Source organism: Sinohyriopsis cumingii, chromosome 17 (assembly GCF_028554795.1).
Source record: "Sinohyriopsis cumingii isolate HCF-2022 chromosome 17, ASM2855479v2, whole genome shotgun sequence".
NCBI classification, from domain to species: Eukaryota; Metazoa; Mollusca; class Bivalvia; order Unionida; family Unionidae; genus Sinohyriopsis; species Sinohyriopsis cumingii.
The window spans coordinates 65,036,048-65,160,642 of NC_142977.1; the positions used below are offsets into that span (position 1 = coordinate 65,036,048).

At 35.2% G+C, this 124,595-nt stretch overlaps 1 protein-coding gene across 3 annotated transcripts; it reads right to left on the reverse strand.

The window, feature by feature from the left end:
- Positions 1 to 9,788: 9,788 nt before the first annotated feature.
- On the reverse strand, positions 9,789 to 89,003 carry LOC149779124 (deoxycytidylate deaminase-like). Of its 3 annotated transcripts, none has more exons than XM_089939674.1 (6): positions 88,820 to 89,001; positions 43,960 to 44,064; positions 23,834 to 23,931; positions 23,568 to 23,715; positions 15,119 to 15,332; positions 9,789 to 12,758 (listed from the first exon to the last, which is right to left on the reverse strand). In XM_089939674.1, exons 1-6 carry the CDS (start codon positions 88,845 to 88,847, stop codon positions 12,701 to 12,703), a joined length of 651 nt encoding a protein of 216 aa, XP_089795800.1. In that variant the 5' UTR covers positions 88,848 to 89,001; the 3' UTR covers positions 9,789 to 12,700. The 3 variants fall into 3 exon arrangements, with proteins under 3 accessions (XP_089795800.1, XP_089795799.1, XP_089795801.1); XM_089939673.1 differs by lacking the exon at positions 9,789 to 12,758 and adding an exon at positions 13,550 to 13,846 and having other exon boundaries at positions 88,820 to 89,003; XM_089939675.1 differs by lacking the exons at positions 9,789 to 12,758; positions 43,960 to 44,064 and adding an exon at positions 13,580 to 13,846.
- Between the last annotated feature and the right edge of the window lie 35,592 nt (positions 89,004 to 124,595).

Consider the following 124,595-nt stretch of genomic DNA (forward strand, 5'->3'; position numbering starts at 1 on the left):
CGTTATCCAACTAGGACATTGGTACTTTATAAAGGTCAGACTGATCTAGATCGTTAGGAATACAATAGCCATTGTAAGTTATTATCAATTCTTTCACTTTGTATATTAGGGAAATAAATTTTTATTTTAAAGTAATGAAAATTGTTAGTTGTCGCTCTTTCTTGTCACGTAGTTTAAACCTTTTAGGCCGTAACAGCAATCGTTATATTGATATCATATATTACGTGATTTCAACGGGAGATTGTGTTTTTCGTTGGATGGCAAGATTTCAGATGATTTAAGGAGAGTTTATTATAGTCCGCTGTCAATATATCATAAACTTTAACAACAAGTCATGACCTTTCTCATATGAAAGCAATTATCAAATTATGTTTTTTAGCTTGCATCTAAAACCAAAGGGAAACTGGTTCGAATCCTATCCAAACAAGCCTGCTATTTGAAAAGTCCGTAACCATCGCTGCCTCATCAGCAATCATTTATAATAGTCTGTACATTGCCTGCTACTAAAATGTGCTTTGTTAGCAAAGGAATATATTTTTAGAAGTAATAATCACTCCAAAGTCGTATTAAAACTTCTTGTTGGTATTGATGACAGATTAATCATTCGAAAAGTGTGCGATTAAATTGTTCAACAATAGCCCGGTCAACAGTAACTCGCACTATATGTTTCGCTAATATACAGACAGATCCGAGAAATTCTTTACCTAGATAAAACTTTGAAAATTGTGTCAATATTAAAAAATTAATACGTTTAAAGGTAGAAGCCACACATGCATAATCTTTTGACGTCAGTGGCTCTGCTTTCTATCTGCATTCAATGGTTAACGCGTATTTGCATGTGCGTGTTTGCGCCCCACGTCTACGACCTTATCGATCACGTACACGATCATGTGGAACAGATAAGAGATCAGTATGATGAACCTCGTTGGATGTCTAATATTAAGCCAAGCACTTGATTTTTTTCTTGGCAACTGTAGGTGTATTTGCCACAACGCTTGTTTGGCCAAACATGTTCGAGAACAGCCGAGGGTGACCTTTGCCTCACTTGCCAATTTGTTAACAGCTGCTTCACCTCTCCAGTCACCACCAGCACTGTATCATATTTTAGATAAAATCAGCTCAGTAACCATCAAAATGTAATCCTGACCTTCATGCTGCCTTTGATAACACATCTAGCGATTCGTTCTCCACCATCTTAAATCGCAGTCGCATTCAGGTTATGGATAAAATCGACGTCAGCGTGTTGAATTACACATATATCGTTTGTTGCCTTGTACGCAAGGCCATGTCCATAACATGCAGTATCAACATGATTTACTGGTGCCTTGGTTGGTTGTTAGAATCAAATCGTATATCAAGCCCCCGGTTATTTTAAACAAGTCCAAGAAGGACCCAAGTGTGTTTTTCACCAGGACATATACTCCATGGTGTGTTATGTAGATCTGTTTTATGTGTAGTAATTTTTTATTATAGGTTGTAAGAATCATTAGTAGATAAAATCTTAACTATTTTATTGTGTACATTGTGGGTTTGAAAAAGAGGAGAAAGTCATTTAGTCTTAGCAAGCAATGTTATTGCGACCTTGGAACATGTAAGAAATATAGATGACAAACTGAGTTCAGGACGTGGGTCCCCCTCCACCGGAAAACCAGGTGACTTAATTTCTGACTTGTTGGCTGTTAAAGTATTTACCATGTTAACGATAGTGATTTTGAAATGGTTATTCGACCCTCGTTCTGGTTCTATGATTGTTTTAGTTTTTATTTAAGGGATGTTGACTTCAGAATTGGTTATTACTACCATAACATTCGAAGAAGAATCTGTTATTAAAGTTGTATTTAATCATTATTTGACAGTATTTATTTATTTGAACTACTCAACAGAATTACAAGATGCTTAAGGTTAAGTAACAAGTTTGGAGTTACTGTGAATTTATTTAAAGATAGATAGGTTTATATCATGGTGATACATCAAGACTAATGGTACATCAGCACAAGAGATTGGACGTAATCTGGAACACCAGTGGAACTCATTAGGGGAATACTTTTGAACTTGTTATCGACATTTCAGGACTATTTAGGATTCCGTTCATCATATGCCAAGTAATTTTTGATTCACTTTGTATTCTAGAAAAACATAAACTATTACATGTATTTGAATTTTACACAAGTTTCACTCTTTTTTGTTACTTCCATTAAGACCATATAGTATAGGCGTAACAAGAAATTTACATTGCTCAACCGGGATACGATTTTCTTTAAAATAACAGAGAAATTTCGATTGCTTTTAAAATTTAAATTAACTTTGGATTGGAATTTTTCGTAGTCCCTATTATTTTAGTTTTCCAATTTTGAGGAATATTTATTAAAACCAACAAGCCTTAACCATGTCATCTAAAGTGGAGAACACTATTTTAGATCCTACACAGGAGGACTTAGAGTCCTTGCAAAAAGGAAGTATTCCTTGAGCTTCCCAAATATTATAATGGTTCTAAAATAAGAGTTTCTTTAAGGAAGCAGAAGATAAATAATCTTTTCGTTTATTATTGGGTGAAAAAGCGTGTTCTTCATAAAAGTGATTTGATGGTGTTTAACAAACATTATATAGTTCTGAGAGGAAATAAAAAGCGTTCCATTTTTAAAAAAAAAAAAACAGACGGAATTTTGGTAAAGAATGCTTTAGCTTCAGAAGGAAGAGATTGAAATGCAACTGCAAAATGCAGACAAAGAAATGCAGATATAAATGCGAAATGAGAAAGACGAAAGAAGGATGAAAATGCAAAGAGAAAAATAAGAAAGGAAATGCAAATTCAGGAAGAAGGAATGCAAACGAAAAATAAGAAAGATGAATGTGAAATGCAAATGAAATCAACATAATTGAAACTGACAAGCAACTGACAAGCAGTGCCACTCCAGTGGTTCCCCCTTAGACACAAGTTCTCATTCTAATGCTGCCAGAAATATTAGACTAGTACCAACCTTTAACGAAAATTAAGTTGATCAATATTTTCTTCATTTTGATAAACTTGCTGAGAAGAAGAATATTGGACTTTGTTATTACAAACTGTATCTATTGGCAAAACTCGTGAATTCTATACTTGACTGTCGGTACAACAAAGTGCTAATCATGATGTGTTAAAGGAATATATATCCAAGGTTCGAGCTGGTACCTGAGGAATATCGACATAGGCTTATGAATTGCATAAAAGAGGCAGGTCAGACCCATGTCGAATTAGCATGTGAGAAAGAGCCACTATTTGATAGTTGTTCCTCAACCAAGAAGGTTGATAAAGGTTATGATAAATTCACACAACAACTCATATTGATTGAAGAGTTCAAGAATTGTATCCACAGTGAAGTCAAGACCTACCTTGATGAGAAAAAGGTCTAAACCTTACAAAATGATGCTAGTACAGTCTATGACTGTTCTTTGACTCGGACACTTTGGTTTGTCAATTAATCTTCCTCTGAGCTGGATTTTGTTTAAAACCATTTCAGTCTCAAACTCATACTTTAAAATCTGAAAGAGAATATTTAGGAACAATCTCTGACAAGACTAATCAGAAATCCTTATCTCTTCATACGCACACTTGTTGTTAGAACAAAGAGCACGTTATTTACGATTGATTAAGTTTCAAAACTATGCAGTAGAACAAAGACAGAGCTATTATATATACTCTTATTTCTAAGTGGTCATTGTTATGGATGTGTATTGAAAGATATACATTTGTTTGGTCCTGCAAACCCCAGTCTGATTTTATTATGGAGAATTATCAATCGCTCATGTCGAAGGTTCTGTATAACTTGTTGGACAATATATCAAATATATCCCTATGAGGATATTAAGAAACAGAAACTTCGCAAACTCTTTGATTATCAAGTAATTTCCCTTTTTCTGAGAAATCGTCTTCTAGTGAAAGTGTTCTTATTCAGTGAGAAGAGCGTTGATTTATTAATGTTCCTCTCCATTATGTTGAGTTGTCAACAGTCTCAGTCTCAGGATCCCTGATCATCTTTGGCAATTAAGGGTGTTCAGTTTTTCCTAGGTAATGACCTAGCTGGAGATCAGGTTGGGATTAATCAACTTGTAACTGACAAGCCTTGTTTGGATAAAAGAGCTGATCCTGTTAAAATTGAAATCCCTCGTTTATATTCAGCTTTCGCAGTTACTAAAGCTATGGAAAAGAGAGATCTTGAGAACAGAGTTGATCGGGTGATTATTTCTTTAGCTGATACATTTATTGGTCAGTAATTTGATTAGTTTACGTTTGCTCCTTGTAGTGATCAATCAAGAATTATTGATTACAGTAATACTTTCTTTACTACTAATTCACTCAGTTCTAACCAGGATGACAAACAGGTAAAAGATCTTGATATATCCTGCTTATTTCAGAGGGTTGTTAGCGGAACTGAACCCACAAAGTACCTGCTTTTTTGTAAAAAAAAATGTAGTCCTAATGAGGAAACTGAAACCACCTGATGTGCCTTCCGGGAACGAGCGGTAAATAAGCTAACAAATTGTTGTTCCTATATTATTTCGACAGGAACGTCTTAGTATAATATACTCCATGCAACTTCCTTGACTGTTCATTAAGAAGTCAGTAAGAAGTATCACAATAACTTGAATCATTATTTTGGCCTAAAATTAAACGTGGTGTTTCTTAACAATATGGATCTAGTCATAATTGTCAAATAAAATGTACTATCGTGTATGAAAATGTTCTGGCTTTTCTATCTGCGTGGTGAGTGGTTTTGTTTTTATTGTACAAACCACAGGGACAGGCTTGTGGTATAGAGGTTGACAGTTTGCTTTAAGTGGTCGAAAAGTAAAAGACATTCAGAATGCAGCAACTGAACACTGACAAAATGCTAGAGATATCCTCCAAAAGGACAGTCAGCGCCACATTTTTCTATCTAAGGGCATTCGCATAGCGTCTCTCTCTCTCTCTCTCTCTCTCTCTCTCTCTCTCAAATCCCGTCGAAACAGCTACAACAGGTATGACCTAAAATTGGCGCTGAACAGTCTCATGCGTCAATTACCCGTACCCATTAAGATTTGCATACCCACATATTTTTGGCAGCTAAGCGGAACCCTTATACAAATTTCAAAATCAAAACAAATCTTTTTCAATTCAATTCACCTGCTACTGTCAGATACATGATTACTAAATTCGAAACCGTTTTACCTTGACACCATCGAACTGCGTGCAGGACATGCTGACAATTTATTATACGCAAAAAGCAATATGGCCTGGTGAGGTTCCTTAGGGTTACACACACACACACACACAAATAGATATATATATATATATATATATATATATATATATATATATATATATATATATATATATATATATATATATATATATATATATATATATATATATATATATATATATATATATATTATTTGTATTAAAATATTAATTCTGCCTTCTTTAATCAAGCATTCTTCTATAGGAATCCGGGGATAGCACTCTCCGTTCTGTGTGATGTATATTTATAATTCTCCATAATTAATTATGTATACCTTGATTTCTTTCATAGGAATACGGAATGACTGTAGATAGATGAGAATCAATTACTAGGTCGCATGCGAGTGTATCTGCTACACACAAGTGCACATAACACCGACTGAGTAACATCATTTTTTTGGTGCCGTTTTCCCGCGGATCTGGGTTCGAATCTCTGTAGAATACGAAATAAAAATTCTCAAACCTGTATGATACTACTATTTGAATTAAAATATTAATTCTGCCTACTATTATCAAGCATTCTTCTATAGGAATCCAGGGAAAGCACTTTCCCTTCTTCTGTCTGGTGTATATTTATAATTCTCTCTCTCTCTCTCTCTCTCTCTCTCTTTATAGTATTGAAGTCCTGTTGTCCTGCTAATTTCAAGCGGTTCTCTATGCATGTCATTTATGCAATCAGCTCTTTCCTAGAGCTGTTCGTACTGACCTTGCATGTATCATTCCAAGACAGTGAGGCTCATTTTGGTCACCGTGTCTAGGCGCCAACTGCATATATTTTGCACAAGTTTATCACCACTCCAGAGTTAATCTCGCTTTCCCAGGGTGCTTCATTTAGCGTTCACGTACAAATTGCTTTCTCAAACAATTCAGTGGAGTTTATATATATACTTTTAATGTGGAAAGCTTTATATACTTTTATGGTACTCAGTCATGTATGCAAAATATTTTAGATGGATGCTGAGTCTCAACCAATCAAACCTCTCATTTACAAATCCAAGGATTATGTCACTGAGCTTCATTTAATAGTCCTATTATTTCTAGTCTATGTGAAGATTAGCTTTCGCTGTTTCCTGTCAGTGCCACAAAATTCCTATGGAGAGGAACTGATTTAATCAGCTTTCAATATTTATTATCTTTCGAACACTGAATGAATGAATAGTAATTCAATAATAATGTTTGTGAGAGTTTGATGCCATTTGATGACACCTCACCGACAGTTGCAATAAATGTGGTCGTCCTGCTATGATGCCGTTTCTTGTGTCGTTTAATGCGGCATGAATGGAAATTATCCAGCATTAATCAAATGGAAGATGGGACAGATGGCATTTTAATAATCAGTCACTGATATTTGTTTTATTTTTTGTTCTAAGGTACAGACCACTCCAATTTGACTAGTATCCTCTTTTTGCCAACTGCCATCTAATAATCGTTTCTGCGCCATGGCTGTAATGACGCAAAATTTATTTTCTTAAACTGCTAAGGCGCAAATTGCACTCCTCATTACAATCAAAGGGTATTTTTACCCTGCCCAAAGAGGCCGCAGCTCTGGTCTGGTAAAGAAGATCGACGTGGACCTTCTTCCTGTGAGCTGTATAGATGGGATATGTAGACTACCTCTCAGCATTTTTAACACTTCAGAAACCTTCGTAAGCGCATAACTTTTGTTTGGTAAGGTTCTAAAACAATGAAATTCTTTCTAAAACCCACCATGGTCATATACTAATTCTTGAAAAACTATATTGTTACAACTAATGTGATAAGCGAAATAACTACTTTAACAAAATCTAAAAATGTATCATATTTTGTAAGCCACCTGGTAGCATTGTTTTTATTAAATCCCACCACAGCAATTTTGGTCATAAAAGAATCACTCAGTTAAAACCTCTTATGAAAAAAGACACATGCACACTCTTAAACAATCATAATTTGATTAGATTATTTCTAAGCACTTTTGAGGCCCTGACCATATAATCTTGTTAAGGCGAATAAAATATTTAGAGATAAAGAAAAGTGCACGCCGGATGTAGGGAAAATGTACTGAGATATATATCTATACAAAGAGCAAACTTCAATGAATTACACGTAGTTGTAGTCACGTATACATCATCACGAGATTAACTGGAGTGTTCGACGACATAATAGGGCTCTGTGTCGTATGTTATGGTAACTGTATTGCAGTTTGTTACGCAACTGAGTGATTTGGAATCTCTGGTTCACATTTTCGGTTATGGTAATTAATTATTCCTTTGGTATTCCAAAACTGCCATATTAGGTTCATATCATACTCTCGTTTTCTTGTTCCATTATTGATCACAGTTCAGGTTGCCTAGTGGTTAGATTGTCTGCCTCAAATGCGAGATGACACATATTCGAACCCCGGTCGAGTCATACGAAATACTTATAAAAATAGTGCTAACATCTGCCTCGTTTTGCGCTCAGCATTAAGTTATTGTTAGGACTGGTCGGCCTGGTATCGGGATAAGGTAACTGGGTGGGAAATCATGCATCATGTCTGCGGCATGATGCCCTAATGTACACATCACTGTAAACTGCCACACTGCATACATAGTAGTGATATGACTGTAAAAATGTTAAAGCTGCGTTAAAAATCCAAATCACACATAAACGCATACATTGATTATATATATTGATAGATCCATAGATAAGTCAGACTTATTTATAACTTTATATATCAATCTTATATGTTGATAAATTTCATACTTTATCAATCTACCTGTTGATAGATCCATATATCAATCATATATATGGATAAGTTCCTGACGTTGATTATATCCGTTAACATATATTATATTTTGTGTTTATTTATTGATATGCTCCTTTAATCGGTTCCAGTTGTAAATGAAATTGGATTTTTATATCTCCTGCTGCCCTTTGTGCAACTGAAACTACTAACATTATTTTTAATGAGTAATTAGTCAAGTTTTATATTTACTGTCAATGTCTATAGCCATTATGAGTAAACATAGCAATGATGTCACACTTTGTATTTGGGGATTACCCACGGGAAAAGGGAATTATCACATGTTCATGGCGGTCATTTGTAGTTACTGAAATAAACAAATGATCTAGCAAATATTTATTAATATATAAGAAGGTGAGAAGTTTTAATTTTAGCATATCGCTTTTCAACGGTTTGCTTGCAGAACAAAGAAAGGTCAATAGGGTTAAAAGCAGGAGTGATGAGGTCTATATTACTAGAAAATCTTGGGGATAGATCAAGTTTTGTTTTCAAGCATCCATGAAACCAGACTTATAACTGTCATTTCTACAATAGACATTGAAATATACAACTTTGCATTGAAAATAATAAAATGTGAATTATGAAAAAAGTTCCAACATTTACCTTCAACATTTTACGTGCACTTCATCTATATCTTAGATTTATTTGTATCATTAGTTGTTTGATAGGTTTCGATTTATAGGTATATAACGGTATTTTGCATAATTATTTGACATTTACATCATATATATGAAATTATTAAATCCTTTTCGTCGATACTTTTCTTATGAGAAGAGAACTGAAAAGATGGCGGACAGAAATTTTGAAATATTTGATGGGACATGATAACTATATTCCAGCCTCCCACTTCCTTAGTCCAAGGAAATGAATGCGTATTGGGTGTAATGCCACCATGTTATGTATATACATTTGCTCCTCCAAACAAAAATTTAAGAGGATAGTTCCAAGGAAAAGTCAGTTGCAGAGTTAGTAAATTGCATGGCATCATGGGGGTTCATATAACGTCGACGCGTCACCATAGTGCCTCAAGTACAAATGTATCTCCCGTAGTCAAGTACAGCATATCGTATAACTAAGAGAATGCATACTGTCATAAAATATATTGCTGTAGTCAACCAATCAAAACTCACTTCTGTCTGAGCCAAAATAAAATCCACCCATGTTCCAAAAGGAAACTTACAAAGAATTACTTTAGCTAGTGCTAAACAGTTCTCTACATGAACTATTTACCAAGATTCATGACTGTACAGTTAACAGTCACAGGAACTGAGTTGAATACCGTCAACCTATCGTAGACGTCAATGCAACCACTACATACACTACATTGGAAATGGTAACTGGGTCTTGTCAAATAATCACTTAAAACAATTCGTATTCCATTCATGTTTATTTGAGAAAAGCATTGCATCAAGCCAATTTCTTCAACTGTGTATTCTCTAATTTTGCATTTACTACATGGTGACTACTATTGGAACCAAAAGATAAAGTCTTAAACGATACAACAGCTGTGCAGGCACAGGCACTTGTTTCTGTCAGGAAATGAACAGACACCTATTAATAACACCCGATCCCTTTCTTACAACCGTGGGACGCACTCTCGCTCTCTGAGATCAGATCCCATGCTGCTTTCCTGCTAATTTTAAAATATTAAGCATGACAGATGAAAATAAGGCAAACACGTCAGCATCATATATATATATATATATATATATATATATATATATATATATATATATATATATATATATATATATATATATATATTATATATATATGCATGTCCTGACGATAAAGATATGTTGTTTGATTTAAGAACTTTTATTTAAACTCCCAGGTACAAGGACACATGTTATCTTTTTTAACATGGTTCTTACTTCAATACAAAAATACAACTCGGATGGAAAAGGGTTCACAAAGTGGATGAAAACAAAATACTAATTTCAAACATGACCCGAGTCTTCTTAAAATTAAACTACCGTATATACTCGCGTATAAGCAGAATAATTTAGGAAAAAATAAAGGCCTGTAAGATGATGGGAGGCTTATCGAGGGCCAATGTCTATACTTGACAGCTTTTAGGTCTTTTTGTTGATTACTGTAATGGCTGTAAATATTGGGACACGAAACAAAAAAAAATTCCGTGTCCTAAGACAACGGCATGTAATCACACGTAACATTCAGTGACACGAGAATTATTAAACTGTTATAAAGTACTATAATTGATTTTGTTATTATTTTGCATGTTTATATTTTCTGATTTCTTCAACGCGAAGTTAAATAAAGGTAAGTGCAGGCTTCATTATACGCGGGCCGGTTGAGTTTACCAGGGAAACCATGCTGAACTATCACATCCAGTACATAACCATCATAACTTACATGTTCGCGAAGAGTGGTAATAATAAAGGCTATAATTCTCATATCGATCAACTAAGATCAACATCAATCAGTTTTAGTTTTTAGTTTTAGCTGAACAAATATCATAACTTTCCACACAATGTAAAGCTTGATGTTTTGGCGTCTCCTATATTGATAATCGGCGAATTTGTCTTTCGTTTTGCGACGGCAGTACAGGCCAGATAATCATTAAAAATCTGAAACTGGCTTGTGATACGAGGGAATTTTGACCGGTAATTATACCAGTACATTGATGTGTAATTGCTTTTTATTCCATAATATTAGCACGATTACCGTAGTTTTATAAAACGGGTGATAGGCATACCTATGATTCTTACAAAAGCCAAGCAGGGAGACTGAATAAAAATAGATTGGAGCCTAAAATCGGACGGTTATTCTTGGCATTTTTAAAACGCTGTTTTCACTAAACATTGATCGATCCTCCTTGTCCAATATGCGTGGAATTCGCAAAAAGATTCGCCGTTTCTCCCTCTGACGTGCCCTTTTCCCTCAGGACGTGTCCTATTTTCATATTCTGGTCAGTTCTGGTCAAACTGCACAATAGCTAAAGAACAGTCTTAAATAAACAACCTAGAAACTCAGCGAGACTAATTGAAAATTCATCATTATCCAATCAGCTATTTTCTGAAAACGATTGGCACTCCGCCGTAATTACTATTGTGTGTTACGCAAGCACCAGCAAATGATTGGCAAGTACCGGATTTTCAATTTTGTTGAACTAAAAATACCAAAATAGCCAGCGTCATGGTACCGTACATGTGGCAAGTATTTTCACCTCTTTGTATATCAGACCTTATTCTATTTTGTTAACTCGTAAAGCATTTAGTATTGTTTATTACAAAGCATGTATTATGAATTAGTTTTTTGAGGACACATTTGCTGCGTGCTATGTATTTTCATTACTTCTTTTAATTTAACGATGGTAGTTAACATTGGTATATACAGTTAAAAATGCAACGTGTTCATTCATGTAAGATTCTTTCGTGCAAATGGCGCTATAGTATATGTAGTTACAGCATTCGTAATGATCATTCATGGGATTGAAATTAATTGTGGACGATTTTATTGTTGTGGTTTACATTTTGTTCTGGTTTATTTTTTATTTTTGTGTTATTGTAGAGGTTAAAAATCATTAACTTACGTGAAAAGTGTTTGACTTCACATTCTATTTTGTTAAGAAGCGAATTTTTTATAGAAACGTAATTATTTAGACATAATAATTCAGAGGTGATACAATAAAAACATGTTGGTATTTTTTTTGTTTAGAAGAAATGAAAATCGAAGATATAATTTAATAATCGGGAGTACTCTGCAAAAATGAAAAGATACTATGAAATCGGGAGGTAGGCGTGGAGCGATCTCAAAAATCGGGAGTTTGTTTTCCTCCCGGCGTGAAAGCATCGAACCGTATTGTTTGTTCGTTATGTTGTCATACTGGGATTACATTTTAATGAGTTAGGTATTTTCAATTTCAAAGCAAAGTAAAAACGTAATTACCTTTGCACCGATATAAAATGTCCAATAAAATAAAGCATAAACAAACAATAATCGAGTCAAATGGGAGAGGAGATGTTATAGCAACTCGCAATTGCTAAATTCTTGTGATCCTTCTATAAAATTATATACAAATCTAAATTAGGAAGAAACAATAAGAAAACAGAAAATTAAATAAGTTACTTTTCAAACAAATTTATACCATTTCTTTTTAATAATATGCACGCCAACCTCGAGATAAGTATACATGTAATTTTTTTAATATTAGCTTGCCTAAATAAACGCATTTAGAACTTACCACGTGCATCTTGAGTTGTGGATCGGCTTATACGCGAGTCATGCATATTTTAGTCTTTATATCTGTTCAGTTTGGAGGTCGGCTTATACGCCAACGTGTTTATACGCGAGTATATACGGTACGTCCTAAATTTCATTTAAATATATGATCACCGTCAAATATTACATAACGGTAATAAAGCTCGTCATATGGATGAGTCTCACGAAGCATGCTTCCATAATGGACAGTACTTAATCATTTTGATATAAAAGAATTAAATTAGTCTGTGGCAACATTTACAGCAATGTTTTCAGCAGAATACTTTAGTCATTAAAGTATCATTACTACAGCGTATAAGTAACACGTTGAATTTTCTATCCTTCCAAAATTTCTAATAGCTTTGCGTTAAACTTTAATGATTGCTTGACACATTTATTAGTGTTGATACAGAATCCTTTGGCATTTGTATTCTAAGTATTGACCAAATTAAGGAAATCTACAGCTTTCCAAGTGCTGCCAAAAGGCTCTCCAGTTTACCCTTTGGTTCGTACTTCCTGAAAAATAAAATACGTTATTGGTAATCCTTTGTGACAAGCATATAATGACAAATTAGGTACTTACTAAGCAATAACAAAGTTAAGAAAGTAATAGGAAGTGTAATATATAAAGAAACCTTCCAGCTTGAAAAAGAGGCAAATCGTGTCAGCCTTTGTGAAACGTCTGAGTTTATAAATGCGCGCAAGGGGAGGGAATGGTCATGAGACTATTCGTGAAACATCCTATGGTCACAGAAGAAATCAAGACGACAATCAACTTAGGTATTTAATAAACGCTTAACCCAAAATAAGTAAATCTGACATTCTTACAAACGTTTATTTTGACTACACCCAGCATGTATATCTTTTAAAGCATTTCAAGTATCTGCTGTCATATTCCTCGTTATATTTTATTTTCCTTTCATTTTTTGTCTGAGTAAAGACCTCGATACATAATCCTCTTAAACGTAAACATTGCTTAATTTTCTTTTAAAAGTATCTTACAAAAATGATGATCAAACTTTTTAATTTGTTTCCTTCTTGGTGAAAGCAATAATCCAAACAGTATGTAAAAAAAATCAGTTTGCAGCACATCTTGATCGGAGGCGATCGACACGACATTGATAGCATTTCAGTTTATATTTTAAATCTAAAGAAAGACCATAATTCTACATACCATTGATCAAGCTATATATATATATATATATATATATATATATATATATATATATATATATATATATATATATATATATATAACCACCACAATACCATGACCGCTACCATACATGATGAATTAGCCTAACGAATATAGGACATTAACGTTTTAATTGTACTGATTCTGGATGAATTTTTTGTCACATAACCTTCAGAAAATATTACTAAGTCACTGCAACCAAACGTTACAGTAGGATGAAATTTTGCATTTTATATATCAGAAATATTCAAGGGTAAGAATTCAGAGAGTGAGAACGCAAGTGTATGAAAAGAGCAAAAGTGGTAATTTACCAGTTCACAAACCTCCCCCAAAAACCAAGTCGACCAAGGTTGTCGATTCCTTGATATGCACTTTGCCCCTAACGTACTGCGCATGGCAAGAAATCATACTGTTGATTGTAAGAAGGATCGATAGCAAGGTGTCATCTCGTTTAATATGAATTATGATTAGTTTTATAATATAAGATAAAATCAATTTTAGTAACTGTCGTAGGCATGAAATACTTAAATTGTTTGAAACTTCGATCACTTATGATGAGAGAAGTTATTGACGTACTCTTATAACACATGTGCTGAGGAAAGATTATGACGCTGCATTTTCTTTTACCGAATAAACATTATCATAGAATGTGTATGACGTTTAAAGCGTTTTGTGATCCACTACATTTAAACTACATATAATAATATTAAAAGAGGTACATGCATTTCCTTAAACTTAAGTGGTAGTTTAATAATAATAATAATAATAATAATAATAATAATAATAAAGGAAAATCATTAAGAAAATTACCCAGCTTCATGCCAGTCAGTGCACATAATAGGTGTTATGTTTAATACAAAATGACATAGACATAGATTTAGCTGAGTTATGTCCTGTACCAAAATGAAATATCTTGCTGCTTGTAAGTTCTACTTAATCTTTTTAGTTACAAGTAAATGTATAAGGATGTCCTAAAGTTTATTTCCTCTGTTTGTTGCAAAATTTAAATGGGTGATGGAAGGGATGGAAAATAGACATGGAAAAGACAGGTCAGTATTATTATGCTATCAACTGTCCACAAAAATTCAATGGTTTGGTTGTATTCTTTTCGTAAGGTAAATAACTGCTATTTTAAAAATGGTCATAGGTCTGATTATACAGATTCAGTATCAACGAAGTATAAAATATGAAATCTGATAATATAAACTCTCACAAAGAATTCAGTCAGAACGTCGAATGGACAACAAACCGTATATTATGCAGCAGACAGTATGAATTGATGCGGGCAAGAAGTGTATACAGCAGTGAATGTATCGGCACGCTAGCACTTTTGGATTGGCATCGACCATGTTAAAGAGAAACTAAAATGCATTGCCAATAATGGATTATACACAATTCTTGCCGTTGGTGTTCACTGATCAAACCTTTTAATGGCTTTTAATCAATCCTCTACAGTCAAAAAATAAGAAATGAATTTTGAGGATGCTCTTACACAAATCTAGTACTAGTCACGCTAACAGTTTAGCATACTTTGGTGTTTGTTTAAATGGTGAATTGGTATAAAATTCATGACTGCGTTTCGATATCATGGCTTCGATAGGCAATGCTTGCTCGCACCATTTAGACTTCTGTTTTATAAAATGTACGGTAAAAATATCGACAAACAAAAATTGTATCATACGTAATCTTGATTGCGGCCGTTTCCAACAAATATTTCGACGAAGCATATTCTTTTCTTTCAAACCCTTTGTCGTCAAGGTAGACAACGCCTGTGATTCCAGACTGGATTATCAATTTTGAGCAGTCGTTGCATGGGTACAACGTGGTGTATAACGTGCATCCTTGTATATCAACACTCATCCTGTTGACTATGGCGTTCATTTCTGCATGGCAAACTAAAGAAAGAGTAGCACGAGACATCTTAAACGAATATGTTGTGTTTTCTAGTGTGAATTTTCCCTAATTTAAAGCATATCATATAGAGATAACGATATGGTTAGAAAAAGAGAATGAGGACCTCGGACTCAAAGCAGGGATCGAAAGAAGAGATGGTGTGAATAGTGCGAGAGTTGACTTCGGGTCATTGTTTATAAAATTGGCTGTCACTATCACTAGAGGGTTGGATTTTCTGTTGCTATGGTTAATGTGATTTACAACGTTTTGTATACATGGTCAGCGTGAATAGTCCTCCATTTGCTGTTGACGAACGCAGCGCCATTAGATGGACCGAATTCTCTGTCTTGGAAATCATATTTTATTATTTGTTTATTACAGTAAGTTTCCAAGAAAATGTAGGATAAGAAACCAGGGTATGTCTCAGTTTTATTAATTTCAGGTTCACTATGAATTGGAATTCATTAAATAAAATTAATTATGAAACATTTTCAGTGCTCAAATTCTGGTATATTCAGCTTTAGAAAATTCTAACCAGTAGTACATAGTATCCTGATCCTGCACCAAAGTTGAACGCATTATGTGTATTATCACTCTCAGGCACTATAGTAAGAGAAAGTAGGCTGGATTTGTTTCTTTAAACAAAGAATTACACAAGACAATAGTTATAGGTTATTGTATTTGTATGGGAAAATATGAACGAGTTTTTTGGATAGAATACTGCACGAACTTGTGAGTGCAGTAAATCCTTCCGGCAAAACGAGTTCATATTTTCCCATACAAAAGCAGTAACCTTTTTCTTATATGCTCATTTTTTTATTCTGCCTAAGGTTTAATTATATAAACAAAATACACTACAAGAAACAATGTAAATGATTGAATGCCGTGTTCCAAACTAAATAAACAAGCGCAGATTTGTCATTACACAATGACATCACTATTAATGCGCACATAACTACGCCCAGAAAAATTTGAACTTATAGCTCGCTCGACATAACTTTCGAAAGAAAATGGCGTGTCAAGTTAAAAATGAAATTTGCAGTCATATTGTGAATGAATGCGCATTGCAACAACTGTTCCATTTGATCTGGAATGAATATGTTTTGGTATTTTGTTTCGATTCGACGAAAGTTTGTGATATTGGAATGGATTCATCTGTGCAAATTATACAAGAAATACATCTGGTTGAAGTGGCGCGGGAGAAGCGTGTTTACGTCTGCAAATGTGTCTGTTTCTGTCATTGAATGTTTGAAATCATAATGTGGGAAAAATATGAAGTCTTTCAATTGCAATTATCAAATAGACGCTATGGAATTTCATGCTTATTTCATTTTGAGTGCAATAAGGAGGATGCATTTGCACTAATCATCGAAATGACAGCACAATTTCGAAATGTGTAATCCAGATTGAAAACCGATGACATGGCTCATGTAATTCAGATTTGCAGAATTAAGAAAATACATTTTGAGGAAATTCAGTATATAAAACTCTAAGTATATTTTACTTGCCCATTCTTATCACCAGCTAAGGAAAACAGTATATGCCTTGTCACTTGTATGTTATTTGTAAGGACCTAATCTTCCGTCATTTATATAATGTAGCTAGGCTAAAGCCGAAAATATTGTATCAACGCGGAATGTGCCAAAACATCTGGGGGGTTTTCTTGCAGTCCACGAAACATGTTTTAGTTCATTCAGAAACAAATTTAAACAACCACAATATAAAGAGCATCTTACGCGAGTGTACATGATTTGTTTACAAATCAAAAGTGCTGGCGTCTGAGTCCATTGTTTGTTTACAAAAGAAAGCAGTTCCTTTATTCACGTGAATGATACATGTGTATTGTCGCGCGCGTTCAGTATCGGGGAATATTGAACGATTCTGACAATGTAAAGTTCACGGGGTGAAAAAAATAAGCGTATAATAATGTTGCTTTATTAACTAAGACAAATACTCAGCAATATTATTCATACCTTTTTCAAATGCACCCTGCCCTACTGTTTGTTCATTTACGAAATTTTCTACCCTTAAATCAAGAGTCATTGCTGTAAAATGAAGAGCTTCAGAAACGATGTCAAATGTTGCGTCTTTTGTTGGGGAAACACTCGGTTTAACTTTCTCGCAATGATAACTTTTCTCTATTTTTTTTTTTACTAAGCGCTATTAATATTTTCTCTAAAGTTGTTTTGTTTATATGTTAAACGCTCCACTATTTGTGCTTTTACATTTGATAAAGTTGTAATATCTCTTTTGATTTAGATTTTGTAGCTGGATCCTTTTGTGTAACAATATCATCTTATGTTTTCTTTATATTGTTTTCCTTAACATCAAAGTCTATTTTATTGTTAATATTATTTAATTTACAACAGCAGTCCACACATCCCCTTGATTATCATCCCTCTTTATCATTAAATGATATATGAATTTTTAACGTCTCATCGATCGTTATTACTAATTATTTAGCTGTTCCATTTGAATCATTAGATCAATAATTCTCTTACTGAAATTCAAATGTGTTTCAGCAACAATATTGGTAATATGTTGCATGTTGGTATTATCTTTAACCGATGCCATTTATATTGGATTAATTTGATATTCTCTTATAATCGTCCATATTTTGCATTTTCTTTTCCGTCCTAATGATTCAAGAACATTATTTCCTCCTGTTTTACTAGATATAGTATTACATGATAAATTTTATGTTTTTCTTACCTATCAGATAAAGATAACTATCAATGTTTCGAAACACAATGTTGTATTTGCAATATTTAAATATGAGCTTTATTTAACTTTATTTTCATTTAACTTAAAATTACTTTTAATATCTTTTTTTAAATCCTCATTAATTAATTGTTGAACTTATTGAATAGGAAGGCTACACAGGCCATCTGAGGCTAACTATTTAAGGAGTAAGTATTGAAAGAGCACCAGGAGGAACACAATCCAGTAAAAATAACAACCTTCTGTCATTGTGCACTACTTAAATGAACCAAAATCAGCCCGAAAGAAAAAGTTAGGGTTTATAAGTATGCAGTCAAGATATTTATATCAAATAAATATTTGATGACGGCATAACAGGAAATAACAGTTAGTATTGTACAAGGAACACTCAAGGAGCAATGTTTACTTGACTGTTAAATAATAACATAAAATGGATCGAAAACAAATCATGACATTTTATCAATTTTGTTCTCAATGCTAACTCAGCCCAAATATCAATCATGGTCAGATGCAGTGATCGTCTAGTTGATAACTTGAAATAATTGCTGGGAACGGAATTATATATTTTAGTTGAATTGAGTCTATTAGTTTTACATTGCCATTTTCAGCGTGAAGCTCTGGCATGTTAACGTTTAATTACTTTGATCTTGAAAAGAAATTTGGACATGTTCTATTAAACAGAATGTACTTATGTTAGAAATTCGTTTGTTACATATATTATTTAAATATTTACAAGGAAACATTATCTTGAAAGGTAACTAGAAAGTACTTCGAAACATAACGGGAACCTGTAAAATGTGATCTAGTAAAATATTTGAAATTAACTTGAAAATTACTTGAATATCTATTCCGGTGAAATTTAATTTCGTTTCAAAATAAATGGAAGATGGTGAAAATAAAATGGAGAAACTAACATCGAAGAAAATAAGAGATTCTATTAAAGCTAATCTTGGGAAGCAGCTTGGAAACGTTCACAAGAATTTAAGAAAGGCAGAGCAGAATATTTAAGAAATAGTATGGCTGCTTAGAGAGCTAAATGCAAGGAGTTAAAACAAGGACTTGAATGGAGTTAAAATAGGCTGCGACAGCTATAACTTGATTGATGGAGTAGTTGTCATAGGTGCATGTATTATATGTTAAAGACATAAATAACACCTTATAAAGAATAGGTCACGAAGGAGCCTACTAACATATGATCCAACGAGCAATAGCAGAAAGAAAAAGAATGAAAATAGGTAAAACAATTTCTAGAATTGTTGACAATTAACGCATTAAAAAACTAGTTATTAGATTAGTTAGTAATGGAGTCATAACCAACTTTAATAACAAACATATTAATAAATATCAGTCGAAATGCACAAACAATGAGCACATTTGACCACGAGGTATCAAACTCAATTCTTACTGTTTACGTTTAGAAACAGCCATTCAATTTTTTAATAGATTTCCATACTTACATCGATATCGAAGAAAAACTAAACTAGGTTATTCCAATTTATTTGAGCTAATTTAATGACGTTTGTATAATAGCACAAGGGATACTACCAGACAGGATAATCAAATAATTAAATTGAACATAACTTACCTAACGATCATGAACTCAAATTAAAGTTGATGAAATTAATGAAACTAAGAAATATTTAATTAAAGTAATGGAACATTATAGAAATGCAAGAAAAAAGTCTAAAATATTTTATAGAGGTTGGTATGGTAGTGTTTCCGGTGGATTGGTTGTAACGGCTCCTAGCTTAGGAGTGTTGGCCAGTAGCCTTGCAATTGTTATGTCTCTAGCTTTCGCATGGCTTAGCACAACTTTGCTAGGTTTGTTGCAACTGTGTGGGGTAGGGTTTGATTGGACTGCCGCTGATAGGTTAGAAATTGCAGTGTGCAGTAGTCGTTGGTCTATTACATCTCTCGCTTTAGCATGGTCGTGAGCAAATTTATTAGGTTTTGTTATCAATATGTGTGATGGGGGTGTACGTGCAGCCGCAGTTTGATGAGTTGAGACGGCCTGTAGCCATGGGCTTGTTATACATCTCCTTTTATAGGGTACGTTACGTATTGTTACAGATAATAGATTCTGAAGTTTGTTGTTAAAATACTTAAAATAATCAAAAAACATATTTCCTTGCATATAACCAATAAGTACGAAACCAAAGACGATATCAATGTCTGGTATTTACTTTAATCATGAAAGTTTACATGAAAACATCGACGAATGATCTTAAAGAAAGTTTAGAAATAAAATTCCGAAACAAAAGTCTAACATTTGATACAGTGTATATAACAAAGTACATGTTTAACTTGATAAGATTTGATAGTGTGAGATCCATATATACATCTACTGAATCTGAGATATTTTGTAGATTTTTAAACCTACTTTGTTTTGCATATTCCTGGTCCTAGTAAATATTACATAGAATCATGCTACACTGTTCTACTCTAATATAATTCATAGCTATTACATATGTATTTCACGGTTATTGCATCTCCTATAATGTTAATTGTCCCTATAAAATTTAAAAGAGTTACTTTAAACAGACCAAGCTTTGCGGTATGCCAATTACATGTATATTTTGCGCATCTCAAAGCAGATTATTTTGCAATTCGCGTTAAATAAATTACGCAAATATTTCCAAGATGTCAAAACAAATTTAGTTTCAAATGCCAAGAGTATGGCGAGAAAAAAAGAGATAAAGCACTTATTCGAGTACAAAGAAATTAAACTTAAACATGAATCGTAATACAAAGTCATCAGGTCCGACAGAAAAATCCAATGCAGCTAATTAGATATTGTGCGGAAAGATGTTGATGTCCAACTTATTTCTCGCACCGGAAAACCATTATACACTTATTTGGCTAATTTGTTTATATTGTTCTTGAACTTAACTAATACTAACAACTTCATATTTCATTGCTCTTCCTGTGAATGAAATATCCTTTTGAAGTTAAAATGCTTCTTTTAATTAGTACATATTTTTCCATTAATTTTCTTTCTCAGGTTGTCCATTTTTTCTCTCTAAAGGACAGCACTATTCAGTGACTAAAAAGAATTTCATTTAAATTCATTGGATAAATTGTATCTCAAAGATATGTAATGTTTTCATATGATGTTGAGCACGGCATTTGATAGAATGTAACTTCTCTTTAAATCGTTTTTAGTTTTAATCCCATCATAACAACAGCTTCCAAATTCGATAACTAATAACATATATTTCTTCGTTTTTACACGCATAGTAAATTAAGAATTGAATGGTGTGTGACCCCTTTATCTTCTGACAAGATCTTTTATAGTAAAGATGAGTCATCGTACTGGGATGTAAGATAATCCTTCACATAGTCGTACAAGTGTGTTGGCACTTGTAGAGCTATTTCTATATATCTTTGCGATATTCTAATCATCACTCTAAGACATTCAATTTTCTTTAATTTGTTTGTTGTCTGCAAATTTAATGTTTGCAACGAGAACTGATTTGCATACGGCCCAGTCGTATAAATTGGCATACGACCCGGCCCAGTCGTACACATTGGCATACGGTCCAGTCGTACAAATTGGCATAAGGCCCAGTCGTACAAATATGTTTTATATTGATACACAATTTGCAATTTAGTATTTACCAATTTGATTTTACGTTGGTGATCAAGTGTTATGTATCGCTATTAAGTCTGTACATGTGTCTTCATCGACGTACGCGCGTCGACATTTTTTATTCACAATTACTCGAAATTTCATAAATCTCAATTCGTTTTAAATTTCATACAATGTTTAAAGCTAGAAACATTTCGAAATATTAAAAGAGAGGATCTGAAAGAAATGCAAAACCGTATTTTTGTCATAGTTTCAATCAAAGGAAACGAAATCGTTTGAGATGGCTTATAAACGCGTCTCGACTAGACGTTCTCGACTCATCTCTACACCATATTAAACTTGTTCTTTCCTCGACCTGTGAAAAAGATACCTTAACCTGTATTGTATCCAGGGTTTGTTATCGTTATAATACACGTTATATATAATGTTAGATTCTCTATCTTTTGTCATTGTGGGTATTTGATATTTCTACGTTACAATTCTGGAGTAGTAATAATTTGAAAAATCACACATGTAATTATTTATATTTATAATATACGATTTATTACAGATGGATATTACGATAATCCTTTAAGTTTTATAACTCTTCAGGGCCTACTGCTGTGAGTCAAGTCTGTATTAAATGCACAAAACCAATTAAAGATTCATCATAACTGTTCCACTCTGCCAGCACATATTTTTGCAGTTTATTATTTTTACTTGAAAATTATTATCAGTCTTGAAGACATCGTCGTGCTTGTCGTCTGCATATAAATCCTCTTCAAAACTTATTCTCTCACTTTAAGACTTCTAATTTTCACAATACATGGTCTACTAAAATTAATTATCTGAATATAAAAGTCAGAACGATAGCCTTAATCAAAAGCATATACTTTTATTTTCAGATTATATGTGATCTATGTTATATCAGAGCGCTCCACGCGCGTCGTAAGTACGATAATACATTAAATTAATCCATGCATAGACCTATTCCCTTCATTGCTTGCTTCAATTGGCAACATGTCCATCGATCAGTGAGATGATCTAAATCAGTATATTCTAACTTTGATAATAAGGTCCACGAAAATTGTACGTCAGTGTCGTGAAAATGCGTGTGTTTGATACAAAACTCACATGATCTTAATAGGTACAGCACGTATAACGTAAGAATAATAATTCTAGAAAACTTTACAAATTGGGGGAAAATGAAATTAATATTCAAATTTGGGATTCCCTTGATAAGAACTGAAAGCAATAGAATAGTGATTTGTAAATACGATATAATCTTTTTGTGTCAATAATTTAATAGAGAGTTTAAAATTATAATCAACCCTGATACATTAGAACTGTGTGTATATGTGTGTGTGAGACAGAGAGTGTTCAATTGTTGTAGAAGTAGTTGTTATATCCATGAATCAAAGGTTCCTACAGCGTCGTAACTGACGACCAGCGGACCAGGTTACGTGCTGATATAGTATCTATTTTGACAATCGCTACCGTAGGTTTTGTTCTTATAGTAACTAATTTGACCACAAGTAACCGATGTTTACATCATAAGGACTGACAACCAGAGGCTAAGGTGGCCTGGTATTTTTATTCTTATAACAGCTATTTTGAATGTAAATAACACGGGCATTCTAGTAAAGATTTGAAGGTCAATGACACATAGGTATGTTTGCATAACAACTAGTCTGAACGTAAGTGGTTCAAATTTATATTGTTATAGCTGCTAGTTTGAGGACCGGTGGCATAAGCAAAAGGTTAAAGATCAAGTGGCTCAGAACCCACCAAGGATTAAATGTCTCCATTCCTTGTAACATTGTGCAAAAACTGGGAAAAGGAGTATGATGGTGAAGCGTAAATTTGTGTGTGTGTGTGTGTTTGTGTGTGTGTGTGTGTGTGAGAGAGAGAGAGAGAGAGAGAGAGAGAGAGAGAGAGAGAGACTTACCATACAAGTGTTTGTTTTTATCAAACTCAGGTGCCTTCCCCCATGGAAACTTTGTATCATTCTCACCTAAGCCCCCGGCTCCATCGGGCATTCCGTTATACCCAGTTCCGACTATTCGTCTATTGACATTTACGATGCATGCTCCAACCTAACGAGAAGATATTCTTGTATTATATCGTATCATATCAGATCATATCCAGAACTCGTGGCGTCATATCATCCTATCGATTATTTTAAAGCTACCTAAAACTATTCGAACTACACACCTGTGTGTCAGGATCCTTGCTCCTCTGTCCTGAGATGAGAGCCACTCCCATGAAGTATTGATCCCAGTCAATATAATTTTCACGCGCCTTCCCTTCGGCTATACCAGATCAAAAGATTTAAGAAAACAACGATGAGTATCATATAACATCTTCCAGCTATTTATCTCTTATTCATTATTATACAGAGCTCTCTAATGCACTTTTCTCAAATAAAAACCTTTCTTCCTCATTAAAGACATTTGTAAAAAAAAATCTCTCATTTTAAGATTATTTTTCTAGTTTATGTTGTGTTTTTTTCCATAATGACGAGAAGTTTCAATATGTTGCAGTAATTGTTTTGTTCACACCTTAACCAGTTCTCGGATTCATTATGAAAATAGAAGTGTATCAACCACAGCCAAAAACGTCTCTCTAGGCCAGCGACGTTTTTCAAATAGAATTCTGTAGCAATGGTTTTCTCTGACGTATGATTAAATAAATGCTAACTGATATAAATCAATTAATCCGGGTCCAAGACATAAAAACAAGTGTTTTATTTAAAATGCTTACTATATAAAATACGACCCTATGGTCTTAAACTAATAGAACAGAGCAAAAACCAACAGGTTTTGTAAAATTCAAAAGGTGATTCATTTTCATGATAATTCAAGGTGAATGTTAAAATAAATATCGAAATAAATGCGATTTAAATCCCCAAAAGTGCAAACGGTTCAAACGAATAAAATTTTAATCAAATTCTAGTGGTATTCCATAATAACATAAAACGCTAAAGGTGTTAATCTGCCTGTAATTTCGAATATACTAATTTACCAGAAGTGTGATGATATGCAACAGTTTTTTGCAGTAAAAAATGTCTTTGCTGGAATTCACTATAATTCCAGTTAAATGTCTCTGTCCAAGAATATTAGTGTGCACTTTGTAATTTCAGACAATTATACTTTTAATAAATAATTGCAGCCGAAATCAAAATCTGAACACAACAATACAATTATTTTGCGTTCGATGTTATGACAAGAATGATTAATTTATCAAGCAGTAAGATTATAAAAAAACAAGGATACAAAAGAAGAGCTAGGATGTAGATCCAATAATATGTTGCTAAACTTATAATAAATAATGTGTAAACAACAGCTTATTATGTGGGGAATTCCAAGATCCTATACACTGATTAGAAAAACTATGTTTAAACTGATATTGATCCATATATATATATATATATATATATATATATATATATATATATATATATATATATATATATATATATATATATATATATATATATATATACACTATTGGTATGTCAAATTGTGATCCTCAAATGGCGCAATAATATGCATATATTAAACATTCTTGCAGGAATCTGGAGTAGGAGAGAATAAGAATTTGGCCTGGATAAAAACCTTGAAATTTAATTTTCACCACGTAACCTACTTTAGTATGGTTCGCCGCAACGGCATGGGTGCACTTTTCTTGGGATTTGTCTAGAGTATTTATGCAATAAACAATACAAAGTTGCTATAACCTGTCGACAATATACGGTAAATATCTCGGTTACGTGGAACACATACTATAATGTATTTAATGCTTTATTGTTGTACTTGTTGTCCCTTAAACCTAGTACAATGTTCTATAAATCGATTATTATTAATTAAATATGAAAATGTTAGAAGGGCTCAACTCTCTCTCTCTCTCTCTCTCTCTCTCTCTCTCTCTCTCTCTCTCTCCCATCGTAGCAAGATACGACCGAAAATCCATGACAGGACGAAAGTAGAGAATATTTGGTTGTGTCATACGTCGATGTCTCTAGACTTATGAATGACGGTAAAAGTTAAGTCAAACTGACCCAAAGGAAGAGAGAGAGAGAGAGAGATTGTATGGTTGTAGAAATTTTATTTTATGCAGAATAGTGACTTAGATCAACTGTAAATATATTTTCAAAATTTATTTACCTCTTGTTCGCTTGTCATTTAACTTATTTTCTTCTATTCTACATTATTTTTCATTCACCGGTACGTGAATAGCAGAGCTTTTAGTGTTCTTCAAGGACAACCATATGGTGGTAGTATTCTATTTTCTTCACTAAAATCTTTTTTCATGTTTAAAACGTAAGTGTGTCTTATATTGATTTATTCAATGTGAATAAAATAGAAACGTAAACAATAAAAACAATTAATCAATATACAAATATAATTGTGAATGGCCACTAAGCCACAGGGCTACAGTTTGCATTGGACTCACTCGGTAGGGATGAATAAAGTTCATTCACCCGGTCAATAAACCCTTGCCTGTTTTCGTTTTAACTCGGTTCAAGGGGCAAATATACGCATAGTATGTACGCTGTATCATTGATATACCACTCGTTGTATAAATGTTGCATACATGTTTCAATAAAACCTTCGTTTTATATATCACTAAGAAAACAGTACTTCTCTATTAATGTCCATGCGCAAAGACCGAGATCGTGTAGTCCTGTTTATAGAGTTCAAGGGGCAAATATACGTATTTGTATGTAATATAAATAAAATGCATATATATATATATATATATATATATATATATATATATATATATATATATATATATATATAGTATGTGCACTGCATCTATGCTATACCACTCGCTTTTTTTAAAGCTTCATTAAAACCCTGAAAGTCTCGTTTCACATATCACTAAGAAAACAGTACTTCTCTATTAATGTTCATGCGCAAAGACCGATATGGTGTAGTCGTGTTCATAGAGTAAAAACCTAGGAAAATCTTTAATTCGTTTCTCTCTGAAGTTCTCGATCACAATAACATCCGAATTGAGGGATTTTCTAAAACGGGAAACATCTTTAAATGATTTCCACAAGGACGAATGTAGTTTTCTTAACGCGTTAACAATGTGGATTACACTGACGTACCCACGCCAGTCATTTTGTTGTTGTTGAGTTTAATTATAGTGGCGTGTGCACAACTGTGCATGTGCCACTTGTTTCTGACTGCACCGCAGCCTGCTAGTTGTTCCTGGGGAAGGGGATGGTGCCACCTCCACCAGGCTTTTATGGATTCAAGGAACCCTGATAGTTTGGCCTCAATCTGTGGGTCCATAAAGGTCCCTTACAGTTGAATGGATGGTTGTCATTAGTGGGAAGGAGAGCTCGGGAACGGTCCTGCTTGCTTTACATCGCTTGTTTCTTGTTGCATTTGCCCGGTGTTTCTTGCGATTATTTTTAATTTTATTTTTTCGATTTTTAAAAAAAAAATTCTACTTCTTCAAAATGTTTTGAAAGGAGGGAGGGATGTTCTATGCTGTTTATAGAGGTTCTTGTTAGGTTACTCTTATGCCATAGTTATTAATGCTTTGGCATAATACTCTAAAACACTATATTGTTCCCTCTGCTAAACACGCGCTATTTGTTCTTTTTTCCATATAATACTGGAAGAGATGGAATCGTTATTCTTTTGACAATGTTCAAGAATCTAAAAGGTCTTGCATAGGATGATTCCTTTGCGGAACATTTGAAGTACAGGAGGTCTTTCAACTTAAGATTTATGTATTGAATACCCGAGGTACATTAGGTATTATATAAGAGGATTCATATCAGAGGTTTTTGATGTATTGTTTGGGAGGATTCATTTATTGAATACCAGCGGTACGTGTAAATGGATATTGTTCACTTTTGTAGCAAGATTAAAGAATATCTGAATTTCTTTCGAATATAAATCAGTGTGCAAAAGTTTGTCAAAATCTCTTATACCGTAATTTTTATAGCTAATGCTGATCATGCAAAGATCGATAACAACGTAACAACGTAACTGTCAATGATTTGTAATATTACGTCCGATAGATTTAAGCCTTCTGACAACAAAAATAATTATTATTTTATGTGTGAGAGATGAAAAGTGTCAAACATCGAATTAAATTTTCTTCATCTCGATAATTATTATACATTAATTGATACTATGCATAACCTTGCAGATGTCAATCCTCGCAACCCATGACGACAAACACTGAGTTACGTTATGTGTGATCGATTGGAAGGTGTCTATTGGTATGATAATAAAACCCTACATACATCAAGATTATTGCAAGTTCTTTATGACACCTTACATTTCTAGGATGAAACTTCTTTTCACTGTTACTAATCGCCTTCAGTCTGTATCACCATGCTGCAATGCAACGTTTAAAAAAGTTCATGCTTTTGTTGCACAATAAAAGCTATTTGTTTACGAGTTTCATGAAAAAAAGGTAAACTACGAAGGGACAGAGAAAACCTCGAATTTGATAGATCACCTGCCCTCGTTGCACTGGCGTTAGATATGATGCACATCTGTCCGTTGTTTTTTCATCATGACATGCACTTATTAATTATTTTCCGTTATACTCGAACGGGAACAATCATACAGACGTATGGCCAGTATCATCCGTTTAAACGTCATAATGAATTTGCTATCGACATATATTGAGTGATATTAAATGCATATTAGATTCGTCATTTCGGAATAGACACAACATGCTGAGACCAATCATTTTAGAAACCTTTTTCTGTTTATGCAATGTAGATTATTCAAAAAGCTATTCCAGACGTTCCAGATGCTAATGAATTATGCCATTTCTTGTTAACCAGGTCTGAGATCTTCTTTACATTTCCTCAGTCCCTCTTCGGTATAACTATGGCAATTGTTATTATTATTATTATTATTATTATTATTATTATATATATATATATATATATATATATATATATATATATATATATATATATATATATATATATATATATATATATATATATATATATATATATATATATATATATATATATATATATATATGTATGTATGTATGTATGTGTGTGTGTGTGTGTGTACATATTGTTATGTATACCTGATTTATTTTAATTATTTGTTAGTTAGTTTTAATTTTTTATTTATTTCATTACATGTTATTTGTAATGTAATATTGTTTATTCAATTTATGGGTTTTTTAAAAATAAAATTTAGTTCTGTTTGACGTGAACGTTTTGAATTTTTATTGGCAAACACCTAATAATAGAAATACTTTATCTAGTTTCTAGCCTTGATTCAGAAGCAGTGACAGTTTTAGCACAAACAATATTTCTTTTAAGTATTCTCAGAGTAAGAATATTAAGTTAAGTCAAAGCCACACCTGGATTACGTGACAAATAGCATTCATCAATTGTTACAAGCTTCTAGAAGATTGACCCCCCATCCGGGAATCGTTATGCGTTTTAGTGATACTTTTTACTGGTGTATTGAAAAAGAATTGTCAGTCGTGTCCTAACACTTAAGACTTTAAGTTCTTTATGTTGTGTCCAGTTTAGCTAATTATTTTATGTTCTTCAAATTCTTTTGAATTCAAGTGATTATTTTCTTTAGAAATACTAGGGCACTAATTTAATTATTGGACAGGACATTTATCGAAACTTATAGATTTAAAAATCTGAAATAATATTTTCTGTGATTCAACAATAGACTGTTGACACTGCAGCATTTCGCAGGATACAACAGATGTTGTCGTCTTCCAATTTGGATTTCATCGGGGTCCGAACTCAGTTTCATTCAGGACATTTGTTACTTGGATTTCTATTTTTTAATTCTTTGATTATTTTTTGATTATTTTTAGATTTATATTCTAGCTAAATGAATAAATTGTTCAATTTAACAAAACTTGCTGTATTCACTCTTTTCTGATACTTTTCTGTAAGAACTCGTAACGAGGAGATGGGGGCTAGTCTGGGATATATATGAATTTCGGCTAAAGTATTTCTGAAAACTTTTTAAAATTTAAATTCCCCATGTTATTTAATTCTTTTTTTTTAAATCCCAAGCATTATTTTACAGTTTAGAAATCTTAAGTGAAATAAACAGGCTTTTTTACATTGTCATCAAAAGTGGATCTCTTTCTTTTAAATCCTACCCAGGAAACAGTTAGACTGTTTGAAAAAATGAATTGATTCAGCCTGCCAGAAAATATGATCTTCCTGAGGAAACAATTCTTTAACAAAACAAGAAATAAGGAATATTTGGGTCCAGTATTTGGTGGAAAAGAGTGTTTTGCATAAAGTGTTTTGGTTTTGACCAGTAAATCTGTATCAGACTCTGACATAAAAGTAAAACAGTAAAAATTAAAATACAGTATGGAATTAGATTTAAGAATGCTTGAACTACAGAAAGAAGAAAAAAAATTGAATAAGGAAGAAAGAGAGAGAGAGACAACGGCAGTTACAGAAAGCACAAATGCAGTTACAAAAAGAAGTGAAACAAGTGAAGCTACGATTCGAGAAAGGGGAGAGAGAGACAGACGCAAATTCAAATGCAAAGAGAGAGAGGGGAGAGAGGGAATGTCAATTTGGAATAAACGAAATAGATCTGGCAAGTGACATGTATGTTCCCACTTCACATACAAATTCAAGTTTTGATATTGCTAAGAATTTTAGGTTTATGCCGCCATTATAAAAAAGAAGTAGACAAATATTTTCCTCAGTTCGAAAACGTTGCTTCAAATTTGAAATGGCCAAGGGAGCATTGGACTATATTATTACAATGTGTATGTACTAGTAAAACTAGTGATATTTACAATTCACTGCCACTACAGCAAAGTCCTGATTATGCATCTTGAAGGATTATGATTTAGTCCCCGTGGCTTATCGGCAGAAATGCAGGACCTATAAAAAGGAAGCTGGAAAAACCCATGTCAACTTTGCAAGAGAAAAGGAGCGTTATTTGATAGGTGGTGCTTAGACAAGAAAATTGATCAAGATTATGAAAATCTCAGACAAATTGTATTAGTTGAAGTGTTCAAGAACTGTGTCTATAGTGACATTAAGACTCATATGGATGAGCATAAGACCGAAACCTTGGAAAATGCTGCTCGTACTGCTGATGAGTATTCCTTAGCTAATAAAAATTCTTTTGTAAATAAGACTTCCACTCGGCAGTCTTCTGGTATAAAAGTATATCAGCCGAATACAAGCCCTTCAAAATTTTAATCTGGCACAACGTTTAGAAATCAAGTTTCTGATAAAAACGATCGGATATCATTACATATTTCTATGTGTACCTATAGCAAGAAGAAATCATTGAAACAAATTGAAAAAAGCATCAGAATCAAGACAAACCTATCCAAATGCTCTTATTTCTATCAGGTCAAGGTCAAGGTCATGTATTGAAAGCAAAACATTTGTTGGGTCTAATAACCCTAGTCTGATTTTATTATGGATATGTATTAACCATTCATGTCGAAGGGTTTCATATCTCTCTTGGGATTTTCGGCCAATCACAGCCCAATTAAATTGTTAAGGGACACAGGAGCTCCTCAGTCTTTTATGATCAGTTGCTTTGCCTTTTTCTGAAAAGTATTCTTCTAATGAGAGTGTTTTTATTCAAGGAGTAGAGTACGGCTTTGTTAATGTTCTTATCCACTGTGTACATTTTTAATCAGACGTAGTCTCGGGACGCATGACAGTCGGAACAGTGTATTCTTGACCCGTTGAAGGCATTTATTTATTACTAGGCAACGACCTAGCTGGAGACAAGGTTGTGGTTAATCCACTTGTAACTGACACACCTTGTTTGGGTCAGAAAACTGATCCTATTGAAAAAGATTTCCCTGATTTATCGCCAGCTTGTGCAGTCACTAGGGCTATGGCATCAGACGCTCTTGAGAATGATGTTGATCAAAAAGGTTTTCCTTCAGCTGACACGTGTCATGGTAGGGCTTTTGATGCGGTCACTTTCATTCCTTGCTTGTATCAATCACAATGTATTGATCACACGAATCCTCTTTTGACTACTCATTCTCTTTATTCTAATCAGAGTGACAAACGCAATCACTTGACGTCAACGACGAAAAAGAGCCTGCGATCTCATGTTTCTTTCGAAGAGGCATTAGTGAAACTGAAGCCACGGAAGGACATGTTTGTTATTTCGTTAAAAATGGGATTCTTATGAGAAATATGGAGACCTCCCGATGTACCTGCTCGTTACGAGTGGTCAGTGAACTAACAAATTGTAGTTCCAAAATCATACAGACAGGAATTCCTTAGTCTGGCCAATGAAACTCGTTTCGCAGGACATTTATGGATTAATAAAAGTTATCACAATATCCTAAATCACTTTTCTTGGCCAAAAATTAACAGTGATGTATGTAAATGCTGCAGATTTTGTGACACTTGTCAAATGGTAGGAACAATGGTTGATTGTGTTGGTCCCTTACCTCAGACCAAGTCAAGTAACCAATTTGTATTAACCATAATATGTGCGTCAACAAGGTTCCCAGATGCAATTCCGCTGAGTAATGTTAAATCTAAAACAGCAGTAAAACTTTTGATAAAGAGTTTTACTCAATTTGATCTACCCAAATCCGACCAATCTGATAATGGGTCAAATTCTACGTCTGGAATTTTCTAGCAAATTTCGCTTTAATTTTTCATCCGTCAATTCAAGTCAAAAGTAAAATTATGGTTTGACAGAACTGCAATGGAGAGAAGGTTTCAGTCTTGTAATAGGATTCTGTCTCTCTTGCTCATTCTTCGAAATTTTCTTCTGATTAGGTATTATGGCCCTTACAAAGTTAAGAAGAAAATGAGTTAAATTATAATAATAGTACTCCTGGTATGTAAATAAATTAAAAGAGTACCAGTATGATCATGCAATTGACGTAGTTGTACCTCTCCCTCACAGTGAGGATTTAAGTGAAGGAATGTAATCGGACTCAACTGATTTTGGAGTGACAAATCTACGGAATTCAACAATTTTGAATAATCTGGACAAAAATCTTTCACATCTTCAACAGCAAGAAAGGAATGAACTTAAACAGTTGTTACTTGAATTAGAGCATTTATTTTCAGATGTTCCTACAAGAACAAACAATATATACCATGACGTTGAAAGTGTAAATAACAAGGTAATTTAATACCTTTTGAAATAATAAAACAAAAAACTAGAAGCGATGATTTCTTGAAATACTTCTCCTTAATATCCAAAATTCCAAAAGCGTGGAAAAATGCCATAAAAAACCATCTAGTACATAATAATTTTGATAAGCAAGAGGATAAAATAATGAACTTGCGAAAACAAGATTCACTCAAGTTTGTTTACAAAGATCTTTTACAGGAAGCTAAAAGGCAACACACTGCGAAGCAAGAAACTTGGATGCAAGTATTTAATAAAAATATAAGTAGTGAGGAATGGTCTGATATTTATAGCCGGGCAAAATGCTGTACCAAGGATACCAAGTTGATCTCTTTTAACTTTAAATTAATCCATAGAATAATCGCTAATAATGATTTTCTTAAAAGAATTAGCATATTAGATGACAACAAATGTACTTTCTGTAAGAGTTAAACTGAAAGTATTGAACATCTCTTTTATGACTGCAGTATTACTTCACAGTTTTGGTACCGTTTTATTGACGTTTTTGCACCTTTTGCTCAAATATTGTACATCTGTCCAAAAAAGAAACATTCTTAGGAAGTGAACAACTGAACAGTTTGTGTAATTTCCTGCTTATTTTGGCAAAATATTATATTTATACTTGCAGAGTCAATATGAAAAATCCTTCAATTTTTGCTTTTAAGCAAATAGTTGCAATGCATAAGAACATTAAAAAATACACTGCTAAGGTAAATAAAAAATAGGACCAATTTCTTCAAAATGGACCTCATTAATGAACATTTAACTTGTCTCTGACTTGACGGTAAACAGGAACAAAATACTGTAATATCACAAAGGCCATGTCACCTAGATTGTGTGCCATATGCATGTGTGTATGCGTGTGTGTTTTTTTTTTCTTTCTCTGTAGAATATATGTATTATCCCTAGATTATCTGATAACCAGAAACATTTGATTGTAAGGTGACGTTGGGATGGTTCTCCGACCCATTGGTCAACCTGTTACGGGGTTAATAAAAAAAAGTGTTTATAACAAGCATGGGAAACAACAGGATGAACCTCTCAAACAGTACTACTTCAAAAAAGAAATTCAGTATTTGCTGGAGAATGATTTTATAGAACCCAGTAAAAGTAACCTCCATGTATACATGCTCCGAAACCAGAAAAACTTTCCTCGTGTGCACTGATTATCGAAAGGTGAAACAGTGTGACTAAAACAAATTAATTTCCATTACCGAGAATCGATGACGGCATTCATAAAATCGGAAATGCAAAGTCACCAAATTTGACCTTCTGAAAGGATTTTGGCAAATTCCACTGACGGAAAGAGCAAAGGAAATTGCGGCATTCGTGACTCTAAATAGACCTTATCAGTATAAAGTGGTGCCTTTTGGGATGAAAGGTTCACCAAGTACTTTGCAACGTCTAATGAATATGATTACCTTTGGTCTAGATAATTGTGTGCGAGGCCTCGGTCTGACGTCCCGCTTGCCAAAGGAAAGTGAAGCGTCTCTCATAGACTCTCCTTTCCAGGTGTAGTGATCGCCACAGGACCACTGTCTCGCTCTGCTGGGCAAGAGGTTACTTGCATATGGCCTCTCCTACACTATTGTGTCCACAGCAGCACCTTCACGCGGGGCCCCCTGTTTTCACAGAGCCTGCTGTTTGACGCGACCGAGTGCCTGGCGGTATAACTGGGTAGGCAGACTGGACTCGTTAGCCTTGGCAGGCAACCAGTCTAAGAGAAGGGAAAACTGACTCCAAACACGGGAAGATGAAGTTCGTTAGCCTTGTCAGGCAGTTCGTCTAGGGGAAGGAAACTCTGATTCAAAACCCACCATGTCCCATCCATTGGATGATGGCTCCACTGCTTATGGATATCTTCGGGAGAAGAAATTGCTACCGTAAGCCCAGACAGAAAATCCGGAGTGTAGCCCCCAAGGCGGCTGGGTGTCGACTACGACTTCCTTCTGGCAGCTTCTCCATCCAAACTGGTGCCAAATTTCATGCTCAGCATTCCTTTGGACCCCACCAGCAAGGACGAGTGGGGGATCCTGACCTCTGGGCAGCCCAGGATCTCCATAATCCACGTCCAGGCTTGCGCCCTGGAAAGGACACTCCAGTCTCGCTACTGAGTGAGGAACAAACACGGAAGCTGATATTTTACAGGTTATGAGTTCCAGCCGGTTAGCGTAGGGAAGGGGCACCACAGGTCAGCTTTGACGGTGGGAGGGATCATCGTGTCCCACTGTCCGACTACCGCCCGCCTCAAGCCGGGCAGACCCCGGTCAATAAGGTGTTGACCTGCCATCGTCTGACTGCTCCAGTATGTGTCTCAGCATGACAAGCAGACGGTAATTCCACACCAGACAAAATAAACAAGAAACCAATAAAGAAGACTCCAGCTCTTCGATTCGCAAGCTGGAATGTGCACACGATGTGTACAGGCACCTCCGACGACCTCAGAGAAGTGCACGATGCCAGAATATAGGCCATCATCGATAGAGAACTCACCAGACTAAATATCAGCATAGCTACCATCCAGGAAGCCAGGCTCGACTATAGTGGCTCCCTCAGAGAGGAAAACTACACCTTCTTCTGGAAGGGTCGAGAACCTGAGGAGCCCCGCCAGTACGGTTTGGGATTAGCCATCAAAAACAATCTCCTGATCACAGTTGAACCTCCCACAGGGGGCTCTGAGTGTCTCTTGTCCATCCATCTCACCACTGCTGCAGATCCAGTCAACATCATCAGTGTCTACGCCCTCACCCTTAGGTCGTCAGAAAAAACAAATTATCAGTTATATGGGCAGCTGGACGAACAGATCAAAGGATGACCCAAAAACGAACCGCTATTCCTCATCGGTGACTTTAATGCCAGAGTAGGTGTGGACCATGAGTCATCGCCTACCTGCCTCGGATATCATGGCACTAGAAAGACCAACGAAAACGGTCAGAGACAGGTGAAGCTATGCACCTACTATGGCCTGTGCGTATAAAACACCTTCTTCAAGTGTAAGCCACAACACAAAGTGTCATGGAAACACCCCAGGTCTCATCGCTGGCACTAACTCGACTTGGTCATCACCAGGCGCTCTGCCTTTAACAGCGTCCTCTCCACCAGAACCTACCACAGTGCAGACTGCGACTCCGACCATGGCCTCGTGATCAGCAGGGTGCGACTACAACCACACACACCACACCGCTCAAAACCCAAAGGACGCCCTCGCATAAACACTGCGCAGATGTCGGTCCAGGCCAAGGTGTCCGCCCTGGACATAGCTCTCCAGGACCTGCCTGAGAACGATGCTACAGCCAGACAGAATGCCATGAAGGGTGTCATCTACAGTACAGCTATGTCCACGTTTGGCAAGAGGGAACGACCCAGCCAGGACTGGTTGAATGCACATCTATCAAGGATGAAACCACAATCGAGGAGAAATGAAAAGCCTTCATAGCTTACCAAAAAAATGCCCTAATGAACTGACGCTTGCTGCACTCAGAAGTGCCTGAAGCAACACCCACGTATCGCTAAACAGTGTGCGAACGAGTACTGGCAACAACTGTGTGAAGGGAGCCAGCGCAGTGCCGAGTCAGGAAACATCCAAGGTATGTACAGTGGTATCAAGAAGTCTCTAGGCCCTACAGTGAAAGGGGTCACTCCCCTGAAATCTCTGATGGGAGAGAAGGTCACAAACCGTGGGCAACAGATGGCCAGATGGGTTGAGCACTACTCAGAGCTATACTCCCGATAAACATCAGTCACCGATGTAGCCCTCAGCAGCATAAAGAATCTGATCACCATGGAGGAGCTCGACAAATTGCCAACCTTAGAGGAGCTCCCTCCCAAACGACAAAGCACCAGGTAGTGACAGCATCCCGCCCGAAGCTATCAAACGTGGGAAACCAACATTGCTTAAACCACTCCATGAGCTACTTTGCCTCTGCTGGGAGTCCCCCAAGACACGCGCGATGCCACAATTGTGACCCTTTACAAAAACAAGAGCGACCGCAGTGACTGTAATAATTACAGAGGGATCTCGCTCCTGAGCATCGTTGGTAAAGTGTACGCCCACATCATACACAACAAGCTGCAGTTGCTGGCGGACCGTGTGTACCCGGAATCCCAGTGTGGCTTCAGAGCAGGCAGGTCGACAACAGACATGATCTTCTTCCTACAACAACTCCAAGAGAAGAGCAGACAGCAAGGTCAACCAATCTACATGATGTTCATCGACTTCACCATGGCCTTTGACTCGTTTAAAATTAACCAATGGTAAAAAGAAAGCTTTATTATATAAATTTTTCTCTTTATTTCATGGGAAAGTTATACATATATATATTTGATTTAATTTAATTATCTGTTTGTTAGTTTTAATTTTTTATTGTATTCCATCACATGCTATTGTAACGTAATAATGTTCATTAGACTTGATTTTTTAGAATTAAGTTCAATCCTGTTTGACCTGACCTTTTTTTAATTTGTATTGGTAAACACCTAATAACAGAAATAATGTGTCTAGTTTCTGACCTTAATTCAGAAGCAGTCACAGTTTTATTAAAACAAAATTAATATTTTATTCTATCTGAGAGTAAGAATTATAAAGTCAAATCCATACCTGGATTACGTGACAAATAGCATGTATCAATTGTTACAAACTTCCAGAAGGTTGACCCCCATCCGGGAATCTGTTTTGCGTCTTAGTTAGACTTATTACTGATGTATTGTGAAAATAATTGTCGGATTACAAAAACTGAAATAATATTTTCTATGTTTCAACAAAAGACTGTTGACACTGTAGCACTTCTGTGATTCAAAATGAGACTGTTGACACTGCAGCACTTTGCAGGTTACAACAAGCAACATCGTCTTTTCCATTTTGGATTTTAACTCAGATTCGAACTCAATTTCATTCCAGAATTGTTATTGCTAGGAATTCTATTTTTTAACTCTTGGATTATTTGTGGATTTGGTTCGTAAAACCGTAACTGCTGGGTTTTTCTCTTCATTTTTCACACTATATTCTAGGGAAATATATTATTTGTTCAATTTTACAAAGCTGGTTTTCTTCACTTTTTTCTGTTACTTTTTCTAAGGGCACAGACTCGTAACAAGAAAATTGGGATCTCGTCACGGCTATATGAATTTTGGCTGAAACATTTCAGAACACTTTGTTTCTGAAATTTAAATTCCACTAGGTTCTTTTAATGTTTCTAAAATCCCAAGCATTATTTCACATTTTAGAAATTTTTTATGATATCCGCAGACCTTGTTTACAATGTCATCAAAAGTTGAGATCCTTTTTTCAAATCCTACCTAAGAATAGTTAGAATAAAGGTTCTCACTGGAAAGGATGCTTAGATCTTGCCTAGACACAAATTCAGAGCCCGAGAATTGCTTGTAGCTATTTCCAACCAGTTTCCAAACAAGTGCACAATGTTCCAACCAAAATCCGTAGACAAAATTAGGGAACCCTTTGCCGATCGCACGATACAGATTGGTGCCAATCCTTTTTCTGGCCATCCAAACGATTCCTTGGAAACAAGCGGGTCAACATCACCAACGAAACGAAATCCAGGTGGTCAACGTGTGCACAACAGCTGTTGCGGTTCTTCGACACTCGCCGCACACAGTTTATTGTAGCAACCCATCCACTTAGGCGTTTTCTAGTGGAAACCAGTATGTCTTTTTGGGAAATCAAGGTGGTTGGTGGTACTCAAAAGCAAGGTTGAGATCGTGCTTATCCACACTATTGTTTTTATTCTGGTCGGGCAGCGTGAATGGAGCCATTGCATATATCCATCCTGGCAAACAAAATCTATTGATCTATTAGCTGTGCATGGATCCGCAAAAACTCTATAGCAAACTAGGTCGGGTCGATACAGCAGACAAAAAACCCACAGTCAATATTCACTTTGTTCGCTTAAACCGATTTGTGGCACAGTTCGCAGACCAGTGAATACAGCTTCCGATAGCAAACTGGCGACAAATTGTGGCCCATGTTCCTGCTTCCACCACGAATAACCACCAGCATTCGTTGCAGCAACGAAATTGTCTGTGGCACCCAAGTTGGCATAGTTCCATGTCATAGTAGATTGGGCTGTTTTGCAAGGATAGTTATTCCCCACTGCGAATTTTCTGCCACGGATCGATCGATCTTTCTTCTCTTCCTTTTTTACTGGGGCATCCACCTCCATGGGAAGCTGTACAGCAGTTTATATATTGCCCACACAATATTCCAACGGATCTGCCTAAATTCGATTTGTTCGTTTGCCACATACTGTTCCGGCATGGCCACAAGGTCCTCTTTGGGGCCCCCTTGTTTACCACCGTACTTTTTACTGCCACATACTCTTCCAGCTTGGCCAAAAGAATGTCTACTTGTTTAAGTTCCACAACATACTTTTCCAGTGCAACAACAAGACCTTCGAATGGGTCTGGTCTGCCTTCCACTTGATTTTATGCCGCCACACACTTTTCCAGTGCAACAGCACGATCTTCCAATGAGTCTGTCTTCTCTTCCTCGTCTGGAGCTGTATCGGGTCCCATTTTTTTGCACCACAAAATCCTTGTCGAAATTTCGTTTGAGATAGTTGTTGTTCTTGTTGTAGTTTTGTCCATTCGTTGTTTTCCTTTTTCGATAGAGCCGGTTGGTGTCAATCCCAAACCGTTTCTTGGTTTTTACTATGGCTATCTTTGAACGAAGGTTTTGTATCTCTTGCGCCTGTCCATGTAGAAGAACTCGCACAACGGGCAGTTCATAAAACTAGGATTTGTGCCATATACCTAGGTAGACATTATTGTTGTGTTGGGAAAATTATGACGTTTCTGTGCCACCAAGAAACCAACCCAAACCAAACAATCACCACCCAACCCAACCCAACCCAACCCAACCAAACCCAACCCAATCCAATCCAATCCAATCCAAACTCAAACCCAAACCCATATTTGTTTCTAGGTTGGGTTTTTTAAAATTAAGGTATGATAAAACTGTATATAAAAAAAAAACTTTTCAACCTGGTGATAACCTTCTAGCTCTCTTGCCCATACTTCAAAGTCCTCTTTAGGCTAGGTAGCTTCGTCCCTATACAGTTATAAAGAATGTATGTGACTTCAATTATACCATTGATACTCTTGGGAGGCGGAAATAGAAAACACTCTGCCATGTATATATGTCAAAGGAGTGTGTTAAGATTTATAATTTACTGCATTAAACTCGGTATGTTCAGATAATTTGGACCTCTAACCTAGTAACACTTCGATTTGAACTTGATTTCAAGTGTATTTAAGTAGAAAGGTCCTTGTAATATGTTTGCGTACAATATTCTTTACATTATCTTTGTTTGAAATGATGGAATACAAATAACGGACTAAGTTTGCATAGTCTTTAGTAAATTGTAAAGTTTAATTATGCTGGAGAAACAAGAGGATTAATACAGGATCTCAAATGGTAACGATTTAATATTGAATTTATGAAATGAGCCTTGGCGAGCAAAAGCTGGACATTATTCAACGAGTTTCATAAATTAGATATTAAATCATTACTCATTTGAGATTCTTTTTATTACATAGCTTTTATTTCAGTGGGAATTGTTTAGATAGGAAAAAAGAACGAATAATTTCGTTCATTCTGACAGACGGTAAACCTTTCAGTTGTTGTGCATAAAATATAGTCCCAAAAAGGTTGAACTAGTAAAAGCAGATTGTACATAAGTACAAACTACAAATCAGAGCATAAGCTCTCATCCGTAAAAACAGAACATTTTATAACGACAAAATCGTTTTTCAAAACAGAATGACCAAAGCGATGTGATGCCACGTTGTTTGATACGGTAAACAGTAGGCCTAGAGTACATGTTTACCCTAAAATGTCACTTTCAGAACGAACCATTACATTGTTGAGATTTTTATGTGAAATAGGATTGCAGTATGCAGAAATGCCCACATTTACTGCAATGCATTTGTGACCGGATACTTGCAGTATTTGACTGGAACAATAGACTCTACAGAAGACGTAAACAAATTTCTGTTTTAGGAGGATTTGCATCCCATATATACTGCGTAAAGATTCTGTGGTTGGATAAGGTTCTGTCAGTTAGGAGACCCATTTATGTTCAAATTCTTCTGTGAACAGAAGTGAGTTTATTTACTTCTGTATGTTTACATTTAAACCACGCTTGTATATACGGTGGATTATATATTTTACAGAGATACCGCTCCCACCACCCACCCCGCCATCAAATTCGCAATACCCTTAGTTTTACTTCTTATTGTTCTTCTTGTCTTGTAGTTTTACGCCATTTTTCTCATTATGATATTGTTATACATGACACAGCAAACCCTTTTGGTGGTAACATATCCATATTCAGACAGCCGAGATAATTTTTCCTCAATTTCCTTTCGCAAGTCGAGTTCAAATATGGACGCCAAAAATGTTCATTCAAAACCAAACATTCCAGATGGCAGGGTTAAAAACGTTTTCCCACGATCCCAACGAATCAGTAAAATGGATACTGCACAATAATGCCATGGGGTTATTTGGACCAATCAGAATCACATAAAGTGATATTTTAACATGTGGTAATATCGAAAATATGAAACTGCACGTACTATAGGAAAACTATACCTACTATGAGATAAAATGCAGTTATGAATACGACACACACAGATATATATATATATATATATATATATATATATATATATATATATATATATATATATATATATATATATATATATATATATATATATATAAAGAGACGGACAGACAGACAGACTATACGTATAGTAAGTACGCTGTATCAATGATATACCACGAAATGTATAAATTTTTCTTGAAAAGGAAACGAGGCTTTCTGGGTTTCCTTTAAATGAAACATTTATACAATGAGAGGTTATTCTAAGATACAAAGTACATACTAGACATATATTTTATTCAAATCACATACAAATAACCATAGTTGCCCTTTCAAATGAATTAGGATTGACTACATGCAACAGTGTATTAGCCGAGTGAAGGAGCCCTGCACATCCCTGATCAGTGTGTCGGATACAAACTGTAGTTCTGTTGCTTTTTTTGGCCATTCAAAATCACCTTAGCAAATTGATAAGTTGATTGTTTTTACTTCTATTTTTATTCACATTGATTAAATCAATATTAGACCCATTTATCATTTAAACATTAAAGACGTTTTAATAAAGAAAGTAGAGTACTACAAACATATTGTTAGCTCTTGAACACTGAACGCTCAGCAATTCACATACGGGCGCATGGAAATTAGTGTGAAATAGAAACTAAGTAAAATGACGAACCAGCAACAGGTAAATAAAATATTTTAATGTATTTACAGTTCAACTAAGTCATTATTTTGCTTTAATTAACTTTACTACTGACCCTATAATTCTTTTCTCTCTCTCTCTCTCTCTCTCTCTCTCTCTCTCTCTCCACTTTAGTCATTTGACTTAACTTTTACCGTCATTCATAGGTCGAGAGACATTACACATGCCAAAATCATGGATTTTCGTCCGTACCTTGCTAAGGGGTCTCAAGATCAAGATCTAAGGGGGGGGAGAGGGATGGGGAGAGAGATAGGTTTGTGGGTTAATGGAGAAGGCATGCTGTGGAGAAAAATAAGAATTGGAGTAAATATAGGTAAATGAATTTCAGTGACATAAGAATTTCGAACAGAATTAAACTTAGACAATTATACCAAATGTATTTGGTTTGTAGAACCATGGAGCCACCAAATACAAGAATATGTGTGTGTGTGTGTGTGTGTGTGTGTGTGTGTGTTTCTATCTATGATAAGACAGAAGGGTGGATTTACATGGGCTCTTGATGTTCAATCGAACTCCCTTTCAAGTAAAAGTGTTGTACTTTTCAATTTTAGAAAGAAGAAAACTGTGATCGTCAAAACAATCTACCACAATTTAAAACTCGAGTCAAATCAAACACACAAAAATAATCACAAAACTAACCGTTAGGATATCGAGATTCTGATTCAAAAAATTACTATAGCACGATAATGTCGAAATAATCTAGCACTCTCTTTGTTATCTCCGACCTCTTTACTTTACCCAAACTTATGTACATAAAGAAGGTAAATAATTGATTCATATCGGGTGTGATATTTTGAACATCATTCCAACTAATGTACAACTTAATTCGTTATCAAAGAAAGACATTTCTTTTCATCTTAGGTTTCTTAATGAGAGAGACAGACAGACAGACAAGACAGACATACAGTGACAGAGATAATAATATATATGCTAGAAAATGTTTTTTCGAAAATGGTTATTTTAAATAATGGCGATTGACTTGTCATTAGCGTATGGAGATGGTTTGGTGATTATTCTCTCTATATTTCAAAATAGTGTGCATATCATTTTACCCATGCATAAACAAAACATAGTAAGAAAAGCTTCAAAATGCAATTCATTTTAACCTGTTAATATGGAAGGTATATATGTACGTGGGTTGAGATTTCTGCAATATTTAGATTGTTGTAGTTGTTTAGAATTATAAAAAAATATATTTTTCTATTCTTTGGAATGTCCTGCATTTGATTGTATAAAACCCTTTACCTTAAGAATATTTGTATGTCCCCGTTCTGTAGGTAAAACTTCAAATATTGTAAAGTTTGCAAATCGACGACAAATTGACTGTAAAGACAGATATATCTCAAGCATAGTAAAACTGATCTTACCCTCCAAATATTTATAAAGATAAAGATGTCCCCATTTTGATGATAAAAATATTATGTCTTATGTTCCCATTTCGTAGGTTTTAGACGAATGTGTGAATATGTGTGTGTGTGTGTGTGTGTGTGCGTTTGTATTTGGTGTATACCGAGGATATTCATGATATTACACACCAACATACCGAGGACACACCTCCGTCCTCGGTTGGAAAAATGATAAAATCTTACTTCTCCTAACAATTTTAGCTTAGAATAATATACAATCATGATTTGCAGGATTGTCCCCGTTTTGCACACGTAGAGCTATAGAAATGACATCCTTCATCATCATCATCATCTTTATTTCCTTCCATGGAAGATTACATGATATAAGAATAAATCATCTGAATACAATCAATAAATATAAAAAATAAAAAAAAAATAAAAAAAAAAAAAAAAAAAATATTCTATATTGGAATACAAATTCTTACACAATATCAATCAACAAAGTGTTCGTCAACTCATAAGTTGCAAGTTTCAGTACCTTGTTTACAGAAGATAGCTGCACACTGCATGACAAAGTATGCTGCATACAGGACGAATAGCTTGGAGTTTTCTTTGTCGATTACTCCTGATGGTAACCTTTTACCTAAAAGATATTGTAGTTACAGCTCATCTTCTGCATTAAATAACGTAATGTGCAGGCTCAGGGGAAATTTATCAGTAAGGAAATCCCAGAAAGAATTTCGAAAGTTCGACATATAAGGACAACTAACAAACAATGAAGTATCAATTCTGTATAAACATTCCCACATCTAATACACATATCAAGCTGTGTTTGTGGAACAGCAGCCCATAGTTTAGCTACATATGTAAATACCTTAGTGTGTTGTCTAGTTTTAGCTGACTGCCACACTGAGGCAGGTCGTAAGTATTCGTGTATCGAAGAGAATCTATCAAAATCTGCTTGATTAGACATACGAACTCTCCAGAGGCTATTTTCAAGACCAACAATTTTTGACCTTACAATTTCTTTCCAATTATGTTTATCTGGAATTTCAGAATGATGTAAATAATCAGTTAGATACCCGAGCAAGTCAAACTTCTTTGAGGTATAATATAAATTTGAAATTAACCCGCAGCTTGACATGCATCCGCTCAGAATGAAGTGAAATAACGCAACGTTAAACACACGTTTAGTATGTACATTGTTAGGCATCAAACACAATCTGTGTAAAAACATCAATTTTCTTCTATCAATTTCGGACTGCGCTGATGTCCATCCTAGCATTCCCAGGGCAATGTCTGATCTTGTATGTATTGGAAAACCTTGTAAATGTTTGGCAAAATACCTCAGAGTTTTATCCAATAAAGCGAGGTCACTTTTTGAAATGTTACACCATAATTCACTTCCATAAAACATTGAAGGGAAAATTACCTTTTTAATTACATTTGCAGCAACCAAAGGATTTAAACCATTCGGTTTAATGCCAATACCAAACAGACCGTGAAAAGATTTTTTCCCTTTCTTGCATGCATCGAGTATTGCGTCATGCGACGTCAGCTTTGAGTTAATCCGGTGACCCAGGTGTGTTGCCGAATCGGTGACCGGCAAACATGACGGGCCAAGATACCATTTCATATTGATAAAATTCTTGTATTGGGGTCCGAAAATGATAATGTATGACTTTGTAACACTAAGCTCGAATCGCCACTTATTACTGTAGTCGTATGCTATATCTAACAGCTTTTGTAGATTGCTAGGATATATAGCCAAAAGTGAAATATCATCAGCTAGGGTTGGATTTCCCACAGCTAAGGATCCAATCTTTGCTCCAAATCCACTATTTTCTAACTGTAGCAGCAAGTCATTTATAAATATTGTGTACATCAAGGTTGACAAAACACCCCCTTGTCTCACTCCTTGGCCAATTGAGAACCAATCTGAAAATTGCCCATTTACAAGAACTTTACTCTGTAAATTTGTATACATGTTAAAAAATATCAAAAGGGATTTACCCGTAATTCCCAACGTGAATAATTTAAAAAGCAGTCCTTCGTGCCACACGGTATCAAATGCCTTTTTTGTATCAAGAAAAGCAGCAAAAACCCGTGAACCCATGTTTACATTATATTGTACTGATTGCAACAGCACAAAACTCGCTGTTGTGCAGCCTAAACCTTTTTGGTAACCATGTTGTTGTGAACTGGGTATACTAGAATTAGTATCTTTGAGCCAAGTTACCAAACGTTCATGAATAATTTTCTCAAAGGTTTTGTAGATAACAGGCAGTAAAGTAACAGGCCTGTAACTTTCGAGGGAGTTCTTTGATTTTCTGTTACCTTTGTACAGTGGTATTACTAACCCTTTTTTGCAATCTACAGGTATGTAAGATTGATCAATCATCCGAGTAAATAAAATTGTCATACACTCGATGAGGTAGTCGCTGCCATAGATCAAATGTTCATTGCAAATTTGATCATGGCCCGATGCTTTTGATTTCTTTAGACCTTTAATGATTTCTCTTACTTCATTTAAACTGATACTGGTCTGTAAGGCCTCGATATGGCTTACTTCGTCCTGTAGACCCCGATTTAATTCTCTCTCTATAAATTCATAAAAGTTTCCGTCAAAACTATGGTTTAAATTCGGCGTGTGAATGTCCTCATAGTATCTAGCAAAGCCATTTGCGATGGAATCATCATCACGGACACAAACTCCATCAGTTGATAGTTCCTGACAAAAATTTGTATTGTTCCCTCTCTTAATGTTGATCATTTTCCAAAAGTGTCTTACATCGCATTCATGTGCTTTTTCAATTTCTTCATACACCTCCCCCATATATTTTTCCACAGCCAGTTTTTGAACGTTTCTAAAGTCTCTCTTCTTATCTTTATATTCTCTGTAAGAATTAAATTGACTACCCCTCGGTCTTCCCTCATTTATCCAAGTATACCTAGCTTGTCTTTGAAGTTTATGTGCTTCTTTGAGTTCATTTGACCAATATGGTTTGGCATGATAATTGAATTTAGACTTTGGAAGCGCGATGTCGCTTGACTGCTGTATTGCATTAACAATGTGCTGGTAAAAGCTATCAACATTGTCCGAAATAGTATCTATATCTAAAGTTTTCAGGCGAAGGTCCAGCTCAGATTGATAGTTTTTCAAGATATCAGCGTTTAATTTATTCCAGGCTATGTTGTTTCTCTTCATAGACTGTCTGAAGTCTCTCCCACAGGTCACTGTACGAAGGGAAGTAAGGATAGGGAGGTGGTCAGATATCGCGTGCTCTTCGTGATCTGAAACAATGTGCACACTTCGTAATCTACCTATGCATTGATCCGACAGTACAAAATGATCAATCATCGTTCTTGCTGGGGTGAACGTATAGCGGGAACCAGTGCATATTATTAAATGTCCAGCACTCACTAGATTATTATATCGCAAGAACTCATGAAATACTCTATCTTTGTAATCTCTGAAAGTGGCTGGTTCAGCTACTGCATTGAAATCACCAGTAAAATACACGTCCCCCAGCTGTGAGTACTGATCATAGAGATTTTGAATCAACTCAATTTGCGCTTTGTAACAATCTATGCCATATAATAGGGTCGGCATATATACACAAAAAATATATACATTTTGCATATCAGGAAATTTGAATTCTATGCCAACAACTCTGTCACTATTAACTTCATCTATAAAGTTAGCATATCTCATGAGAGAAGTTTTGCAGAAGATTGCAACTCCTCCTTTACCACATTTTATTAACATACAATTAGAGGAAATATCCTCTGCCTTAGCAGTGCATTTATAATCAGAACGAATAGTATCGCAAAATGGAAGTATGTGCTGTAATAGTTTATGTTCAGTTACGCAAGCTACGTCAACATTATATTTATCCAGCATTGCACTAAAGCTAAGAGCAGAGGACATAATTCCTCTAACATTCCAGGTCAGTATATTAAGATTCATATTAACTTGCAATATAGGCATATTAATACTTATGCATCGTGAAAGCAGGACTAAAATGACAAAGATGACAAAACACATTAACTTACGACAGAACATAATGGCAAATTTATGAACAATTAACTGTCACCCTAGTCACAGAATATCGCATCCTGCACCTTCATTTGCCTCCTGATCGCGATTGCTAAACCTGTCTCGCCAAGATTGATTCCCATACCACCTTCTTACATAAACACCTTTTGGCCATGTTACATCATTTTCAACAGTGTCGCAGTCTGAATTATATACAGTCAGCTTGGCCGATAGACAATTACGTCTACTGTGGATAAACTTTATGGATAACGGATCTATATCGTATTCTTTCAAGAATTTACCGAGGCCTTCAGCAGTAGATTTGACGCCAATGCCACCCACATAAAAGCGCCTTGTTCTGCAATTTTTTTTAAATGATTATTAAATAAGCTATATCCGCCCCTATTTCATCATTTGCCTACTTAGTGTTCAAACAGAAGAGAACATACGTGAATCAAGTGTAAAATCCAGTTAGGGTGAGATCGAATAAGCACTAGCCGAATTTGGAAGTTACATGCACAGAACTTCAGTAAATATATAGAAAGATAAATATATTATACAGAGGTCAAACATTTATCATCAAGATGATCAGTCCCAAAATGAAAATTTTAATTACGGCAATATGTTTTTCATTATCACGCTCTTAAGACCTGCGACTAAATGTGCAAGCAACCATACACTGTTGAATGCATTCAATGTTTTTTTAAATGTATATACTTGCTTCAGTTTGTGATTTGATGACTTTGATTAACATAACATGAATGATATTTGTATCGATAGTTCTGTTGTAAAACGAAGTATTATTAAAACAACACACAACATGTAAAAACAAGGCGTTCATCTGTACTGCTTTCCCAAATTTAAAGAAGCGTTTAACAATAGCCATAACGCTCAGGATGTTCTACTGGACCAACTTGTATTTATAACTTAAAAGAACATTTATTTAGAGCAGCATTATACTATAAGATTCTAACTGCTTTAGTTTTTTTCAGTATGTTTTATACAGATGGATACGCGGGGGAAAAAACTATTTAAAACTTCCAATCAGCGATATGAAACCTTTACCTGGTACCTTGAATTAGCAAATGTATAAAACTAAGTGATTTGGAAGGTGAACCAAGAGAATGTTGTACCATTAAAGTATATTCTTGCTCATTCATGGCTCTAAAACAAATAAATTGTTTGTGAAAAGATGTAAGAAAATTATCATCATCCACTAACTCTATCCATACATGTACTCTCATAGAACTCTGTTCTTCATTTCTGCAATTACTGAACTGTATAGCTATTTAGGAGGTTTTAATGCAGTTTACGTAGATAAGTTGTTGTTGTTATCGATGTTTTAGTCTATAATTATTCTTTGTGTTGAGGTTGAGATAAAACACTATACAGATTAAAACAAAAATAATGCTGTATGCATGATCAATTTATTCAGCCAAGCAGACTTGAAAAATACAAAGCCTCCGTGAAATACACAATATGGGTAACACAAACATTCGTTCTTATTTTCATCTTTACATCTGCACATGAGAAAGAGAGAGAGAAAAGATTCGTACGCGTATTATGCGACGAAGCAGCAGAGAGGGCGAACAGACCACTATGGGGAATGGTCACCCTTTTTTTACCAAAAAAAAATAGTGACCCTTCATAGAGGTAACTACCATACCGCGTCATTGATTGACCCAGACAAACAAGGGATGCGGTCCACACACTCTCGGCTGCTATTAATTAAAAAATTGTTATATTAAAAATAATGGTACATCCAGAATCTCATACTGCAAGAATAGCACGAGAGAGACTAGAAGCAATTAAAAAATTTCTTCCCGTGCGAGATTCATTCAGAAAAAAATCTACAAGCGCAGCAAGAAGCACAAGTTGAATACGAAGAGGACACCAAAAAGCTGTTTAAACCAGTCACTGCGACTGCTGAAAAAGTTACAACTATCATCAAAGAAGATCTTCTTCCGGTATCAAAACAAACAGCAGAACAGACTGAAAAAATAGCAAGAAGAACTAAACAGACAAAGAAGATTTTACGAGATCTTCCAACTGATATAGCTGCGGCCCAACCTCCACCTGTTGGTGAGGAAATACTTGAAAGTATTGGAAAACTTCGTGCTGAAGTCACCGGCGTAGAAAAAGAACATACACCTGAACCCAAACCAATAAAAGAAAATGTAGAATTGATTGCAAGATTTAAGGAAGGGTTTGTCGAAGATATTAGAAATACTAAAAAAGAAAAATTGCCTGAAAAAGTATTGATTAGTATATTTAATAAATTTAATATTTTAAAACCCCGTCATGAAAAAGTAAGTGATGATAATCTTATTAAATGGATATATCGCGTATATAGAAACAAAAGACAAGCTAGAGATGATGATTTGGAATATAGAAATCTTGATGAAGAAGTAAAAAGACTTTATAGAGAGAAAATAAAACAACTAGAACAAGAACAACTCTACCAGCAGGAACCTTCACATCAACTTCCTCCACCTCTGCAACAAATAGAACAACAGCAATCTTCTTCACCGGGGGAAAAGTTTAGGTCGAAACTTAAAAAAAGTGCTAAGCTACTTAAAAAAACAGAAGAAGAAGGATCACCCTTAAGACTATTTAAGAAATCAGAAGAAGAAGGAGCTACTGGCAATGGTCTGGGAAATAATTTTTCTTGTCTTGATAATATCATTAATGACGTATCACGGTTAGAAGTTCTCATAGGAGGAAAACGTGCCGGGAATAATTCACCAGAAATAATTAATGAAGCAGCTGATATTTGCCGGCGATTATTTCATGGATATCGGCGTTTACCGAGAACTTATCGATGAACTTGTTGATGATTATAGTGACTAATTGTTAGATAAATAGCAAATAAAATAAGATGATCATACATAATAATCATCGTAAATCTATACAGGTCAGAGCGGTAAACTCACGATTACCAATCTACAGAGCTGTTTACAGAGATGGACTTGGTGATGTTATTCAGGGATTATTTACAAGGATAGCCCCCAAAGTAACACCTGTTGCAAAACAATTATCGATGAAAGCTATTGATATTGTTCGTGATAAAGGTCCTGGAGCAATTGTCAATGTTGCTGGTAAGGTATTTTCGGCGATCAAAGATAGACTAGCACGATTAATGCGACGAAAACAACAACCACCAGTGAAACTGGCAAGTACTGAAGTGATGCCCGCAGACGTAAGTAAAATAATGAATCAGGCTGCAAATCAAAAACTGGCAGCGTTAGCAGATCAAGGACTCGGTGAACCAGGGAATAATATTTCAAGTTTGATATCAGGAAGTGGAATTTCCCGAACGCGATAATCAACATGTTAAACGGAAATAATTATAATAAAATGTTCAAGCGCGTATCCGACGAAGCATTTGATATGGAGGCACCTGTCCTTAAGGATGAATCGGTACGTGATTATCAGTTTTATTCTTATGAGGCACGAATACCAAATCAACGTGGAAGAATTGAACTACAAGTTCATGACACAAGTAGATACTTTTTACCCGCTGAGGCTTTTATTGAGGTAGAAGGTACAATTATAAAAACGGATGATACTAATTACGGAGATGCAGTAAAAGTTGGTTTTGTCAACAACGGGATCATGGCATTGTTTGATAGCGCCACTTATATGATCGATGGAAAAAATATCGAATCGATTCAGAAAGATGTAGACGTTGCTACAACAGTAATAGGATTAGCAAGATATTCTGATGATTATACAAGATCAGCAGGTCCCACAATGATGTTTGTAAAAGATAATTCTAATAACCCGGAAAGCAATCCGTATGATATAAGACAACCAAGAAATTTTGCCAATAACGCTAACGCTGATGTGGCGCCGGTGGTTCATGGTTCTAACGAAAATTTCAACTTGGGATTTGCAGCGCGTAGAAATATGTTGCTAGAAGCCAATAGAAGATTTTCATGTACAATTCCACTATCGCATATTTTTGGATTTTGTAGAAATGTTAGAAAGGTTATTTTTGGAGCTAGACACACGGTTGTTCTTGTAAGAAAGGGTGATGATGACGATGCTCTTTGGAGACCTATTGGTGATGCTGGTAAAGTAGTATTATCGAAACTTTCACTGTGGATGCCGGTAATGACTCCAACGATCGTAGAAGAACAAAAGTTAACTTCTTTTATGGACACTGGTGGTAAATCCTTGTTTTCGTGGTTAAAAACAAGCACAGATAGTATGCAAACTAACGTTGACGGTCAGTTTACATGGCATATAGCATCACAACAGGGTGTTTCTGCACCGCGGCATATTTTTATTGCGTTTCAGCAAACTAATCGATTAGGCTCACAAGTTCACTCTCATATGATATTTGACAAACTAGGTATCACAGATATTTCTTTACGGATAAACGGACAATAAGAACCAACAGAGAATATACAACTAAATTATGAACAACATCATATAGGACGTGTATATCATCGTTTAATGTCATTCATGGGACGTGATCAAAATGTTGATACTGGATTGCAAATATCACAACATGATTTCAGAACTTTGGATCCGATTTATTATTTTTCACTGGAGCATCTTGATCTATCAAAAGAATCTGTCGTTGATATACATCTTAAAGCAACATTAAATACAGGTGGTGCTAATTATAGAGCAATCGCGGTCATACTCAGCGATAAAGCGATGTTACTTGAAGGTGGTAGTGGTCGAATGAGAGTCGTTGATGCACCAGTGTAAAACCTTTAATCATGTTATTTAGAAACATATATTTATATAAAAATGTCGTATAGTCATCTTAATGTTACTCTGACTCCCGGTCAGGTCAAAAAGCTTCAATCAAAAACCGCCAACAAATGCGGAACTAAAATATCACTAAAACGAAATCAGATTGGTGGTGGTCCAAACAAATTATCGTTGACAAATAATCAGATTAAACATTTCAATAAAGCCCTCGAATCAAAAACCGGAGTTCAATTCCATCTTTCTCCGAGCGCCATCAAGGACATGGTTAAAACAGGTGGTATGTTTCCACTTCTCGCGGCTATTCCAACGTTAATAGCTGCTGCTGCTCCAGCTGTAGCAAAAGCAGCCGCGTTAGGTGCTGTTGGAGCAGCTGCTGGAATGGCTCTAAAGAAAGCAACTGGAAATGGGTACAAAAAAGGACGCGGCCTAAGATTACCGGGATCTCGTTGGGGAAGAGGTCTGAGGCTTCCACGTTAGATGTTCTAGCATCAAATTTTGATTTGCTTAATGCTGCTAAACAATTAAAAATAAAAGCCTTAAGAGGTGTTTTTATGCGAGACCAATTACCAAAACAACCGAACAAACTCGAAACAGGTATTATTAATCTCGACTCGAATTCAGGACCTGGTACTCATTGGGTATCATACGCGGTTGATCCACGTGGAATCGTTTATTTTGATTCATACGGGTTAGCTCCACCTGTTGAATTTATCAAGTATGTTTCACCACTTCACGCGCAAGTTTGGTATTCAACGCTACCCACACAAACAATGACAGATCCGCCAATATGCGGCCATGAAGTAATTAATGTACTTAACGCTATATCAAAATCATCCAAACCGCCACATAAAGTTGTGCATAATTATGCAAGCAACCGATTCGTTGCGCGTAAAGCGTTTTAAACAGATCTTAAAATATAATGGTTGATATTTACGGAAGAAGATGTTCAGGTGTTGAGAAAAAGTCCGGCGACGTTGATCTGTCAAAGTACGCGGCTAAAGATGAACTTGCTGATATTATGAACCTGGCTGGAGTTGATCCAGATGAGGTTGTTTTTTTCCCAGATCGATACGGAAAACTAAAAACGAACAACATCAGATGGAATGATATAGATCGACGAGTACTCGGTGCGGTCACGGATAATATCCCTGTGTTTACTGACAGCGGCAAAATCAGGGATTCAAGTATGTCGCTTAAAACCATCAGAGATCAAATTACAGCAAGTGTTGCTAATCGCGTGAAAAATACCGGTGACTCAATGACAGGTGAACTCAGCATGAACGGGAATAAGATAGTAGTGTTAAGAGATCCAACATCCGACGAAGACGCAGCAACAAAAAAATACGTTGACGTCAACTACAACACCGTAGATGGTAAATTATCCACGTTGCGGGCCGAGTATGACGTTCACGTGGGCGCTTTTGGAAGATTTCGAAGAAATTTTCAAAAAACCGATGAATCCATAGATAAATTTTTCGGCACTCCGCACGCCATTGACATAAAACTCGTTGATATCAAGACGAACATCGACACGATCAAACAAACACAGCAAAACATCGTAGCGAGGATTCCTGAGATCGTTAATAAAACCAGTTTGATTAAAATTCCAGCCGGAATAACTCCAGGGCATATTACCAACATCGTATATACAGTATCATAGGGATTCGCAACATGGTCAACGCAAAATAAAACTATTAAATATACCGCAACAGTCACTGGCGTGTACATGCTGTCTGTGTTCAGTGCTGCAAAATTTTAAATATTTACAACGTATTCATGGCGTCATTCAACTGATAAGTTTTCCGGGGTTGTATCTGTTATATTAAATAGCGGAACCGAAGAAATTTTTATTCTGGAAGCAGCTGATAAGAAATTAACCGCAACATCTTACTGGTGGTGTTTGGAATTTGTAGCTGAAACACCTCAATTGGTTATTGCATAAAAATATATGGACGGTGCACAATACAGGTACAATCAAGCGCGTGAATGGCAGGCAGCGTTGAAAGATCGGGTCGAACAGTATACAGTAAAAGTAAAGAAATATCGACGACGATTAGTTATCGTTGATGGGACTGTTTATTCAGTATCCGCTGTTGTTGCTGGAACAGGTGTTATATTATCAGCGGTGACAATGATGGAACCAGTAGCCGTAACTATTTATATTTCAGCAGCAACAACTATTGCAGGTGTGCTTAATATCATCACCAAAAAAAATATGTACCTGCACGAATGAAAAATTATCCGATTACATAATAAAATTACACACAACGACGGTAGCATACTCGAAATTGTCCTCGTTGTTATCAGCAAGTCTCAGTGATGGAATTTTATCTGATTTCGAGTTTTCAATGATGACTAAAATATATGACGAAGGTATCGGCATTAAAGATACAAGTACTAATAATGACGGAATTACTCCAGCAGATCGTTACTAATACAACTCCACCAAAGATAACGATGATCTCGGTAAGTTCAACTAATCCTGAATTTAGTATTAACTTTCCTACTGCAATTCCAGTAAAGGAAATGGCACTAACTCAATTACGGGTATATTACAGCTGGCCAAATATCAGATCAAAATCATTTAATGGTACACCAGCAAATAATTCACTTGTATTTGCTAACAAGAACAAACCAGATGGTACTCCTGACTGGATAGATGTTCGAATACCCACGGGTAGTTATGAGATTGAACAAAAAATTAATGAGGAATTTCAACGTAGAATAAAATCAATAACCGGAAAAGAAGCGAAAATATCAATTAACGTTCATGAACCGTTCTGTCCTCGACGATTGAGATACATTCTCCTGATTATGCCGTTGATATTTATCAGTCCACGGTAAGATCCGTACTAGGTTGGTCTGAAATTCCTCCAGTGCATGAAGGACCACCAGAACCAAAAAAATCTGATTATGTCACATATAGACAATCATATCATGAAATTAATCCATCATGCAAAGATCATTTACTAGAAATATCAAGCGCAACATTAGGCAGTAGATTTACATTCAGTAATGCGGACCATATGCAGTGGGATTTTATTTGTGAACAAAAAGACCGAGGAAGCACATAATCTTATGCTATTCACCTGATTGAACTAAAAAAAATATTTTGAGATTAATTAAGAACATGTGATATATTTAGACAAACTACAACAAGCTTTCCAGGAACATCTACTTAATCTGTCATCGGGAGATGGAACCCTCCATAACGAGATTATCAAACACCTAGAAATATTAAATCAGCTGGTATCCGATATGGAATATCTTCACCTGCGAGTAATTCAGGCAACAATTAATTATGTTGATGATAATATAAATCAACATAAACAAAAATTTTTAACCAAATACAATATAAAACAAGCTGACCTAGTGAATTTTAAATTTCCTGGGTATAATGTGCTCCAGCTAAAAAATCCACCAATGATCTCATCGATAATTTTTTTCTCCTAAAATATTCGATACATGGAAAAAAATAGCACCACCTCCAACTGTTCTCAGATATAATAATGATCCACACGGCGGTGGCAGACACGTATCCCCGGGAATCGTTAATATAACCAGCACGATTGTGGTCAATTTGGTTTGTGACGTAATTGATGGTAGCTATCAAATAGATCTCGGAAGATCAAATCAGGCTCAGCAGGGATATATTTTATATACATTCACACTACAAGAATCCCCTGGAAGTTTAATCGTGCAAGAACCAACTAATCCTGTGTATTTGCGGTGTCACAATAATATGTTAACACGAATAAATTTTAAGCTCACAGACCACCTTAATCGCTTAATTGACATACGTGGAGAAGAGCTTGTAATAAATCTGTATGTGAAATCTTAATTAATCCAGTAAATATTATATAATGTACCAGCACGTGATGGTTTTTATACATGACAAAGAAGCACTTGAAAACGCCATTATTACAGCGTTTTCACAACCTCCAAACACAGAGCAATTTAACGTTAATTTAATTATTGATAAATACGGAAACGAGGATTTCTTATTAACACAAGAACAGTTAGATGAGCTCCGTCGAGAACATATTGTCGCGATCATTTGTAACAGAGATCAGATTCTAAATTATGCACATTCCTGTATTAAACTCGATCAACTTAAAAAAATATTTCAGAATAAATAAAAATATTTTTTATTATTGATACTCAAAATTATACAAATCAATCAGTTTTTTAATTCTGATGGGGTGACTGGTACTCAAATTCGTGTAAATGAATCAATTTATTAATTCTGATGGGGTGATTGGTACTCAAATTGTTGTAAATCAATCAGTTTTCCAAAAAATACTGCAAAAAAAATATTTTATTATTATTCTGAAATATTTTATTATTATTCTGAAATATTTTATTTTTTTATGCAAATCAATCAAATTATTAATTCTGATGGGGTGGTTGGTATTTACAATTATGCAAATCAGTTTTCCCAAAAATACTACAAAAAAAATATTTTATTATTATTCTGAAATATTTTATTTTTTTAATGCAAACCAAACAATTTATTAATTCTGATTGGGTAATTGGTACTTAAAATTATGCAAATCAATCAGTTTTGTAATTTTGATAGGATGATTGGTACTTAAAATTATGCAAATCAATCAATTTATTAATTCTGATGGGGTGGTTGGTACTTAAAATTATGCAAATCAATCAGTTTTGTAATTTTGCAAATCAATAACTTTATTAATTCTGATGGGGTGGTTGGTACTTAAAATTATGCAAATCAATCAGTTTTCGAAAAAATACTACAAAAAAATACTTTATTATTATTCTGAAAAATTTATTATTATTCTGAAATATTTCATTTTTTTATGCAAATCAATCAATTTATTAATTCTGATGGCGTAATTGGTACTTAAAATTATGCAAATCAATCACTTTTGTAATTTTGTTAGGATAGGATGATTGGTACTTAAAATTACGCAGATCAATCAGTTTTGTAATTTTGATGGGGTAATTGGTACTTAAAATTAAACCAATCAATCAGTTTTGTAATTCTGATGGGGTGGTTGGTACTCAAATGTGTGTAAATCAATCAGATTTGTAATTTGGTATTTAAAATTATGCCAATCAATCAGATTTTATATTTCAGAAATAGTATATTTCAGACAGGGTTGCTTTGGTCGTTACCTGCTGACATAATTTTTCTTTCTTAAGTATCTTATGCGGGTACTGATTGTTTTTTTCGTTTCGTACTCGTTGAATAATCCCGATCTGATTTTTTCTACTGCAACAGAAAGAGGAATAAATTTATTTACTTGATCATCGTTCACCATAGCTAGTGATTGAAACATAGCTGCCTGAATCCGCTTTATGAACTTATATTGAGATGATAGAACATACTTATTTTCATTTTTAAGTTCTTCTAACGTTTCAAAATCAGATATTATTTTTTTCAGGATTTAGTTCATGAGATATATTAATTCCGTTTTCTTCTAGTTTTTTAATAGCAGAAATAATGTCTTTGATATTTTCATGGATCATTATATAATATATAAATCTTTAAAATAATTTTTTTTTCCCTATAGAACCCCTATCGAGTGTTTAGCGAGTTCGGCGGGATGTTTCAAGGACGGCACAACATATACAATGAATATATACAATGAAATGAGTATATACAATGAAATGAGTATATACAATGAATGAGGAGCCCCTAATCGAGTGTTTTAGCGAGCTCAGGACGGTGCAAACATATAACTTAATTAAGGACAGTACAAACATCCAATGAATGAATATATACAATGAAATGTGTATATACAATGAAATGGATATATACAATGAAATGGGTATATACAATGAAATGGGTATATACAATGAAATGGATATATGCAATGAAATGGGTATATACAATGAATGAAGGACAGTACAAACATACAGTGAATGAAGGACGGCACAAACATGCAATGAATGAAGGACAGTACAAACATACACGCTCAGCAGAACACCCCCCAATAATTAGCCCGTGGGTGATACAAAATATGTATCAACCACCAGTTGATATGTGGTTGGAGGGTTCTCTGAGCGGGGGGGGGTGCGTTTGGCGGTACCCCCCTAATTATTATAAAAAATCTCAATTATGCGTAACCACCGACAGTTGTCAGCCATGGGGATTCGATCCTGGACCGCAAGCGTCACAGTCCAATACGATACCGATTGAGCAATCGAATCAGTTAATAGTATATGTTTCGAAAATTAATATATGGCTACGGTACATATATTTGCATTAAAACAACGGTTTCTGAATAACAATGGTTTCTACATTTAAATAACTGCTTTTACATTAAAACAGCGGTTTCTGAATATATCTGTATTAAAACAACGGTTCTGAATATATCTGTATTATAACAACGTGTTTTTCGTAACAGACTGCAAATACAACGTGTTCCACCTACAGATCGATTTGTACCATAACAACGGTTCCTAAGCAGATTGTAAATGCAGCGTGTTGCTCCATTATATAATAATATTATTTGTTTAAATCACTGTTTGTCTGAAATCTTGATATATAATCCTCCACGGATTTTATAGCGTTTTCACTGTTATTTTTTTTTGTCATAATATCTCTTAAGTTCTCTGAAACGTTTTGCACCGCAATTTGCACATAACTCTATTTTTCCTCGCACTCCAATACCACATCGCAGACACGGTATTGGTCCTAGACTTCCTCGCCGTATACTTTGTAAGTGCATCCAGCAAAATTCACCTCTGCAGGATTTGTTGCAGCGATTTACTGAGCCGATCATGAGCCAAGTACAATGATTCATCATGTATATATAACATTTTTATTTAAATACTTATTTTAATTATATGAACGAGTTTAAAAGATTATCCCAAACTAGGCCTTCTAAATATAAATTTAATCTCGACAAATTATCTCCTGACTTACCAGTATGAGATTTGGTTGATCCGAAAAATAAAAGTTTGATCTCGAAAATTCATGACGCCAAGAAAGAATTTTATACAGATGGTACATCTCATGTATGGTCAACGTTCAAGATTATTCGCAATGCTGTCAAGGACGCTACAATGAATGACAAACGAGCGGCAACTATCATTAACTACATCACTGAGTACGAGGGCAATCAAAAATATTTATTCAGAGTAAAATGTATTGTACTAACAGAAACAGACAGTTGGATTATCCGTGACAAATACGATCCTGTCCTTGGTAATAATAAAACTGTCATATTAAGTAAAAATTCCAGACCGGGTCTGTTGACTGGTATTGATAAACCGTATTATGAGCGAGCGTACCCTGTAACAGCAGTTATTTATGGAATCTATGAGATAAATAAAAAACCCAGCGTTGATAAACTGGCACCCATGAAATGTTCAAGGTTAAATTGTGTAGCCGAACGAGTAATAGAATACTTTACAAACGCGATGCGTGGAAACGGATTAACTGATTTAAGACATGAAAAAATAAACTCGTCGGCTGATTCAGTTAAGGATACCGGTGCTACAATAAAAGATGTTGCTGAATTAGGAAAAATATTAAAATTTCCAATAACAATATCAACGATAACGGGAGAAATATTACACGAATCAAAATATAAATCGAAAGGAGCTCCAATTAATATTATTGATCATAATGCGCATGCATGGACTAGCGCAGTAACAATATTTCCACGTGATCGAACTGTTAGATTTTACCCCCCAGATAATTCTGGGGGAGGAATGTTTGATTTTATTAACGAAATAAGTAAAAACGATCCTCTTTCGGTATGGTTATTTCAAAGTAATGAGGGAGGTGAATTTGATCAGTTTGTTAAACCGAACGGTGAAATATATCGAACAGAATCTCTTCACGACGAGATGAAAAATCTCGCGGAGAAGTTTTTCACGGAAAATACTGACAAATTACTAACTAATTGTTTTACCGTTCCATCTGTTGCGGCTCATTTTGCTAGAGAAAAAAAATTAGGGAAACCAACACGATTTGATTTACTCGAGGACGTACGCGCAAGTTGCGTCGAATACGGACACGGTGGATTATGGAATACCAGGTATAATTACAACGATGTTATTTCGGTTGATATGGTTGCATGTTATCCGGGAAGTTTTCTAGGTTACGGAGATTGTTCTGTGTACTTTAAAACATTTGGTCACCCTACAAACGAGATGACGCGAGTGGCAATTAATGGACCATTCCCTGATTTTGATCTGACTGGATTCGCTTGTGTTGAATCATTCGAGTTTAACGAAAATCTCCACCAAATTTGTTATGTTTGGTTTGGTATACATTTTTGTGAAAAACGTTGGGTGCCTATAGTTTTATTACGATATATGCTAGATTGTGCGATACTGACATCGTTGGTTGTCAGTGAGGCAATTATATCATATCACGCGCAGACCGAAGTTTGGTTGCCCATGCCAGGTTCTATCAGTCTCGATGAAGTTATTAAGGAATTTAAGGAAAAATATCCTGGTGTTTCCGAAGATGATATTATCAAAGAAGCTCCTAAAATTCTCGAGATTAAACTTAAAAATAACGAAAAAACCGCAAAAGATCTCGGTAGAAGAATCATAGGTAAATTTACTCAGGGTGGTGCATATGATCATAAAAGACATCACGCACGATTAATTCTAGATGATGCCGAATACGATTTTATAATTGCTGGTACAACAGCGAGAGATATATTTGTAAATTGAGAAAGTGTTTATTTATCCGACGGAACAAAATTGGGTACGATCGTTAGTTACATAAATGATGTCTCCCCACAGTATACTCATCTAAGATCTTCTATGTTGGCTTATGTTTCTATAAATTTATTATCGATGATTAATAGATTTCCTGAGACCGCAATCAGAGTCGCAACAGATTCATTTTATATTTCGAGTAAATATTTAGAGTCTGTTATGAAATTTACAAGTAATGATGAACGATGGAGTTCGTGGAGAATAAAAAAGGAAATATTACACAATTATGTAGAATCAGCAGATGTTCCGATGAGAGATTTTTATCGCAAGTGTAAAAAATATCAGAAATGTCGAAAGCGCCGTCAGTTAGTGATCCAATAACTAGATATAAGACAGTATATCTCAATGGACCTGGTGGATGCCGCAAGACGACTCGAGAAATTAATATTTTTAGAAATTCAGATATGATCGTGCTGACACCCACACATGACTTGCACGAGAGATGAAACAATGGCAAGTACAATCGTGCACGTATCATAGTTTCTTTCGGTGGCGCGGGGATACATGGACTCCTGAACGAATGGGAGAAAAATATATACCTAAAATAATTATTTGGGACGAGATATGTGCGGTGTCATTGGACACATTAAAAATGTTTCTTGATTGGTTGTTGACGAAAAATACCGCTATAATAATGTGTGGCGATCATGGTCAGCCGCCGCCTTTTGTTGGACCATCTTCACATGATTGGTTAAAAAATTTCGTTGATTATTACGAAGAAATAGATGATGATCATAGAGCTCTTGATGCAAATTTTAAGGAGTTTAAAAAAATTAATCAGATTACAATCAAACAAAATTCAGTGTGAAATAATACGCGGAGCGATCTCAGAGACCTCAATGAACGATTTTTTGAATTTATGGAGACCCAACGATTTAATAGGAGCAAGCAGGAAAATAATCAGAGACGCTTTACAACAACAGTTATTTCAGCTGCATAAAGAAAAATACTCAGAATTGCCCGTACCGTTATGTTATAGACCGTCAGATACACGAAAACAGAATATTAATGTTGATATTCCAGGACAGATTGGGAAGCAAAATCTCGTATTAAATGATATTGTCGCTGTTGATATCAGTGTTGTCGAAGATGCATTACGCACTGACAAATCTCCATGGGTGTTGGGATACGCTATGACGATCCACTCGTCTCAGGGATTAACTATTTCTGATACACAAGTTTGGATTGTGGACGATCGTATTGAGTGGTCAAATTTAGTTTATTTAGCGGTATCAAGGGTTAGAAAAATATCTCAGTTACGGAGAATTATAATTCCTGAAATCGTTAATAAAACCAGCATCATCATCGACGATGACAAAATAAGAAAAAAAGTAATCGGATATAAGCAATCTGATAAAAAAAATAAACGCGACTTTGATCTTGATGTTGAATTTATTACTGAGTTAAAACAGCAGCAGAATAATAATTGCGCAAGTTGTAATTGTATGATACTGTGGAGGTACTCGAATAATGATTCAAGACAATTTACCGTAGACAGAAAAGATAGTAGTCGCGGTCATACACGAGAAAATGTGATGTTAACCTGTCTCGAGTGTAATCAGCTTCGCGGCGCCAGCGCCTTGGGTGCTAGTTAAGTGATCGCGGTGGTAATTGTGTATCCTCGGGAATTACTTGTAATTGTTCACGTACAAATCCACGTTGAGGAGCAGCCGAATCTAATCTGTAAATTGCAGGTCTACCTGGGGATCTTGTCACGGTGGATATTTTGTGTGTGGTAACACTCCAAATAGGATCAGTCGCTCTCGCTTTATCACCTTCAAGTTCACCCGGTTCATATAAATATCTAACTGTAACATCACCCAGTATTTTTTGTTTTTCAATATCCTTTCGCTGTATTGGTATATTTTTTTTTGTAATTGCATTAATGGGTTTCATGTTGGTTGTTCGAATGATCTCGTTATTTAACGCAGCTATCACGCTTGGTAATCTTGCAACCCATTCGCGAGATCTTTTATCTTGAATAAATTCCTTCGCGTATTGATATCCAAATAACCGCTCAGCGAGTGTTCGATTAAATCGTTCAACAATTGCCTGATCACGGTGAATTGCAGTATGTCCTCGTCGTATTTTGGTATTATGTTGTTTCATCAACGATGATACTGGACCAAGAAATTCCTTGCCAGGATCAACTTGTAATAGATTTGGCCATCGTAATGGTCCTTGTTGATAAATTCGTTTAAACGCATCGGCTACTTCAGATGATGTTTGTGTTGATAGCGGTTCTGCATCTTTATATCTACTTGCAACATCAACAACAGTTAACGCGTATTTGTATGTTTTTCTACGTACAGTATCATGTAGTAAAAATAAAATATCTGCTTGATGAACTTCATTAGGAACATTAACATCGAAATACGCGTACTGAATTTTCTTAGGACGCGGTAGATAAATTTGCCATATATGCTTGTTTGGAGAACCACGCTTTAGCAGTAGAATGTTTAACCGCTGCTGCATCAGCAAGTTTACTAAATGCTGCTCTGCCTCTCCAGTATCCTCTTGGACTATAATAAATTGATTCCATTATATATTACCAGCCCCAAGCGCTAATTTACCTTTCATCGCAGATCTTACTAACCAATTAGCTAATTTTTCTTTGATATTTTTATTTTTTATAGAATTTAACACATGAATTAATTTCACATCTGCAATATGCCTGTCTTGTAGATTTTTACTCTTATACGCAACATCATGAGCGTGACAAGCTCGATCAATAGTGTTTATTGGTTCCTCACCTGGTTTTGGTTGATCCTGATTATCGAGTCTAATATCAAGCCTGGTACCAGGACCGCAATAATTATATCCTGGTAGATGTTTTTCTCCTGGGTATTTAGACCATGGAGCACCTGGAAACTTTGACATCAAATTAGCAATATCACCACAGCGCTTATTAGGCAAAAACGAAAAAAAAATTCTACCACATACAGAACATTTTCCACCATACGCTATTTTTTTATTTTTTGTTGTAACCGTAGCTAAATCAGTAGTTGGAGTTTTAGACCTGCAACGTAAACAATATAGATTCATGATATAAAATATATGGATATAATTGATTTCTCAGCAACTCTGCGACGACAGCCAGTTAAACACCACCCTGCGTTACCCAATTCCTTCAGAATGATTATCATAGGACCATCTGGGTCGGGTAAGACGCAATGATTACTTAATTTGATAATGAGATGGTTGAAATGGGACAAATTATATTTGGTAGCACCATCCGTTGATGATCAGAGGTGTTATGAAGTATTAAAAGATTTTAACGAAAATGCAAGATTAATAAATGACGGTGAAAATATTATTAATTTTATAACAGATATCGAAGAAGCACCGTCCGTAGATGATCTTGATGGGTTTATTAATAATCTAGATGTGTATGATGATGTAATGCTAGACAAACAATCAAATCCAGCCAGGATATTTTCTCGTGACAGACATAAAAATACAGGTGTGATCTATGTTACTCAACGATACACACAAATTCCAAAAAGTGATCAGAGATAATTGTAACATTTTAGTTGTGTTTAATGGCGTAGACACACATACGCTGCGAAATATTCATCAAACTTGGTGTGGTGGTGACATGGATTATAATAAATTTAGAAATTTCTTTTCACGAGCTCAAGTTGCACATGGATTTATAACGATAAATTAACATGATCCAAGAACAAAATATCGTGTGGGTCTTGATAAAATATTTGGATGAATAGCAGCAGAGAGGGTGTGGACCGCATCCCTTGTTTGTCTGGGTCAATCAATGACGCGGTATGGTAGTTACCTCTATGAAGGGTCACTATTTTTTTTGGTAAAAAAAAGGGTGACCATTCCCCATAGTGGTCTGTTCGCCCTCTCTGCTGCTGACGAAGATATTACTCTATTTTGTCAAAAGGCAAACAGTCGTTGTTGATAAGCCGAGTTTCATGCCATAAATGCTTAAATCCAGCCATATAGTATTGTTACAAGTCAGGGGTATTTGCTTGACCGAGTGGTGTCAAATCCTGGTGCAATTCCGCTGAAGTCATAAGTTTACCCCAAATCTCCTAAAACTTATATACAACTTCAATTGTAAATTAGAAAGCCTGACGTGTCCATTCTATACATAGTTTTTTCGTCTATCAATGCAAGACCATAGATCTCAAAACATGCCAAATATATATATATATATTAACCGCACATCTGCATGGTCTCTCTTCATCAACTTTCCGTATCGTCTGCAGTTCACGCCGTAGAAACTATACAAATATCCCCTAACACAGGGAACTATTTTTACTGCGCCACCTTAGGTCAGGTAATTCATGGTTTCAAGGCACATTTCAATGCACATTTCTCCAGTACAACTGCGCCACATTTGCCACCATGGCGACATAAACCAATTTACACAATTAGGTTTTAATAAGGACTGTTGAACCACAGGACACTCATGAGTTTTTTTTTCCTGAATTCACTAAAGGTCAACCATGGCATCATAGAAACTCACTAACACTGCACTCCGTGACGTTTGCTAATACTAAATGGCTAATTATTTCGGGCTACGGAATATTTTCATTGCACCCAGTCCCAATAATCAAACAAGTAAATCACACAAATCTAAGAATTTCTTAAAATGGGGCGCTATAACCAAATGTGCATGCTCCAGATTTATTGCAATATGATCTCCAAAGCGGTGGATTAGTTCGAAGTCTAAAGTCTAATTGCAGGACAATCAGTCAATCAATAAATTCATCGGTCAGTCATCAACAACAAGATATATATATATATTCAAATAATAATGTAGTTGCCCTAAAGAATAGTTGTAGACTAAACCCATATGGAGGTTACAGTTACTTAATAAAAGTATGTGATTTAGATTTGATTTTAACGTAGCTTTACCAATCTTTCAGTCATATCGCTACCATATCTGCAGTGTGGCAGTTTATAGTGATGTCGAGTATTGAAGCATTACGCCGCAGACATGTAGCATGATGTCCCACGCAGTCACATTATTCTGATACCAGACCGACTAGTCCTAACACTAACCTCTTAATGCTGAGCGCCTAACGAGACAGCTGTTAGTACTATTTTGATGTCTTTCTTATGACTCGGCCTTGGTTCGAACTCGCAACCTCCCGCATTCGAGGCAGACGTTCTAACCACTAGGCCACCTGAGCGGTCGTATTGATTTTTAAAACTGGACTAGATATGCAAAATGTACCGATGTCCACGGTCTCCGTGATTTTGTCAAATAGTGTGTGTCCTTAGTTTGCATGGATTATACAGACTGTTTGTGTCAACTTGTGCGTCCTCGCCTGCATTGCTAAATTTCACATTCCTTAGAACTGATAATACAGTTCCCTCCTTGAAACATCACCATTTGCTATTTATTTACTGCCTCAAACTTTATTTGTTTTCGTTCTAAAATCGCCAGAACAAATGACCTCGGTACGCGTTCCATACGCGAGTCCTCGATATCCACCAAATACAAGAATGTGTGTGTGTGCTCTAGAGTGAACTGGATATTGAAAACAATGAACAGATAATATCTAAACAAAACCAACGAAAACGCCTATGCCTGTTTGAGTACAAACCATGAGCAAACTACCAGAATTGATAGCTCAAACGACAGCTTGAATACAAACCAAGAGGATTAATAATCCAAACGACATCTTTCAATGTATCAATTCATAGTGCTGAATACTGTACCAGTTATTTGCCAATCTGTCTTTTCCTATCATTTGTCATCTTGCCGTGTAAGCACAAACAAGTCTGCACTCGTTAGAGTTAAGTGGCAATTGTGAAGATAAAGCCCACTTGATTCACAGCAAAGAACCAGATTATGTACACAAGTGTCTTGCCTTACTTAGACCTGGCGGTAGCTTCGTACATAATATTGCACTGTTATATTCTTAATCAAGTCGAATGTAAGTTCCAGAATTAATAAAAGACGGAGTCTTTCGTGCGACTGATTCTGATTTCTCTATATTTATTGGAGGATAATCAACGATTAAAAAGTTTGAATAAGAGCTTCTACCTTGTATTGCAGTCCCAACGTTTTCACGTGGACTTTAGGTTTTAAACAATGTTGGGAAACCAGGAGTATGCTTCTCACTTACCTAAACAGATTTTTGTTTTGCTGGGTTTTTTTAGGGGTGGGTGGGTTATTTTTTTTTGGGGGGGGGTATGCTCTTAGAACAGTTAAAACTCATTATATTGTTTATTTTGCAGTCTGCATATAAAGATGACAGTTACATTCCAATAAATTACTCCCTCTCAGAAAAAAAAAACAGAATAATTTTCGTCTGGAAGATTTTGATGGCAATTAAAGTGTCAGGATTTAATACACTTTGCTTAGACTATATTAGTATTAAATTTTAAAACAATAATATTTAATTAATTTCAGTAAATGCTAGTACATATAGCTACATTCGCGTACACCGGATGGAGTACACATTACTGATCACAGGGCACCTAAGTTTTGAAGATGTTTGTTGTATATATGTATTGAAAATGAGGTTATTTTATTTTCAAATTGCTAATTAAAACTTACATGCTATTGTAGAGCATTGGTATGTGCTAACATAATCAATGGTGGGAAAAGAAACGTTGGCATTCTCTACATTGTTAAATGACTGACGCAAATGTGCTTACGTCTTTACATCCCCTGCACTTACAGTTGAGAAAGTGCAGAAAGTTCTTGTCCCGAACTCTGCTCGGTGACACATGATTTGACGGAACACTGGAAGGTGTACAGCGAAAGTAAATCAAGTACATCCCTTGGAAGCGTAAATATGAATTCTTAGCGTGGCATAAAACCTGTATGTAGATACCGCCAGCAGCAGAGAGGGTGAACAGACCATAGAATTCCGACAAAACAAATAAAACAAACAAATAAATCATCTCGTAGAAAGGTCAAGATTTTACAAATGAACTTTTCCTTGAGATGTTTTATTTCTGTAATGGACGATTGTACTAATAAAACCTCAGTTCGAAATAGTATCTGAAAAAATAAAGTACTCTACGTGTTTATTTATTTCTTGTTTATTTTTTTGACGACCAACGTTGGTAGGTACCCTCTCTGCTGCTCCTCTTCTGCTGATATTAATTAAACTATTATGTTATAATAAAATGATACATCCAGAATCTCATACTGCAAGAACAGCTCGAGAACGATTAGAAGCAATTAAAAAATTTCTTCCTGTCAAAGATTCATTTAGAAAAAATCTACAAGCGCAGCAAGAAGCAAAAGTTGAGTATGAAGAAGATACTAAAAAACTGTTTAAACCCGTCACTGCAGCTACTGAGAAAGTTGCAACTGTCATCAAAGAAGATCTTCTTCCGGTATCAAAACAAACTGCGGCGCAGACTGAAAAAATAGCAAGAAGAACTAAACAGGCAAAGAAGATTTTACGAGACCTTCCAACTGACATAGCTGCAGCCCAACCTCCACCTGTTGGTGAGGAAATACTTGAAGGTATTGGAGAACTTCGTACTGAAGTCGCCGATGTGAGAGAAAAACTTGCATCTAAATCCAAATCAGGAGGAGAGAGCTTAAAATTAATTGCAAGATTTAACGAAGGAGTTGTTGAGGAAATTAGAAAAACTGAAAGAGAGAAATTACCTGAGATGATATCAAAAAATATATCTAATAAATCTAATTTTTTAAAACCCTTTTATGGAAAAACAAATGATGATGATTTCATTAAATGGATATATCGCGTATATTACAATAAAAAACAAGCTAGAGGTCAAGAATTTAAAAGATTTAATGAAGAAGTAAATAGACTTAGAGGGAGACGGGAACAACTAGGACAAGGAGAGTCCTCCCAGTATCAGCTTCCTCCACCTCTGCAACAAATAGAACAACAGCAATCTTCTTCGCCGCAGCAAAGGTTGAAGTCGGAAATTAAAAAGGCTAAAGAGTCACTTAAATCATACTCCTCGAAGAAAATTCCTTCACCTTTACGTAAAATTTCTGCACCGGATATAACATTTGCACCGATAGATTCACCACATGGATTTCGAGAAGGTGACTCACCCCCGGCCACCACTGAAGTACTTACTCCGGTAATGCAACCACCAGTATTTAAAACACCTCAAGATGAACCTAAAACAGGATCTGGTTTATGTCCTGATAATATCATCAATGACGTGTCAAGGTTAGAAGTTCTCATAGGAGGAAAACGTGCCGGAAATAATTCACCAGAAATAACCAATGAAGCAGCTGATATTTGTCGGCGACTATTTCAAGGTGGTATCATGGATATTGGCGTTTACCGAGAACTTATTGATGAGCTCGTTGATGACTAGTTGTTAGATAAATGGTAAATAAAATAAGATGATTGTGCATGATAATCATCGTAAACCCACACAGGTTAGAGCGGTAAACTCACGATTACCAATCTATAGTGTTATTTACGGAAATGGACTTGGTGATGTCATTCGGGGATTATTCACGAGGATAGCTCCAAAAGTAGCACCTGTTGCAAAACAATTATCGATGAAGGCTATTGATATTGTTCGTGATAAAGCTCCTGGTGCAATTGTCAATGTTGCTAGTAAGGCGTTCTCGGCGATCAAAGAAAGATTAGCACGATTATTGCGACGAAAACAACAACCACCGGTGAAACTGGCAAGTACTGAGGTGATGCCCGCAGACGTAAGTAAAATAATAAATCAGGCTGCAAATCAAAAACTAGCGGCGATATCTGAAGAAGCAGAAAAAAATATAACAGCAAATTTAATAGCAGGAAGTGGTCTTCGTCGACGATGATCATCATTTGAAAAATGGTAACTATAATAAAAATGTTCAGGCGCGAATCAGACCCAGCATTTGACATGGAGGCACCTGTCCTTAAGTACGAGTCGGTACGTGATTATCAATTTTATTCTTATGACGCAAGACTACCAAATCAGCGGGGAAGAATCGAATTACAGGTTCATGATACAAGTAGATATTTCTTGCCCGCTGAGGCATTTATTGAAGTAGAAGGTGAACTTGTAAAGGGGGATAATACGGCATATGGTGCCAATCTGCGTGTTGGTTTTGTCAACAACGGGATTATGGCGTTGTTTGATAGCGCCACATACATGATTGATGGAAAAAATATTGAATCAATTCAGAAGGATGTTGATGTTGCTACAACAATAATTGGTCTGGCGAGATATTCTGACGACTTTACAAGATCAGCCGGTCCAACAATGATGTTTGCTAGGGATATTACCAACAACGCTGATCATATCAGGTATGCTAAAATACGAACACCAGTAGGTACTGCATCTGATCCACAACCAGTTGCTGATGGCCCTGAATACGCAGCCAGACCAGCTGCTGCTTTTGATATTGTAAAAGATGATAGCGTGGCTTACAACTTAGGGTTTGCAACACGCCGGGCGGCGTTGTCAGGAAATAATAGAAATTTTTCATGTGCAATTCCACTGTCTCACATCTTTGGATTTTGCAGAAATGTTAGAAAGGTCATCTTTGGAGCTAAACACACAGTTGTGCTTGTAAGAAAAGGTGATGATAATGATGCAATCTGGCGAGGTTTTGCTGTTGATGACGCTGGTAAAGTAAATATATCGAAGCTTTCATTGTGGATGCCAGTAATGACTCCATCTATTACTGAAGAACAAAAATTACTCTCTTTTATGGATCAAGGCGGTAAATCATTGCTATCATGGTTAACAGTAACCACAGATGCTATTCAAAGTAATGTTAATGGTTTATTTACATGGCATATAGCATCACAGCAAGGTGTTTCTGCACCACGACATATTTTTATTGCACTACAAGATAATGCTAGGATAAATGATCAAGAACGTTCACATATGATATTTGACAACCTTGGAGTTAATGAAGTTTCCTTACGGATAAATGGACATCAAGAACCAGCTGAAGATATATTGTTAAATTTTGATCAAAATCATGTAGCGCGTGCATATCATCGTTTAATGTCATTCATGGGACGTGATCAAAATATAGATACTGGGTTGCAAATATCACAATTAGATTTCAGAACTTTATATCCGATTTATTACTTTTCGTTGGAACATCTTGATTTATCCAAGCAATCTGTCGTTGATATACACTTTCGAGCTCGTGTTACTAACCCTCCTCCTGATATAGCTGGTCCACCTCTTATTCGAGGCACCTACAGAGCGATCGCGGTCATACTTAGCGACAAAGCCATGTTACTTGAAGGTGGTAGTGGTCGAATGAGAGTTGTTGATGCACCGGTGGAAAATATTTAATTGTGTTATTTAGAAAAATATATTTTATATAAAAATGTCGTATAGTCATGTTAATGTTACTCTGACCCCGGGTCAGGTAAAAAAGCTTCAATCAAAAACCGCCAACAAATGCGGAACGAAAATATCACTAAAACGAGATCAGATTAGTGGTGGTCCAAACAAATTATCGTTGACAAATAATCAGATTAAACATTTCAATAAAGCCCTAGAATCAAAAACTGGAGTTCAATTCCATCTCTCCCCGAGCGCCATCAAACACATGGTTAAAACCGGTGGTATATTCCCATTTCTCGCTGCCATTCCGGCATTAATAGCTGCAGCTGCTCCAGCCGTAGCAAAAGCGGCCGCGTTAGGTGTTGCTGGAGCGGCGGGTAAAAAAATTTTCGAAAAAGTTACTGGTGGACGATATAGCAAAAAAAAGGGACGCGGTCTAAGATTGCCAGGATCTCGTTGGGGGAGAGGCCTAAGGCTTCCAGGATCATTTCGTTAGACGTTCCAGCATCAAATTTTGATTTACTTAATGCCGCTAAAAAATTAAAAAAATCTGCCTTTAGAGGTGTTTTCATGCGAGATCAATTACCTAAACAACCAAACAAACTAGAAACAGGTATTATTAATCTTGACAAACGTTCCGGACCTGGTACTCATTGGGTATCATACGCGGTTGACCCGCGTGGAATTGTTTATTTTGATTCGTACGGGTTAGCTCCACCTGTTGAATTTATCAAGTATGTCGCACCACTTCGCGCAACAACCAGAGGTTCCAAAGTTTGGTATTCAACGCTACCCACACAAACAATGACAGATCCGCCAATATGCGGCCGTGAAGTAATTAATGTACTCGACGCTATATCAAAATCATCCAGGCCGCCACATAAAGTCGTGCACGATTATACAAGCAACCGATTTGTTGCGCGTAAGGCGTTTTAAACAACGGGTCTTATTATAATGGCTGTTAATTTACGGAAGATCTTCTTCACGCGTTAAGAAAAAGCTCGGCGACGTTGATCTGTCGAAGTATGTGACTAAGGATGACCTCGCTGATATCATGAACCTGGCTGGAGTTGACCCAGATGAAGTTGTTATTTTTCAGGATCGATATGGTAAACTAAAAACCAGCAATATCAAATGGAATGATATAGTCCGGCGAGTACTCGGTGCAGTTACGGATAATATTCCCGTGTTTACTGACGGTGGTAGAATCAGAGATTCAAGTATGTCACTTAAAACCATCAGAGATGAAATTGCAAAAAGTGTTGCTAATCGCGTGAGAAACACCGGTGACACAATGATGGGTGAACTTAGCATGAACGGGAACAAAATAGTAGTTTTAAGAGATCCAACATCTGACGAAGACGCAGCAACAAAAAAATACGTCGACGTCAACTATGGCACCGTAGACGGTAAATTATCCACGTTACGGGCTGAGTATGACGTTCACGCAGGAGCTTTTGGAAGATTTCGAAGAAATTTTCAAAAAATCGATGATGCCATGGATAAATTCTTCGGTACTCCACGCGCCATTGACATGAAACTTTCTGATATCAAAACTGACCTAGACACGATCTAACAAAAACAGCAAAACATCGTAGCGGGAATTCCTGAGATTGTCAACAAAACAAATTTAATTAAAATTCCAGCTGCAATAACTCCCAGGCATATCACAAACATCGTATGCACGGTATCATCGGGATTTGCAACATGGTCGCAGCAAAATAATACTATCAAATATACCGCAACAGTCACTGGCGTGTACAGGTTGTCCGTGTTCAGTGCTGCAAAATTTGAAATATTTACAACGTTTCCATGGCGTCATTCCACAGACAGGTTTTCCGGTGTTGTATCTGTTGTATTAAATAGCGGAACCGAAGAAATATTTATTCTGGAAGCAGATGATAAGAAATTAACCGCAACATCCTTCTGGTGGTGTTTGGAATTTGTAGCTGAAACACCTCAATTGGTTACTGCATAAAAATATATATGGACGGTGCACAATACAGATACAATCAAGCACGTGAATGGCAGACGGCGCTAAAAGATCAAGTCGATCAATATACAGTAAAAGTAAAAAAATATCGACGACGATTGATTATCGTTGATGTGATTGTTTATTCAGTATCCGCTGTTGTTGCTGGAACCGGTGTAATATTATCAGCGTTAACAACGATGGCACCAGTAGCTGTAACTATTTGTATTTCAGCAGCAACAACTATTGCAGGTGTGCTTAATATCATCACAAAAAAAATATGTACTTGTACGAACGAAACATTATCCGATTACAAAATAAAATTACATACAGCGACGGTAGCATACTCGAAATTATCCTCGTTGTTATCAGCGAGTCTCAGTGATGGAATTATATCTGATTTCGAATTTTCAATGATAACCAAAATATACGACGAAGGTATTAAAGATACAAGTATCAATAATGACAGAATTACTCCAGCAGATCGTGACCAACACAACTCAGCCAAAGATAACGATGATCTCGGTAAGTTCAATTAATCCTGAATTTAGTGTTAATTTTCCTACTGCAATTCCAGTAAAAGAAATAGCACTAGCACAATTACGAGTATATTACAGCTGGCCAAATATCAGATCAAAATCATTTAATGGTACACCAGCAAATAATTCGCTCGTATTTGCTAACAAGAACAAACCCGATGAAACACCTGACTGGGTTGTTGTTGGAATACCAACCGGCAGTTACGAAATTGAAGAGATCAGTGAGGAATTTGCGCGTAGAATAAAATCAATAACAGGAAAAGAAGCAAAAATATCAATTAATGTTCATGAACCCAGCCTGTCCTCGACGATTGAAATAAACTCGCCTGATTATGCCGTTGATATTTATCAATCCACGATAAGATCCGTGCTAGGATGGCCTGAAATATCACCACCGATAACATCGATACCACCAGAACCGAAAAAGTCTGATTATGTCACGGAGAGACAATCATATCATGAAATTAATCCATCATACCTGGAACGACTACGTGATGTAAAAAGTAAATCAATGTTTAGCTTTTTTCTACTTTTCGATAGTGATGAGGCATGGACTTTTAAAAACACTCGCGAGGAAAGAACTGCTAGTGGTTTTCATCGGAGTGATATTATTAAATATTTTCAGGAAATCAATCAAGAATGTAAAAAACAACTAGATCAACTAAATCAATATTTTAACGAACATATGTTTGACATATCAGCGTCATCGCGTGAAAAAATCATCACGCGTGTGGAAATATTAAATCAGCTTATATCAGATATGGAATATATTAATAACCGAATAGTTCAAGCTATGGTTAGTTTAAAATTTTCTGAAGGAACTCATGCAAAAATATGGTTAGATAAATATAAATTAACAGAAGCCGATGTACCAAATTTTAAATTTCCCGGGTATAGTGTAACCGAGTTAAGAAAATCTGTCAGTGATGTCATTGATGAGTTTTTTCCTAAAATACTCGATGCATGGAGAAAATTAATTCCACCAGCAGCTGTTCTTAGACATGATAATGATCCACACGGCGGCGGAAGACACGTATCTCCGGGAATCGTTAATATAACACCGACGGTCGCGGTCAATCTGGTTTGTGACGTAATCGATGGCAGCTATCAAATAGATCTCGGAAGATCAAATCAAGCTCAACAAGGATACATCCTGTACACGTTCACACCACAAGTCCCCCCTGGAAGTTTAATCGTGCAAGAACCAACTAATCCTGTGTATTTACGGTGTCATAATAATATGTTAACACGAATCAATTTTAAGCTCACAGACCACCTTAATCGCTTAATTGACATACGTGAAGAAGAGCTTGTAATAAATCTGTATGTAAAGTCGTAAGACTTTTGTCGTAAGACTTTTGTCGTAGATCTTTATGTAATGGAGGGTTTACCAACTCACCCATCAGAGTTATAAATAAATAAATAATAATTCAGAAATAAAATAATAATTCAGAAATAAATAATTTGTAAAATTAAGAAATTTGTACAATTTTATGTTTTTGATGGGGTAAATGGTACTCAAATTAAGAAATTTGTACAATTTTGTAAATTTGATGGGGTAAATGGTACTCAAATTAAGAAATTTGTACAATTTTATGCTTTTGATGGGGTAAATGGTAGTCAAAATTAAGAAATTTGTACAATTTTGTTAAATTTCAGTAAAAAATAAATAAATTAATTCAGAAATAAATAGATAATAATTCAGAAATAAAATAATAATTCAGAAATAAATAATTTGTAAAATTAAGAAATTTGTACAATTTTATGCTTTTGATGGGGTAAATGGTAGTCAAAATTAAGAAATTTGTACAATTTTATGTTTTTGATGGGGTAAATGGTAGTCAAATTAAGAAATTTGTACAATTTTATGTTTTTGATGGGGTAAATGGTAGTCAAAATTAAGAAATTTGTACAATTTTGTTAAATTTCAGTAAAAAAAAAAACAAATTAATTCAGTAAATAAATAAATTAATTCAGAAATAAATAATAAATAAGAATCTTTGATTCTAAGTACCAAGTAGCCCATCAAAATTGCAAATTGCATGAATCAGAATCTTTGATTCTAAATCTTTGATTCTAAGTACCAACTAACCCATCAAATTCAGAAATAATATTTCTGATCAAAGATCTCAGTCATCTTCATCGGAATTACTACTCTGGATCGTTTCACCAGTAACGAAGTTACTCTCTAACATAATTTTTCTTAATAGTCTTATGCGAGCACTAATCGTTTTCTTTGCCTCATACTCGTGGGATAATAACGATTTAATTCTTTCTACGGCGGTAGAGAAGAGGAACGAACTCCTTCACATGATCATCTTCTACGGTAGCTAGCGACTGAAACATTGCCGCCTGAATCCGTTTCATGAGCCTGTATTCAGATGATAGTGTGTGTGTCCCCTGGGTTTTACGTTCTTGTAAAATCTCAAAGTCAGAAACTATTTTTTCAGGATTTAGTTCATCAGATATATTAATTCCATCTTTTTTCAATTTTTTAATAGCGGCAATTACATCATTGATATTTTCATGGTTCATTATATAATATATAAATCTTTAAAATAAAAAAAATATCCCTGAACCCCTATCGAGTGTATTAGCGAGTTCGTCGGGATGTTTCAGGGACAGCACAACCAAGAACTCGTAGCTTGCCACCGCAATCTACCAAGTTCATTAGGCAAATATTCCCTCTACGAGAGCCCCTAACCCGCCAAACAACGGTCTAGAGGCCCAAGAGGGAGGACGGCACAGTCCTCATTAAACTCGTAGCTTGCCACCGCAATCTACCAAGTTTAGAGGATATACACATAACATATAACTAACTAAGGACGGCACAAGGACAGCACAATCCTCATTAAACTCGTAGCTTGCCACCGCAATCTACCAAGTTTAGAGGATATACACATAACATATAATTAACTAAGGACGGCACAATCCTCATTAAACTCGTAGCTTGCCACCGCAATCTACCAAGTTTAGAGGATATACACATAACATATAACTAACTAAGGACGGCACAATCCTCATTAAACTCGTAGCTTGCCACCGCAATCTACCAAGTTTAGAGGATATACACATAACATATATACAATGAAATGGATATATACAATGAATGAAGAGCCCCTATCGAGTGTATTAGCGAGCTCAGATTATGAATGAACGGCACAAACATATAACTTAACTAAGGACAGTACAAACATATACGCTCAGCAAAATTCACCCACAATAATTAATCCAGTGGGTGATACGAAAATATGTATCACCCACAAGTCAATATTGTGGGTGAATTTTGCTGAGCGGGGGGGGGGTTTGCGGTTCCCCCCACTATTATAAAAATCGCAATTATGCGTACACCACCGACAAATTGTCAGCCATGGGGATTCGATCCTGGACCGCGAGCGTCACAGTCCAATACCATACTGACTGAGCTATCAAACCTTGTTACGAACATATGTTTTGGAAGTTAATATATAGTTAGCTATATAGCTAAGGAACCAATATTTACACTAAAGAGCGGTTTCTGAATAATAACAGTTTCTGTATTTATAACAGTTTCTGAATAATAACAGTTTCTGAATAACAACAGTTTCTGAATAATAACAGTTTCTGTATTTATAACAGCGGTTTCTGAATAATAACAGTTTCTGTATTTATAACAGCATTTTTCCTAAGCAGACTGAGAATCAATAATAACAGTGGCATGAACACACCTGCAGATCGATTACCATGACAACGGTTTCTGTTCTACACACAGCTTCCTGCGGATCAATAACATTGTCATGATCTCTCGTAATGTTGTATAATGGGAAATATTTAAAAACCATAAATAATACTTCTACGAGTAATTAATTACGATGTAATTAATTACGATGTAATTAGTTAAACTGACTAATTACGATCATAAAAAACCAAAAATCTACGAAGAAAACTATATGTTACAAAGTAATCTCCCTTTTATATAATCAAAATTCAGTAGTGTATGGAGGACCTACTGTGACATAAATTAAAAAAATTAATTCAATGTGGTGATGATAGTTAATAATGTGGTGATGATAGTTAATAATGTGGTGATGATAGTTATTGATACTGAAAGATGATTTTCTGCTTATATTTTTTCGAGAAAGTAGATCTGGTTATATTTTCTGCGACGTATTTTACCACACGCGAGTTAATATCAAAATATGTCGCAGCCGCGTTCATAGACTGAAATATAATTTCTTTGCCAGTTTCTATGTTTGTGGAAATTACCGCCCTCTTTCCGATTGTCTTACATCTTCCTGTATTACCACGTGTATTATTCTCGCTGTATGTGACAACACGAAGGTTGGATAAATTATTGTTTTGAGTATCCCCGTCAATATGATCAATAACAAGACCGTCATTGATCATCCCATTATGACATTCATACGTAAATCTATTACATACATAATGTTTCTTTCCCCCCTCGCATGTGAACCTTAGATAACCATGATTATTAATACAACCAACTGGTTTTTTTAACCTACAGTGTCTGATGATACCATTAATATTTGATTCATAGTTTGTTATGACAGGATGTGGGACAAATATATTTTGCTCCATTATAATAATATTATGCGTTTAAATCATTGTTTGTCTGAAATCTTGATATATAATCCCTCACGGATTTTATAGCGTTTTCACCGCTATTATTTTTTTTTGTCATAATATCTTTTAAGTTCTCTGAACCGTTTTTCGCCGCACTTTCCACATAATTCTGTTTTTCCTCGCACTCCAATACCACACCTCAGACACGGTATTGGTCCTAGACTTCCTCGTCGTATGTTTTGTGAGTGCATCCAACAAAATTCCTTTCTACAGGATTTGTTGCATCGATTTACTGAGCCGATCATCAACCATCTACATTGAGACATTGTATATATATATATAATTTTCTTTATTTAAATATTTGTTTTAATTATATGAACGAGTTTGAGAGATTATCCCAAACTAGGCCTGTTAAATATAAATTCAACCTTGACAGATTATCTTCTGACTTGCCAGTACGAGATCTGGTTGATCCGAAAAATAAAAGTTTGATCTCGAAAATTCACGACGCCAAGAAAGAATTTTACACGGATGGTGCATCTCATACATGGTCAACGTTCAAGATCATACGCCCTGACAAAGTCAGTGTCGACAAAGTCACGGACGCCACAATGAACGACAAGCGAGCGGCAACTATCATTACCAAATCGCTGAATACGAGGGCAATCAAAAATATTTCTTCAGAGTAAAATTTATTGTATTAACAGAAACAGGTAGTTGGATTATCCGTGACAAATATGATCCTGTCCTTGGTAATAATAAAACTATCATATTAAGTAAAAATTCCAGACAGGGTCTACTGACGGGTATTGACAAACCGTATTATGAACGAGCGTATCCTGTAACAGCGGTTATTTATGGAATCTATGAGATAAATAAAAAACCCAACGTTGATAAACTAGCGCCGATGAAATTTTCAAGGTTAAATTGTGTAGCCGAACGAGTAATAGAACACTTTACAAACGCGATGCGTGGAAATGGATTAACCGATTTAAGGCGTGAAAAAATAAACTCGTGGGCTGATTCAGTTAAGGATACCGGTGCTACAATAAAAGATGTTGCTGAGTTAGGAAAAATATTAAAATTTCCAATAACTGTGGCGACAATAACGGGAGAAGTACTGTACCAGTCGAAATATAAATCGAAGGGAGCTCCAATAAATATTATCGATCATAACGCGCACGCATGGACTAACGCAGTAACAATATTTCCACGTGATCGAACTGTTAGATTTTACCCCACAGATATGGGGGGAGGTATGTTTGATTTTATTAAAGAAATAAGTAAAACCGATCCTGTATCGGTATGGTTATTTAAAAGTAATGAGGAGGGTGAATTTGATCAGTTTGTCAAACCGAACGGTGAAATATATCGCACAGAATCCCTCCATGACGAGATGAAAAATCTTGCGACGTTTTTCAAGTACAAGCACGCGGAAAATACTGACAAATTACTAACTAATTGTTACCGTTCCATCTGTTGCGGCTCATTTCGCCAGAGAACGAAATTCATGGAAACCAACACGATTTGATTTACTCGAGGACGTACGCGCAAGTTGCGTCGAATATGGACATGGCGGATTATGGAATATCAAATACAATTACGATGACGTTATTTCGGTTGATATGGTTGCATGTTATCCAGGAAGTTTTCTGGGATACGGAGATTGTTCTACGTACTTTGAAAGATTTGGTCACCCAACAAACGAGATCACGCGAGAGGCAATTAATGGACCATTACCTGATTTTGATCTGACTGGATTCGCCTGTATTGAATCATTCGAGCTTAACGAAAATCTTCACAAGATTTGTTATGTTTGGTTTGGTAGACATTTTTGTGAAAAACGTTGGGCACTTATAGTTTTGTTGCGATATATGCTAGATTGTGCGATACTGACATCGTTGGTGGTCAGTGAGGCAATTATATCATATCATGCACAGACCACAGTTTGGTTGCCCATGTCAGATTCTGAAGTTATTAGCGAGTTTAAGGATGTTTCCGAAGATGATATTCCTAATAAACTCAAAACCGCAAAAGATCTCGGTAGAAAAATTATAGGTAAATTTACTCAAGGTGGTGCATATGATTATAAAAGACATCACGCACGATTAATTCTAGATGATGCCGAGTACGATTTTATAATCGCTGATACAACGGCGAAAAATATATTTGTAAATCGAGAGAGTGTTTATTTATCCGACGGAACAAAATTGGGTACGATCGTTAGTTACATAAATGACGTCTCCCCGCAATATACTCATCTAAGATCTTCCATGTTGGCTTATGTTTCTATAAATTTATTATCGATGATTAATAGATTTCCTGAGACCGCAGTCAGAGTCGCAACGGACTCGTTTTATATTTCAAGTAAATATTTAGAACCTGTTATGAAATTTACAAGTAATGATGAACGATGGGGTTCGTGGAGAATAAAAAAGGAACTATTACACAATTATGTAGAATCAGCAGATGTTCCAATGAGAGATTTTTATCGTGAGGGTAATAAAATATCAGAAATGTCGAAGGCACCATCGTTGAGTGATCCAATAACTAGATATAAGACAGTATATCTCAATGGACCTGGTGGATGCGGCAAAACAACTCGAACGATTAATGTTTTTAGAAATTCAGATATAATCGTGCTGACACCCACACATAGACTTGCACGTGAGATGAAACAGCGGCAAGTACAATCGTGTACGTATCATAGTTTCTTTCGGTGGCGCGGAGATACATGGACTCCTGAACGGATGGGAGAAAAATATATACCTAAAATAATTATTTGGGATGAGATATGTACGGTGTCATTGGATACATTAAAAACGTTTCTTGATTGGTTGTTGACGAAAAATACCGCCATAATAATGTGTGGCGATCATGGTCAACCGCCGCCCTTTGTTGGACCATCTCCACATGATTGGTTAAAAAATTTCGTTGATTATTACGAAGAAATAGATGATGATCATAGAGCTCTTGATGCAAATTTGAAGGAGTTTAAAAAATTAATCAGATTACAATCAAACAAAATTCAGTGTGAAATAATACGTGGAGTGATCTCAGAGACATCAATGAGTGATTTTTTGAAATTATGGAGACCCACCGATTTGATCGTAGCAAGTAGAAAAATAATCAGAGACGCTTTACAACAGCAGTTATTTCAACTACATAAAGAAAAATATTCAGAATTACCCGTACCGTTGTGTTATAGACCATCAGATACACGAAAACAGAATATTAATGTTGATATTCCAGGACAGACTGAGAATCAAAATCTCGTATTAAATGATATTGTCGCCGTTGATATCAGTGTGGTCGAAGATGCAATACACGCTGACAAATCTCCATGGGTGTTGGGATACGCTATGACAATCCACTCGTCTCAGGGATTAACTATTTCTGACACACGAGTCTGGATTGTAGACGATCGCATCGAATGGTCAAATTTAGTTTATTTGGCGGTATCGAGGGTCAGAAATATATCTCAATTACGTAGAATTATAATTCCTGAAATCGTTGATAAATTTAACATCATCGATGATGATATAATAAGAAAAAAATTAATCGGATACAAACAATCTGATAAAAAAATAAACGTGACTTTGCTCTTGATGTTGAATTTATTATTGAGTTAAAACAGCAGCAGAATAATCATTGCACCAGTTGTAATTGTATAATGTTATGGCGGTATTCGAGTAATGATTCAAGACAATTTACCGTAGATAGAAAAGATAATAGTCGCGGTCATACACGAGAAAATACCATGTTAACCTGTCTTGAGTGTAATCGACGTAGAGGCGCTAGTTAAGTGATCGAAATCACCGGAGTGATTTTGGTGGTAGTTGTGTATCCGCGGAAATTATTTGTAGTTGTTCACGTGTAAATCCACGCTGAGGAGCGGCCAAATCTAATCTGTAGATTGCAGGTCTGGAAACGCCTGCGTTTCTCCCAGTGGATCTTGTCACGGTAGATATTTTGTGTGTGGTAACACTCCAAATAGGATCGGTCGCTCTCGCTTTACCACCTTTAAGTTCACCAGGCTCATATAAATATCTGACTGTGACATCACCTAATATTTTTTGTTTTCCAGCATCTTTTCGTTGTGTTGGTATATTTTTTTTTTTGTGACCGCGCTAATGGGTTTCATGTTGGTTGTTCGTGTGATCTCATTATTTAATGCAGCTATCACGCCTGGTAATCTTGCAACTCATTCGCGAGATCTTTTATCCTGAATAAATTCCCTCGCGTATTGATATCCAAATAACCGCTCAGCAAGTGTTCGATTAAATCGCTCAACAATTGCTTGATCACGATGAATTGCAGTATGACCTCGTCGTATTTTGGTATTATGTTGTTTCATCAACGATGATACTGGACCAAGAAATTCCTTACCAGGATCAACCTGTAGTAGCTGTGGCCATCGTAGACCACTTTGTGGTCCACCACCTCGTTGATAAATTCGTTCAAACGCATCGGCTACTTCAGATGATGTTTTCACTGATAGCGGCTCTGCTTCTTTATATCTACTTGCAACATCAACTACGGTTAGCGCGTACTTGTACGTTTTTCCACGCACAGTATCATGCGGTAAAAACAGAATATCAGCTTGATGAACTTCATTAGGAACACTGACATCGAAATACGCGTACTGAATTTGTTTAGGACGTGGTAGATAAATTTGCCATATTGCTTGTTTAGATAACCACGTTTTAGCAGTAGAATGTTTAACCGCCGCTGCATCAGCGAGTTTACCAATTGCTGCTTTGCCTCTCCAGTATCCTCTCGGTGAATAATAAATTGATTCCATTATTAATTACCAGCCCCAATCGCTAATTTACCTTTCATCGAGGATCTTACTAACCAATTAGCTAATGATTCTCTAATATTTTTATTTTTTATAGAATTTAATGAATGAATTAATTTTACATCTGCAATATGCCTATCTTGTAGATTTTGACTTTTATAAGCTACATCATGAGCATGACAAGCTCGATCAATAGCGTTTATTGGTTCCTCGCCTGGTTTTGGTTGATCCTGATTATCGAGCCTGATATCGAGTCGAGTACCAGGACCGCAATAATTATATCCTGGTAGATGTTTTTCTCCACTGTATTTAGCCCATGGAGCACCTGGAAACTTTGACATCAAATTAGGAATATCACCACCGCGCCTATTAGGTAAAAACGAAAATTTCTTTCTACCGCATATAGAACATTTTCCACCGTACGCTATTTTTTTATTTTTTGTTATAACTGTGGCTAAATCAGTAGTTGGAGTTTTAACTCTACAGCGTAAACAATATAAATTCATGTTATAATATATATGGATATAATTGATTTCTCAGCAACTCGGCAACGAGAGCCAGTTAAGCATCATCCTGCGCTACCGAACTCCATCAGAATGATTATCATAGGACCATCTGGATCGGGTAAGACGCAATTATTACTTAATCTGATAATGAGATGGTTGAAATGGGATAAATTATATTTAGTAGCACCATCCGTTGATGATCAGCGATGGTATGATGTACTTAAAGATTTCAATGAACACGCGCGATTACTGGATGAAGATAATGATGTTATAGAGTTTATAACCGATATTGATGAAGCACCATCCGTAGATTCCATAGACGGATTTATTAATAATTTAGTTGTATACGACGATGTGATGCTAGATAAACAATCAAATCCAGCCAGAATATTTTCCCGAGGGAGACACAAAAATACAGACGTGATCTATGTTACTCAACGATATACACAAATTCCGAAGGTGATCAGAGACAACTGCAACATTTTAGTTGTGTTTAATGGCGTAGACACACACACGTTGCGAAATATTCATCAAACTTGGTGTGGTGGTGACATGGATATAATTAAATTCAAAAATTTCTTCTCACGAGCGCAAGCTACTCCGCATGGATTTATAACAATAAATTTACATGATCCAAGAACAAGATATCGTGTGGGTATTGATAAAATATTTGGGTAACAGGGGTGATGATAAAATTAAATTTAATTAAACAGATATCATTAATATAATGAACAACTGTGCGTGGCTACGTCAAGGAACAACAGATAAATGCAACAAAAGGTGCCGTGGAGAATATTGCAAGAAACATAATTATCTTATAAAGAAAAACCTTCATGCTGGTCCATGAAGTTGTGTTGGATGTAACAACGGCGTTAGAGGATTATATCAGATTTGTAAAAATTGCGGTGGAGATCGATATCGAAGTTTGATGAATTATTACAGAAAAAGAAAAAACATAAATCCAAAAATAGAAAAACCACCATCAGAACTTGAATATTACTTGAAACATAGAACAAATTCCGAAGATTCAGATGAAGATGAAACAGATGAGGAGAAAGGACAGCGAGAACGCGTTGAAAAATATTCATCAAACTTGGTATGGTGGTAAATTAATAGCAGCAGAGAGGGTACCTACCAACGTTGGTCGTCAAAAAAATAAACAAGAAATAAATAAACACGTAGAGTACTTTATTTTTTCAGATACTATTTCGAACTGAGGTTTTATTAGTACAATCGTCCATTACAGAAATAAAACATCTCAAGGAAAAGTTCATTTGTAAAATCTTGACCTTTCTACGAGATGATTTATTTGTTTGTTTTATTTGTTTTGTCGGAATTCTATGGTCTGTTCACCCTCTCTGCTGCTCCGCCAATACCACCTATTCGCCCTCAATAAGTATATGCACAAAACGGCATATAACGAGTCTAGTAATTTCTTAGACTGATCCCCTGTCTTATTCATACATAATATGGGTGTTGGATCGTATTTAACATAAGGGCCTGGACGTAGGCTAATAATTTATATCGTTATTTGGAAACAATCTTCTTTATTCTCAACGTACTCAGATAAACCTATATATTGACCCTGTTGACAAGTTTTGGGTAATTTCTTAGAAGAATTAAGTTAGTTCCCATTGGCTGCATTAAGTCAGATGAGATTGTACAAGAATTAAGTTCTTTCCCATTGGCTAGTTTCGGTCAGGTGGGTTATTTTACCATGAGGGATATTTGCAATGAGTAGGTAGCACGGACGTCATTTCAATTTTTCGGGGTGGGGTGGGGTGGAGCAAAACTTGATGGGGGGGGGGGACTTGACGGGCTTGCAAATATCCCCCCCCAAAAAAAAAAAAAAAAAAATACGTCCCTGGTAGGTAGCAGTAGTAAAGTGCATTTGCAACCCTTTCGCTTGTATACAAGTGCGTTTAGCATGACAATTGTTGTCTTATTACGTATGTTTTTGTTGTAACTTCAGTTATTGGACGTATTTAATGATATGCTTAGATATTATTTGAGAGGGAGCATTTATTTGGCTTATTTATTGGAATCGCTCATTTGACTAGAATATTATTCACGGACTGTTGTAAATTATTTTTTAAAAAAAGGAGTTATGGACAATGCCACTGATATGTACATTCGAAGATTTGAAATTCATTCGGAACATTCCATTCTTTTGGTTTTTAATAGATCTTTAAGCTCACTTACATTTTGATTTTATCACTTTGATAATTTAATCAAGTTGTACAAAATTTGATGGTTTCGTGTCTTTCTGTTACTTAGTTTAAGACCATATAGTCGTAACACCACAAAAACAGAAGGGTCAGGTATGGGATATATTTCTTGCTATTTCGGAAAATTATTTATGCTGATTTAAACCTATTTATGGTCTATTTATGGTTGTATATTCCCGTTAGTTCTTTTAATGTATGTTCAACATCCATGTATAAAATATGGAGACAAAACGATCTTTGTATGTCGCACTGCAACTTCTCTAAGCAAATAAAAAACAGATATGTCTTCCTCCTACACTGTATTTGAGTAATGCAAATATTGTTATACTTTGATCTTCCTTTGGGGTTCCTTCTAATACTCTGCAAATGAGGACCACTCAGGTGGCCTAAGTGGTTAGAGCATCCGCCTCGTATGTAGGAGGTAGAGGATTCGAGCCCCTGCCAAGTCACACCAAAGATTCGTAGATATGGTACTAGCAGCTGCCTTGCCTGGCGCACAGCATTAAGAGGTTGGTGTTAGGACTGGTCGGCCTGGTGTCACGATAATGTGACTGGGTGTGACATGATGTTACATGTATGCGTCATGATACCCCAGTGCTAGACATCACTATATCACTATAAATTACAGCCATTGTAGCGACCTGACTGAAAATGTATTAGTGCTACGCTAAAATTCCAAATCTCTCTCTCTCTCTCTCTCTCTCTCTCTCTCTCTCCAAATGGGGATGGGGACTGGTGTGGGGTGTATATTGTCACTTATTTCTCTAAAACTTGTATTCATTCATTGTTCAATTACTATTTTGTTTTGTTGGGTGGAGGGGCTTAGTTTCCTTGCTTCCTTTCTCATACTTTACGCTGCGAGTAGATACAGATCATTTCACTTTTGCTTAAGGGGAGATGCGTCAAATGCAGATCAGATCATTATCCAGCAAAGGAGCTGGGGGATTCCCTACAACGAATATCAAACGTAGCCTTTATTAGAGCGGGTGTTAATTGTTGTTGTTATTTTGTAACCCTTCCATGTATTTTTTTTTTAATAGAGGTAATACATTAGCATATTCACATCTTCCCTTCACCTGTTTGTTCCAGTGACACATGCAGTAATTAGTGGTCGCTTAGTGATTAGTTTTCTTCTGGCTTTTGTGGTTCCTTCCATCTGTAGAAACGACTGATACTAATAAATGTACTTTCTTCACAATCAACAGGTAGCATATCAAGTTTGATGTGTGGAAAAAATGAGAGTCATTATTTATATTGCTGACTAAATTATATGATAAATTGTACTTTAGATTCATCCACCATTGTGATTTTTATAACTTGTAACAAGGGGAAACAAATCAGTCAAGCATGTAATCTGTAGGCAAAAGACATGATGTCATAGGTTCTTGTCAAAGAAACATACTAAGCGATAGGTATATACAGATTAATAACTTCAGTTCCACAAAAGATAAATGCAGGAAAAATTTATATTAGTCAGAACTTAACCATGTGATCATAACTACCATCTACTAACTTCTAGAAAAAGAGTAACTTGCAAAGTAACAAACGTAAACACTGGACTGAAACGCTTACACACTGCATGCCTTTACAACCAAATAAAAACGGTGGGTTTATATTTTATTTACAAAAATGAATAAATTGATCTGACAGAATCAAATGACACATCTTTGCTGGGTTTTTTTTCTGAATATACATAATTCTTTCTCGGACTAGATTTAAAAGTGGAAAGTTGGGAAACTCAAAATCTGCCAAGAACTTTGGGGCTACAGCATTTTCAGTGTGTCTCGTTACAAATGAATTTAAAACTATAGGTAAATAGACATAGGAATTCGGAGATTGGGGCTTCAAAGACGAACATTATAACAGCTGGATTCACAACCGTACAGTATAAGACATCACCCTTGATAGTTACAATGTGGGGGTAGGTGGAGGAGATCATCTACACCCCCATCGTAACTGTCAGTGTCGATGCCTTGTACTGTTTGCCTATTTCACCCCCATATCTATAACTACTTATCGATAACCTAATTTCATTAGTAAGTAGACCATGCAGGTAGGCTAAACTGTTAATCAACGCGAAAATAACAACTTGAAGAAGCGGAAATTGGTTACGAACAAGTCTGGACAATAACGATTCGGCCAAGTGACAATGAACGCATGAGAGCATCAAATCCAAGTGTCATTTGTATGTCAAACAAAACAACACATCCTTTGCTTTGGACATGGAACTTCTACTCAGATCACTCGTGCCAATTTAGATAAAAGATTAAGACCATGCTGTGGAATGTTCTAAGCATTAGATCCCCTACCATTGATAGCATTATTTTGTTTGATGTTGACGTAGCTATTACATTGCAGATGGAGAATGCCCTGTCCTATAAATAGCTACGTAGCATACGCCCTCAACAAGAATTCATACGCTTAAACAATGCTCTAAAACTGATAGGAAATATCTTCAAAATAAAACAAAATAACGAATAAAATATTTAAGTATTGCAATTATAAGCGTTCTGAGTTTATCATGGTATAAACTGGCAGTTGCCGACTTACACAGCTTACATAGCGGGCCTTATTTAAGTTGTGTGATTCGGCAGATGACAGTTTATACCAAGATAAACGGAAAAGAAAAAATACAAACATTTAACTCATTAATAGAGTTAAATCATAAATCCATTTCAAATACTTTACTAAAAAATAACCTGATACAATTATAACTAGTGCCTCTCAGAGAAACAGTATAACTGAATCCATACACAAATATTGCAATCTATTAAATAAACGGACCAAACAAATGAGCTCTCGATGGCATGATTTCGTTCAAAATATTCTAACCCCATGAACTCGATCATGTGTGTGTGTGTGTGTGTGTGTGTGTGTGTGTTCTGGAATGACTGGTTATTGAATACAATTAATTAATAGATGTTATCTGAAAAAATCAGACTTTTTACAATGGTTATGAGAGTAGAGTAGTTTAATATAATTAAATAATTTAAAATGTTGTTGCAAATGTTCGAACAGGATAGAAATATTACAGTTGTCATGTGCAGTATTCTATAGAAACCCGTTTCACTTACACTCAGGTTTAGAACTTCCAGAAGCCATAGTTCCGCAACGTTTGAAAGTGCAAGAACGTTTGTATATGTCGACTTTTATCTTTTCTCTGAAAGAGCAGGAACGTTTTCAGATGTGGGATTGTATCTTCCCTCTGTACAGTAGTACACAGTCACAGTCAGTGTAGTCATAATATATGTTACATCATTGATAAGGCCTATCATTGCACAAAGTGGTAGAAGGTTTGTTGATTACAGTTGTTATTGATCTTCACAGTCTTATTTATCATTTTACAAGGTTACAATTACGCTTATTCCTTTAAAGGTATTCACATAAATATTTACCAGTAAGTATATCTGTAGTTAATTTGATTGGATTATTGTGTCAAGTAGAAGAATCTCCACATTTATTTAAAAATAGAATCTTTCGATCATGTTTCATCGTGTCGTACAAGCATAGAAAACTAACAAATACGCCTGTGCCTGTTTCGGTACAAACCACAATGACTGATAACCCAAATGACAGTTGTTAACCTATTAAATCAATTTACTGAAAATTCTATCTAGTATGAAACACACATGCAATATTACCAGTTGGTTCGACAATCGACATTCCTTTTTTGAGTTCAAACAAACACATCCGAATTTCTATCTATCTATCTATATATATATATATATATATATATATATATATATATATATATATATATATGTGTGTGTGTGTGTGTGTGTGTGTGTGTGTGTGTGTGTGTGTTTATCGATATAAACCTACGGTCATATATCCCTATGTGAATAATCCTAGTTATAAAAATGTAGCACCGACTGCACTTTTGGAGCATATCTTAAGCATTTTGCCAGTGTTCAGTTGCTGCATTTTGATTGTCTTTTACTTTTTTATTTTGATTTTTCAACTTGATTTGTACAAGTGTGCTTTGTATATGTACGCGTGTGTGTGTACACTCAAACTGAAATACTATCCGTACCGGGCAACATTTTCAACCATAGTTGGTACATTTTTTTTTCTTCAGATTAAATGACAAATAAATAGACTGATTGATTGCCAGCCTAAAATCGGGTATACATTATATTCATCCTCGAACTCGATCTCTTCAGTAACAAAAACACAAGTGAGTTGCGTGTCTTGCACAGGGGTTCGTATCGTTGCTTACGTCTTACTTGTCTTACATGTAATAATAATAATAATAATATAGTACATGTATGATTGTAAGCAACGATACAAGCCCCTGTCATGCCTTCTTGCATCGAATGTACTCTCTGTCCCTCCATCTCTTTCTCTCATAAAAATCATATAAAAATGACTGCAATTTGTGATCACTGATCGATTAATGGAATAAATTTTATGAAATAGGTAATAAAATAAGGTATAATATAAACTTTCCCCCGCCGAGGAATATACACAAAACTGCTTTGGTCACTGATGTTCTGAATATTTGATTTTTGATGTTATTTGTTACTGTACAAAGGTTAGGCTCGGTTTTGATGTTTATTTATGGTAAAGAAAAACACAGATTGTTCTTTTGACATGCAAGTCAGTGTTAAACACAAGCATAAGCATAACTTTTTTAATGAAAACTAAAATACGTAACAAAGGCAATCAACCGTACTTAACGTAAATATACAAATCAATTAAACAATGATGCAAACCAAAAGGACAGATTTATGCATAGTATCATTGCCTATTGCTCATACTGTGTGAAAATACAGAAAATTAGATGCATCTATTGTTGGCAGTCAGTTTCATAGGGTCATAGGGGTTTGTTACCCATGCTAGTTATACTCCACTAAAATTGGATCCATGACAGGAGACAACCATTGCCTTTTTAATAGCCGATTCTCTTTATTAAAAATTATCCTGGATAAGAATTAAATACGTAATTTTGGGAAGAGAAAGAGGCCACTTTTGTATATTTGAGTGTCATAGGAGTCTGATTGGTAGGCCAAAATCGGCCCCAGTAACGGTCTTAGCAAACGCGGGACCCGATTTGGATTGTTTTGGAGGGGTGCCCTGGATTTATGCGCGTGACCCCCTGCAAGCACGGCATTCGGAAATAAATTTTGAAACGAGTATTATACGATATTGAACTTCAATTTTTCCTCGATCGCTTTAAAATTACTTTCTCTCTATGCATATATTCTTTAAAAATTACTACTTGCGGAGCTCCTGTGAGCATGGGCCCCGATTGGGCCAGATCAGTCTAATTGGCCTATGGCCGGGCTGATCGGACCTTATCGAACCCTGACATTCCATTTTAGGAGTGATTTGCTCTACGTTCATTGATATTAAAATACTGCTGTACGTTTGTTATCACAGAAGTGGTTAACAATAAAACAACTACTACAACTACCGGTAGAACCAAATCAACATGTTTCAACAAACACTTCCTCATCTGTAACCACAAGTGTCGCATTATTGATAAAACCTTAAATATTAAGGACAGGTCATTAACAAATTATTTTAGTTATTCGTATTGAAATGATAAAAAAAGATTAAGTAAAATTCATTTTGAGAGTTAAAAATGGTTGAACAGAAGGACGATATACGATTAAGGCCGATTGTGACTCCTACATTGGCGATAAATTAACGTGTCAAATTTAATCTTATTTCCACACCTTTTGAAGTCCTGATAAATATGCAGATTTTATACAGTGTTATTATATTTAACTTGTATTATTTGCTAGCTTTTTTTTTTCTTACTGGTTATAAGTTATGTATGATTGAATTTTGGACTCGACCTTGTGTATAAAAATAAGGTACTATGGACACTTTTTCACACAAATAACGCCGAGTTAATATTTCACTATGATAATGGGTTAAATATTAGAATCATTATCAATAGATGTCGACATATTTATTTAGGTCTGGGTCTATGATATTGAAATTCCGCCATAAGAATACAGAACATACCTGAAGTTTACATTCTTTATTAGAATTTTAGTAACAGATTTTGTCTAATTGAAAACAACATTCTAGAATGGAAAATTCTGTTAAGTCAGAGTATTTCCGTAAAATGGTAATTGCAACCTAGGTCATGTAGAGGGGTATATAATCTTGTTTACTTGAGAAATTAATCATTCATGCGATAACACATGAAGCAGAAATAATTTATATTGTTGTGTTCAGTATTTTCCTTTGGGTGAAATTATTTATTCCAATTATTAGTCACTAGCAATACAACATGCACAGAATACTAATCATGGACAGGAACATTACGTTGGAATTATAGTGAATTCAGACATGGACACATTGGATTATGTTATTGTGATTCGTCAGTTGAGTGTTGACACATCTCCACATCACAGGCAACTACAGGCATATCACCATATTCAGTGTTGGGTCTTATTTCGAACGACATTACAATTTAGTTTGAACTGTATTCAGTAGGACTGGTGATATACCATTTTGGACTATTTGGGATTTAATGTAATTTGTTGTTTGTTTTTTTAAAGAAAGATTTACTTTTGTATTCTAAGGAAATAAATTATTTGTTGAATTTTACTAATCTTCTTGGTTTTTACTCTTTTTCATTATTTAGTTTAAGACCATAGTGTCACAATACCTTATTCGTGTTTGCTCTCATCTCTAAAAAAGACAAATGAAGACTAGCTGCATTTTAGATCATCCGTTATATATTCATTGCTACATAGACATACATAACACTATCACCATAATGGCATTTATTTCGGGGGGGTGGGGGGGAATTTGGGGCGATGTTTTCTTTCTTTTCTTGTTGTCTTTTTTTGGGGAGGGAGGCGGGGTTGGAGATTGTTTTTGTTGACATATGTGACATTCCCACATGGATTGCAATTAGTATGGCATATTGTAATATTTTTTTTCTGTTACTCGTCGCGTTTTTAGCACAAAACAAACCAAAAATTGTAACATTAATATTTAGATGAAAGTAGATAAATATGAATGAGGATCATAAAGATCAGATGCACGGCAGCGAAAAAAACAAGAAACATCCGTTTATGTCTTTTATACTAAACTAATAAGAAAATATGAATGATGGTAACATATAAAAATCATCGTGAATTGTTTCATTACTTGATTGTTTCAAATTGCATGTATTATCAGTATTCTACCCTCCGTCATTATGTACTGAAAGAATCCTTGTCCCTTCTAAGAATGGTCCCAGGTTGACATTGCCAGGGTGGGAGGGGAGACACGAGCTCCACTCCTGCAGAAATGATCCATAAGGCTTGAGTCTCTGATCACCTCTGTCAATTAAAATCCAGCTCCTGGCCTTCGCGACTACATTAGCTTCGACGTACGGCGGACCATGTTTCCACTAACAGGAAAAGAGGTGAAGGCGGGCCACTGGTGCCTTAAAACCAGTTGCTTCAGGTAGATTTGACTCATAAACCTTGGATGGTGGCTCATGTAGGAGAAGGAAAACTCTGCAAACCTCTGCTGCCTTGCTGCTATACTCACTCACGGGAAAAGCTCAGGGAGTAAACTCCGACAGAAAATCCGGAGACGGAGTCCATAAAGCGGTCTGAGATTGACTTCAACGTCATTCTGGCAACTCCTGTGACACCGTTGGTACCAAGCTGAATAGGCATTCGTCTTTCCCTTGGGTCCATCAGTTGCGTGGACAGGGGGTGATGGTTCTGCTACATGGGCAACAGCTGATTCCACATACCACTCTGCCCAGGCTTCATGGCATCACTTGAGAAGACACCCAGTTTCATAGTAAAGCGTCGGCACAACACGGGAAGTAGCAGTTTAAGGGTTCTAAGTAAAAGCTCGATTGGCTTGAAGCTTGGCGTCAGGGGCCTCTGACGTTGTGAGAGATCACCATGTATCACTTGACAGCTACCACCTCCCTCAAGCTGGGCAGCCCTCAGTCAGTAAGGTGCTGCCCGCCATTGGAGAACCATCTTGACAAGTGGCCTACAAACTCCGCACCAGGCAAGACTCAAATAAGGAATAAGAAGACTCCAGCTCTTCGCTTTGCAAGATGGAACATCAGGACCATGTGTTCTGGATTGACCGCTGACCTACGGCTAATCGACAACGCACAGAAGACTGTCGTCACTGACAGAGAACTCTCCCGGCTGAGCATCGACATTGCCTCCCTCCAGGAGACCCGACTGGCTGACAGCGGCACCGCGGATGAACCTAGGCAGCACGGTGTCGGCTTTGCTGTAAAGAATACACTAATCGCGTTCATTGAACCTCCAATATCATGTACTGAGAGAATCCTTGCCCTCTGGTTGTCAACTTCCTCAGGCCCAGTCAGCATCGTCAGCGTGTACGCCCCAACCCTCTGCTCCTCCCAGGAGGATAAAGATAATTTTTATGAGGCAATAGATCAGGCATTATCCAGTATCCCCAACACTGAAGGCCTCTTCCTACTAAGAGACTTCGATGCTAGGGTGGGAACTGACCACGAGACCTGGTGCACCTGTCTCGGCTCTCATGGAAGGGGCCAGATGAACGAGAAGGGTCAGTGACTGCTTGAGATTTGCTGCTCCCACAACCTATTTGTGGACACTTTCTTCAAATGCAAGGAGATCCACCAGGTGTCATGCATATACCCAAATTCACGCCACTGGCACCAGCTAGACCTCGTCGTCACCAGGCGTGCGAACTGGCTAGTGTCCCCCTCACCCGCAGCTACCACAGTGCTGACTGAAACACTGGCCATTCCCTCGGGGCCAGCAAGGTGCGACTAATATTCAAGAATCTGCACCACGCCAAGAAAAAGGGTCCCCCACGCATCAACACCTGTTGTACAAGCAACCCAGAGAAAACACAGCAGTTGATCTGCAAACTGCAGGAAGCTCTCACCAAAGCAACACCTGATGACACCATCGACTCCAAATGATCCCACCTCCCTGACTGTGTACAATTCAGCCATCACTGCCTACGGGAAGAAGGAGCGAACAAAATGTTGACTAGTATAAGGCCAACTTGGTGGAGATGGAGCCCGTAACTAAGCCAATGAGGAAAGCCCTCCTGGCATACAAGGCTGCAAAGGGCCCCAGAACACTACAAGCCCTCAGGACTGCCAGGAACAACGCTCAACAGATCGACTGATGCTCCGCCAAAACCTACTTGCTGAAATAGTATACAAACAGCTGACAACACCGGGGATGCAATAGGAATGTATGACATTATCAAGAAGGCGACAGGCCCCCTACCTCTTACACCGCCCCCCTCAAATCCAAGATGGGCAAAGTCATCCCAGACCTGGGGAAACAACTGCAGCGAGGAATTGAGCATTATCTCTAGTTGTATACAGCCCAAATTATTGTGACCGACACTGCCCTGGACGCTGTCCCAAATATGCCAGTCATGGAGTAACTAGACACAACGCCCACCCTGGAAAAGCTCGAAAAAGCCATCAGTTGCCTTAAGTCCTCAATAGTGGGAAATCAGCATTGATCCAGCCCCTGCACATACTCCTCTGCTCTGCTGGAAACAGGGAAACATATCCCAGGACATGCGTGACACCAACAAAGGAGACTGTAGCGGCTGAAATAACTAACGGAGCATCTCTCTCCTCAGCATCATCAGAAAGGCTTTCGCCTGTTTTGCCTTGGCGTGCTTGCTTTTCTCTCAATTTTGTATCTATCCATCTTCCTCTTGGTCCATCTGTATTAAATGTTTTATATGAAAATTTTTGTTTTAGTAAGATTTTAAGGAAAAATGAAATTCAGTTTATAAGCTTTGTTATACATTGCATCCAATGTATTTACCCATTATTTACTCTTCTGAGGCCACACAGCAGCCATTGCTAGAAGACACCATTTTACTTGTAGGAAATATATAGTCTTGAAATACATGCCACTCTCAATTACCTTGCTGTGGTTTAGTAGTGATTGCTTTTATATAAATTGATATTTTGTAATTTTGCTGATGATATTCCAAAACTCATATGATCATAATACGATAGCATACTTGCAGAAATGTTTGGGGTTTTTTATTTGAAAAATTAAAAAGAGAAAAATAAAAATATAATTTCATGAACCATGTCTGGATAACATGAAATTAAATTCAATACTGCTTAAGTTTTTCTCACCTTTCTAATACTATAATATTAAATCAAAAAGTTCACTAGGTAGAATAATGTCACAGTATGTTCAATGATGAAACATTTTTATTAGCATGTATATTCCCATGAGATTTTTGGCATCATTATCATTCCGATATAAAGCACAAATTGGAATCTTCATTTTCAATACACTGAATTTTATGATTGCATTTAACAATTGTTAAAGAAATATGAGGTTGTCTCATGCAGATGCAAAATATTTGGTTCTAATGATGACGATTGATTTAAGATATAAGGACATTTTTGTATATTGGATGCAGCATAACACATTAAGCTGATGTAGACTAATCAATGTTCAGCCAACAAAGGAACTATAATCTAAGTTGGAAAGTACTATGGTTTATGAGAAAAAATAGTCGTACCAACTTCAGTCTTATCAGTAAGTGGTCTTGTTTATTGGATGTTCAAGGTAGTCTCTATTCAGTGGTGGGAAGACGGTTCGAAACACCTGGTGTAATGTCTTTTAGTGGAGAGCAGTTGTTCTGCAGTGGTGCCCTTGCATTGCTATAGATAACAGTCAAATACGTACGTTGCCAACATCCCTCCTCCCACCACCTTATTCAATATCAGTTTTGCGATGAATTGTCCGATTATATTAAGGTGAAGATGACATACAATGAAATGTTCAGCTGGAAAATTAAGCAATTAATGACAGCCAACCACCTTTGCATGGCAGCTGGTGACAATGGCTCCCTCTCAATTTGTAACCCTTTTAGTTGTCTTCTGTCTCTATTGATATGCCCAGAGACAATGTTAATGCAGTAATTTTTTTAAAAAAAGGCTTTTTTTAATTAATAAGCCCAAATTTATTTATAATCTAGAAATCACTGCTAAAGTGATTTAGAAATGCCTATTAGTATATGGCTAAAACGTCTGTAAAGCAAACCTTTAACCAAACATTTATTATTGCCTTGGAGCTAAATGTATAAGTAAAACACCCAGCTGTTTTACTTATACATTCTGCTGTGGTGCCCCTGCATTGCTATATATAACAGTTTTAATGACACTTACCAACCTCCCTCCTACCAACACCCTCTTAAATATTGCTTTTGCAACGAATTGCCCCATTATACTAAGGTGAAGATGACATACAATGAAATTTTCAACTGTAAAATTAAAAAAATAATGACATCTGCCCCTCCCCCATTGCCTGGCAGCTGGGGATAATTGCTCCCTCCCAATTTGCAACCCCTTTTGCAGTTCACTGTCTCTATTGATATGCCCAGAGAAAATTTTAATGCTGCAGTAATTTGTAAAAACAAAGTTTTCATTATTAAGAAACCCAAATTTATTTATAGTCTAAAAATCACTGCTGAAGTTATTAAGAAATAGTCCTAGTTGTCGATGGCTACAACTTCTGTATAGCAAATGCTTAGCCAAACATATATTATTGCCTTGGAGTTGAATGTATAATTAAAACAGCCAACTTTTGGCTGCCATATAATTACTTGAGATCTGATATCTGTTTTGAAGCCATATCCAGTGAGTATGACCATTTGCACTGCAGGCATTAGCCAAATTAGCCAAGCATAAATTTAGCCAAAACAGATTTCAGTGACTATGAGCCATACATGTAACTTATGTAAATGGACATTACAATGGCTAGCCAAATTTGGGTTTCTCAGAGACATACTTGTCTGTTATAAAAAGGAGACATTTCAGAAAATAGGCAAATCTGGGTTAAGCATAAATTTATCCAAAATTGGCTTCTGCCTAAAGGTCATACCTGTACATTATTGAAAGAGATGACAAAATGGATAGCGAAATTTAGGCATAGGGAAAGACACCCAAGATTTATACTTGTTTAAGATGAGACTTTCTAACTTTATTCTGGCATTGGGTAAGACACACTAGTCTAACACTTCGACAAAATGAAACATCATAACCCTATTCTTGTACAGGGTAAGTGACCCTAGTCTAACACTTCGACAAAATGAGACATCATAACCTTATTATGGTTAGGTGTTTGTTTACAGCCCGAGGGAAAGCAAGACTGTGGACACGGATAACGGAATCAGGAATGATACTGCAAAGCGAGCGTGTTTCGAGTTCGGCCCCAGGGAAGAAATAATAACATACACCATTATTGTTGTTGCAGGCCACTTTTAGTGACGAGTATAGATTATCTATAGAAATAAACATGAAAGTTACTGCTCAAGCTCAAGTGCTTGAAATTTGGGGCTCAGACCGCCACACAATATAAATAAAAAACACAAAATATCAATAATGAAATAATAATGAAATACACAATGCGAAAGAACTATCGACTATTGAGCCAGAAGATTATATTAATGGACAGTAACAAAATTCGTTCTTGTTCATGAAGTGTGATCCATAAAATTCTCCGCATCTCTTTATGTACATACTTATACACACAATTACACAAACATATAATATCTATACGTACATATACCTACATACATATGTACAAAACACCTATATGCAACATCATAAAAATTGAATGCCTATACTCGAATAAATACACATAAATATATATGGGAGGTTGTGTAGGGGCGGCGGTGGGAGTTAAAACTTAAAATTCCACACCAAATATTTTCAGAATCTAGGATTACGTCTCTGCTCCTCTGCTGTTCAATTGAAAGTGACGCTAATTACCATTCAGTAACTGTGCGCAGTTGCAAGCCCTGACTAATGATTGGCCAGTGAAACCCATGTGACCACTTCGGAGCAATTCAATTGGCCCTTCCGGGCTATGTTCACTGTCATAATAGAGAAAGGTAAAAAGTAGACCCAACCTCCTCACACCACCCATAAATGTACTTACGCAGGCGTAAGTAGTTTTCTGGTATAGGGTAAGTGACCCTAGTCTAACACTTCGACAAAATGAGACATCATAACCTTATTCTGGTACAGGGTAAGACACTTTTTAACCTTATTCTGATATAGGGTAAGATAAAACTAGTCTTATAATTGTACAAAATGAGATATTCTAACCTTAAATTATTCTGGCATACGGTATGTCACCCTAGTGTTGAACAAGATGAGACTTTCTAACCTTGATCTGGTATAGAGGACAAAGTCAAGGCATTACCCTTATTCAAGATGAGAGCTTTTAGGCTCATATATGTATAGGTTAAGGAAACCTTGTGTTATAGGTATATAATACAAGGTTTTCTAATCTTATTCCAATAAATGGTAAGACACTTTATGTCATTTAATTATTATAATTATATACATAAAAGGAATTACATATGCAGTATGTGACATAGATATTCAATATTATTCACTGGTAATGGTGGTGGTTTGTGGGGTAAGTAGGTTTGAGTTAAGCATCACATCCACTTAGCGGTGTGTATGCTAGAATCACAAACACGTTAAGTAAATTATATATTTTTGGCACTTTCATGGTAGTTTCTGCTTACACTCAAATATCAAGGGAAATTCTGATAATTTTAGAACACAGATCAAATACCTACAAATTTGTTCTGCTTACACTTAAGTATCGAGGGAAATTCTAATGTTTTTAGAACATAGACCAAATACTTACAACCTTTTTTCTGCTTATACTCAGATATCAAAGGAAATTTCGATGTTTTTAGAACACAGACCAAATACCTACAAATTTTTCTGCTTGCACTCAAGTATCAAGGAAAATTCTGATGTTTTTAAAACACAGACCAAATACCTACAAATATTTTCTGCTTAACTCAAGTCTCAAGGGAAATTCTGATGTTTTTAGAATATAGACCAAATACCTACAACCTTATTTCTGCTTATACTCAAATATCAAAGGAAATTCTGATGTGTTTAAAACACAGACCAAATATCTACAAATATTTTCTGCTTAACTCAAGTCTCAAGGGAAATTTCGATGTTTTTAGAACACAGACCAATTACCTACAATTTATTTTTCTTCTTACACTCAAGTATCAAGGAAATTTTAGAACACACCAAATACCTGCAAATATGTTCTGCTTACACTCAAATATCAAGTGAAATTCTGATAATTTTAGAACACAGACGAAATACCTACAAATTTTACCTGCTTACACTCAAGTATCAAGGGAAGTTCTGATGTTTTTAGAACATAGACCAAATACCAACAACCTTTTTTCTGCTAATACTCAAATATCAAGGGAAATTCTAACGTTTATAGAACACAGACCAAATACCTACACATTATTTCTGCTTACACTCAAGTATCAAGGGAAATTCTGATATTTTTAGAACACAGACCAAATACAGAGATCTCGCTAGGATTTTAATACAAGGAGTACAGGACTCCAAGTTTGGTAAAAATAGGAGTCCTACCATCAAAAATTGCAGTCCCTTCTTTCCTACAGAATCAACACAGACGTGCGTGCATCTATTTTTAGATGGAGAGGTTTTCGTAATGTAATCGCTCATTTTAATATAACTTCATTATAACAGTCCATTGACAGGATTGCAAATTTATGGTTTATTTATTTGTCTACGTCCTTGAACCAATTTTAGGCACTGGTTAAATAGTATATGATTTGCTGTTTTTTCCCCGTATTTTCGCAAATACGTGTCAAGTCGGAAAACAGCTTAGACCTTAAAGTGCACCTGGCAAATTCCACAACATAGCATTGTCCTCTACGTTTCTGGCCTACATAAATTGCAGCTTAAAATTAAATCTTTAATAAAATAATACCTCGGCTTTGCTTTCAATGATTTGTATATTTTTGTGAAAATATTTGCCCGATGATGTACGAAAACAATCTAATAAACTGTTATATCCCAGACTTAGCGAAGTCCTACATTATTTCCCGTTAGGCCCACTGGTTCACTTACAGTTTCAAACTAATTTTATGACGAACGGGTGTACAAGAGGCAGTTAATATATATCCAAATCACCGATTCTGATCTTAAAAGACATGTTTGTATGATTTATCATCAAAGGATATCATGCTGGAAATTGATTTTTGCTAACTTACTCGAAAAAGGGTTAATGGTCAGTCAGCTAGCTTGTGAATAGGCAGGAGTTTGTTTGTCAACATAATTGATATCAAAACTTGGCCTAACTACTGGTCTATTGATTGATACATTTCGCTACAACACTAGAACTAACCGGGCTAAGGCGAGGGGCATTTTTTCTTAAAAGTATGGCCAGTCAATGTACCTCTTAAATAGCTCTTGTTCTTCCATCAGAGTGATACTGAATTTTGCCAGTCCAAGTAAGGATTTATTCCAAACACTAAGCTAGGCTTTACACATTTTCTTACACTTAGCTACTGTCCTATCTGAACTATCAATTCTAGCAGATTTAGCAGTCTTCTCAATCTCGTTTCAATCTTAGTAAGTTTGCCGTTTAATCCCAAAATACTTATCCAAATTTACGAATGCATTTTATCTAAGTCTCAACATGTCATGATTCTCGTGCACTGCTTATTCCGATACATTCGGAAATGAACACAGTAACGAAAGCTAAAGTTGTTTATTTCATGTACTTTTATTGATGACCACATGTACATCTCTGGGTCTTTCTGAGTCTGAATTCAATCACTGTAAATATCAGTACATTTTCCCACTAGGCCGTCAGTTAAAGCCTTTGAACTGGCCGCCCAGATATTGCATCATGTTCTTTTTGATGTACTCTTATAATGGCAACATGTATATACATCAAGGGGTCTTTCAGTCACTGAATTCTGTCATTGTAAATATCATCACAGCTAACTGATGAACACATTTTCCCACAAAGCAGGTGGCTGAAGCAGGACTGGCAAGTCTTTGAATTTTGCCGCACATCTATTACATGCGTACGGAGGACTCCCGCCTCAGTGATTTTCTGCGTCCCAGATAAAACAAATTGGCGTCCAAATACGCGTAATTAAGCGTTTCCGAGATCTCTGCAAATACCTACACATATTTTCTGCTTACACTCAAGTATCATGGGAAATTCTGACATTTTTAGAACACAGACCAAATACTACAAATTTTATCTGTTTGCACTAACGTATCAAGGTAAATTCTGATGCTTTTTTAACACAGACCAAATACCTAAAACTTTTATCTGCTACACTCAAGTATCAAGTGAAATTCTGATGTTTTTAGAACACAGACCAAATACCTACGAATTTTACCTGCTACACTCAAGTATCAAGTGAAATTCTGATGTTTTAAGACCATAGACGAAATACCTACAACCTTTTTTCTGCTTATACTCCAATATCAAAATAAATTCTGATTTCTTTAGAACACAAACCAAATACCTACAAATTCTTTTTTTGTCTACACTCAAGTATCAAGGGAAATTTTAGAACACATACCAAATACCTACAAATGTTTCTGCTTGCACTCAAGTATTAAGTGAAATTCTGATTGTTTTAGAACATAGACCAAATACCTACGAATTTTACCTGCTACACTCAAGTATCAAGTGAAATTCTGATGTTTTAAGACCATAGACCAAATACCTACAATTTTTTTCTGCTTATACTCAAAGAATCAAGTGAAATTCTGATATTTTTAGAACACAGACCAAATATAGAGTTCTCGCTAGGATTTTGAAACAAGGAGTACAGGACTCCAAGTTTGGTAAAAATAGGAGTCCCACCATCAAAAGTTGCAGTCCCTTTTTTCCTACAGAATCAACACAGACGTGCGTGCATCTATTTTTAGATGGAGAGGTTTTCGTAATGTAATCGCTCATTTTAATATAACTTCATTACAACAGTCCATTGACAGGATTGCAAATTTATGGTTTATTTATTTGTCTACGTCCTTGAACCAATTTTAGGCACTGGTTAAATAGTATATGATTTGCTGTTTTTTCCCCGTATTTTCGCAAATACGTGTCAAGTCGGAAAACAGCTTAGACCTTAAAGCGCATCTGGCGAATTCCACAACATAGCATTGTCCTCTACGTTTCTGGCCTACATAATTTGCAGTTTAAAGTTAAATTTTTAATAAAATAATACCTCGGCTTTGCTTTCAATGATTTGTATATTTTTGTGAAAACATTTGCCCGATGATGTATGAAAACAATCTAATAAACTGTTATATCCCAGACTTAGCGAAGTCCTACATTATTTCCCGTTAGGCCCACTGGTTCACTTACAGTTTCAAACTAATTTTATGACGAAAAGGTATACAAGAGGCAGTTAATATATATCCAAATCACCGATTCTGATCTTAAAAATCATGTTTGTATGTTTCAGCATCAAAGGATATCAAGCTGGAAATTGATAGTTGCTAACTTACTCGAAAAAGGGTTAATGCTGGGCAGCCGTCGCCGCCAAAATTACATTAATCAAATGATCTAGTATGAAATCAAATGATTTCATCTAGCAAATGAAACGATAAATCCAGATTCCAAACGATATGGTGTCACATGAAATGATTTAACGAACAAAACCGAAAGATGGATTTAGATTTCAAATGACGTGGTATTAAATGAAATGATGTGTGAAATGATTTAACCATCAAACGGAATGATGAATTCATATTCCAAATGATGTGTGATTTGAAATGATGTAACATGAAATGAAATGATTGAACCCCAAAAATGAAATAATAAATTCAGATTTCAAATGATATGGCTTTAAATGAAATGATCTGGTATTAAATAAAATGATTTAAAGAACGAAACGGAATGATGATATCTGCTTCCAAATGACATGCTATTAAATAAAATGATGTAGTCTAAAATGAAATGATTTAACTCAACAAATGAAATCATGATTTCAAATTCCAAATGATCTGGTATTTAAAAAAATGATTTAAAGAACAAAACGGATTGATAAAATCTGCTTTCAAATGACATATTGATAAATGAAATTTCGTAGTATGAAATGAAATGATTTAACTCAGCAAATAAAATGATGAATTCCAAATGATGTGGTATTAAATTAAGTGATTTAAAGAACAAAACGGATTGATGAAATCGGCTTCCAAATGACGTAATATTAAATGAAATTATGTAGTCTAGAATTAAATGATTTAACACTAAAAATGAAATGATGTATCCACATTCCAAATGATCTGGCATTACTTGAAATGGTCTGAAGAACAGAATGGAATGATCAGCTCATATTTCAAATGATGTGGTATTAAATGAAATGTATGAAAAGTAAATAGTCTGATCAAAATGTAAATCAGCTAGCGTAAATCCAAACAAACACGGGGGGGGGGGGGCGCTGTTAGCCAGACTTACAATCGACAGGCGTATTTACAGAATTCGTCTGAGATTTTTGCAGACGACATTTAACAGCTACAGTTAGTGTTTTTTCTCATTTGATATAAACAAGAACTATGTTTTCCAATCAGGATAAAGTAACTATCCACATTAATGAATGTATGTGTGTATTTTATTTTAAAATCTGCCTTGTACTGCACGAGGTTTCAAGACTTCGTCTCAACTAGATCTATCAGCTAAGGAGATTAAATCATCTTATTTGATTACTATTAGCTATCATGTTTAATGACCTAACGTAGCATACGCACTAAACCAACAATTTGTTGCCCGACACTTTTTGTATGAAAGCTTTTTCATTCACACACACACACACACCGTTATAGACATTATTTACATTGTATCCATTTCAAACGCCTGTGACGAAAGAAATGATCTGATGGTTCTTCTTTAACATCTATAGGTAGACGGTTCCAAATGATTGGACCCAAACTATTTTTTTTACAATTCCATTTCGGGCTTAGAAAGAAGAGTTTTAATTTTGCATAGAGCATAGCATCGATAGACCAGAAACTGTATTGACATTATTTTTCCATTTACTGAACATATCGTTTAGATAGTTTGGCCTCGAATCATTAGAAACTAAGTCTTTATACTTTGAACAAATTTCTTTTAGAGAAATTTCCACGTATGATGTTGCCACTCATATTTATACGTAATATTAATTTCATGTCATACGCTATCATTATTCTCATCTTGTTCTAAGTCATACTTGCTGTACATACCTTACATATTGATTGGAATGCATCTATCGCTCTCCTTTTCATAATATATTTTCTCAGTGTGCGCCTGCACCTGCCTCCAGTCATGTCAGAAAAATGCGGAGAAGTGCTTGTAGGTGTGTACAGCACCACAATAAAACAATATCAAGAGAATAAATTAAAAACACCAGCAGTACAAATATCATGTTCACCAATAATAACAATAATAAGAAGAAGAAGAAGAAGAAGAATTTACTTGACATAATAAATCGGTTGATGGTGCACAAAGTTAGCTTTTCTTAAACTTTACGGTTTCGCTTGTTTCTGTTACTTAGTTTAACACCACAGAGTTGTAACACTTCATATAGACCCAAACTTAAAGTATCAAGAGATGATAATTGTTGATACACGTTCCATGTTGATTTGTTTGATCTTTTTGAAGATGTGGACCGTTTGTCTTTCTAAGGGCTCATCACATACCACTTTACAAATATGGAAGTCCTTGTAATGTTGAAACATATATCGAAAGAAAGACAGCAATGGAATCAATTTCTTTTCTTCTTTCTGAATTATCCCAGTATCATGTCTCTACGATTCTTGTAAAATATTTTATGTTTTCACAATTTTTCAAGGAACTTTACAAAACCATATATTACCATGAAGGTTCCGTCTTCGATTTTATTAAAAATGTAGACGCACCAGAAATAATATGCAGATGGAAACTGGAATGGAATTATGAAACTACCTGACATTAATAATTCATTCAGACTAGATGTTCTTATAAAATACAAAGTTATTATTTTGGTACTAGGTTTTATATATATTGGAAGATAAAAGACTAAAGGTTTGGCTTATGAAAAAAGATGAAATGTGGACAGAAATAGAAACTACAAATAAATATTTAATTATTATGCAAATTGATAAAACTTGTTGCACGAATGTTGCATGCACAATGTTTGTGTCAATTTTAATCATAAACTTTTATAAACTTCCATGTTAATATCATTTCAAAAACTTTATTTTAATTTAATTTTTATTTTTATTTAATTATTTATTTTAATTTAATATTTTAATATTTTAATGCCCATAGTTTCTTCAGTGTTACTTCTAATATACATATAGCCATATATCATTACCGTTTACTGGTAATACATTTAAAATATAGCCAAAAACAATGTCATGCCTAAAGTACATCCTCCTTTATAGTGACCAATATATAAGAAATAAAGCAACATATACACCGAGTTTCTTGATATGTGGAAGCTTGTAAAACAGACAGGATTATACAATTTTGGAGAGAACGCCGTTATTGGTTGATCTTAAAATTAGTCAGTACTGAAAAGTTATAAGCTACCATGACAATAAATAAATACATCTATTTATTCATCTTCCTATTATTATTATAAGAAGAAGAAGAAGAAAAGCAAGAACAAGAAGAAAATGAATTATCTAAACTGATATAATGGTATGGTGATGACAACAATGATGATAGTGCTGCTAATGGTAATGATGATGAGCTAGAGGTTGCTTATTTTTTGCTTGAACATTATTTTTAACCTGATTGTATATATTTGTGATCACCTAAAAAAAACTCTTCTGCTAAAACACTTTTGTGAACCGATGAAAATTGGACTTAAATATCTGATGAAGCGGTACAGTGTTTTTGTGGAATTGGTTTTTATATTTGTGTGTCTGTGACACAATTACACAAACGTGTCAATTAATTTTTCTCACTTCCACAGATTATCACATCATCAGCTAAGGGTGATTTACCCTAGCTACCTTATGTTTCATCGTCTCGGAATACACAAGGATGATAATGTCCTACTTTAGTTCTAAGTTTGAATCTCTTCTGACTAAAATGGACTATTTTAGTAATAAATTATTATCGCTCATTCATTTTATCTGATATTAAGTGGCATGAGAAGGAGATCAAACCTTTCAGGATGGGAGGTGCTCCACTGAGCTATAGGGCTTGACTTATATTTGGAAGCATACGATTAAGAAACCTTGATATTAGGTCTATGATGTCAGGAGAAGGAAGTAGATAATATAAACTTGCATGCAATAGTGTTGTAAAGGAGGGTGGGGGTACGGAGTGTTTGCTCCGGGCGCTAGTGGCATTGGGCACCAAAAATATGGATGGGCGCCAGATGTGTTGTGTCGCCAAAAAACCCTAGGGCTATCATCATCGTCCCGACGCCATTTACTTTTAGTAAGGCACTGCTTGCATGCAAAGTTAGAATGTATTTATACTTTAAAACTAACATTGCTCTTGTGGCAATGAAAATTTGTTATTTTTGACATGACATATAATTATTATCATTGTTATTATTATTATTATTGTTATCATTATTATTATTATTATTCATTTTGATATTTTGTTCTTGTTGGTACTGCCAATGACATCAAATTAGAAAAGTGTAAAAATATGCTTCGCTTCTGTAAAACAAGATGTCGAGAGTTCAAAACTCGCGGCGGCATCCCAATTTTTTTGTAAATACCTTTTTTGGCATTTCTATGTTCAAAATTTCTTTCAAATTTGCTCATCCCAATTTTACTTTTTTTTAATTTTTATCTTGAAAATGTATCGCCTTTCTAAAATTTATACCCACATTTATCTTACTTAGTGTCAGGCTGCCAATCAAGAGGTCGCATTTTTTTTAAACACCGTTTTGTATTTTTAAATTCAAACTTTTGTTTAAAAAATTTGCTCATCCCATTATTATTTTTTTGTTTGTTTGTTTACTTTCTGTGATTTTTTTTTATGTTGAAACATGCAATTGAGCTAGATACAAATAAATACCAAATAGACACTACTTGAATCGATGGATATCAGGTAAAATCTAGCATTGGTCCAGCAGAAAGTAGAAAGTACAAGCTTCGACTGTTTTGTGTCAGAGAGAGAGAGAGAGAACGTCTTTACCCTAAGGGCTACGTGGTATCACTTACAAATCGATGATGCTGTTGTTTTGTTGTTTTTTTTTAAATTCTGATAGAATCCATAGCCTTTCCTTGTTATTTTCATACATCATTTGCTAAATTTTGGGTTTATTCAAACATGATCTGTGTTTCTTCTTCCGCCATAAAACACTCCAAAGGAGGTAACTGTTTATTGTTCACGATTATTCTTTCAAAATATATGACTAAGTCCCCCCCCCCTCCAATTTTCAATACGTTTGGAAAGGAGAGTGTGGTGTTTGAAGTACACTAAGAGTCGTGAATAAGGGATTCTAAGAAAAATTATATTCGATATCAAAGAAGAAATATAAAAGAAGAAAAAAAGCATTAATATGTCGCTGCAAACTGGATTGAATGGCGGAAAAAGAAGAATGTATAATATATAGACCTTGGACGAATAATGCGCACGCACGTAGGGCCGATAATGTAAAATATACCAAAAGTGACGTGGAACACATTTCTGGCTTAATGTGTAAGGTCATTAAACATGATAATTAATACTGATCAAATAAAATCAAGATATAATCTCTTTAGTTGATAGATCTCGCTTTGTTGAAGCCCAAGAAACTCGCGTAGTACAGGGCAGAACTTGAAGGAGAAAAACTACACGCACATTCATTAATGTGGATAAAATCACTTTATGCTGATTGGAAAACATGGTTCTTGTTTATAAAATACGAAAAGAAACACTTACCTTTGCTGTGCTGTCAACTGTCGTCTGCAAAAATCTCAGCTGAATTCTGTAAATAAACCCGTCGATTATATTTCGGCGTGCTGACATTATACGTCATAGATAACGGCGTCCCCCTGTGTTTGTTTGGATTTACGCTAGCTGATTTACATTTTGATCAGACCGTTTACTTTCCATACATTTCATTTAATACCATATCATTTGGAATATGAGCTGATCATTCCATTCTGTTCTTCAGACCATTTCAACTAATGCTTGATCATTTGGAATCTGAATACATCATTTCATTTTTAGGGTTAAATCAGTTAATTCTAGACTACATAATTTCATTTAATACTACGTCATTTGGAAGCCGATTTCATCAATCCGTTTTGTTCTTTAAATCATTTTATTTAATACCAGATCATTTTGGAATTTGAAATCATGATTTCATTTGTTGAGTTAAATCATTTTATTTTAGACTACATCATTTTATTTAATAGCATGTCATTTGGAAGCAGATATCATCATTCCGTTTTGTTTTCTAAATTTTATTTAATACCAGATCATTTCATTTAATGCCATACCATTTGAAATCTGAATTCATTATTTCATTTTTGGGGTTCAATCATTTCATTTCATACTACATCATTTCATATCACACAACATCATTTGGAATCTGAATTCATCATTCCGTTTGATGGGTTAAATCATTTAATTTCACTCTACATCATTTCATTTAATACCATGTCATTTGAAATCTAAATGCATCATTCGGTTTTGTTCGTTAAATGATTTCATGTGACACCACATCATTTGGAATCTGGATTTATCATTTCATTTGCTAGGTTAAATCATTTGATTTTATACTAGATCATTTGATTAATGTAATTTTGGCGGCGACGGCAATCAGCTATCAAAACATATGCTTGTGAGTAGGCAGAAATTTGTTTGTCAACGTAATTGATATCAAAACTTGGCCTAACTACTTATCTATTAATGAATACATTTCGCTACAACACTAGAACTAACCGGGCTAGGCGAGGGGCATTTTTTTTTTAAAGTATGGCCAGTCAATGTACCTCTTAAATAGCTCTTGTTCTTCCATCAGAGTGATACTGAAATTTGCCAATCCAAGTAAGGATTTATTCCAAACACTAAGCTAGGCATCACACATTTTCTTACACTTAGCTACTGTCCTATCCGAACTATTAATTCTAGCAGCTTTAGCAGTCTTCTCAATCTTGTTTCAATCTTAGTAAGTTTGCCGTTTAATCCCAAAATACTTATCCAAATTTACGAATGCATTTTGTCTAAGTCTCAACATGTCATGATTCTTGTGCACTACTTATTTTGATACATTTGGAAATGAACAATATAATGAAAGCTAAAGTTGTTTATTGCATGTACCTTTATTGATGACCACATGTACATCTCTGGGTCTTTCTGACTCTGAATTCAATCACTGTAAATATGGGTACATTTTCCCACCAGGCCGTCAGTCAAAGCCTTTAAACTGGCCGCCCAGTTATTGCATCATGTTCTTTTGGATGTACTCTTATAATGGCAACATGTATATACATCAAGGGGTCTTTCAGTCACTGAATTCTGCCATTGTAAATATCATCACAGCTAACTGATGAACGCATTTTCCCACAAAGCAGGACTGGCAAGTCTTTGAATTTTGCCGCACACCTATTACATGCGTACGGAGGACTCTCACCTCAGCGATTTTCTGCGTCCCAGATCACATATTGGTGTCCAAATACGCGTAATTAAGTGTTGCCGAGATCTCTGCAAATACCTACAAATATTTTCTGCTTACACTCAAGTATCATGGGAAATTCTGACATTTTTAGAACACAGACCAAATACCTACAAATTTTATGTTTACACTAAAGTATCAAGGTAAATTCTGATGTTTCTAGAACACATACCAAATGCCTACAAATTTTATCTGTTTACACTAAAGTATCAAGGTAATTTCTGATGTTTTTAGAACAAAGACTAAATACCTACAAATTTTATCTGTTTACACTAAAGTATCAAGGTAATTTCTGATGTTTTTATAACAAAGACTAAATACCTACAAATTTTATCTCCTTACACTCAAGTATCAAGGGAAATTCTGATGTTTTTAGAACACAGACCTTATACCTACACATTTTTTTTCTGCTTAAACTCAAGAATCAAGGGAAATTCCGATGTTTATAGCACACAGAAAAAATACCTACAAATTTTTTCTGCTTATAAACAATACAAATCTCACTCAGGCAGGATGCAAAATGTTATATCTTAACAGATGACATCACAAAAATGCATGTTGTCAAACTAGGCAAACCAGTCTGACAATGTATAAATTGTTGATTAAACGATTGTACATGGAAGGATGATAATTTCATTATACTTCCATATTTGATATCATGTAATCTGTACAAACCATATTATAAATGACATGAATGTCACAATGTAAAGTAGTACAATAACGTTAACTGTACATGTATTGTAGAAATATAAAGAACACATTGCCTAGCATCCTTACGTTGTATTATTAGTTCTTTTATTGATCCAATGAGGCTATACACAAACACACACAGAGGACTGCTCTGGTGGCCTAATGGTTAGAGTGTCTCCCTCGGATGTGGAAGGTTGCAGGTTAATGTTAGGACTGGTTGGTCTGGTGTCAGGATAATCTGACAGGGTGCGACATAATACTACATGACTGCGGCATGATGCCCCAGTGTTAGACATCACTATAAATTGTCACACTGCAGATATCATAGCAACATACCTGATTTCTTGTTTAAACTACGTTAAAAAATCCAAAACACACACACACACACACACACACATATATAACTTGCTTGTCAGTGGCTGCCAAACATTGGAAAAGGCATAATTGGCCATTGTACAAAAGTTAAGGTTTCAAAATTGTTTTCTTGACAAATTTCATGCTCCAGATTTCATTATCATGTTATTATTATTATGAGTTATCAAGATTATGTTATGTCCACTATTGAACAAATCTTAAAATATGCATATGTCATGTTCTTTCCCAGGGCCGGTACAAAGCAATACAGAACCTTGGGTGTTGTTTGGCTTAGCCCCATCATTATATTATTTGGTGATAAAGCTTGTAAGAATTGATGTATGTTATGACCACATAACAATATTTTCATATTTAGAAATAAAAGGTTTTGTTTCATTTTTGCTCCCTTTTCAGATTTTGTACCCCAATTCTTCGATTTGGTGCCCCTCTGAAAATGGATCCCTGTGGAAGCGCACTGCTTGCAAATATCTTGCACCTTTCCTGTTCTCTCCCAAAGTTAAAACAAGAACTAAACTATCTGTCACTTAAATTAAATAGTCAATTATCATTTTGGACAAAAATATTATTTCACTACTGACTGACAACAAACTGTAAAACTGAGAGTGTTGTTAGGTCTTCCTCTTTGTGTAAATTATGCTTGGAAACAGTTGTTCATTATTCAAAAACAATATGTGGAGTACCCAGTCACAGTCATTGATATGAAAAGAGAGACTTCTAATGTGCGGGGTCTGTCGTCATGAAGGAATCAAAAGAAGACATTCACAACTATTATTCATTTCTGATGAACCAAAACTTTGCCCACCTTCACAGACATTAAATATCGAATTACTGATCACAATGAAAAAGGATTACCTCAAAGATGAACATTGCATCAAATTCACAGACATTATTCATGAAGATATTATACTGCACCTGTCACACTTAAATAAACTGTGCCTTCCATTTCTGCTGAAAAAACACGAATTGCTTTGGCCCTATACCTTAATGAGAAACAAAATGACTCACTTTCAAATCTGACATATTTTAAACTTCAAATTACACCGACAATATGACTGGAGTATGGGAATATGAGTGAGACAACAGTAGTATGAGAAAATTACCATTTAAAAGGCCACCTACTGGTCTTATTGTCTTATAGCTGAAATCTTTTAAAGCAAAATCATTCTTAAAACATTTCTAATAGAAAAACCTGAATTTTTACAAGTTCTCTGGAAACATTACAGAGACCAGTGGGAACCTATCTACTGACAAAACGGTAATGTTATATTTCTCACCAATCAGCATTCTGTGAAGGAAACTAAAACTGCTTGTGAATTTAATATAAATCAAAGTCTTCACAGTAAACTATGAGATATACTCACCTTTCGTTCATTAACAATACACTGACTGCCATTGATTCATTGTCATGGTAACATTTTCCAATTAGAATCTGATTCATATTCAAAATTTTCTGTTTTATTATACAATGAAGAGAATGCATATCATGTCAAAAGATGCACTTCTTTCATTTTCAATCTCCTTAAAACATGTAAATTTTATATCAATAAAAATGAATCTACTTGATTACAAGCCAATCAAATGATCAAAATTTGCCAATCTACTGGTGTGATGTCCTGGTTCTGTCATTGTATGTTCATAAACATCATAATCTTCTGATTTTTATTTAATTATTGTTTTTTGTAGGTGACTTGACAGTGCAAGACTGAATTCCCAACACCATATTTGGGCTTGGGACACATCTTCTGTCCATACTTTATTTCTTCCCCCTTCCCTAAGGTGACTAGCATACTCAGGGGTTACCCTACTAGGCAAAGTGAGAGACTAAGTCACCTAAGAAGTGGAAAATTAAACGTTTTCTGTTAGGAAAGCAAAAATGACTTCATCCTGTGATTTTGTTAGAGACAGATTGAGTGACCGCAGTATTTTTAGACGATTTCTCACCTTAGGCAGGTTAGTTCCAGTGTTGTGTTGTAGGCCAAGGTTAAATGTAGACATCAAGCCATCGAATAGCTGGTGCTGACATCAACTGCACAGAGAAACTCTTTCACATTTACAAGCATGTGTTTTGATGCTGAGCTTGATTTTTAACCCTTTCCCAAGTAAGTTAACAATTACTGCCTGATTTCCGCAAATTATCCTTTCATGATAAAAACATATAAACTTGTGTTCTGAAACTTAAAAAATAGTTTGTATATTGCAATTTGCGTTTTAAGTAAAGAATAGTTTAAAAGAATATCTTAACTGCTATGGATACATTTCCTTCATAAAATCAGTTTGAAACCATAAGTGAACCTGTCATGGGGAAATATTGGCGGACATTGCTATGCCTGGCAAGTACCACTTTATTAGATTGTCTGTTTTTGCATACCACTGGACAAATATATTCAGAAAATATAAAACAAGGTCTAAAATATTATGTCATTGAAGATTTTTATTTAAAATGTAACTGAGATGGACAGAAATTATGTTACATTGCTATGTTATGGAAATCAAGAAGCGCGGTAAGGTCAAAGTTTTTTTCCTGACTTCACTCATTTGTGAAAATACAAAAAAGAGCAACAAAGTACTATTTAACCAAAGCCTAGCATTGCTACATGTATGGAGACAATTAATAAAAGCTTAGATTTGCAATCCTATCAATGGACTTTTGCTTTAAAATGAGTGGTTACCTTCAGAGCCCGCTTCCTAAAAATGGATGCAATCACATGTTGGCTGTGTCAATTCAGGGTTTAGTTCATTCATATACTGACTTTATTTGCTTCAGGGTGTTGTCTATAAATAGTTATGGTAATGTTTTATCAGCAACAAAGAAATCTGAATGAACATTATGATCTGAGGACATGTGTACATGTGTAGTGTTCTAAAAGCAATTATATATGGTAATATAGACTTTCCCACTGCTGAATCAGCATCTAAGAGATCTGAGGATGTGTGTACATGTGTAGTGTTCTAAAAGCAGTGATATACGGTAATATAGACTTTCCCACTGCTAAATCTGCATCTTAGAGATCCGAGATAAGGCTGAGATAGGGTGCTAGATCTAGGTCTGACATGCAAGTCAGTTATTGTTTGTATGCTATGGAATAAACATGTTTGTAGAAACGAGTGTTTTCCTCTCTCACTACAAAACCCAAACATCACATCATGGTACAGATGTTATTTCAAACAAGTTAAGAAATCTTTTTCAAGTATCATTTATGGTGAACATTCAGAAAGTTAATAAAATTTCTTGATTAAGGGTAGTTGATTATGCATTTTCATTAACTTGCAATTAAAAATACTGTAATCTAGTTACCAAGTTAAAATTCATTACAATAAATAGCTTCTACTGTAGCAGTTCTCTTTTTAAATCATGGCCAAAATACATTGCATATGAATATAATTTTTAAACATTACCAAAAGTGTTTATAATATACATACAACTCTGGAAATTCTCTACCTGAAAGTTGTTGTTGTTGTTGTAGGGTTTAATGCCAGTATAAACGGTGGAGGACGAACCCAGGAAAACCCTTAAAAAGAACAACCGACATACTACTGGCAAGCTTTCTCACAAACCCACAGTGGCTGAACCTGAGACTCAAACCCACGCAGACATAGGTGAGATATCAGTTATCTGTAATGGTGAGCACTTTAGACCACTTCACCACTTGGCTCCACCCCTACCTCAAAGTAAAGTATTGCTTAAAACCAATATTAAATACAAATATGCATACTGGGAAATAGAAGGCATAATTCAAATATGAGAATGAAAACACACACACATATTGCATTTCTTTCTCTGCTCCCACCCACCTCTCTGTTCAGTTCTCACTTCTAACTGGTCTGTCCAAAAGGAGAAGCCACTTCTCCCTAAAATTCAGTTCTAGCTCGACTCCTGCACAATACACACACACACACACACACACACACACACACATATATATATATATATATATATATATATATATATATATATATATATATATATATATATATATATAATTTAAAGCACATAACAAGTACACATATTTGCATTTCAGCAGAGTTAAAACTGACAACAGGCAACTGTGCATTGAAGGTGTGAATGAACTCTTCACATTCCTCCCCAGTGTTAGCTACTAAATACAGTTTTGTGGCTGCTCATGATTCCTCTTTGCAAATTCTTTCTTTCCTTTTCTGAGTTTCTATTTTCATTAATATTTATTCAATAAATCCAAGACACACTTCTGATATTAGCATGAAAGTCAGTTTCAGTGAAGTAGAGTTCTGCAAATGCAGCACAGTTAGCTTCAACACTTATTTGCAGCCATTAACTTACCTGTGAGTAATTTAATTGACTGGAAAATATCAACTAAGTGAAATGACAAACCTACAAGAGGTAATTCATACATTTAAATTTCATGTTGATGTAAATCATTATTATACTTTAATTAGCATTACTACTGACTATAAAATTTTTATCCCTCTCTTTCTTTCCCCTTTCTGTAGGTTGGTTTGTCTGTAAATTTTACCATTTTTCATAGATTCATAGCGTGAAGTTTACCAATTAAAGTACTTTACTTCACACTTTAAAGAATGTTTACTGATACTATAGTGATAGTCTAAATTACATGTACAGGGGTCATGATACCAGGCAAAGTGGGTGACTAAGTCGCCTAAATAATGTAAACTTCACCTACTTCTGTTAGGAAAGTAAAACAACTTCACCCTGTGATTTTTTTAGAGGAACATTGAATGTTCATCACTTTTTAGATGCTCCCTTGCCATTGGCCAGATTAGTTCCAGTGTTATGTTTCAGCTCAAGGTTTCAGCCCAATATAAATATCCAAATATCAAAATGAGTTGGCAAGGGTAAGAGGAAACTCGGGACTAAAAAGCCACCAGTTGTATAAGGAATTAACTTGAATAGCTCAGTCAAATTCTCACATTCATGTTTTTTACAAAAATCATTAGCTAGTTTTTATTTGTATTTTTAATGAAAATTATTCTAATTCAACAATAGGTCATTTTTGGATGAAAATTCACCAAAATAATTGTCCAGTGAGACCTTACTATCTTCTTCTAAAATACATCTCCAAGACTGATTAGAGTTAAAAAAAGACACACGTAAAACATCAGTCAGGACAGTACAATAATCAGTCCCTAGCTAATGAAACTAATATGATGAATACATAATTTGAATATTTAAAAAATCATTTCTTATTATTCATATTATCTGACTTATTTTCAGCACACTGAGAATATGATTAGTTGTATTAAATGAATAGTGGAGAACCTGCCCCATGGAGAAATCACCTTTGGAGAACTTACCCCATGGATAACTTGCTCCTTGGAGAACTCATCCCAGGCATCAGGAGAAGTCGCCCTATGGTGATTGGAGAAGTCACCTCAAAGATTCTAGATACTAATTTGGAGATCTTGCCTCTTGCTGGTTTCCATTTATTTGACCACTACTTAAATTGTTCAGTTACCTAATTGAGACTACTTTATGGTGATTAACATTTATAATGGTGTTCAGCGAAAATAATAGTAAATTGAGACATCCATACTCAAGTCTAAAATGTTTATACGGTAGATGGAAATTTAATGTTTAATTTCCTTTTAAGTATTTCTTTTAATACACAATCCACTTCATTTAGGACTTATTCATAATGAAATTCAGAATCCGCCCTCTCTTCTTTTGCTATAGCAAGTGATAATGCTTAGGCCCTGTATATGTTGGACCATTGCTACCTGTCATCACAGAATCGCTGTTTAATGTTATATTTATGATGTTTAGTACTGTCACCATTGTATGGCATTATATCAGTCTTGTTTGTCTGAAACTTACCCAAAACAAGTCGATATAATCATGTGTGGTGCCCAAGAGAGTAAGAAATTCAGCACGGCCGCATTTATTACACCATATGTAAGATTATTTTATAGTTTTCTAATTTCCCCCATAACGCTTGTCTCCATACATTTAAAATAGACCCTTTATTGTAAATATTTATTTATTTTAAATGAAACCCATTAGTTTCAATGTAATTTAATCTTTGCCTCTGAGTTTTTTTTATTGTAATATCTAAATTATATCACCAAATACCCTTTTAATAAGAATGAATCTGGGTTAAAATAACTGAAGCATGGGAGCTTATCTGAAGGCTTCAGTCCGTCTGGTCAGCGAATAACTTTAATGATGTGCTTCAGCACACACACACCCTTCCTACCAACAATGTCAGTGTTCATTGAGGTGTTAAAACTCTAGAAATCCTAAAATAACTTTTGTGAGGAATTGCCCCATTATTATTTAATACAAACACAACACCTTGGTCTTTCGTTCTTCGAGGAGAAAAGATCACAATTACTGGGTACAAAAGCTCAAGCTCTCTCTCTCTCTGCAATCTGGGGTGAACTCTCCAACCACCATGGGATGACTTATCCACACACATCGGGGCATGTTCTCCATGTTCCATATTAAGTAGGTGCTCACCAGTTATTATAAACTTTTGAGAGAGTGATGTATTTAAGGTGAAGTTGTTTGCATTAAAACATACACACAGTGGAGAGAATCTTAGCATAATTTGATGTAATGTGGATGACATTTCTTTGGATATTGTAATTTTGGAAATTGAAAATTATCTAAGCATACTGCTAATTAAAATGACTGCTTCATAGCACTAAAACAATCAGCCTGAATTAGTCTAAGGTACACTAACCTCAGCAGCTATTAAAATAGGGAAAATGAATTTTGCCAGACTGGACAATACCAGCTACCGAAAGTGCAGTGAATAAATTACCAAGTATACAAAATGGAAAAAAAGTTATCAGCTGGTTTTTTTTACAATTTATCTCTGAAGTTCAGGAAGTGAAAATGACCAAGTGAAGCTAGCACTTTTTTGAAAGGTACGCATCTGGAGTAAGGCCAAGCTGTATACTGTATAACCCCATTTACACCCATCAAACACCAAAATAAAGGGAATTAAATCTTCTTCGAACAATACCCAAGATAGACAAGGTCTCAACCAGCAAAATCAGTGAAGAAACCTGGGGAAAAGAATTTCTTTAAATTTCTAACCCAACGCAAAATATGAAACTTAGAGTGCCACCTTAAAACAAATATGAACATTTGTGCAATTATTTTTCTTATTTTCATATCATTATGTACGATGTTCTGAACAAAATGGTACAATCATATTGATCTTAAGCATGAAAATAAGCTTATTTTGCTCTTCCTTATATAACATGCCTTGAGGCATGTTTGTGTGAGTAGTGACCTTAATTATGAGGAAATTAGAAGTTTTAACATATAGGAATAAAGTCAACTTAAATTTAAAACTATTGCATTAAGTAAAACAAATATATAGTGAACACGCTTAACTTCATTTATCTGCAACAAAAAAATGAAACTAAAAAATAAAACTTTACAAAGCAAATTCGCTTTCTTAAATATTAAAAAAGTAAATAATTTAACTTTTAACCTTTATGAATCTCATCTGCTCCATCCCTTTTCAAACTGTAAATTTTATTGTTCACATATCAGGAATAATTCTGGCTTGTTTTATATTCCTGTCTTTCAGCATAAAATTGGTTGCTATGTTGACAAAATGTAATGTGCATTTTTAAAATAGCTCACTCTTCATCACAAGTGTGTGTGTGTGGGGGGGGGGCTGGACTTGTTTGAGACTGACACTAACAAATACTGTTCTGGGTGGGTGATACAGAAAAATTGTTCAAAAGGACTTTTTTTTAATTCTTGCGTCTTAAATGTTTCAGCCACACAATCAAAATTAAATCATACAATAATAATACCCATGTGTTCTTTAGGTAATTGGTCATTCTGTACCCAAGTCGTTTCGTACCAAAATGAGTTGTTTCGTACCCAAAGCAATGGTCGTTTCATACCCAAGGTGCTGGTCGTTCATACCCAATCCTATAGTTGTCATTTGATCAGAATAAACTATTTCTATGTTGCTTTTCTTCCTTTGTGATAGATAGATAGATAGATAGATAGATAGGTAGGTATATAGATTGACAGATAGAGGCATACAAAATTACAAAGGTAATTACATGAATGATCAATGCTAAAATGAATCTACATGTTAGTGAAGCAACGGCTATATATAAATGGATAATAATAATAATAATATGATTAATAATAGGAAAATAATTAAGGGATGATATAATATGAATACTACATTACGTTGTATACTTTAAAGGGAAGCATAATTGAAATAGTAAGTTACCAAATGTTAAAATCTGTGGATATCTAGTAAGTTGAAGCTTTCAAGCTTAATTCAATTTCACACGTTGCATTCATTATGTGCCTCTTTTTCAGGCGATGGCACTACCAGTTTTGCCTGCAAAACATATAGCCCTTGCCTCCCCTGTTATACAGTTAGGTTGACTATGTGGTATCAGAAAAAAAGCTGAGAAGATACCAGAGAAAACATAAAATATGCAAGCAAGAATATTCTCGGTGTGGGAAGAGTACCAGAATGGTTTATCTCCTCCTCAAAATTACTGAAACTTGTAACAGCATATACGGCCTGACAACTGACTGACAAGGCAAATTAATTGCATTATTATACAATGATTTTTAAATCTGAAAACATCAATGCTTATAGTAATCGTGTTTTCTTCATATATGTAATAAAACTCTGGAATGTACAATTTGGAATAATGTTGTTAGTCTTTTGTTCTTTAAGAAACCTGTTTGAGTTAATCTTTTGTCTTACTAAGGTGTCTCCTTCAATCATTCATTGGATTATAATTGTTGCTGTTCTGTTCTGGAAAAAATATATGCCGTATTAACTGGGGTGCTGTATTACAAATGTTTAAATACTGGCAGAATCAAAGTATGCAGACATATATTCGATTATTTAAATAATTAAATCAGTTTTAAAACAAGTAAATATTTGTGAAATTCCGTGCCAAGTTAAATTCTCTCTCTCTCTCTGCGCAATTATTCATGTGCATTATATTTAGGAGGATAACAAAATAAAACAGATTATGCCAAACAATGAAAACATATTTTAACATGCCATGAAAAAATATTAATATTTATACTAAGTTGAAAACAGAATTTCAATTATGCCATTAACTTGTTAGTTTCTTGTGATCTGTGAAAGTGTCCAAAACTTTGCACAAGTATGTCAATGCAGCCGGCAGTGTACCCAAAAATGGCTTGACGGTCCATATAGTAAACCACGTTTAAAACCTTTAAACTCACAGTGATAAAAATTGAAATTAACACCAGTATTGGTCCTTGGAGAAGAGAAAATTAATCAATCAACACTGTTTTATCTGCATTCACTCAGCCCCGTTTAAAAAAAAGCTCGCAGAACTTCTAGTTGCTTTGATAGGATAAACATTTGTACCAGTGTGTGCAGCCAAACCTTTCTGCAGATTTTTGCATGCTTTTAGAAAAAAGAATGGACTTATTTTGTTAATTAAACCTGGCCAATGATTTTTTTTAAAAACAGCAATGTGAATTTTTTTAAAATTCTTTATAGCAAATAGATTCTATTATACAGTGAAAGCAATACAGTTACTGTAATTATTTGCGTTTGGCTAAGTTTTTGCCTGGATATGCTTTGATCATGTAATTTTGTAGGTGAAAAAAAGATTAGGCCTAGAGAGGAGCGGTAAATATGACAATACTGTATATTTGACCTTGTAAATTGATGGGTACGAAACGACCACCACCTTGGGTATGAAACGACCAGCACATCAGGTACGAAACTACTAGCACCTCGGGTATAAAGCTACTAGCAGCGTGGGTACAAAACAACCAATTTCCACTGGGTATGAAACGACTTGGGTACGATATGACCAAGGTATGTGGATAACTTGCCCCCACGTATCTGGAGAAGTCGCCCCATAGTAGTTGGAGAAGTCGCCCCAATTGGTTGGAGAAATCATCCCAAACTTGTCATCCAAATAACCTTTTTATAACAGAATTAAGTCATCTTTTACATGATTCATATTTATATTTTTATTTATACATGATCACAAAAGAGATATTAACTGGTAATCATAAAAAGCAATATCAAAGTAATATTTCTAAGGACGAAATTAAGTCTGTATATAATCTAATGAATGATGACAGTATACTAATTAAAAAGGATGGTAAGTCAAACACTATTATTATTATGAATCATGATGATTGTGTTAAATGTCAATTGGAAATAAAAAAATTCAACATGCATTAATGAGATCGCTAAAAATAATAATTCAATATGTGAGGAATTTTATACCTTCCCTCTTAACAAACGTACATCTCAAAAATAATAATTCCATATATGAGGAATTTGATACTTTCCCTCTTAACATACGTACACCTCCATCCTACATGTTACCCAAAACTCATACAAATCCTGACTATAATTTACCTTTAAATTTTCCAGGATGACCCATTATATCAGGTTGTAATTCATATACTGAAAACCTATCCAAATTTATTGATAGCGTTTTACAACCTTTAATGAAATCACTTCCTTCATACATTAAAGATACAACCACATGTACTTTCATTAAAAAGTTGAATTCTATTCCACATCTATCTGATAATTTCAATCCTGGTATCATCAGATGTAACATCACTATATACCAACATTCTGCAAGTAGATGGCATTGAAGCGTGCAAATATTTTCTTGATAACAATCCTAATAACAGCACACTATCTAGTGAAGATATTTGTAAAATAATAAAAACTTATCTTGGAAAATAATTATTTTCAATTTAATAATATGAATTACATACAGATAATGGATATTAATATGGCTCCTATATACTCTTTACTTTCAAGGGTGAATTAGAAAAGGATTTTATTAAAAACAAAAAGTTTAATCCATCTCTTTGGTTCAGAATTTTAGTTTACATACTTATGATCTGGAAGCGTTCAACTGAAGAACTGAAAAAAAATTACTGATCGCCTAAATCATTTTCACTCGACAATTCCATTATACTTATACTGCATCTAGTATGCATGTTTCATTTTTAGATGTAAATGTAATAAAAAAATATTGATAACACTATCTCTACAAATATTATTAAAATGCACCTAATGATTCGAAGAGCAGAGCAAAAGGGACAGATAACACTTTTTTTCGTTAAGTACAGAAGTGGAGTTGATCAAATGGAAAAGTTGAAAAATTACACATTTTATAAATTTAATAAGTTATTAAGTTGAAGAAAAACAACAATAAATAAAGCCTTAACAACCATGTGGCCACATCTCAAAATTACTATATATTCCATTATTCAACGACCACTCACCAGTTATTATGCAGTCTCCCTAAACACATTAGTGGACAGTAATGGGCTGTAATGGGCAGTAATGTAGACAAAAATATGATATTGTAAGAGAAATTACAGGAATGGAGTAAATTACTGGAACTAGTTTTATAAGATTTATATGCAGAAATTGATTATTATTTTTGTTCCATCACAATTGTTATTTACAATTTTACATTCCAGACCACATGAATCACCATCCCTCTGACTTTATCATTCTTTCATCCCACTCATTAATTCTATGTTTGTATGTCAACTGTCCTGACTTTTTTCGAGACCTCAAGCATGTGTGTTCATTATGTTTATAATGGAGTAAAACTGGTAAGTTGAAAAACTTATGTCCAATCCATTTGCTCTGTATACACATGTGATCTTCTGGGGGAATCAAATATGTATAACAAAACAAAATATATATGTTGGCACTTGTGAATAGTATATACTAATCTATGTTATCAAATAATAATAATATCCAATATATATTTCTTATATAAGAAGGTTGCAGTCAAACCAAAAAGGTTTTCTATTCACCGTGTTAAATTTTCAATTTTGTGGACGTTTTTGATATCCTGGATATTATCAGAATGGTAAAAGGAAATAGCAAGAAACAGTTTCCTTGCAGTGACTGTAAGAAAGCTTGTGAGTCGGGCTGTCTTTTATGTGACGTATGTCATCTTTTCAATTGCTTAAATATTGTTTAGTTTCGATTTAATGATCTTTAATATATATCATTATTATTATATCATCCCTGCAAAATATTTGAGCTGTCTGTACAATCATTCATTTGAATATGTAAACCTCCTGTTATCTGTGTTTAACATTAAACAGTATCTACATAAATTACATAATTGCCAACAAAATGTATCAGTTGCTGCCGTTTATAATAAACAGAGTGCTTCAATAATATGCTTTCAAACGTTAAAAGGAAAAATGAAAGAAGTGATTAGAATTATAAATAATATGTTCCAAGCGTATATATGTCCTGTTTATGTAATGTTAACAACATCACATGTAAATAATTAATAACAGTACATTTCTTAAATTCAGTTAAACTTGGCAAAGTAGATGTTTTTCAGTATTAATTGCATTTTATCAATAGCTTTATTATCGGATTGATTATTGTATGTCACTGATCACAAAATGATGATTTTTAGTCTTTAGATTAGCATTCTATCTTTCCGTCTTATAACCGAGTCTTTGGTATGAAAATTTGACCAATTCGATGTTATTTGTTGCCGATTGTATACCGGTATGTATCTTGAAAATGATCAATGTAATGTAGTAAAATCAATTTAAAAGAAGAAAATGTTCAAAATGTCATAATAACATTTTGGGTGATGAATTCCATTACCTCGATAATACATGCTCTCTCTCTTGTAATGGTATTCATACATCTCAGCAACTTTATTGTCAGATGATACATGATAAGCATATTAGGTATTTTACTGTAGTAATGTATTATGCTGTTTCTGTATTATTATTTTTGTGTGTGCAAATCATCCATGTTGTAATGACGTTTTCAAATGATGTTGGTAATATGCTCCCTAGAATTATTGTTGAATTGTTGCTTTTAATCAGGCCATTAAATAAATCATATTTTATCTTTCTCATAGAGTATTTATATTTAAACTCCCAAAATTATCCGCTGGAAATATTACAAGAAAAGATTGTCTATCTTCTCACTTATTTTTTCTGTATAACTATAGTATGTATATTATTTTCAACATACTTGATTTCTTTTAAGAGCCCACATCACAAATTACTTTTTTATGTCAAATCTTAAACCATCTGATATATCTAAATTAGATACACCCACGACCTTCCTATAACTAATTGTATTGCCATCAAAAAATAAAGTTATTATTATTATTTTACATACATATAAACGTTAATAGTTTACCCATTTCAATTTGTGACTGCCGGCAGTTTGCATCTATACATTTTGACTCAGGTATGCGATTCTTGCATCCACCATACGTGCGAAGTGATAACAAGCAAAGACTTTAAGATCTGGTCTTCCTTTGATGAGGGATACATCTGTCGTCAGTGTCGTTTGCTAGGAGGCAAATGTGATTACTTGATGGGTATCATACGACTTCAAAAAGTAATGAATTATTTTATAAGGA

Coding starts and splice junctions, on each gene's coding strand:
- LOC149779124 (XM_089939673.1), bottom strand. CDS start 88,847: ATGGCTTCTGGAAGTTCTAAACCTGAGT. Junction 44,065..88,819: donor TGGAAGTTCTAAACCTGAGT/GTAAGTGAAACG, acceptor AATATCTTTTAG/GTAAAAGGTTACCATCAGGA. Junction 15,333..23,567: donor TAAAAACAAACACTTGTATG/GTAAGTCTCTCT, acceptor CTCTTTCTTTAG/TTTGCCATGCAGAAATGAAC.